General features: G+C 40.8%; 4 protein-coding genes and 1 long non-coding RNA gene across 10 annotated transcripts; 2 read left to right on the forward strand and 3 right to left on the reverse strand.

Moving 5' to 3' along the window:
- Nucleotides 1–17,852: 17,852 nt before the first annotated feature.
- On the reverse strand, nt 17,853–27,211 carry C8H3orf38 (chromosome 8 C3orf38 homolog). Its single transcript, XM_075034072.1, has 3 exons — nt 27,031–27,211; nt 24,781–25,001; nt 17,853–21,078 (listed from the first exon to the last, which is right to left on the reverse strand). Exons 1-3 carry the CDS (start codon nt 27,161–27,163, stop codon nt 20,518–20,520), a joined length of 915 nt encoding a protein of 304 aa, XP_074890173.1. The 5' UTR covers nt 27,164–27,211; the 3' UTR covers nt 17,853–20,517.
- Nucleotides 27,212–33,815: 6,604 nt separating this feature from the next.
- Nucleotides 33,816–71,086, reverse strand: ZNF654 (zinc finger protein 654). 3 transcript variants are annotated; one of them, XM_075034073.1, is made up of 9 exons: nt 70,912–71,086; nt 59,148–59,293; nt 54,516–54,597; nt 52,432–52,567; nt 48,034–48,236; nt 47,125–47,264; nt 42,178–42,319; nt 38,145–40,461; nt 33,816–37,752 (listed from the first exon to the last, which is right to left on the reverse strand). In XM_075034073.1, the coding sequence occupies exons 1-9, from the start codon at nt 71,041–71,043 to the stop codon at nt 37,745–37,747; spliced, it is 3,306 nt and encodes a 1,101-aa protein (XP_074890174.1). In that variant the 5' UTR covers nt 71,044–71,086; the 3' UTR covers nt 33,816–37,744. The 3 variants fall into 3 exon arrangements, with proteins under 3 accessions (XP_074890174.1, XP_074890176.1, XP_074890175.1); XM_075034075.1 differs by lacking the exon at nt 59,148–59,293 and having other exon boundaries at nt 70,912–71,029; XM_075034074.1 differs by lacking the exon at nt 70,912–71,086 and having other exon boundaries at nt 54,516–54,594; nt 59,144–59,200.
- Nucleotides 71,087–71,472: 386 nt separating this feature from the next.
- CGGBP1 (CGG triplet repeat binding protein 1) lies at nt 71,473–78,604 on the forward strand. 4 transcript variants are annotated; one of them, XM_075034076.1, is made up of 2 exons: nt 71,473–71,676; nt 74,495–78,604. In XM_075034076.1, exon 2 carries the CDS (start codon nt 74,524–74,526, stop codon nt 75,025–75,027), a length of 504 nt encoding a protein of 167 aa, XP_074890177.1. In that variant the 5' UTR covers nt 71,473–71,676; nt 74,495–74,523; the 3' UTR covers nt 75,028–78,604. The 4 variants fall into 4 exon arrangements, with proteins under 4 accessions (XP_074890177.1, XP_074890180.1, XP_074890178.1 ...); XM_075034079.1 differs by having other exon boundaries at nt 71,473–71,672; XM_075034077.1 differs by lacking the exon at nt 71,473–71,676 and adding an exon at nt 71,681–71,813.
- Nucleotides 78,605–84,850: 6,246 nt separating this feature from the next.
- On the forward strand, nt 84,851–100,701 carry BTLA (B and T lymphocyte associated). The gene is made up of 6 exons (XM_075034084.1): nt 84,851–85,232; nt 95,807–96,115; nt 97,199–97,234; nt 97,943–98,080; nt 99,006–99,052; nt 100,154–100,701. Exons 1-6 carry the CDS (start codon nt 85,145–85,147, stop codon nt 100,475–100,477), a joined length of 942 nt encoding a protein of 313 aa, XP_074890185.1. The 5' UTR covers nt 84,851–85,144; the 3' UTR covers nt 100,478–100,701.
- On the reverse strand, nt 88,524–91,736 carry LOC142033763 (uncharacterized). The gene is made up of 3 exons (XR_012651327.1): nt 91,612–91,736; nt 90,582–90,803; nt 88,524–88,577 (listed from the first exon to the last, which is right to left on the reverse strand). It is a non-coding gene; the product is annotated as an uncharacterized LOC142033763 (long non-coding RNA).
- Nucleotides 100,702–105,928: the final 5,227 nt, after the last annotated feature.

The following is a 105,928-nucleotide window of genomic DNA, read 5'->3' on the forward strand; positions in this document are numbered from 1 at the left end:
AGGTGGGAATTTGCTCATGCTCATACTATGTGCTTTTGATAGTGTCTGATTGTCAGTTTGAGGGAAGGAGTCTTCCCAAAGGTCAGACTGAGTGGGGCCATTTTGTTTTTAACTTTCTTCCATAAGGTACAGTACGATTTGATTTCCTAGGATAATCTGGGAATTTGACATAAGAAACCTCCCATTTTCCCAGGGACCCATGATATTAGTTGATGACATCCCCCTTCTCTGCTGTGGCAAAAGGCAGCTGTAGCTGTTGGTCCTTCCTACGAGGTTTTGCATGCATTGTTACAGCATTTTGGAAAACGCCTCTGAGCTCGTGGAGAAGATGTTCTGCAGACACAGAACAGGGAAAAAATAAGAGGGACTAAAATTTGTAAAGGGAAAAAAGAAACTTTGCAAATTCATTGCCATCCATTCTTCCCAGGCAGCAGGGCGATGTGCTTTGAGTCTGCAGTGTATTCAACTCCGTTCAAATCCCACTCACTTGTCGCCTTTTTGAAGGGCTCCCCCGGGTGACACTGAGAGTCCCCAGCCCACTACACTGTTCTCGTCCCCTGCCTTCCCAGGCGACTTCTGCAACGGTGTTTGCAGCAGCTGGCTGGCTCTGCAGGCATCCCACATATCCCATCCAGCCGCCTGGAGGTCCACAGATGGGGTTCAACAAGGAGGTAACCTGCTGCCTCCTGGCATCAGGGCAGAGCATCCGAGACCTTCCTGCTCTTCTGCGCAGGTCTTCTGGCTGGAGAAAAGCTCCAAAGATACCCACGGTGCGGGCAGGGACTGTACCAGAGAGCGGCATCTGCCTTGTTTGCACAGTGGAATGCTGATTAAAAACCAATGCGTGGGATGGTCATGCTAGGAATGACTTCTGTTTTGCTGGTGATGGGAAACAAAAAAAGTATTGTGGTAAAACCAGCTCAATAAATTACGTGCAGCAGAGTCAATGCAGGTGTGCTTTCTTGGCTGGGGCTTTACGTGGAGCAGGCAAGGGACTCAAGTAGTGACTCTGAGGCAGGGAAATTTGAGATTAGTGGTTCTGCCTTCAGCAGAAAACTGATTATTTGGAATTAATGTTAATAAATCTAGCTTTCTTTTCCTATACTTACTCCCCCTTCTTCCACCCCTTCCACAAAGACTCCCTGCACGCTGCTGGCCGATTACAGTAGTCAGCACAAAACAAAGCTCTTTCCTTTTCTTTGTATCACGTATATCCAATGATACAAAACCTTTGTGTCTCTTGCCATGGCTGACATGCCAGCCAGAGCTAGCAATCTTCACTTGGCAGGAATTTCCATGTGAAAGGAATATTTTGAAGAAAGCCTGTGGGCCGGAGCCAAGGTAAAAGCTCCTCGCTCCCTCTAGCAAATGCTGCTTTTCCAGCATGAAAGCGTGAGCCACTGCCCTCCGAACCGCTGTTCCCATGGATTTGCCCCAGGTTGGAGCCTGTCATCTTCACAGCAGGAGCAGGATGAGGGTTTTACAGCGGGATGGGGATCGCCAACAGCACGAACATTGTTTCTTCACGAGTGAAAACAAACTTCGGTCCGAGGTTTCGGCCAGCAACGGCTCTCTAATGCAAGCAGTCCTCAGTCACTTTGCTCTACAGTATATAAAGAGCCGTCAAGGGGAGGAAATACCAGGTAGCGAAGGGTGACTTGGCCTAGCAGGGAGGTGTATAATCACAGGCAGCAGCTGGAAGCTAAATCCAGGTGATTTAAAATGAGAAGTGAGGTCCATGTTTTTAACAGTTACCCATTGAAATGAACTGCCAGGGGGCGAAGCTGGGCATTTTTTTATTTGTTTTGCTTAAATTTCTCAGATCAAGACTAGATGCCCTTCGCTGTGTCAGAAGTTATTGCGCTTGGAAGAAAAGCAGACCTGAGCAAGACTTGTTGAGTTGCAAATATCCTTGCATGGGGCGAGTACTGCGAAAGAATGAAGCTTTGTAGAGTCAGGGTTTCAGCGGGAATATTAGAAATGACCGGTATTGGTACCACTACTCTTTCAGCTCGAGCCATGAGTAGGATTTGGAGTCTTGCCAGCAACGTCCCTCAGGAGGGGAAGCAGGCGATGGAGTCACGAAAAGTTTTCACCCCAGCTCGTCCCCGAGCGTGGGAGGAATCGCACAAAAGCAGGCGGTGACTGTACTGGCGAGCCAAAGCCCTTCCCAGTCACCTCAGCAGCAAAGATCCTCTCTGGGCTATCGCTGTGAGCGTGCCACGAGCGTCACCATCCGCTTTTCTGCCACCTCTTCGGCGCATCCGATACCTACCTGTTGCTCCACTAGTCACGCAGCTGTACCCCAGGCAGCTCTTGTCCCTGAGTTTGTCCCCAGATTTGGGGACAGTAATTCCTACCGTTTCCCCATCCGTTCCTTGAGGGATCCCAGCGCTGACTGACCGGCTGGGGCGATGGCAGGCGGCAGCGGACGGACGATGGCTAAAAACCACCCGGGACCCTCGTTGGCCTGTGTGGGCCGGGGCAAACCCCCGCGGGCTACCACCGGCCCCAGCCGCTCTCGGCCGGGCAGCGGCTCTAGGAGCCACGGGTGCTCTCACACGGGGACCGCGAACGCGCGTTACCGCTTCCCGCCCTCCTCGTTCGCGGCGTGGAAGTGGGTTTCCCCAGCAAGCGGGGGGGGGGGGGGGGGGGGGGGCAGACGCCGTGACCGCGCTGCAGGCGGAGGTGTATCGTTCCGCACGCTAATTGCAATAAACCCTCTTTTTCCCCCCGTAGGACGCAGGGGGAGGGCCGCCGCCGCCTCGGGGCCCGGCTCTGCCGGCTTCAACCCCGCAGGGCTGCGGGGGCACGGGGTGCCGCAGCCACCCCCCCGCGGCGGGAAGGGAAAAGGCGGGAAGGGAGAGGCCGGGGCGCCCGCTGCCACCGCGGGGCAACAGCGCCGCGCCGCGCCCGCCGCCCGCACTGCGCCGGCCGTGAGGGGATTCGGGGGAGTGCGGGGCACAGCCCTCCCCTCCTAGAGCCGCCCGGCCTCTGGGGGCACCGCTCGGGCGCTGCCCCGGGGAGGGGAGGGAAACCCGGCCCACAAGTCGTCGAGCGGGGCCGGGGGGGGGCTGCCCCGCCTTCTGGCAGGCCCTTTCTTCCCCGCTGTCTCTCGTCCTGGCTTCTTTGCTGGCCCTGGGAAGACCAGGGGTCTGGTTTGTCAAGGGTTGGCAGCTCTGAGGGCGGCTTAACTGCCGCGGTCTCCGGTCGTACGGTAAAACTTCGGTAAATCGTGAACAGGCACCAGCCGGCGGGGGGGGGAACTTCCCTTTTTCTAACTCGCTGCCTGTTGAAAACGGGTCTCTGAACTAGCCCTTACTGCAAGGGGGCCCTTCTTTTCCTAACCTTAATGCTTCCATTGTAGTTTTGTAACCCCACTTGGTTGATTGCAAATTACGGTTGAAGGGATTTTTCCTGGAAAGAGATTCCTTTCCGTAGAGGAAATCTGGTTACTGCAGGCTTTCTGCGGGCAATTGCTTGGCCCGTCCTCAAAGTGAACTTCTGCTGTGTGGCATGACATTGTTCTGTGCTGGTGGTCATGAACTACGGATGTTAGTTCACTGGCCCTGAAAGAGATTATAGATTACCCTTAATATGTATAATCACTTGCACCAAGACTGATGCTGTCTCCTACCACTTGCGCTAAGGGACTCTTGCTTGTAGGGTTTTTTCTTACTGACAAGCTAGCGCAGAAGAAGCATCCCATACAGAAATGCTGCTAGTACATCACACACACCACGGTTTCCATCTTCATGAAATTTGCCAGACAGAAGGCCATCACGTACAAACACACACGCTCCACTCAGGTCTGACACGTGACACATACAAAGGGAAATTTCCCCACTGTGACCCCTAGAAGCCCATGCCCTGTGCCTCTTCATTCCAGCATCCAGCTCAGCGTGGTACCTACTTCCACCCTCCTCCCCCAGCTGGCAGATAACCAGCTACTCCTCACCCTTCTAGCTCCTCTGCACCCTATTCCCTTCACCCTATCAGCCAAGGGAATCACCAGAGGGCTCCTTTTCTCTGTGATGATCTCTTGAACTGCTTTTTGTCTCCAACAGCTAATCGCTCTGCCCCTCACCTGCTGAGATCAGCTGCTTTCGTATTGGGAAAAAGAATAAAAAATGAACTCTGGGAATAATAAAGAGTTCAGAAAGATTTCAAGTTCAAAATTAAATAAATAAAAGGGAAGGAGGGAGGGAGTATTGCATGCTTCTTTTGATTAATTCCCTTTCTTCCCACCCCCAAAGACTGTGCGGTAAATAAAATGAAGTACAGTCCTGACAGACACAAACCTTGACTGTCTGTTTATAGACAGCGTGAGTGCCAATATTCCAGCGGGACTGTGCAAACGAATCTGTCAGTGAATCAGAGCACATGTTACAGAGTGTGAAGGTACATGCCTCACATTAAAAACAAATCCTTCAGAATGTGCAGAATACCCTAAATCTACATCTGCCACACTAGTTATTTCTATTACGTTCTTAAAATTCATCCTGAATTTTATTTTCCACATCTTGGAAGTGTTAGAACTGCAAAACAGTATTATAACTGCAGCTGTTGTGAAGTTCAGCTCTGAATAAGTATGTAGCTGAATGTTGGCCGGAATTCTGATTTTTACCTCTGAATATTTTTCCAACCATCTTTTGGAAGCTGCCCAGTTTGAGAAAACCATCACTTTTGCCTACCATGGCTGTGATCACTGATACCTACCACATTTCAGGGTGATGAGAAGCAGCCAGTTTTTCACACCTGACCCTCCCCAGCTCCACCAGCATCTTTTCCTACTCTCCTCCTTCCAGTCCCTCAGCACCAACCTCCTGTGCTGCTGCTTCTACACCGACATTACTTTGGCCCAAAGAGTCACGTTTAATGCCACTGATGCCACAGCCATTAGAATGAATTTCAAGGACCAGAAAGAAGCCTAACATTGCCAGGCAAATGACTAAATTATTTTTTTATATCCTTTGTCAACATTACCACCTACTGACAAAGGAAGCCAACTTGAGGAACATTTATGCTGTACAGCAGTTTACAGCATAAATTTTAAGCAAGGTCTTTGATCACACGAGAATGCAGTCATCTCCAGTACTAGGCAAACACAACACAAGGGAAACGTGTCCAATTATGAGATATGGTTTAGTACCAGCTAATAACCCTATTGACTGATTTTTTTCATTATGAGTTACAGTTACATTATATAGTCACTTGCACTGGATTGCAGTTTGATTTTCAAAGTGACATTTTTCAGACATGTGAGATTTTCATAAAAGCTTTCCTCACAACAAAAGCCACACACTTTCTATCATCCTAATAGGATAGTGTTGCAAGTTTGTATCTACAATCCAACAGCAAATTAAAACATTCTAATTTTTTTTTTATCTGCACAAACATGAATGCAGGTTGGAGCACAGCAAAAGCCAAACTGCTTTGCTGTTAAGAGCTACAGAACAAGCCAGTTTTTCTCCCTCTGATCCCATCTTTACTTGGAGGTGGAGGAGAAGACGACTGAGTATTTCTTCTCTGCTCCTACACATCAACAGCGCTGGAAGGTATCACCTTCCTCTGGTTGGATTTTGCCAATTGAAATAGAACAAAACATTTTAGCTCAGCACTCCTAACTCACAGCTCTTCCTACAGGACTTTGTCTGAAAAATCTGTTTCCTTGGAAAACAGTTCAACCCTTTCCCACCCACTGGCTGGAGCTAACAGAACCAGCCAAAGCCATCAGCACAACTTTGCCAGGTTTGAGCTGTGTGTCTACAGAGTGTTCAAAGTCTTGACATGAAACAAAGCCTAAAAAAAGAAGAACCCCCCCCACCCCCCTAACCTGTTGCTATGGCTTCCAAATCTTGGCTCACACATCAATTAGAAAGTATGAAAAAAGCCACACAGAAGGAAGTGCTGGAAAATATTCTTTTCCCTGACTTCTCAAAATCAAGGTCCCTAGTGCTTACTGAAGTTTTTGGTATTATATTTTCATATTATTGCATTTTCTTCTCAGGTGTATGTTGCAAGTGGACAGACCTCCCTGGCCCCTATGGTTCCCCAAAACTCAGAGCAGAGGCAACCATCCCCTCACCCTCAGGCCCACAGTGGGTCACGGCCCCCTCACGATTATGCTGCCACTTCATTTCCTTCGAGATATTTGGAGAGATGAACACCTTGACCAAGCAAAGCCTTGGTTTCCTTTGTACCCTAGCATCACCAGGAAAGCACACATGGATTGCTTTGGAGGACTCCCTGCAACAGCTGCTGACAGCATTAGCATGCCGTTTGCATGTCAAAGCCTGTTGATACTTTTGGGACAGCCATTGGCACTTCTTTCCTACACACACACCAGGGACTTGAGGGAAAGCCACCTAGTTCAAGCTGAAAAGTTGCTTTCCTGATCATGCCTCCCTGCATTAAGGCATTATCTGCACACACAGTAATAGTGTTAGGTGAATATTACAATTACAGGCATATCAACTTCTCTATACTGCCCAGGTCACCTGAAGTCAGGTTCACTCCAGCATTCAAACCGTTGTTTTTCAGATCAACAGACATCCTTCACAAAGCAGTTTCACCTTAGTGAGAAGGATCTTGCAGAACCATTACGAATGCTGTGAGAGTGTTTCCTGCCACAGGTGCACACAGAAGACATACCTAACCCACTCACGTGCTGCTGAAGGACAGGAACGGAGGGGTTGGTTTGCTCTCAAACCCACCCATCAAGGAAATACAGAGGGAACAGTGCTGTCAGAGATGTATCACCAACCCTGAGAAAAAGGTCAGGCAAGGAGTTGTGTGAATAACTCTTCAGGTATATCACAAAATTAGAAAAAGAAAGTGACTTAATCAATGCAAAATGTTATTTCGGTTGAGAAGAAAAAGGGTCACTTCTGTCTGTACATTAAATGTGAGAACAAATGCATTCAGACACCACATTTGACTTAACAACCAAGACAGCAATCACCAGCGCTACTGCAAGAGACAATTTACTTCCCCTTTTACTCATCTCAGGTTTTGCAATACACCTCTGGATTTAATATGAAAAGAAGGAAAAAAAAATAAAAACTACAAAAAACCCTAATGAGCTTGCAATGTTCAGACTGGCACTGTTCCTTGAGGACATTGCCTGGTGTGCACTTAGCAGCTGAGATATTCCACAGAGCACCAAAGCTAGAGGATAGGAGAGTGGGCAGTATGAGAGTCAATGAGTAAACCAGCAGGCCACGTATATACCCAAAGAAAAGAACAAACTCAAGAAAATGAGAATTTGAAATTAAAACATAGTAAATACCATACATTCAGGAGCACAAAGTTCATCTGATAACTTTCACCTGAAGAGATCAAACTACACCACAAAAAAAGCGGTTACAAATAGAAATTCAATCTAGCAGCCCTTTGCTTTTGGCTGGGGATGGGAAGCTGTACTTCGCTGGCCCAATTTTACTTCTGTTCAAAAACTGTAATACTACAAAAAGCATATCTCTACAGACAGTAGTACATATAGTACTCACTGTTGTACCTGGCAAGTCTACCTAACCTAGTTAGGACTTGCCAGATTAAAAATAGACATTAAAGATTTGAAGTGGCAGGTGACTTGAGCAAACCACCTTCTCCCACACAAAAGAATATTCCCTTTAGGTGATGGAATTTTTTTTCCAATGGATCCAGGTCAGATATGCAAGCCATTTTCTTACTGGAGTGAACCACGGTCCATAGTGCAACAGAAGACTCTCCATGTTAATGATGCTGCACTAAGCACCCCACGTACAGTGGGAGGAAGTGCAGAGACATCTTCCCTCTTGAGGGAATAGAAAACTAGCTCAGAGAAGCAGAAACTTTCTTTAAAAAAACACTGGGACTGGGAAAAGAGGAGCAACTTTCCAGGACTACCATTTCCCTTTTGCACACTGAAAATGTTAGGGATTTGTCAGCACTGAATGTATTACTAGCTTGTGGGGACACTGGGAGCAGAAGGAATCTGGAAGTGAAGCAAAGAGCTCAGCATTTCAAGGTGAAAGGGTTAATCCGTCTTCCTTTTGTAGCTAAATCTTTCTCTTGTGTTGAGGAGAAAAAAACCAAAACACCATAGTAAGGGAAACAACCTGGAAATGTATCCAGTATGCCAGTTAAAGGGGTGAGAACTAGAAGATAATGGAAGTAAAAATAATTTTCTTTTAAGCCTATTCCCTTATTTTTAATGCTTTAGTTACAGTAAGCAGATAGGAAAATACAAGGCCTCTAATTCTCTCCAGCCTTCCACAGGGTGCATGAAGCCAAGGGAAGCACACCGTGGGATATAACACGTGCTTTATGATACCAAGCCCAGATTTCGGGCACTCTGTGCACAAGCAAGTTAGTCAGACTCACATAGCTGTCCCAAAACACTGCCTAGGTAACCGCACCACCTCCTTGCAATTGCAACATGGCATAGTTACTAATTAAACTTCCAAATGTATAGAATGCTTCTGCCTTCCAGGACATGAGAAATCACAGCTTATTTCTTTGTGCAGAAGGAGCCGGTACTCTACAAGCAAGCTGCAGGATGCTTTTGCTTAGCAACTATCTTTGTGTGGAGTCACACATCCAAGAAACATGTTTCAGGATAACAAGAGACTCTTACCTCTGCCAGGGCTGTTGGAGGACAGGGTCGGTGGTCTTTTCTAAGGAGCTGCACAGCCATCTCTTGTGTCATGGGACCACTGAAAGCAGTCATCTACAGACCAGTTTCTCCCTGTGGAGCCTTCGATTACTTGGAGCCCGCAGCCAGATATTTTCCATGACAGGGTTTAAAAAAATTATATACATCATACTCAGCAGTGTCAGTTTTCTGCCAAAGTTTGTCAGCTATAGCTTGTGAGCATCCAACTTTCTTTAGGCTTGAATCAAAGCCCTCAGTTTTGTATGTAAAAGCATTAGGGCAAACATGGTGTTCACACTCCCAGTGCAAAATTGCTTGCGGTTGGTTTTCCCCCATGCAAAAACCTCCAACGTTGCTTTAATTAGAATGCTTTAACAGAATACTTTTATGATCCAAGTGTTTGATTGTCACTGCTCGGTACACCAGTGACGCTGCTTACTCATGCAGGTCCTTGTTTACCAGCCAGCTGTAAACAAACGGGTGGCACGCTGGGCTGAAGCAAGTACTGTCTTGTCGCTCACTTTCTTCTCACCTGTGCTGCAGCACTCGGCGAGCTCACGAGCCGGGCACCCTGGGCTCTGACCGTAAAACCTGACAGATTCACAAGAAAATCCTAGTTTGGGCCAATAATATGGAAGACCAACTAGCACTGAAATTCAGCTCACCTGGGGAAGAATTTGCCCTTCTGTTCTTCCAAAAGCCCTTGTCCTCACTATTAACCCTTCACTGACATCAAAGTAAATTGCATATTATTCTCCTACTCCCCTTTATGTCTGGGGAAAGCAGTTGTTGAAGATGGCCGAAAAGAGGCTTTTATGATTATTATAGTAGCTGCAAAGTCACATGCCCCATGGTAGCACTCATCTGTTTCTATCACAGGCTCAGCCACTCCGATACCGGGTTTACTGTAGAAATAGGTCCGCGGGCAGGCAGGGGAACCCACGGCAGCCCAGCTCAGACACAGTTCAGAGAGTGGCGGCTGCAAGGGGCTGGCAACACCCGGGGGGACGCAGGGGACCCGTGGAAGGGGTTGTTGGGGTCCCAGCTGGGACACGCTTGGCAGGAGGTGCTCCGTGCCAAAAGGGGGGCACAGCTGAGGGAACCCGCTGGGGCAGGGCCCGCAGCCAGCCCCCCACGCCGGGGTAGACATCCCCGAGGGACCGCGGCGCGCTGGCCACCCACGCGAGGGCAGGGGCACCCCTCAGGGATGCGCGCGGCAAAAGCAAGGGAGGGGGAGGCCAGGAGGGCGTTCGACTGAAGCTGACCCTGGGGAAGGAGGAGGAAGGAGTTTCCTTAAGTGGGTTTTTTCATTTGTTTTCCTTCTTCTCAACCCTCAAATCGGCAATTCAAACTTTGTGTTAATTGGCAGCAAATGCAGTCGCACAAAAATTCCTCAAGTCAAGACAGTTTTGATCATGACACATAATCCCAAATTAAATTTGCCCTTATCTCAGAAGGCTTCCAACTTATTTTATCCTATTGTATACAAATCTTTTACAGAGGTGCAAATCTAAAACACACAAAGAACTACACAACAACATCAGACATCAGCAAGGCAGGTGTGTAAAGTGTTTCAACTTCACATTCCTTTACATTACCCTTAGTAGTCAGTGGCTAAGGTGCAACAGGTAAATTCAGTCCTCATAACCCCTCTAGCTGAGGCGTAAAGGGTGCATACATTTCACAGTCTTTGCCGAAATTGTAGCCCATGAGGATGCGTACACCACTATCTCCCTTTGCGACAGGCCAGTACAGAGAGCTTATAGTTTGGTCACTGTCAGTCTGTCCCAGGTGTGATAATGCGTGCCACAGATGAAATTGAAAATTGAATTGGAAATAGAAAACATTGAGAACCTTTAAGTGCCATAACAACTATTTCTAATAACAATGGTTAAAGTGTTTGCAGCTCGTAAGCTAAAGTTTCTAATTTCAGAAAAAAATGGCTATTCATCTGAGCACGTCAGATGCACGTCAGCTAGCAAGTAATTGAAGACCAAGTGTTTTTCTGTATTAAACTTCCATAATGAAAACACCAGAGTAAAATCCTAAAGTTCAACTCAATACATCACATTAATCTTCAGAATGGGATTTTCTCGCCACTAATCTTGTTAGAGTTAGGGCACTGTGCAAATATATCTAAACCCATAATTACTGAAGAGATATTAAAAGGATCAATTTATTTCAATAAAAAATGCAAACTTTGAGAAGAATTCATTAATACTCAAAATCCAGCCGTGCAATAAATAATACTAATGAACTGAGAAAAAGGAATAGATGAACAAGTACTGACATGATGTCTTATGCTTATTGCTGTTAAAGAGGAACTGACAATTGCTCCATTTGAAATGTAATTCCAGTAAGGGAAATGCTAGAAAGTGAGAGAAAGACTTGTTAAAAATATGTATGTACATCTATACACACATTTTAAAAATGTATTATGATGAAAACTAATTTAATTCAGTCCTAAGGAGGCTATAATACCATTTTCAACGCCCTTAAGCTGTGTTTACATTAGCAAACAGTGCCGTGCAACAGGAGCATGAAACAGCTGTTGCCGAGATGCTGCCAGCACACAAACTATACATATGTTGAGGGGCTTTACTGCCAGCTAGCTCCAGGCTGGTCCTGTGGACTGACTGCCTCACAGCCAGCAGGGTGCCTTAGGAGCAGGGCTGGAGGATCTCTCTAGTTGGGTTTTGTCCGAAGGGAACTCAAAGTGCACGCTCCAAGGGTGCTTTGTAATGTGAATCAAAACACACTGATTGTGTGTGTGGCAGCAAACATGAAATTTTCTTCAAAAACAGCCTCCTGACTTGCAGTAAAATGTTTCCTATAGCAGAAGCGCTCAGGACACTGTAGATGGTTCGCTCTCGGACAAAACCAGCTAGACACAGCAGAAATCTAAGTGCAACACTCACCCACATTACCTAGATGATCCAATGACAATAAGGAGTATCTAAAATAGCCTTTTCAGTACCAATGGGCTGTGATAGCTGTCAAGACAGAATGTAAAAACATGTTTTTCCATATGCTTGTGAGCTTCTGCAATTTGCTGAGAGGAAAAATCAAACACTTGGTTTGGTATTTTGGAATTATAACATGGCTATGCAAATAGCTCACGCAAGAGTTAGCCAGGCTGCTTCAATGGACACTTGCAATAATTTTCTATAGGCTTCCAATGCAGACAGAGACAAATTCCACCAATACCTCTATGTCGACTGCTCCTTAATTTCACTGGCGTTTCACTGAAGGGAATTGCTGGTGCCTCAGTTGTGATACAAAGAACAGATTCATGTCATGATGGAATCTGCACCGGCCACAGGACGTGCTTCTTCACAGGGGAATAAAGCTTTGTACGTTACAAGAGAAGACCTGGTCACACTCTGTTACCTTTGAGGAATAACTTGAGAGAGAGGAAGAAGCTGGAAATGCCAACATGCAAAAGACAGTTGTCATAAATAGGCCAATTATCTATTATTATTTTTGCCACAGGAGCTGCTTCCTCCCACCACCACCCCCATTCATTTGTGTAGTTGAAAGGATGTAGAGTACTTAGGTCTCCTCAAACAAGTCACAATACATCTGAAGACTGAAAAGGCCTGTCCAGAGAGCTGAGATACTGCGATCTGACTAGATATGAGGCAAAGAAAAGGAGTGGCAAAAGCGTAGAAGATACATTAAAAGAAAAGGAAAAATACAAAGATTGAAAACTCTTCCCTGACACTTAACGAAGTGGAAAGAAGCATCTCCTCTCTTCTACCTGCTACCTGCAAGTTTTACTCAATTCCCCAATTCTTACAGGGGAGGAGGTGGGGAGTTACTATTCCCTGCTGCCGCCTGTCCCGGTGGAGGAGCCCTAGTCTATTCACTCATTCCTTGCCTGAAAGCTGCTCCTGCCCATTTTTAGGGACAGTAACTACTCTTTTTCTTCTTTTGAAGTTCTCAGACACAAGCCACCAAGCCTGTGGCAGACTTCAGCAGCTCAGGAGGGAGAAAGCTCCAAGATCAAAGATGAGCCTCTCTTTTGTTTTGTTAAATCATGGTCAAGTAATTAAAAAAATCACTGTTTCCTTTCTCTCAATAGTCTCATGCAGGAAAACGCTGGCAAGGCACCAAAATCTCATCTAGATGAGAAGCTTTGGCTTTTACTGGTTTTAAAATGAGTGATTTATGGCGACACGTACACCATGATGTTACTCCCCTTGCAAGTATGCTCTCGGAGTGCAGAGAAGAGGCGGGTGTGCAGGAATTACATGTCCCTTGCTCCTTCCAGCAGATGCCTGCCTCTTCAGAGCAGGGGCCAACCAGACCAAAGAGCAGAACAGAGGAACTGTCAGGCTGCGTGCCATTCCCCCTCTCCTTTCTAACTGCATAAACCTGCCTGGCAAGCTCCGCAACTACCTATATTAAAAACAACTACAGCTGCTTTGACAGCTAATGACTTTCTGGATGCTTTTTACTGCAATTTTACAACTGAAGCCAGTACAGCTTGAACTACTGCCTCTCTGCACAAATTAGGCTATCACAGAAGCCTCTGCTTTGTTCTAATCCATGTCTCTGAAGAGCCCCTGTAAGGGTAATTACTGCTGGCAACAAGCTCAATTAATTTTATATTTTTGTTCTCTCTATAAGTTTATCAAAGCAAGAGTATATTTAATTTGTCTGTTTCCTTGGCATTTTCAGTAAGGGCTGGGAAATCTGGGGGGGGAAAGAAAAAAAAAAAAAGGAGGAACAGTTTGAACACAGCATGACTCAGAGGGCTTCGGACTACCTCTGAATGAGGGCGACCCTCCTCTCGCTGGGCCCAAGAGGTGATTAAGACTTGCAGTTACAAACTATACTGAGAAATGGCAACTGTGCTGCCTTCAGGATCCCAGACACTTGAGCTAGGCATTCTGGAAAAAAAAAATAGGGAAGCAGACGCCAGAAGAAATGCATTTGTTAACGGGTCAGCTGAAATTTTATTGCCAGCAAGCTGCCTTATCACCATAACGTTACCCTCTACAACCCTAGAACAACAGTTCCTTGAATATCACAGCTTGACACCGCCGATGGGCTGAAATCTTTCAAGCATCCTTCAGATCCTCACCGAGGGCTGACGGATTGCCTTCTAGCCTTCCCGTTTGATCAAGGCGAGGGAGCCACCGGCAACGCCAGGCTGTTTTCTTGCCAGCGAGGGAAGGGATGAAGCAGGCGCTGCCTTCCCCCCGTCTCCAGAGCAAGCCTGGAGTGCTTGTGCCTGCACCGGGGCACGGTCTGAGCAAGGTCCAACTCCGAAAGGCCACCGCGGCTGCTGAGCCTAAACCCAGCCTCACCGCATCTCCTGCGGACAGGGCAGGGAGCACCACGGCACTGGGCCGACCCCCGCAGTTAGGCCAGGTCCTTCTTTGCTACTGCTAACAGCTGAAAATGAGCTCAAAAAAAGAGGATCGACTGCAATCGACTGGCATCACTGCGCATTCCAGGTTTACTTACATGGCATACCGGCTAATTAACCTTTCTGGAAAGAGGCTTAACTTCACATCAATCACAAACTGAAACTCAGAATCTCAGATTAAAGATTTTAACACCGGTGGAAATGTTGTCAGTATACATAAAATTCTGCCCTTTAACGTCTTCCCCTCCTGGATTAATGAGGCACTCCAGCAAGCACTGCTCTGGTCATGGCCATCAGTTGCCAGCTCCTCGTCCTCCAACCTTCCTGCACATGGGCCCACAGAAATTGCCTTACTTATGCATCTTTTACCAGTCTTTACTGATGGGTGGACTAAACGAGTTTCTCTTTCCTGTCTCTGGCTACTGTGGTCCCTGCTATTAGTAGTATTTGGATTGCCAACTGCACTGTAAGCATGTCGTCACCGTACAGAAGGAGAGCCCTACGTTCTGCGTTGGTGAATACATCAGACTCGAAACCAGAGCCTGACAGTCCAGAGTGAAATACATCTGGAAAAATAGATGTTGACAGCAGTTCCTGTTAATTCCAAGCCGGGGAAGAAAAACTACGTTTAACTTAGGATTTCTACTTTGTTTCCTGAAAAAACAAACTTTCAATCTGCAGTAAGTCTTCAAAACCAAAATCTTTTGAACAGTGAAGTACACTGCATGAGCTAAAGGCCAAATCCTATGACGTTTGCTCTCTTTACTGAAGGCTTGTATTTCTCTTTTTACAGAACTTGATCACCTTGCAGAATTACCCTTCTCAAACACTTAAGGGAAAAAGAACAAGCTATCAAGATAGATAAGGGATTGCAAGAAACAGCAAGCAATACAAAAAAGAAGCAGAAATGTCTCATGACAAGGGAGCACGGAAAATTTCCTGCCAGAATAAAGACAATTAGAACAGGAAAAAAATAAAAGCAGAACAATAAAGAAATGCTAAAGTTTATCACCTGGAATGCCTTCTTTAGCTGCTTAAGTCATTCACGGTCTTTTAAGTGCCTCAACACTGAATTTCAAGTATGAGCATGCATTAGAGGAAACAACAAGAATGTGGCATTACTTATCCACCTTTAGACTCCATTCTAATAAATATCTGTGACTCTTTAAAACGAATTTGTCAAAAGTACTTGCCAAAAAACAATTTGTCCAAAATAATTGAGTTGGAGAAAAAACAATATTTCAAGCAAACATTTCTTTTCCTCCAGTTCTTCATATGTAACAGTTATAGCTGTCGAGTTCTCTCCGTTTAGTTTGAAGAGATGAAGAAATCAGTCACAAGCTAAAAAAGTATTGCAGCAGGTGATGCTTGAAGACTGATTCAAGAAAACACTGCAGTTCCTAGGAATGTCATGCTGGCAAAGTAGCTGCATTTGCACGTTATACGTAAACTTAGATCTTCACATTTAATAAAATATACAGAGAGGGAAAAGATAGAGTACTCTGCAATGATACAGTCTTGCTGCTGCAATCACCTTTCACATTTTCTAACAGTAAGATTTCTTCTGCCACCAGTTACTGCCGGGCACCACTCTGTACGATGAACTTACTCCACAGCTTCCATTACCATCTTTAGATCTGTTGCTCTCTTTAAACAATTATACAATTCATATTAAATCAGTTTTCAGCTACAGGCCACAAAAAGCATTTGATTTATGCAAATTACTTCAACTGCCAAAAAAAAGTTAGTAAAGACTTTACAAATAAAGTCAAATTTATACTATTTGAAAAGCATAAAATCCATGCCTACAAGGTGTACTGCATTAAGATAGTGTGTGACAGCCTCTTCTGAAAGAACACAGCACGAGCATCTGCTCAAACAGCGGAGCAGAAGATGGGTTAGTGCAGCTGACTCTCTGCAGACAGCTGCCTGCCCCCACCTCCTGCAGCAGGATTTGCTTCTCATCTGCAAACCTAGTACGGCCCTTAGCTGGAAGAAACATCCTTAGCAGCATTTAGTGTCCAACATACTGTTGGCTTCATATTTCAAAATAACAACTACTAATTAGGAGATCCATATGCTTCTGAAGGCATCCAGACCCCTTGCAGAGTTAAGAGCCTGCACTTTGACAGAGTACTTAGCAGGGAAACTTTGTCATTTCCATCCTGCCTAATTTCGATTAAGATATGTGAAGAGGACTGTAGGTACTCTGCAGCCACTGCGAGAAATGCTATTGCTTGCAAACATTTCAGGTGAGAAAACTATCACAGTCCAAACAAATTGTTTTCCTCAATCCAATGGTTTAATAACTGAGCTACTTCTGCAGCCACCACCAGAGTATATTACAATAAATTTGTGAACTAATAAACTAAAGCTAATCTGAGATGTGAAATAGTCTTTCCAGCAGCAATGAAGAATCCACACCTTTTGAAATAATACCTGAAATAAGCATTGGGGTTTTTAAGTTCAGGGAACTGGATATAGGAAACACTCAAACCAACAGCTCGCTTAATGGTACGTTATGAAACATTACGAAAAACAGTGAAGTCTGCAAAGGCAATGTTCATCTACCTTTGCAATTTACGAGGGAGAAAAACACAACTTGGCAAGTATTTTGATGAAAACTAGTCATCAACCTTAAGATTTCCTCCTCAGATTACTAACCGAGCAGGACACAGATGAAGAGTATGACACCTTTTACAAATTTCTAAATACACTTCAAAACTTAATTTCATGGAGAAAATGAGCATCCAAAGAAAAGACATTTCTTTCATTACTATTACAAGTTTGATAAAATAACATGCAATTGAGCACTGCGGAATATTTAGACCACAGACACAAGTCAGAACTCATTTAATGCTCTCTGTAAGGTCTCCTTGTGATTACTTTTCTTCTTCTGCATAAGACGACAAAGCACAGCCAAAGCAATACAGCATAACCTGCAGTAAGTAGTTGGCCTGTGTGATCACAGAGGTTCTGCTTATATATTGCTTTAACACATTCAAGCTTCCTAGTTCAGAGGCAAAAAAAATTAAATCTGTCTGGTGTGTCTGATTAGAAGAGGGTCACGATTTCCACTGTTTAACATTTATTCAATTCAGAAAGTTCTGCCTGCTTTGTTGCAAGTCCGTATTTTGCTTACTATCAAATTCCTTTCCAGAGACAGACCTAGAAAATAGGAATTTAGCATTTCAGCTTAAGTAGTAGTGATAGACATAAGAAATTGTTACTGAAAATATTTGTCTTGAGCCTTGACTAAATACTGATACAGAGGAAAATTGATGAAAAGAGGTTTTTGAAAGTTTTATGTAATTTTTTTGAATCTCCTAAATGCAACTAAAATGGCCATTGTTTCCAAAGGTAAGCCAACTAAAAGTTACTTCAGCTCTGAACAGCAGCAGCTAGAGGGAGTGATGAAGTCACTTCCATAAATATTTCAAGTTTTTTGGCTGTACTCCATTTAAACAAGTCCTAACTTTTTCCTTAAAGTCAAGGTTAAGCTAAAAGTACCTTCTCAAACTTACCCTGCAGTTAGCGTTTTTCTACTCTTAAAAAAAAAATTCTGAATGTGACAATGATTTGAAAATTGAATTCTGAACTCCCAGTAAGGATACTTATTATAAGCAATAATCAGAACACCGGAAAAATATCTGTGATATCCTACGGTGCAGCACTTCAGCTACAACCTCACAACTCTCACGTGGCACAAAATGAACAAGCTTCTACGCACACGAAATGTCAAGGAGCAGAGGCACTGCCACCTCTCTGCCTCCCCTACAACCTGAATGCAAACAGGTCAGCTGGGTCAGGCAGCAGCTTTCAAAACCCAGTTCTGCCTCCTTGCAAGATGGAGAGCCTGAAGAACCATTATAAAACTGCAATCCTTTTATCCAAGTGGAAATAAAATGCATTTAGAAACGATAAGTATGTTTTTGAAAGAGGGAGTGCAGGCCTTGGAGAAAAAGAGGCAGGCGTATCACAGGATAAAAGGTTGTAATAGTTAATAACTGCAAAACCACAGTTACTCAGCATCGGCTGACTGCCAGTGCCTACCAAATATTCAGGTGGTGCAATTGCAAAGAGCAGATACTGTACCATTTCCTGCATTTTGCAGCAGCAGCCTGGGGTAACTGCTGCTCATCAGCAGCCATCCACTGCCAATACCAGCTGCTTCTTGGTACCTACAATTTGAAGTTACCCATAAGCATACAACAAAATTAGCTGCTGCAAAAATCAGTTATCATTCAGCAGCTAATGAGCACAGACTAATGCATGCAGATTCTTAACAGCCTGATCAACAATGCAAGAGCAGCAACTGCACCAACAGGTCATCAGTAAATCATACAGCACCTACTCCACCCTGCAACAGAATAGGGATTTACACAGAGGTCACAATTTAACATTTTCTTGCATACTTTGTGTAGGAGAACTGAAGGAGTAAGGACAAGTTCATTAGGTACCAGCCTTAGTAAAGAGCTGATTTACCACAACGCTCCTTCAGTATTTTGAAGTTATCAAGCATACTCCAAACACTTGGAATGTAAGACTTAAAAGACTGCTATTTGATCATTCCCACAGAAATTCAGGTTGTCACCAAAAAAGGCAAAATTCTCATCTCTGTTCTTCAAGCTTACACTAGCACTTGTGCGGTGAGCCTTCTTACAGAGCTGATCAGCCTGAAGGGTTTTTGACAATGAGCTAGTTTTCACTGGGATCAGTCCCCACTCCCTCTTGTTCAGAGTTAGTACAAGCCTTAATGCCGATACAAGGAGGAAGCAAGGACACACACCTGAGTGGACACACGCCCGCACCACATCAGCTTAAAGCAGTAATGAAAGCTACAGTCATGTTTGTATTTATTTAACACGCTGACTAGAGTAATAGCTACGCTGCCAGTTACAAAGTACAGTTCTGCAAATGACAAAATATTTAATTGAATTACAGACTGTCATACTGAATGTTGAAAAGGTACGCATTTAGGCCTTTAGGTAGGCTTTTGTCCTCACTTGAAGAGGAATGTAATTCTCAACACATACGAGGAAACTGTTTCTTCCAAATTTTGAATTTGGGTTGATTTTTATTTATTATACAGCAGTACCTGAAGAAGCCACAACCCAACTGTTTATTGGGAAAGAACATTCCAACACAGTATTTGAACTTTCACTTAGAAAATAAATTATTTTAGAAATTTTTTAAGACAAGTCAAGATTCAGACCGTTCATAAGAATCAGTTCTGTCCACACCTGAATCTTCTTGTTTCCCCTCACCCACCCATAATTTTACCATTTGTTGTCTTTGACAAAGATATCAAAGCCAAAAGAACTGTTCCCATGTCACGGGGAATGTTTCCATTTTCACAGCTTGTATTGAAGCTATAACTCGCAAACAATCTGCACAAGCTGTGGAAAAATTTCACCTCTAATCCCTCATAAATTTAAAAAACAGTAAAAAAATTCAAGTTCTACAATGGCAATCTTTTCAGTTATTAAGCAGTAATTGGATTATTTAATATCACTTGTTGTTGTAACTGCCCATTGTTAACAAACTGACTTCTAGTCTATGTAATAAAGCAGCTCAGAGTAGATAAAATTCTTATTTTGAGAAAACATAGAAAAATCACAAATATTATATTAAAAACTCTGTTGTAAGTATACACAAAATAATTATCAAAGCATTTGGTTCATACAGTGCTGCTCTAAGTCATGAAATCAACTACTTGATCCAAGAGAGTCAGTGCTAGAAATGGATGCCTGGGCAACCATCTCAAATTTGTCTGCTTGGGGACACAGACAGAACAACAGAGTTTGTCTGTATTCATTACAAAGTTGGAACCATAAAGTAAAAGGAAAGGAAGCTATTAACCCAGAGAAAAAAAAGACTTCAACAATGCGAATCTCCCTGCATTGTCCCATTAAACTACTGCTATTGCTCAATGACGGAACCACATTTAGAAGATAAATGGCAGCAGTCTCCATTCACATTGTCTGTTCTCTCCAAAAACTCCTGAAGCGGCAGATGGTTTTCTTGGGACTTAGATGTCCATTTAGACACTCACCAATCCCATTTTCAAAAAGTCTGATGCAATGACTTCCTGTTACAACTCAGGTAGGAGTTTAAACTGGTGACCTGAAGAGAAACAACCTGCAGTTTGTGAACCCCAAGTCATCTAGCTCATTACATACTGCTGCCAACCCGTATTTAAACATAACCATGTTTTGTAACCAAGAATAACCAAACTAACTCCATTCCTAACTGCAGTACAAAATCTAAAGTAATACTCCGAAACATTTGTTAGGTCTTGGAAAGGTGCCCAAAAGCATCACCTGTATTAATACTTAAGACTCTGCATCTCAGTTTGTCGTCCAGCAAATCTGACTCAAAAAAGAGACATCATCACATGGTCGCAATCATTTCAATATTCAATTATGTACTGCAAGTGCTGTATATTCTCCCCCTCACCCAGTTACTCAGTTGTAAAAAAATTGCTCAGAATTTCTGAGGTTCAAAACACAGTCAGTTCTTTCCCATCATACAACTCTTGCAGTTGGTTTGGCTCATATTTTATGGAGGGTTTTTCAATTTGCACCCCAGGCTCCAGAGCATTCTGTCCAACTATTTTAAGATTCACAACTTTTATTTTCCAGGTATTCTCCCTAATGGGACAGTTAATGAGTCCAAAAATTTGTTCAAAGATGCCCAAACAAGTGTTGTCTCTATGTACCGTGCCAGCCACTGCTACCAGTACTAACCCATGCCGAGACATGGCACATTTCAGTCCGTTGGCACGCAAATTAGGGTTGAATAGAAGATATTCTTCTTTAACCAATGAGAGCAGACGAAGGCTCACCATTTCTGAACCAACATATTCTTCCGTGTTTTTTTCTAATGTGTCGTAACAGAACTTCATTTTGGCATCCTCCCAAAAATGCTCTGGTCCCCATCTTTCTTCAGATTTTACTCCCAAGGGATGTTGAGAATTCAGGAGTGCAAAGAACCATTGACAGAATTCTTCTCCTAGATCGTGAATGTCATCTTGCAGTGACTTTTCTCTCTCTCCATGACTCTGCAATCAAGCACATTTTTTTTCTTAGAACTATTTAGCCTTAACATGCGAGATTACCACTTAGAACAACATAAAATCATGTAAATACTTATTTTAAGCATTCTAAGTCTTCCTAAATTGTTCTGAGACAGAGAGCCTATAGAAAAACAACAAAGTAAAATCTCATTTATTTTTAAGATCATGATTATCTTATCTAGAGAAACAGGGCAGGTTCTTTGAATTACAGTTAGAATAGTCCTTCAGTTTTGCCTTGGTCTACAATTTATAAACAAAGAGGAAAATCCTGGTTCTACTGAAAGAGCAAGGCAAGGATTTTTGAAAGACTTCCATAAGACCAAGATTCTCACACTGAGAGACAAAGTTTCTGTTGAGTAAAAAGTGCCTGGGTTAGTAAATTTTCACTGGCCTTTACATTTCCAAAAGAAGGTTACAGAAAAACAAGAAGGATACAGACCCAACCTGAAAAGCTAATCTCATATTAAGGCGTATCAGTTTACTAAAAAGTGCTTATAGATAAGCAATTATGTTGACATGTTCTTCCTGTTTCATGTTGCCTTCAGTCTCTTCTTTTTGGTACCTTTTAATTCTGTGAACTGTGTTGATTTCTGCATCTTCATTTAGCTGACAAGAACAAATAGTACTTATCAGGAAGTCACATTTTGAATATGCACATCCTAATACCTGATGCCAACAGAACACTTCTGATTTATGGCGTTATTTTACCTATGTCAGTGGAATACGCTAACAAAATGCACAACTAACACAGGAAGAACTGAAACTCAAAGAGTTAATGTGCTCAAGAACTTATTCTCCACCAGATCACTTGTCTGAATTTAGCCCTGTTTGGCAGCAAGACTGACAAAAATCATCCAAAAGATGCTTGGTCACTTTCATGAGTGATGTTTGTAGTCTTCAGCATATTTCTAATACGAAAAGAGTCCAAATCAAAGAAAACCATAACATATGTTACCTTTGCTCCTCCAAAATAGACAAAAGCCTTGAGAAATCTCAGTTACTTTTCTAATTGTACAACTGATCACTTAGACTGACACAATGTGACATTGGGATAGGAGGGCTGCAGGGATTTTCACACAGCAGCATAGGCTTACTCTGGCAACAAAGGCCTCTTCGTTCAGTCTGTCATAAAATCCTTCCTTCAGACTGTCACAAAATCCTTTGTTCAACACTAAATCTGCTGAGAAAGTATTTTTAAGTAGTGACACAAAGTAAACATTCCTAGCTGACAGCCAAACCTTCAAAGAATAATTTGAAAAGGCTTGGTCAAAGATTCTTGTCTTGTCTAGAAGCCTTAGAGAAGAACGGGCCAGTTAAAGAGAGCATGACACTACTCAAAACACATCTTCCACTAGTTCCCCATAGGTTATGGACAAGCCACTTGTACCCTTTTTTATCTTGTTTCACAGAAAATTACACACACACACTCCTCAAATACATCTAAGATGTAGGGGGATAAGAAATACTTCTAAACAATATTTAAGTTTAATGATGGGTTGCTGAGGCTGACAATAGAGTGGTGGGTATAATGTTTTGAAGCCAAATTCACAGTAAGTAGCAAAAGCAAGTATCAGTGAGCAACCAATGGTCATGTTATTAAAACCACATGAGAAGAGGGTGACAAACCACTCCAAATGTTGTATCACTAAATATGTAGTGCAACAAAGTAAGCAGTAAGATTTTTTAGATACTATTATGGGTCAAGCTAAGAAAAAAAAAATCTATTCCTTGTATTTGAATACTTGGCATGTCTACAACTATGTGTAAAAGAATAGCAAAATTTAAGCACAAACATTTAGGAAACAAGTTGCTTAGCAATTAGATATTTAAGACAGGTTTTTAAGTTGATTATAAAAACACATTTTGGTTTAGAGGACACTTCTTTCTAAAGGAAGCATCACTGTAAAAGGCAACAATCAGATGCTCAAGTAACAGTCCTGTGAGCCTATTTAATTTGTACATATGTAGTTTATTTATCCTCTGGTCTCTCTTACAATAGCTAAGACTTTTAACTTAAGAAAAATCATCCAGACTTTCCAATGTAAAGATACATGACTTCCAACTGTCAGGTGACGTGTTTTTTGAACAAGAACTAAATGTACTGTTACTTTGTAGGGCTTCTCAGTATTTGCAACTTGAGAGCAAGACTTCTAGAAATAAATCAAATGTCAAGCTTGCTAACATCAAAGTCTAGTAAGAATTAAATTAAGTAGGTTTTAAGTAAGTGTTAAGTAATTAAGTATGAAAAGTTTGAAGACTTCTATATAGAAACGCTGCATTTGTTTCACAATAAACTGTAATTAAGTTCTAATTCTGTTACGTAGGTTCTTGTTATCCATTACTTCAAAATGGTGAGGTCCACGAGAATTAAGAGAAAACAAAGGCAAAGAAAGATGTATGTCATAAATAAACCAGCTGAATTTCTCATTCCTTGTGAATGTGTTTCAAGTACTTTGGAGAATTTAATTTACTTACCTTCAATCATAAAACTTCACTACGGGGTAATACGTGGGAAGTATTCTTGCAAAAGCAACATTTTTTCTTTTTCCCAAAGTATGCACACAAAAAATTGTTTTGAAAACCATTCTCAGCTAAATCGTAATTCTTATCAGTTAATCCCTGAAAGAAAGCTCCATGCAGTAGGCTATCGACAGCTACAGAGCTCTAACAGTCCAGCTGGTGGGGCTGTTGCCCGCGAGGTCTCTGAAGTGCGACACTTGAAAGAGCAAGGTGGCTATTTAGAACTACATGGTAAAGTTCCAAGACAAATAAACCACTGAAAGTTCATTACACCATGAGGATTTGCTAAATGACAAGATTCTGAACTTCAAAATAACCTGTAATTGCCAAAACATATTTAGTTACACTGTATTAAGTGTTACTAATATCAAGGGATAAAAATGACACGGACCTGGCACTGCTATAAACTTTACATTTCAATGGTATAAAAATTCGCTAAAATCCATTCTGTACTCTAACTGCAAGAGGTAAGAAGGAAAGCAGCTTACAGACAGTGCTACTTTGATTGCATTGTCTCTAGAAGTAGATCAAGGTCACTTAGAAAAAGGCAGTTTTCTCTCCATTCCCTCCCTCCCCTGCAACATTTTAGACCACGGTCTGACAGACGTTTTCACCCTATGATCTACTGTCAACAGTGTCTCTTTGCTGTGCTCTAGGATGTGCCCTACCAATGGTATCTCTAGTGCCTGGTGTGGCTGGAGGATGACTGGAAATCCCAGATCTATACCAAAAGTTTAAGAAGATCCACCATATTAAAAAATGGCAAGGGGCTATGCAGGGTTCCTGTACGATTAATACTGTTTTCAGTTGTCCTTGAATCCACAGAATTATTTGTGAATACCCTCTATATTAGCTTACAGTACAACTTAAAAATTAAAACCATAGAGAAGACCCCACACATTAGAGTTCAAATGCACTAATATACTTTGCAGGACAGAGCAGAAGACTATGCTCTGCAAGTGATACATTGGCACAGACACCTTTCAATGATGTAATTTTAATAAAAAAATCCAATCAAAACCAAACAAACCAACAGTTAAAGAGATTCAGGACCTTCCTAAATAGAGATGAAGAGCCACATTTTGGATGTACATTAGGACATTTACACTGGTTATCCTGCAAAAGCAACGCTAAGTGTCCTCAGGTCTTGCAGAAAGCAGCACTCACCTGTGTGTGCGGTTTTCTGTCCCCTGACTCTGAGGTATGTGTTGTGAGCTGCCCACTCCAGTACTGCTTTACACGATCAATGAGTAGATGTTTCTCAGAGGAAGGAGGCATTGGAATTCCTTGTGCTGCCAAATACTTAAAAATTATTTCTCGATAGACTTTTCTGCGTTTCAGAAGTTCTTCTACATTTTGGCTGTAAACCAAAATGGCATGAATGGCTTCTGCAAGTAAAGAAATTTAAATTAGCAGTTGCTTCTCACAATTAAAACCCAAATCTATGCCATTTCTTAAACTCCTGACCAGCACCTCCAAACACAGTACAAGACAAGCCTAAATGAAATGCAAAGACTTAAAAGTTTGTTTGCAGACTGAAATCTGACCTAATCATATTAGACATAGAGGATACTCAAAGATTTGGGAACATGTTTAAAAAACTGTGCTGTTTTTAATGAGGACCTTGCTACCTTGTAATCCCTACTTCCAGTATCGATGACTGCTTGGAACTTCGTATAAATTACTTGAGCTTGATGAAAAGGATGCAGCTTTTTCTTCCAAATGATATTATTAATATTGTTCAAGTACCTTCAAGATGTTTAGGAACTCTAAGTGCTTCAAGAAATACAAAGTTTCTTGCACACAATGCATTTCACCTATACTTCCTGAGATGCGGCTAGCCTTAACTTCAAAGTAAGTTCATTTAACATGAAATCATTTAGGACTTCCTGCTTCATGTCACCATACAGCGCCTTTGCTTATCAAAAGCTGAGCTTGGTTTCATTCACCTTTTGAAAAGCTCTGGGATGTTTCAAAATTAGCCATCCACCCATCTTCTTGGAAGCAAGATTACACAGAGAAAGAAGAACCAGACATTCTGAATATGGAATGTGAATCTTAATTTCTACATCAAATGGGTAGTTCACACCATTTGATCAGAGAACACATTGTTATTTTGAAGACTATGCAAGCTTTCAAATGTTTCCCATGAACACAAAATTGACAGAAATGCAGACAGTGAGATAACTAAGGTAATCTCTGATTCCTTGTATGCTGAACAAGAATACTAGTACCAGAATTTTGCAGTTTTTCAGTAGTTTGTGAAAGTGAGTTTCGATCTAGGTTCCTGAAGACTGATGGAAAGGGAATTAAATCTATTTTATTTCCACGGTAATAAAATTACTCCTCCCAGGTTGGTAAGAAAACACCATGCATCATAGCACAATGACAGTGCATTGAAATGTAACATTCAAAAAATTCAGCTACAGGTCTCCGTGGCAAAACACAACACAACTGAAATTCACTTTTAAAGTAGTTATGGTAGCCAGTTCTCACCTCAGCCGAGGCTGGGTACTTAACATGTGACCTATAAGAACTGTAAGTTTAAACAAGAAAAGACTAATACCTGAAATTAAAAAAACAAAACAAAACAAAAAACTTTTAATTTAACCTGCAGCCACGGCAAAAAGTAGGTAAAAGGCAAGAAAAAAAACTGCAGGCATAAGAACTTTTGAAGAAATGAGTTTGGCAAATCTTACAGGCCTGAGTTATATCACGTGAAACATATTCGAGGTTCTTGGATGAGTATATTTCAGGGCAATATACTGAGAGGCCTCAGGTAACTGACGTGCAAAATTAAGTTTTACAAAACAGATCTCAACATCTACAAAGTGATGGGGGGTGGTCACACCTGAAAGTGCTCTGTTCTGCAAAGAACTAAGTTCAGCACTTGATTTGCGTTTTACCCTTTACAAACCTGAAAGCAAACGTCATTAACACAACCAGCGAGAGACACACAACGTTTAAATACGTTTTTAAACGCTGACAGGGCATAGTAGCATAGGCACAGCAGCGTCTAAGAGAGAAAAAGAGGTGCTCGAGATGTGAAAATCTGCTACGAGCCACTGGCAGCCGCAAGTTCCCCGGCCAAAACAAACCCCAGCCTCCCAGCAGCCGAATCCCCCAGGCCCGCTGCGGGAAAAGGCTCCCAACGGCTGCAACCGAGCCGACCTCTGCAGCGGGGCGCGGCGCTGCCAGCTCTCCGGGCCGCCCAGATCGGCCCCGGGCAGCCCCAGCACACCGGCCTGGCCCCCGCAGCCCCGTCCGGCCCGGCTGCCTCCGCGCTGCCGGCCGGCGAAGGGGAGCGCAGGGGCCGTGCCCCGGCACCCGCCGCCCCGCGGCCGAGAGGCGGCCGGGCCGGGCCGGGCCGGGCCGGGCCCCGCAGCAGTCGGCCTTCCCGTCCCGGCCTCCGCGCACCTTGGCGGCTCTCCGGGTGCACCAGGCGGTTGGTGATGGTGTCCGTCAGCGCCATCAGCTCCTCGGTCTCCAGAAACTCCAGGAGGTCGCGGCACCCGGCTCGCTCCCGCTCGCTCAGCCCCAGCGACGCCATCGCCGGGCCCGGCCCGGGGGAACGGCCGGCGCCGCCGCTTCCCCGAGCTCAGCCCTAGCAACGGCGGCTTCCCGTGCGCCGCTCTAACCGGCCCCCGGTGCTGCCGCGCCGCGGGGCCACAGGCGCCGGGTGGAAACGGCGCCTGGCACCGAGGTTCCGCTGCGGAGGGGCGGCCCCGGGAGAAACCGGCCCCGGGAGAAACCCTCCTCGCGTTGCGTGTCCCGGTCCCGGCCGAGGCCAGCCCGCAGCTCTCCGTGGGGAGCGAGGGCCGGGCAGGGGAGGACGCGACAGCCGCAGCCCGGCCCGCGGGTGGCGGAAAGCCGCAAGAAAGCGAACCTAAATGCGTGTATTATGTATGTGAAGAGTTTATAACGAAGTGTCACCCCTCCCTCCCAGCAGATCGTGAAGCCGTCACGCTAACTCTGCTCCCCCGAGTACTGCCAGGAGGCGCCCCGACCCTGCCTGCCCTAGGGCCTGGGCCTGCTTCCCCTCCTTGTCACCTGCAAGCCCAGCAGAGGATGGACGGAGGACAGAAAGTGAACCCCCCACGGGTGTTTACCTTAATGGCCCTTCTCCATCGTTGATGCAGAGCCCACGCATACAGCCTTGTCACAGTGTGGTGGGTTGACCCTGGCTGGATGCCAGGTGCCCACCAAAGCCGTTCTATCACTGCCCCCCTCAGCTGGACAGGGGAGAGAAAATATAACAAAGGGCTTGTGGGTCGAGATAAGGACAGGAGAGATCACTCACCAATTACCGTCACGGCCAAAACAGACTCGACTTGGGGAAAATTAACTTAATTTATTACAAATCAACCAGAGTAGGGTAATGACAAATAAAACCAAATCTTAAAAAAACCTTCCCTCCACCCCTCCCTTCTTCCCAGGCACAGCTTCACTCCCGGATTCTCTACCTGCCCCCCACAGCAGCATAGGGGGACAGGAAATGGGAGTTAGGATCGGTTCATCACACATTATTTCTGCCACTTCATCCTCCTCAGGGCAGGACTTATCACACTCTTCCCCTGCTTCAGCGTGGGGTCCCTCCCACGGGAGACAGTCCTCCATGAACTTCTCCAGCGTGGGTCCTTCCCACAGGCTGCAGTTCTTCACAAACTGCTCCAGCGTGGGTCCCCCGCGGGGTCACAAGTCCTGCCAGAAAACCTGCTCCGTGGGCTCCTCTCTCCACAGATCCGCAGGTCCTGCCAGGAGCCTGCTCCAGCGCGGCGTTCCCACAGGGTCACAGCCTCCTTCGGGAACCCACCTGCTCCGGCGTGGGTTCCTCTCTCCCTGGGCTGCAGGTGGATACCTGCTCCACCGTGGACCTCCCTGGACTGCAGGGGGACAGCCTGCCTCACCAGGGTCTTCCTCACGGGCTGCAGGGGAATCTCTTCTCCGGCACCTGGAGCATCTCCTCCCCCTCCTTCTGCACTGACCTGGGGGTCTGCAGGGTTGGTTCTCTCACATGGTCTCACTCCGCTCTCTGGCTGCAATTGCTGTTGCACAGCAGGGTTTTTTTCCCTTCTGAAATGTTCTCCCAGAGGCATTATCACCACCGTCGCTGATGAGCTTGGCCTTGGCTGGTGGCAGGTCCATCTTGAAGCCGGCTGGTATTGGCTCCATGGGACATGGGGGAAGCTTCCAGCAGGTTCTCACAGAAGCCACCCCTGTAGCCCCCCTGCTACCAAAACCTTGCCACACAAAACCAATACACACAGCCTGCCCGGAGATGGAGGCCTCATACAAAGAAGGCTCCTAGCAGGATCCAGCTGTGTGCAGCGGCCACCGTCGGATCCTCGGGAACGGCTCAGTGCTCTTGCTGAGGTCCAGGCAGATGCTCTCGGCAGAAACAGCCTTTGGAAGCCTACCGATGGGCCTCAGCCCGTGGTAACGTCTACGGTGGTCACTTCAGATGGGCTGACCAATCTTCAGGTATCTGAGATGCAGCCCCTGTGGCATCGAGTAAGTCTTCTTGACTGAGGCAGCTGTTGGACACCTTGGGAACCAACGCCAAGCCAAGCACAGGAATCTGCAAGAGTGGGAAATCTGACAGCACAGCAGCAGCCCAAGGAAATGAAGTTCTATAAGCCAAAGCTGCTTTTCCACTACATGCAAGGATTGAACCTTGTGCTGCTCCTCCACTTGGCAGTATTTTCTCTGTCAGGGGCAGAACAACCAGTGATGGTCTTTATGGGTCAGGGAAAGACAAGGAGGAAAGATGAACAAAAAAAGGAAAAAGAAGAGAGCAGAAGCTTCAGTTCGGCCAAAGACCATAAGCTATGTGAGGGCTGGTGCTGAGAAAAATCTAGGTGCAACAAGTGCTTGACCTCACTGTGGCAGAAAAAGCAGGCACTCTCATCAAACCCATGCTTTAATAGGGGCAGCACAAGGAGGCCACCTTTTGGTGTTAAAGCTGCCGCCTGTGGTTTCAAAACCAGGAAGACACAGATTCTGTAAGGATACACAGACTGTTGGTTGAAGACAGGAATGAAAATTACTGGTGATGCTTTTGCACAAACAACATTTCTTTATGGTAGGCTCTGTTCAGATCTGTAGTAACGAATGCCTGCCCTCAAGATCTTGTAAACTTAAGATGAAGAGTAGATACCCCCCATACTACACATATGTTTTAGATGATTGTTTCCCCTCCGAGGTTCAAAAAACTGTCCATGCAGATCTCCCACATTTGTCAGAAGGAAAACCAACACACGTTCAGCTAGAGTAACAGCCATTCTCTTGAGCTACAGCAATGAATTCAAAATAAACCAGAAACAGCTGAACTCATTTTGCCCATGAATTTTAAGTCCAGCTTGCGAATAAAAATTCAGTCCTAAAGCATCTGGAAAGATTCAACACAATAATGCTTACTGTCTGCTGTGCCAAATTTCCCCTCACGTATACATGGATTTAATATTCTTTATACAGTTAGATCAATATGTAACAGCTTCTGTTGACAAGATCAGCCTCATGTATAATATGCGTGGCTTTGCCATAGAGCTATTACACATTCTGTAAGACCAGTTACTTGCACGCTCTTCACGTAAAAGAAAGACCTCCCACCACAATATGCACTGCAGCGTTCTGCATATCCGAGTTTACAAAATTGCTTCATAAAAAATGGGACTACCTACATGCCACCAAATTAATTTTGCTGCTGAAATTTTGAATTCCTTAAAATCAATCCTGCAAGCTTTAAAATGAGAAAATGAATCTGAGAAATATAAATTACCTTTCCTTCATTTTGCTTGTTTCAATAAACCTATTTAGATTTGCAGCCTTCAGGGGAATAATATCTAACTGAATATTCTAGAATTCAGGGGGGAAGAGAGATATGCCATTTTAAAATGTTCACTGTGTTTTCAATGAATATTTTTGAGGGGGGGCAGGCTGCCTTAGAATTCCCCATTAATCCTGAGAGAAGAAAAGTGCATTGTCATCACAGAGATTGGAGAGACTTTTTAATATACAGAACTGATGTTTTCCCTCCCTTCTTATTTTAAACCAAGGCCAGCCCTTTTAATAGCATTATACCTATACCTTGTAAGTGCTTCTCCCTTTTTTTTTTCTTTTTTTTTTTTTTTGGGGGGGGGGAATCTCAGGTTTCTTTTTTTTTTCTTTCCCATAACTCACAATTCCCTATAGAGTTTTTATTCAAACTTTTCAGTTGACTTTGATCATTGACCAGGCATGTAAACTGGCATTCCTAAAGGGGATGAAACAGGAAAATTATTAGCCTAGATAAATAAAAGGTGAATAGAACTCTTGTATCATTAGACTGCTGTTGTAATTCAGGGAGTCACTACAAGTGATCCTCTCCCTCCCCCCCCCCCCCCCCATTCGGAATTTTATTTACTGCAAATTATATCCCTAAAATGTCAACCGTCCTCTTATGTCTATGAGCACAGTGCAGAAGTCAGGCACTGAGACAGGAAGTACTGGATTTAATGATACTGATAGATAGGAATATAGCTTCAGGCAGTGCTTGATACTGCTCCTCGTCACACAGACACTGCTCCGACACCAACAAGGCAGCACAAATATATCCAAGGCTATTTGGATTGGCAGGGACTGAACTTAACTGAAACACCAGTTACAGGTGGGGATTTTTTTGTTGTTTTCGTCTTCCTTCTTCCTTTGAAAGCTAAGCAAAATAAATGAGAAATTACTGACTCCAACACAAGCAAAAGCAGATACAAATTCTAGCGTCATCTGTAGAAGTAGCCCTTTTATAGATGGGCACAGTCATTAACTATAATAACTTAAGGATATTTACTTACATACTTAAATGACACTGGCCATCGCATTAACGCATTTTACCGCTGCCACCCTACGCTAAATTTTCCAAAAAGTTAACTTATAATAATGATTATGCTGATAGACAAAGATATGTACAGCCTGAAAAAATATAAAAATGGACAACAGTAGCTAGTTACCGTATGAAGCATACTATTTAATTGTACCTCCCATTCAATTACATTTCATAACCTTGAACTGATATTTTATACCTCCTGCCTGCTCTCATTGATATTTTTTCTTACATAATTCTAAAAATCAGAAAAAAATAGTTCCAATATGACCTTCTCAGCTTTCAACATACAAAATTCAAGTACGTACAAAGTCATCTGTATACTCAACAGCCTCAAAGTTGGTATTTGTCTTAAACTATTTCAAGCACCCTTGAGCACCTTCTTGGTCTATCAAGCCGCTTCTAATCGTTAGGTGCTTCACGTATCCAGGAACCTCAACCTCCCTTTGGGGTCAAAGCTCCATATTTAGTCCTCACAATCCAGCTGTTTAACACTGGACACCAAACTTCTCCTGCCCTGTTTACCAGCCACACTAACCTGTTGTGAAGTGGGCCGCTGATGAGAAAACTTACAATGCTGCATTGGGCTACCAACTTCGGGTATGGTTCTACTGAGAAATCGTTACTTCTGCCTGCAATGTTAGCATGTCAAAGGAATTAAAACGATATCTAGGGCATAAAAGTTTACATTTGGTATGTTAATATATTTTGCATTGAATTTATCAGATGGCTTATGTACACATTGCCATTTCAATAAATATTTTGCCTGCAACTTGCGTATGCCATAGTACCAGAGATTTGAGAATCTTTACCCTTATGCCCAAACACAGTAACTTTCTTAGGCAAGGACCTTGTCAAAATTATACAAAGTAGAAAATAAAGGTAAGTCTGAAGTTACACACACAAAAAAATCACCATTCAGAATTTTGCAGAAGACAGTCAAAATCTGTGATCAAAAAACATTAAGAATTTACAGGACTGTGAATAATAAATTGGAATAATTTAGCACTTTCAGATGACAGTATTGAACTTTTTGAAGCAAAAGAAAAAAGCAATTACACTGTCTTTATCTCTGGACTACAGCATTCAATCAAGGGAACTAAACAAAGCAATGGAAAACAAGTGTATCACACTAGAGGTTACTACCTCTATTAACGGCGTTATCAGAAACAAACATAAGCTCATGAAGCGCAACAACTGAGGCTCAGCTCTATGCGTTACTGTCAACCAATCTTCCTAAGAGGTTTAGGCCAGCATTTGGTACTTGTAACGCAGCACCACTGAAAAGCAATTTTTTGATGGAGGAAAACAAACAACTTGAAGCAGAGGTATCTTGAAACTGCTGCATCCAGACTTGTTTGTGGCCCCAAGTTCAGCTTTCAAGCCCTACAGAATAGTTTCAGAGTGGTTAACCTCCCCCGCATTTTGAAGCCATTGCCCTCCAGGAGTGAACACCATACAAGCCATTGAAATGAACACGGGTCTGCTGACTTCTTTCAACACCACATAAAACTTTTCCTTGCAAGCTTTATTCCTCCCAAGCCCTACCGCCTCCATCTCTGCCCTGCCAGACTTAGGCCATTCTCCATATGCATGTCAAAAAACACTGCACGAGCCCTTTCTCACCAGGTCAGACTCTTCACAGGCCTGTCCTGTCCAGAGATCCTGGGCGATCACCGAGCAGATTCCCATTTCCCCTTGTGTTCGGATGGACTTCCTTTACCAGGGAGTGTATCATCTGAACAATACACGATGTTTGTAAATGACTTGGATATGTGCACTAATTATGAAGGCTGGTTCCCAGTGCACGTAGCTGACTATTCAAATAAATGTTCTTAAAAGTTGCCAGTGTTTTGAAGATGGCTAGGGTCAGTCAAACCTGAGGAGTGGATTGCCTGGTGTCTAAAGTTCAAATGCTGATGGAAGCTTTTTCTGCAGGTGCGTTCTTCACGTGTCTCAGACCGATGACCAAAAAAGCTATTCCTCTCCCTCACAGAGACATGCCTCTCTCTTCAGCAGTTATCTATTTGTTATTTGTAAAGAAACTGTAATAATACCATGACTTTCTGAAGACGTATTTAACTAAGAGGTCCCAAATTTACCAGAGCAGGTAGTTAATTAGCTAGAAGGAAGAAAATGGGGGCAGGAGGAGAGATGAGAGTTGTTTTAATTTCCTTGGTAATCCTGGGTATTCTTGGATATACTTCAATAGATTTAGTCTATTCAAATCCAGATAACCACATACCTGGAACATCAAGACCTGGCAGCTTTACACAGGTGCTGTGCAACAATCATACACCACACGTAACACAGTAACTATAAACATTGCAGCAGTGTTTTCAGAGTAATTCCCCAAAAGACAAGATCAATTTCTATCAACAACAAAGACAATGTTTTATTGAACAAATCTATGTACAGTACAAAAAAGTTTTTAAAATGAAACACTACTGTTGATTTATTGCAGTTTGATGGCTCAGTTTTAATTTGTACTCTTATATAAAATGCAAAGTAAAATAATTTAACATTCAACAAGGAAGCACAAATTTCCTTTCTTGCTGAACCTGTAACAGCTTTTACAAATTAAGAGTCCCAAAATGCATACACTGCATTTAATCAGAAAGGTGTTATACAGTACCAAATAAATTAAGAAAATAGTAACACTACCACCCCCTTTGAGTCTTTTGTCCATAGCACTGGTGTTAAACAATAAAAGAAATGAGTACAGCTGAACCTTCAATGTGATATTAAAATCACAAAGTTTAATGTTATAAATTATCCAAACTATACAATTTATATAGTTTTAATGAATATGGCTAAATAACCAAAGTACCAGTGACCTTTCCCCACAGATATGACCACTTTCAACCTACTTTCAGTATTTCTTTTTTTTGTAAAAGGTGCCAAGCGGCAACTCTTTGAAAATTAGAATTTACATGACCTTTACAGTGAACGGTGATCAGGTTAGAGTAGACAGTCTTAAAAGGAAAGTCTAAATCCAAGTTATAGCCACCTGGAGGAATGTTATTAGAATACGATTATCAGTAATGAAATGCACAAACTTTGATCCAACAAAGCTCCTAAGCTCATGTGTAACTTCAGGCAGCTTTAAGATGTTTGCATGCTTACATTACACATGTACTTCAGTATTTATTGAATCAAAGTGATACATCTTGAAGAAGTACTTCCAATTATATCATACAATGCTTAATGCCTGGGGGGAAAAAACCCCAAACTTTCAATTCTAGATTTGGAACCTTTTTCAGCCCTAGAAGTTGCAGGCTTAGTATAGGGTAATATTCAACATACTAAGGAATCCTTAAAAAGCATGTAGAATTATCCCCCTACATGTTACAAGTATCTTTTTGCTCCTAATTACAGTTGTTTAATACTGCAACTTTCTGAAAATACCAAGAGATATCAGAGAGTATTTTAAGGAAAATGCAATGTCTTTTGAAGTAAAAATCATTACTTAAAACAAAAATGTTACCACCCAGTTTGAGTCAATTTAGTATATTTCTGATAGGTGTTAGGTGATGCTAATGTTCACCTATGCAAGAATTCAGTTTTCCATTCTCCAAAGTGTATATACTGAACACATGGTATAAACAAATGGTGGTGTCCAAGAAAAGCATCTTTGAACAAAAATGAGTTTAATGCAGGTACAAAAAATTATGGTCACAGTTTATGCATGTACACAGATGCATTTATCTACACACTTTAAACAAAAGAAAATACAAGTCTCAATCATGTTTTTAAAGCATCTTCAAACACATGGAGCTCCAGGAAAAGGCAAAAAAGCACCAAAGATTAAAGGTACATTTTAAAAGATTTTACACAAATATTTTTGTCATATCTGAGTTTCAGATTTTTAAAACTGTAATACTTTAAAATTAACCTTTTTTTCCAAATATATTTAAGCAAATTAACTAGATTAACAATGTTAAGCAAAGAAAGGGGAGCCTGAGAACATACAAGGTGGTAACTGGGTCCTTAAAAATTAGTTGGTAACTTGAAAACAAAAAATGTAAAAGTGCATTTGGCTGATAAGGTCCCCATTAATTTTATGTTTAAAAACTTTTAATGTATTTATATAAGTAAATATATATATAGTGTGTGTATATATGTATATATAATGAATGATGCATTTAATTCAGTTTTTTTGCAACTGCAAAAAAACCTCTTTGGTGCCTCAAATGTCATACAAATCTCTGAAAGCGGGCCAGTCATCGGTATTAATGTAATGCACACATACCTGTGATCATAATTTTATAACCTTTTATGTTATTCCAACTCAAAGTTAAGGCAAAAATTTTCTAGAATTCAAGACTACGATTTTGAATTTGCGTTCTTTTTACCTCCCAGGAGGGGAAAAGGAAGCAGAATTAATGCAAATATCTGTTTAATTTCACAGAGGATTATTAGCAGAGGCATTACTGAACTATTAAGTTTAAGTTCCAGAACTACTTAACAGCCTATTTTACAATGAAACCCTTAGGTTTGCAAGTGTGAGCCGTTGCTACAATGAACAGATCTTTTATGTACCTCTTGATTTTTTACTCATTAGTTTTTACATATCTGTTGATTTAAGGAAGTTGATCATCATCTTATACCATACAGGCATTGTGATGAACTATTTATTCAGTAAGCAAGCTAGCTGAGCAGGAACAGCTGGTCTTTGCTATCCTACATTTCTGTAATGACTCCATCTGTACACACCAATATTCACCACTATACCTTCCGTGCCTACGACCACATTAAAATTTTCAGCTACCCGCATAGAACAGGATCCCAAATAAAGTATTTTTAGGTGGCAAGACAGTATAAGATAAACTAGAGGATAAGTTAGCACAGTAATTAGACAATGTGAATGTTTGCCACACCTCTGTTTGAGGTGGGAACATCAAAAACTACATCATCTTTTTGGTTTCCAAGTGTCCAGTATTTCGATGTTACATATAGAGCTGAATGACTCAAATTTTTTGTCTTCACATTCTGATTGTTTCTATGAACAGTGAATTTTGGATAAAGTGCTTAACATTTAAGTCTAACTCCTTCACTAACTTCTGGGAAAGGCTATCTTTTCAAGAGACACTACTAGATAGGGTTGTAATGTGTCTTAATGTTGAGTCAATACATATTTTCTCCCTTCCTCTAGACAGTAAATAAGTAATGTACTGAGTTGTGACCCACCACCATTAAGAAATATCACAGGTGAAACAGGCTCCTCCTGATATTTTTTTTTCAATTTAACATGTGCTCTGCTCTTGCCTGCCTTTTTTTTTAATTATTTTTTTTTAAACAGGAAGCCATCTCAATTTCTTTTCAGTCATATCAACAGCTGAAGGACCTCTGTATTTGCATAAAATTACTTTAACTCTGCCCTTAATGCAAGCTTAACCCCCTTCACATTCTGTATTTGTTTCAATTGGCTTCTGTTAATAGCCACACAATCTGTGCACTTACTGCTTGTATTAGTCTTCCCGCACCTACAACAGATGTTTTACAGGACACTTAACATACACGTTTACCATAGCCTTGAAAAGGGCTTCTCTTGCATGCATCTGATTTCCACTGTGCATAACTTTCACCCTTAATATCACATCAACTCATTTTACCTTGCATGCTCTGTACTTGAAGTTTTTGGCTATTCCACCCATCTTAGCTTTCTTTCTACATTCCTCTTTTGGATTCTAAGTTTATTAAATGAGCTCCATGCTTTTTAGCAGATAATGGAATCACATACTCAAACTTTGAAAAAAGAATGCATGGTTCCTCTATGCATTTCTTATCCATATTACAATAACGTAACACCTTCTTGAATGATTCCTTCCCAGCTGTGTGGATGGATATCCTTTAACCACACATTTTCCAACTAAAGCAGCTTTCAGAATTGGTTGGTTTTATTTCCATAAGGCAATTAACACCTCTGCTTTCTCTGCTTGCTCAACTGTATGCCTTATTTTCCTTAAACCTTCATGCTAGAAAGACTGTGCCGCTAAGCTTCAATCACACATTTGGAATGAATGTGGCTTTTTGGATAACTGGTACTTTGGGGATTTTGTAGCAACCTTTCTGGACTCAAGATCTGCAGAGCTCCTATTACTCCTCTGTGAGTTTTGTCTAGAAAATGTGCTTTGTCTTTATCAAGGTCATGTTTTTGTTTAGTAATTTGAGACTGCTTTATGATTAAGGCCAACTGGGAAACAAACTGATGCTTCTTCACGTAGTGTTTTCTTACACCACTCCTCATTTGATACATTTTCCCACAACATTGAATCAGGCACCTGTAAAAGAGAATGCATTGGGATTAAAATGAAGACTAACCAATGTAAATCATTCTTTAATCTAGAACACTGCTTATGTTTTTCAACATGTTTAGTTTCAAACATGCAAGGGAAGACAGATTGAATTAGCCCCTTCTGTTCTATGAGAAGTCTTTTCCATTAGAGCTGCCTATCAATTCTCACCACCTCTTTCTTAATCTAAACAGCATGTCCAATTTGAACTTCCAATTTAGCACAGCATTGTGATTTAATTGTCTAAGCTCTAGGATACTGCAATTGCTTAGAAGTCCTGTCTGTCTTATCTATCCCATCAGGTTGCCTGTTTTCAAATACAGTTTTCTGGTTGGTATTTACTTCCAAACAAACCAACCCACAAGGACTGTAAGACTTACTTTCATCATCTGAATCGAATCCAAAGAGCGTCTGACACTTCTTTTGTGCAAGGTGAGCCTCAAGTGCTTCTGAATTACAGTAGATGGTCAAGCAGTTGCCACATCTAAATCTTTCTGTTGTTTTGCTACAAAATGTATCTTGTTCAGAATGAGCATCTACTTCATCAGTCAAAATTTTTCTACGTTTTGGCATGCTAATGTATCGTTCATCAAGATAACTTGGAGGCAATGGTCTAAAATACGGTTTTGTTAAGATGACACCATATGAAGTATTCTCTGTTGTCTGATTTGGTTTAGAAGGTAATTGCGAGGCAGCAGCATTATTTTGTGGTGTATCATGACAATTCTGTAAAACTGGTAACACTGACCCATTTTCTGTCCTTGTTTCATCTGCCACTCTGTCCGAAGATATTTCTGAAGACTTTGATGATGTCTGATCTAGGTCACTGTGCCCATTGACTAGTTGGTCGCTAACAACATTACAGTTTTCAGAATTTGGCTGTAACACAGGTGTCTTTTGGTCTATCAAACTTAAAACTGTAGCGCTACCCTCAGATGAACTTTCATTTCCATTGTGAATTACATTATTTGCTTTCTTCTCAACACTTTGAATATATGTCTTTGGTTCTGTAGAATCCTTCCTTGACTTCCAAGTTGGAATTGGTAAATCTACAGTTTCTTTTTCATTAATAGATTCATCATCATCCTGGTAACTACAAAGTTCTGAAGGATCATCTGAAGAATCTTTTTCACTTGCATCTTCTGAGCATTCTGGTGTTTTATTTAAATAATGCTGAGCCTCATGTTCATACAGCAAAGGGAGCTCCTCAAATAGCTCACAGCACTCTGCAAAATTGCATTGAGCTTTAAAAACACTATGACTTTTTGTATGCTCTGCAAGCTCAGTTGACAGCTTAAATCTCTGATTACAATTAAAGTGTAAACAAAAGTAAACATTTGGATACACATGTCTCTTCAGGTGGTCTATAAAATGTTGGGAATCAGCAAATTTTCTCTGGCAGAACCGACATTTTCCTTTATTCCATTTCATTATATGCTGCTGCACTTTCAAATCAGTTGGATGAGCTTTTCTTGCATGTTTATTGAGGAATCTTATCTTTTTAAACACTCTAGCACAACCATTAGCAGGGCACTTAAAGCTTCCTTCCTCATCCATAGCATCAATGTCTTTTTGAGAGCAAAAAGCTCCATTCATTTTGTGCAGAATAGGTGACTCTTTACTGGAGCTCTCATCATCTTCAGGCAAACTTTCTGTACTTAAAGCTTCAGGAACATTATTAAAACAGCTGTCACTACTATTTTCAGTAGCATCATCCTGGTCACTTAGATGGTTTTCCACCACATCAAATACCTGTTCTGCAGTCTCCTCTTCCACTTGGACCACTTGGTCAGCAGTTGGAGCTATTGCAGTCTCTGGTTCGTTATCTTTGGAACCATCAGAATTCCCGTTTTCAAGAGACAGAGAAACATCAGAACATTCTAGTTCATTAACAGCAGGAGCCTGCTGACCAGCCTCAAGAACTGCTGCAAGATGTTGCCTTTCTATCTTCCTGACATGATTCTTTAAGTGCTTCAGCATAAGTCCTCTTTGCCTGAACTTTCTGGTGCAAAGTACACAGGAAAAACTGCCCTTTTTTTGGTGAGCTTGTGCATGTTTCACAATGTGACCACCAAGAAATTCCTTGTTGCATATCACACAGCGGTGCCTTGGTACAGTTTGATCTAACATTTTAGATGCCTCAAGAGCTTCATGGTGCTTTTTGGCATTACCTTTGGACTGGGGTTCAGAGAGGTCTTCAGGGTCAAGCTCCCCATTGCTTACATCTGTTGAACAGACACGTTCCTCATTCAGAGCCCTATACTCTGTTATCTTCTCTGTATTTGCAGTAGAGTTTTCCAGTGTACTTTCACTTATGCCAGTGAAGGCTTTATCCCCCAATAATGCTAAACAATTCTGCTTGATCATCAAGAAATTCCAAAACTCAGGATCAAAAAACAAACCTTTTTTCAAAATGGGAAGCAATTCAAAACGTACACGGTTTTGAACAGAACTAGTGCACTCATTGTATTCTTCATCCGCACATTTATATAAATGTTCAACAGTGTAGTAAGATTCCAAGGTGCGCTCAAGAAAAAAGATTGAAAGAGCACAAATTCTGAGGATCTCCAAGTCATTTGGTAGAAAATGAGCAATTGCTTTATAAATAAGACTTTTCATGTTGGGATCTTCACGGAGGTCCAACTGTAGGGCACATCCACATATCTCAACACATATCTGAAGACCATCTTCACCAACCTGCACAAAGGAAATTACAGCGTACATAATTATAGAGTATGCATAATGGTATTTTCCTTATGGGCTTACAAAAGTCTATAGCTTGAAAGTAAAATAAAAAAATGAGACCCACAGAAGAAAAAGAACTAGTATAAACAATGCCCAAACATCAACATCCCATATACTAATACTCTTGCAAAATAGTTAGGAGTTCAGAAAGCATCCTACTAGTAAGCTTTACCTGAAGGCACGTACATTGTAAAGTAATGCTCAAATCAGACTATAAAATACAGATAAAAAATGCTCAAAAATAACATCTGGTTTGCACTGAAAGCTACACAGCTACTGTCAACAAAGCTTCAGATACTTTTGCCACGTGCAGTTCTATAGTGAAACACAATTAATTATTTGGGCATATAAAACAAGACTGCAGCAAATCATACCTGATCTAGCAGTATCTTCTGTCTGCATCTTCACTACCTAGGCTGTTTCACACTACAGTTGGACAGTTACTCTATGTTTTGCCCCTGTTCTAACTCATTTAACTTACATTGCATAAAAATACAAGCTATAAAATACTGCCCTCAATTTTGAACAACGACCACCAGGGAAACCATAACAACCCATGGCCAAACATTCTAAAAGGCTTGAATTTTCAGAATTGACAAACTGTCCTTCCAATGAGCAGAATTTCTATACTACAGTTTAGGCTGGGGGCCCTGCCCTGAACACGTAATTCAGAGAGATGAGGAGAAACATACTGCCCAACAGGTAGCAGATTAAAGTAAAAAGAGTTTCAGGAAATTTAGAAATAATTAATACCTACCTATATTTAAATGTATGTTAACAAATACATACAATGCTCCATACATAGTGGGTTATTAAAAGATACAATGATTCAGATGCAAATACAAATAAAAGTTATTCATGTCACCACAAGTATTTTAGGATACATACTGAGAATAAAATCTTGAACAGCAAGAAATCATTACAATTAGAACTGTACAGCATCACCCATGACAAAATAATTTATAATTCATTTAGGGCATAGAATATGAAGGAGCTCTGATCAGTCAGGTTAATGGTAAAAAACAACCTTTGTTTGGAAACAACTTGCACTCCTGTGAGCAAAGTGTTGCACATTACATCTTCCGCAGATGCCTGTACGGGACAGTATAAGACTAACATTTGAAGCATGAAAACCAGTGCACTTTTCTGAAGCAAAATTATGCCTTCCCCTATCTTAATCTAGCTTTTCCTTTATGTTACATTAAGCACTTCCGCAGACTTGAACAGAACTGGTGAAAGGATTCAGAACTTAACAAGGGTGAAAGGCAGATACATTGGCATTAAACAAGTCCTATTTCCTTAAGGAGCCAAGCTAAAAAAAAAACCCCAACCAATGCATCTTTCACATCTATTCCTCGTATTTATTAATTTTCCCATTTATTTATAGAGGATAACGTTCCTCAAACTTACTGCAGGCAGAAAGAAAAAGTCAGAATTCAGTCAATTAAAAACAAACAAAAAAATCTTAAAACCACACAACAGACCAAGACCAATCACAATACTGGAGCACATTCTGGAACTTGACAAAATTTTTAAGTTAATACTGTGTCGTTCCTTAGCCCCTCTTAACTTTCCACAAAAAGTTGCCATTACACAATATAAAAATAATTTCTCTTCACTTACAAAAAGAATGGAGGGGGCAGGGTAAAACAAACAAACAAAACTTACTTCATCCTTAATGACTTTCATGAAAGGGAAAATTACTCTGACATTTGTAGCAATTCTTAAAAGCTGGTAGCACTGGTCGACAAACACTTGTTTTGATGGGTTAGATTTAAGCTGCAGTTTACTCCAAATGAAGATCAGGTCCCTATAAGTACAGAACGAAGTATTTTGATTAGGTTGAGTTTTAGAACTCTATCACTAAGCATGATGCATTACTAAGAACAACTATTTGGATATTCTGTAAGTAAAATCATATTTGAGGGCGTAATACCAATCTAATTAACACCACAACTGTACACAATATGTACAATGGAAAATGCAACTTAATTACTTTGTGAAAATTTTCAGGATATCTCCTATCACTGAGCCAATTAAATATCCAACAAAATATTAATGTATTCAGCTTAGCATCAGAGAACTGCATAATAAAATCAGATGTTACAGCATCTAGCCCTTAACACCGCCAGCAACAACCATCAGGCTGAACAGCAAGCTCTGTGTGCTCTTCGGATTAAGTTACTTTCAGTGCGTGGATGGGAAGTCCTTCAGGAAAAGAAGTGTCCGAATGTGGAAAATGGGAGCATTGTGGAAAGCTAGCTTCTGATACAGTCCATTGACAGGAAATATTGATGTTCTCCAGTTATGCATATTACAACACGATTATTTTTTTTTTTTACTGCTGACATCACTGGTCTTTCTAGCCAATAGCAATTACATGAAAGTATCGGGCTCCACAGCTATTCATACATCTCTACGATCCTCAGTCAAATAACACTTCTGACTGATACAAGGAAACATAAGAATAGATTGCTAGACTCTGCAACAGAGCTCCTACACAGGTAATGTGTTTAGTCTATAAAATACAGCTAATTGAAATTTACAGCCTGTAAGTTCTATGCACTTTAATTCAGAGAGTTGGAAAGGCAATCGGACTTAACTTTTAATTGTAAGAAAATTTTCCAGCACGGGTATTTTACCCAGGAGTAGACATAGTTAGGACTAAGTAGAAATCCCACTCTAACATTACAATGAAAACAAGGGACCGATCAAATTTCATTTTCTGAAGGAAGACACTTTTTTATTCCACCAGCCTCCTCCCTCAGAAAACACAAACCCAGTTACTGACCAAATATTTGGCTAATCTTCCAGAGTCTCCAGTCTGTGCCAGATACAAATCAGGCAAACCTTTTGAGATTAAGCTCGTCTTAAGTGAGGTCAGTGCCTGCACGAAAGGAAGTGACAAAACTGCCTGTATCAAAACACCAACTTCACTTTTCAATTTAGGACAGCTCTACAATTCAGCTTGATATTTTAAGAGCTAGACAAGAGAGCTTGATTGTTTTCTTTCATTCAGAACCCAAGAAAACTGAAGTTGAAAGAAAGATCAAGCTTATATGGGGAAACTGTGAAAAAGGAATTCTACAAGCAGCTCTACTCACAAAAAAAATTAGTCTTACAGGTTTTCTAAAGATACAAGCTGTTCACCTCTGCCTTTACCAGGCTGGAAATCTAAATTCCTGAAAGTCTTTGCAAACTTCACATATGAGTTTGAAACTAACTAGGGTCTTCATGCACCAAACCATTCATAAAAATTCAGTAAAAGTCTCAACCTGAAGTACAAAAGAAAGAACTGCACATTATTGCTGTTAAATTTTACAGCCATTAAATAATACAACTTATTCTCTGCTTTGTCTCTCACCATTTCAGAGCAAGCCATTTCAACACTAATTATTCTTCTGAGAGATTAGTGGTTAAAGTGGCTTGCCATGTGTTCAGACAACTGTGATGGCTGGCACAAGGAAAGAGCTGAAAAAGGAATGAAGAAAACTGAAAGTAGAAGGAGCAGCTCCATTGGTGAAGAGCAAGCTGTTAAATCAGTTTAACCACCATTTGACTAGACTCTGATGCAAAATAATATTTTAAGTCTTATTCCTCCATGTAGACATGGAGGTTTCTCCTTCTCAAGCACATTTCTGACTTTGATAATCATTAAGGTTTAAAGCATTCTTGAAGAGCTGATTGGACTCTATTCCAATCACTTAAATGCTTTGGATACCAACTTTAATGCTGAAATCAGCAGCACTTGAGATATTTCTGTGTCACTGACCACAACACAGATGATAAACTTGAGATAATGCAGGCAGGAGTAGATTTCTATTTGCTCAATTATTATGGCATAGTAGTACAGTACTTAATGACATTTACTTCTTGGATAGTAGAACTTGGTTCACACTGAGGCCTGCGCTTCAACTATTATGGACACACGTTGGGGCAATTTAAATTGTCACTGTGAGATGACAGAACTTGGTACCTCTTTACCAGAGGCAACCAGGTATTCCAGTCTGTTAACCCTCCGCAAAATACCAAACCCTTTGCATGCCTCCATCAGCAACGTAAGAGAATGGTTAAACCCATCCTACCTTAGCAAAGGTTTTAGATCTAGCTCTTGTTGATAAGTAGAAAGTCTATCTTTCCTTGGGCATAGATAGCACACTTTACCAAAACGTTATCCAGTTCACAAAAATTACCTAAAGGCCAATTTGATTGAACCTGTGGGAAGAAATTCCCCGACTTCCTGAATTTACTGCATAGGAATCACGTGAAACCAGCCAAAACAGCATTTTAAAATTGCTTGACAGAAAAGGCAAGCCATTCTGCTACACTTGCTCCATCAAAATTTTGGCTGTCTTTCTGAAGAGACATCACTTTTTGATACTAGAAGGTCATTAATCACATCATTATGGACTGATCTCTTACCAATACCTTGTATACAAATATTTCTAGTAAGACCAAGCACAGCTTGCTTTGTGATTAATTTGTAAGTGGGCTTTCACTTCAGAAAAATAATTCAGATCATCTGAATCTAGAATTTATTCTTAATGTCAATGAAAACAGTAAGAGTTTTGTGACAGAGCTGCTTAAAGTCCATCTTCCTCTGAGATAATATGAGAACTAATGTTTTCAGCATGAAGATTTCATATAAAAGCTGCTTCACATTAAGCAATAGCAAATATCTGCTATTTAGAGCTTTCTAATCTATTCTGGTATCTTATCTTTGCTAGTAGTGTTTGCTGCTAGATCCCTGCTATATCTGCAAGGTCCTGAATTCCAGACAAGGTAAGATGATTTATGCTGTGCTGAAGACATTAAAATCTTCTCTAGGGAAAAACACACAATGTGGGTTAATTTAACCTGTCTCCTACTTCTTCAAAAATTTGAATCACAGTATAGTCATGCCTTCACAAACTTTGTTCCAGTTTACATTATCTATTAAGCATTATGCAGACTTCTCTTGTTGGGTACACAATTATTAAGGCTCAGCATCTGTAAAGAACAAAACAGCTATTCTAGCTGCACAGACATAACTGCTCTGAACTCTTTCAAAGATCCTCAAGTTCTATATTCTGAACAGAAGATTAAAATACTAAGATACCAAAATGGTTTCCTTCATAAACAGGTCTCAAACAGTACTTTAGTCTCTTCTGGAATTTCATTTTTGACATCCACTTTGCCAGAACATGAGGACAGACATCATGTTTTGAATAGCAGTTTTCAAAATGGATGATGCAAGACTTAATAATCAATGTGGTAAGAGCAACGTTAAAATGTTACTACAGCAAAAGGTCTAAAAGGTAGGTTTAATTCCAATATTTAAATGCCTTCCTTAAAAGACTGAATCCCCCAAACAGAAAGCACTAACCATGTAACCAATACGCATAGGTTACATCTGTGAATTTCCTGATAAATAAGAAGTCAGGAGATGCAGCATTTGGACAGGAATCAGCAAAGTTGGATTCTATCCCAAAGTTGGTCGCTGGGCTTACACACACTATGTACCTTTTTGGTCGAACTTCTTCATCTGTCCTATGGGGACAGTCTTGCCCACCTTTTTCTGGACAGACTGAATGAAAAATGCCACTAGGTATTGCCAATACATTGTGTTATACATATATGTCATAATCATAGTTCAAAAGGTTTTTATTCAACACAATCAATTACTCATCCAACAGTTAAGGAAAAAGCACTATCATGTCTGACCTTCATTACTTGCTCAAGAAAAAAAAAGTAGACACATCTTACTTTTCAATTCTCTGAAATCTGGAAACAGGGAAATCCTATATAGCTTCTAAACTCCATATTAAAATTAGTTATGCAGATTAATAATTTAATCTCTATTGACTGAAAAAAATTCAAATCCTTGCTGACTAAGCCTTTTTGCTTTAACTACATAATCGAACAATTAAGCGTACTTTACCAAGGAATACAGATGTTACTTTAGGCACGGAAATTATACAGGCTAAACAGAACGATTATCATCTTTAGCCATCTTTCAGTCCTCAGAAAGATGACATTTGTTTTGACAACTCTTTAGAAAACACTTCTTAGCCATAAAAATGTTTAACTATCAAGCTGATTCAGTGTGTATGAAGACATTCTTACTTAAATGTTTTCTAGAGGACCACCATTTATGTTATGGCTCTGTTTATGAAGTAAAAGTTTGCGTAATTCATAGCGCATTTTCAGAACCATATATTCTCTTTTTAGACACATTGGTGACATACTACAGTTTGATTATAAGCAGTGTAATTTAACTAGCAGAACAGCAAAATATCTGCATTGCCAGAGTCTACAGACTGCATATTGTTACACATTGATAATAATAAATGCCATATTTATAGGTATTTACAGCATAAAGTATGTAAAGGCTCACCCTTCTGTTACTTTGAAACAGTTAGTAAGTGTTACATACTATGTAGGCTACCACTGTACATGATTGTGTGTAAAAAGGCAACAGGCATAACAGATGTACTAGGAGTGTTTAAAAATCATGTTAGAATGTTTTTATCTGGTATTTTAAACTTGAGCTACATCTGAAAGTTAGATGAGTTTCATTTTGGCAATAACCATTTATTATCTGCTAAGCTGCTTCACCAGAAATAAAGTATTTACCATATACAATACATGTCCCCATTTTGAAGCTGTGGGACTAGGAACGATTCACATAGCTGTAAGGCTAAGGTAGTCTTCCCTTCTTTTTCAGTGTTGCAGATGATCTCAATTCCACTCTTGCAATCAGTCCTCAACAAGTGCTATACAATTAAAATAAAATCAATTTAGATAAATTTGCTAACATGAAACAAAAACCTATCAGACCGTGCTATATTAAAGCAGCTACTGAAAACTTCAGGAATTGCTATTAACATAGGATTTCTTTGGAACAGCTTTTGTGTAGGTCTGTAAATAGAGATTTTGGAGATATTTAGAGCTCCTTCATATTTCTTAGAGTAATGACAGTCAGAATAATTGTCTGAGAAATTAAAAGATTACACAAAAGCACTTTTTTGCCCAATGGTAGCTTGTTCCTAAAACAAGGTTAAGAAAAGCAGTTATCTAGTAAGTACTCAGTGGTAAAAGTAGGGCCACATTCAGCTACAGTGTCATTTTACATACCGGGACATCATTAAAAAAACTTCAAGGCTAACAAAACTATATAACGTACAAAACACTGGACTGACATCAATCAGGCTCAAGTGCTTTTGCTAAAATAATAGTCAATAATAAAATAGTCAATACACTGAAGTTACAAAATATTAATGACTCAAGTTATTTAGGGAATATATCTACAAGTAAACTTGACCAAAAAAAATTGCATTTAGGTCAACAAGATTTGTAGGCACTTAACATTTAACTTTTCAAAGCTTAAGCCAGCACTGAGTTAAGCAACACCGGTGTAGTTGCCTGATTTTATGACATTTGGTTCTACAAAAACAGAGTTCCATATGCTCCTCTTGACAACTTGTATACAGTAAGTATAATGTACCACTTCATTTAAAAAAAATGTATACTGACAAACAATACCTCCTGGAATAGCTGATCTTCTAATGGTGACATATAAAGACAGGTGAAAAGAGCTTGATGGAAATACAGATCTTTACTGATATCTGGATGATTTATGCAAGATTTGATAAGAGCCATTGCCTCAGGGATGCGTTCACAGGCAATAAGGTATCTGGCACGTAGTTCAAAGAACAGTGGATTTTCAGAGCTTAAATATTTGTTAACTGTACAGAAAAGAAAGATTTAAAGGCAATTAGAATATGAAGTCCAAACAACAAATGAATTTAAATGTAATGTTGTTTTTAATAGTGCAATGTCAACAAATAATATAAAAAAAGGCTCTGCTAAAGAAGCTATCATATATTAAATACCATCAAGATTCTGTCCTTCTGCTTGGAACCAGAAATTGTTATTTTCTTACACCAGTAATCTAATTCAGTATTTTGTTTCTAACAGATCAACACAAGATGCTGCAAAGGACTCGTAAAATATACACTACATAGAAGCAGATACAAACATTTTCGAGAAAAAAAATTCCCTTTTTTCTCAGCACTGGAATCTGGGTGATTGTCAGAAGTATAAGATCAACAGCACTTCCAATGCTATAACTATAAATATTTAAAACAACTCAGGATACTCATTACCCATTAAAATGGAAGAGCTCAGAGTGGTGAAAAAGTTAACAACAATTCACATGGTGTTGCTTTAAGTAGTTTTGAATACCTTCATTTTGCTTGGAGAAGTGGAAAATATACTTTTTCTTCCTCTAAAAGTGCTACTGGGCACAATTCTAAATCCCTAAATACCTTTAAATTCTAGGCCCTGATTTCTGGAAATCTGTGTTTCAGATCTAAAAGCTAATCTTAAAGCTAATGCTTGAATGAAATTGTTTCAACTGAGATACTCACAATACTAATGTTTAAGTATTAAACATGAACATAACTATTACTTACTAACATTTAAGTAATTGGGAAATTATAAAATACATAGCAGACATGCTTTAGATCTCTATTATAAAAGATCACACTGATCCTAGTGTCTCTTAGGATTAAAAGTTAAAATATCACTCAAGAGTACAAAATGCAGCAATGCTGCTTTTATTTTGAGAATTGTTTTCATCTTGTCAAGTAAACACACACTGAGGTGTTAATAGTGTGTTAACATTTATGTAATGTATTGGACAATATGGCCTGATCTTCCTTTTATATTCTCAACAGCTACCTTAAGAGAAAGAGTTAAAACCCCACAATTTCCAGTGCATGCCCTGTAGTACTGTACAATGTTTCATATTTTAAAAAAGAAAAAAATAAAAGACATTGTCAATTTAAAGTCAATAAAGGCTAGTAGTGAGCATGGGAAGTATATATCTTAGAAGGAACCTGTATCAAGAAAGTTACAAACAACTTTAAGTGTCACTTTAAATGACTAAAAAAATAGAAGCAGTTACTGAACAATCTGAACAGCTAAGTGAATTTTTTTTGCCAAAAGAAAAAGACTACTTGTATAACGAGCTTTCACTTAAACTTTTTTTTTTTTAAAGGATGCCTGTTTGAAAGACATTCCTTATGCTCAAAACCAGGATTTCTCTAGCATCTTTATTTTTATGCAAGCTAATGGTATTATATGCTAATGAACATTTAAGGAATATTATTAAAGGTGATACAAGGTTTTAGATTATATTTGTTAATAGATGTACCATAAGGTCCACCATAAGAGAAGATATCATTCCCACTATGCATTAGCACTTCTGGGTACAAATTTAGTAAAGACGACAACTGAAAGAAAAGCCAGTGTCTAACACTGGTCATTAACTGCATTAAAAAGTGATGGCACAGAACAATCCTTAAAGCCAAGTAAAGGCCTCTCCTTTTTTGAATTAACATGATAATAAATCCAACCATCAGTTTCATATGCAAACATTACCCAACAGATTACCGAATATCCACATTGAAAAATCAGGCCAGAAATACTTAGCTTTTGTTACATGATAATGTTAAGAAAATGCTGCACATATAACAGCTGGCTGGAACGTCCTTTTCCCTCAAAGAAAGGAAGACCGCAGTCCACAATACAGGTTAACTTGTTATATCATTCCCACTTTCTGTGTGGGCAACTCTGAGTACACCCCTCTGCTCCATAAATGAGAATCCCACTTCTGACAGCACAAGCTCCCAGGGAAGGGTGTCTCCTACACCCTCCAACACTGACAGCACGAGCTTCCAGGGACAGGGCTCTCCTACACCCTCCAACGCTGTTTTTAAATAGACTGCAAGTTCCAGCTACGCCACTGCCAGGATTGTTCTCCCTCCCTGTAGTCGAATGCCCTCGTTTCCCAAGGCAGCATTTACAACTCTTCTAACCCCCCCAGCAAAAGACAACTGCTAACTACTATAGTAGCATTTAGCCAAGTCTGTGATACATTAAAAATGGCTTGGGGAAAACAACATCTATTCTTGTCCAGGCAGCATGTGCAGTGCTTTGCTTTAGAGGGATAGATGCCAACCATCAGCTTAGAAACTTAACTGCTTACATCTGAGTGTACCTCTGCCTGCAATACTATTCTAGATGTTCACAGGAAACTGCCTTACTCTCCCTGATCTACTAGAAGTGTATTGCTCCTATGTTTCAACCCTGCTATTTTTCTTTAAACCCGAAGGCTGCCTTCCTTTCCAGCCATCTCAAAATAGACTGCAACATCTCAAAGTATACTACAATTCATGTAAAGACAGACACAGCAAGGTTTGTCTTCACATAAGCTTCTCCATGTAATTAATGAATCTAGGACAGGATTACATAGTTCACACAGTACATATTTATCAAACTGACTTTTGCAAGTAATGGTTGGTGATTCAGCAATAATAGGCAGTTTTTCTCATTTAAAATAGTGATCCCCAAGGGAACTATATGGCCAAGTTTCAAAGTATACACCAAACACTGCCAGCCTATAAAGCAGCACAGAATGTTGGCTTTGTGTAAGACTTCACAAGAATCAGATTTTAGAGGAAGTGAGACAAGAAAGAAAAAGCTTCCAAAAGGTATTATCTAAAATAAAATCTTTGTCATCACAGATGAGATATGTCAAGGGGGTGTGGGGGGATATCAGAAGATAAAAGGAGGCAGAATACCTCAGCAGATGGGAAGGAGATATGGCCTGCAACAAAAAGAAACAAAATGATCATCTAGTGACAACAGGCAGTCTCATTCCTACTCTGCCAGGTTAAAAATAAGCGAAAATCCTCAAACTGTTACCCATCATAGAGAGGCTTCATGATGATCAAGTGAATCATTAAGGCAAAGGACTAAACTAATTCTTTGCTGGAGAGATGGAGACTGAGACCTAACTTCAGATCATAACCACCAAACTTCTAGAGTTTGTCATTTGATACAAAACAAAACAGGAATAATCTCTGTTTTCATTCTGTTTCTAGTCGGTATTTGACTAGAAGTTTATCAGTTATGTAATAAAAATCATGGGTAAACTATGTTGCTCAAGTGCTTGCTTCACAGGAGACACAAAACAATGACGACTACCCACTTAATCATGTTAATTTGCTATCAGAATACTTTCTCTGGTTAAGGAGGCAGCTCGCTAAGCTGTTCGACTTCATAGTCCTCTTCCTCTCTCTACAGAACAAACACACTGTCATAAACATAGTAATGAATTTGAATCGTGCATTACACTATAGCAACTAGAGAAGAACTAGTATTTCCTATCACTATCAAATAAAAACAGCGTTTAAGAGATCCTCTGTGAACACTGCTAGCAAATAGGTCACATAAGATGTTGGTAAAGACTTTACTGTAGATTGGATATTTTCCCCTCATGAACTTTCATTAACATTCCGGTAATGTTTGTTTCCACGAAATGTTAAAAATGCTGGTTTACTTCTCAGCTTGAAGAGAAATCATTCCCCTACTCCCAGCTCTAGGAATTACATATACATAAAGGAGCTATCAGGTGTAGTCACAGGCCTCATTCTAAACAGAACCAAGAAAAGCCACAAGCCCTAATATTTACAATTTAAAAGAAAAATTAAATGAGTCAGAATACCATGAGACAGAATTACACATCAGGTCCTCCCCTGACCATGTTACTTCAGTAGCCTAATTGAAGTCAAGTCACTCTCCATTCTCTTCCAGGGGTTGAACGTCCGGATTTGGTAAATTAATTTTATAAGTAACTCCTCAGTAGCCTCTTGTATCTTTAATAATCCGATTTCTACACTATAAGTGACTTAAACTACTAGCAAAGAAATTTAGTTTTCTTTCAAATAAAAAAAGGGGAATGTACATTTTAGTACAGAAAAATAGTTAAAATTGTGTGCAATGCCAGCTGACAACACCTGACCCTAATATCAAAAAAGCAAAATTTAACACATTTTTCAGTACTCTAAAAAATTAACATGGTAAATGAAATACCTAATTCCTGTGATACAGGCTTTGCTTTAAGAATTGCTTGTAATACTGGATCCTCCCATGGTCCACCATCTCGTATGATGCGAGTCACTAGTTCCAGGTTCATATTTCTGTATCTATTTAGAAGGTTCTGACATTCCTACATGTAAAAAGAAAAACAATTAGAAAGAAGAAAAAAAAAGTTGTCTAAAAATAAAGTTAGGCCATCCAAAAGATAAGAAACAAGAAAACCCACCCATGTTTAAGTATTTCTTCAGTCAACAATTCAAGCTAAACTCATCAACCAGGCCTACACAAAGCCCTAAAGCAATAACTTATATTCTCTATAAACAGTAATACAGAACTGTGGAAGCCAGAATGCTCATGTCTTCTATAAGCACATAGCAAGAGCCTGCATTTGCATAACAGTGCAAAACCACCTTTCCTTGAATTAGAAATATTACTGGCATATGCTGAAGTCTTCACCTCATGCTAGTCTGCACAGATTTAGACATGCTGACACTGGATTTGTGATCCAGTGATGGTGTCTGAATTCTACGAAGGAAAAACTGAATTAAGCCATATGAGTCACCAGCCCTCAAGCAACCATTTTTCTCCAAATCTCTACATAACAGAAATTATGCTTGCCTAAAATAATCTGGAATGTTTTAGCCACCCATGATTTTCACATAAGCCAGGTTCCCTGTCCCCATCCCCCCCCTTGTTATTTGCTGGTAAAAGTGTTAACATTAATGTTAATCAACAGTAGAATTTTAATCACAAGAAAAAGGTATCTAATTTTGAAACAAAAAGATGTAGCTGAAGAATGGCTTCTATGCACAATTAACTCCTTCACATATGCTTTTCTGCTGTAAATTCTTTTAGTTTCAACCCAATTTTTTTCTTTTATGTTCAGATGAGTATGTTTGATGGTAAAAAATGGTTAAGTAACTGGAACAATGGTTTTCACTAACAGTGTGATTACACAAGAGATTCAGAAATTCTTTATCTAGAAGATTATGTAAAGATTTATTTTAATACATCCATTGTTTAAAAGCCAGGGTAATTGAAAATTGTAATACAAAAGCACAGAGAAGTATTATACATCACACTTTTTCCTAAATTCTTTCTTGTTCATAGACTGCTTTTGAAAAGCACTTATTGCAGGACTGCCAAAATGTCCCATTACTCTTATGCAAGAGACCCTACCAATTCCTGAGGCTGCTAAGCCACTCCTTGATCCCATTCTTCCACCAATTCTAATCAAGCATGTCATTGCTGCTGGTTTGATAATTAAGTAGTGCTGACACATTAATTTGTAGCAGCAGTAACAAACAGGTATCAACATAAAAATAACTACGGGATAGCTATTTCTCAAACTGCAGTTCCATGATCAGTATTAACAGGAGAAACAACCCTGTTTTTCATCCCTTCTTTCCCTACAATAAGTTTCCTCTCATGGTGGCACAAGTGCTTGGGTTCCCATGCAGTGAACTCAACTCTCAAAAATCAATTCAGGTCAAAAAGACATATCTGGCAAAAAAAAGATAAGTTTTTAAATCCAGGATCATTTATCTTATGCAGTTGTACATAGCCATACAAAACCTTGTCCCAGTCTAGCCAAGAGTACAACAGTTTTAAACAGTGAGAGTTTATGCTGACCTGAAGAGTTCATCAAGATAGAGTTTCAATTTCAAATTTACTGTTTAAAACCACAGAAGGAAACTTGAGGTTTCATGTCATGAACTGGTACGCAACACTGGATGACATTAAGTTCTACTTAGATATAAACAAGCAAGGCTTCCCTCTTCTATACGGGAAACGCACAAAATATGTCTTTAACAAGATTGGTATTACAAACAGAGAAGTACATTTTACTTGGTCCAAGTAAATTCAAATAGCAATATTGACTATAAATGTAAGAATAAATGGCTTTCCCTTCAAATATCTTTTTTTTTTTTTGCTTTTCCTTTGGGTATAAATGTAAGTAAAGCAGCTACATTCTTTCACTATAATGGCATGTTTCCTCCAGGTTATATATCCACAAAAACTGTCTTTACATGTACTAAAATAATATTAAAGACTTATATGAAAGTAGGCAACACTACCTGGATTGAACCTAAAATATCTTTCAAAGGATCTTCATAGAACTCATCCTTTCCAAAGAACAGCAGCAATTCAAAAAAACTCCTAAAAAACAGAAGTAGTGACAAGTCAACCAAACTAAAAATGTTAATTCAAAAAAATGAAACTATGGTCAGGCTATTAGTTTTCACAGCACTAAAAACAAAATAAGGATTGTCATAAGCTCTAGACCCATGCCCATGCCAGAGTCACTCTAAAAAGTTTGGCCAATCCCCACACTCTCTAAACGCAACTCATACTGCAAAAATTTTATGTTGGTCTGATATTTTGTGCTGGATTTTGGCAGTTAGACTTCCACACACACCCCTCAAACACATTTTTCATCAGGCATCAAATTGCAAATACAATACAGCCATAGATAAGCTAACAAGACCAAATCAGTAATAAAACAGATTATACTTAAGCACAACTTAAAATCCCTTCTGCTGCACCTTTTTCATCAGTTCAGGACATTTAGACTCACAGTACCTGCCTGATCTTCTCCCTCAAGTACTCTTATGTCCTCCATACTGCTGCTTCCCATTCACCATTACAAAAGTGAACCTTCTTCAAAAGCCAAAGCATTTGTCAGATATGCAGCAATTTTGAGGAAGGAAGAGGACAACTGTAAAACTACTATAGTATGCACAGTGTATAAAGAGTTACATTCAAGGAATAGTAACTTCACATGAATGCAGATACCCAACAATTCATATTTTCAAGTATAAGCACTTTTTACTAACACATTTTATTCCATTTCAGCCGGTCTTGCTGTAATGCCCATTGAAGTCTCTCTATGAAGATGCAGGTTTAAAGGTGCTATTCACTTCCTATTTCCAAATAAAAGCCTTTCGCTATAAATTTCATTTTTTCAAAAAAAGTCTTTGAAGATTATTTTCAAAGGGGCAGCTTTTGCACAAATACACAAATGTAACTACATTCATCTTCTGTGTGGCATTCAAACAAATTGATAAAACCTCAATTTTACCAGCAACAAGTTTTTAAGCAAATCAGGTCTATGTGCAGCAACATGAATTCACAAGTGTTACCTCAAAAGAGGTGGCAGATCAGGGAGAAGGCAGGACTGATCCTTTCAACAGCAGCCTAGATTCAAACTGACCTGTGACCTCTATGTTTTCCATCATCTTAAAATACTTGTTGAGATTTTATTTGTTTTTAATACAGTGACCAAGATGAACAATCCTGATAGCAGCATCAGTGAGGTTGGTAAAAAGTAGATTTCCAGAGCTCAAATCAATTTAGGTCTTCACTTACAGAAGCATACTTCCAGATAATACTTGCAACTCAGTCAATTCAACCAAAAACTAGGTAGTAGGATCTCATAGATCTGCAGACAGCTGCAGTGCACCCGCTATTGCGCTGCCTTAAGATTCTGAAAAATTTAATTTCTACTTGGAAAGGCAACTACCAAGTACTGCACTAACATAATCTGCAATTGCTGGCTGAGAAAGTCATGAGCGGCAGGCAATAACTGAGCGACTCTCAGAGATAAAGATAGTACTGAAGGAGTACTGATGGAAAAATTGTGCATCCAGGGCATTTTAGAAACAGAACTGAACAGCAAAGGCTTTGACCTTGTAACAGAAGAAAATATGAATAATTTTCTTTAAGATTATTCTAGACATTTTTTTCCGAATGAACAGGGAGAATAAGGAGGCAGAGAAGGAGAAGGTGGAAGATGACTCCTGGAAGAGGTTCCAGCATTCTTCCAACCTACAGGTTTTTGAGTCAAGATCTTGCTGATGGCAATTTAGTCTCTCGTTGCAACAGCTCTTAAAACAAAAGGCAGCTTTTCATGAACAGTTGGACAAGGAACTCTTTTGCAGAACAATTAAGTTCACTGCACTTATCCCCAAATTTAAAGTCAAACTTCAATATATTTGAAGTTAACACCCAAAATATTCCTACAGAACAAAATGTTTCCTTTTTAATAAAACTAATTCAAAAGAAGTAAAAAAAGCAGACTTAGGACAATTCTTCCTCTCAGTAACGTTTTCAGAGATAGTGTGCATTAAAAGATCTTAATGGTCACATAAACAAACTGAAATTTTATATGGCAATAATGCAAAAGTATAAAAAATTAGGTTTCCTTTAGACTATGCTGCAGTAATTTTTTTCCTAATCAGTGATAAACTATGCAAAACACAGACCTAGAAAATTTAAGATACACATCCATTATGTTCAATGACAGAATTTTTCTCCAGATTAGGTCCTTGAATCTCAACTCAAATATAGAATGAAAAAACAACCAGTACCAAAATAAGTACTTTGTTCTGAAAAACATCATCTTATTTCATGTTGATAAACAAAATTTTGCAGCATACTTGACTCTCAGGAAAGGTCAGGCATGAGTCATGTCATGATCTGAAAAGCAACCAAACTGGAACTTAAATAATAAGACAAAACCAGTTAAAGCAAATGATGCATGCATCCATTTTTGTTTGCTTTGACTGTTTTGAAGAGAATAGGATCTTGAAAAAAAATAATCTGAAAATTAATAGTGAACAAGTATAAACTACAGTTTTCTTCCCCATCAATGCACCTGCTCCACACTCTTATCAGACTAATAAAGGAAGCTATCAAAATATTTCTATTTCCTCATCACCAGTTTCCATTCAGTTAAAATTACTATAGTCAATTCCAGCTTGGCACTGTTATCTTAAACCAGTCTGCAGAATTGCACAGCCACATTGACATCCATCCATTTATAATAATGGTGCTTCTAGATTTATTGCATCACTACTTTGATATTACTGGCATCAGAAGATTGCCTAAGAACACTAGCATGCTGGCACCATTACTAAAACCCCCTGATATTAATGGCAATACAGATGCTGCTTCATTTGTGATGAATAGCAAGGCTAGTAAGTATAGGAAATGCAACAGTCATTACTGTTAATAGTTTATTGTCTGGTTGCCAAGGAAATCTTACTCCAGTACGGCAACAAAGTCGGGCAGATTTTCGCTCTCAAAGAACTAAGACTTAATATACACCAAATTTTCAAAAGAGATTCGAGCAAGGTTTCCCAGGTAACTGCAACTACTAAGCCCCAGGATCCCTTTATGATACCACGTGCAAAACTACACCAGTCAAGCACAATCAGAACAAACAACAAGCTGGCATTCCAGAATGGAAGAAAATCTCAGTGAGTAAATCCAGCTCCAAAAACCAAGGGTGACAGGAACTCATTGACCAACTCACTTCTAGATTATCAGGAAGTGACCACCCTACATACAACAAATACCTGAATTCCTACCTTTTCTACTCCCAAGCTTTGATACTTAAAAGTATATAAAAGTGTGGTTTGAACTTTGAGGGTTTTTTCTAAAAACTAGTGGAAAAAAACCCACAGAGGTCACCATGTTTTGATGCAACTGCTAGTCATTCTCTGATACCTGAGCATTCCAGTTTTAAAAATTGTTGTCTTATGATTCCATAAATAGTGTCATGTCAAACAGTTTCATGCGCACACAAAACAGTAAATCTCTTTGGTGAAGTTTCACCAACACTTAAAGATAGCATATACTCTGTGAGTGTACAGAATAAAGCCTTGACTCTATGTAATTAGTACCAATAGCTCAAGAACAGTGGAAAGGATAAGAAACCCAGTCCTCCTGACCAAGTAAACTAAGAGAGGAAGACTAGGAGAGTATTCACTTCTGATGACTAGATGAGGCGGGAGCAAGACATTTCCACACAACGTTCTGAACTGAGATACCGAGTTGTATTTGAAAGCACCGCTCAACAAGAAAGCGGTTTAAGCAGCTGGACAAATAAATCTGATTTACTCAAACCAAAATCACAATAAAGCTATCTTTAAGGTTTTTGTCCCCATCTGCTGAGAGAAGATCAATTACATGGCACCATGGCTACACATATCTAACTCACTTAAAGATTATTTATTTTTAACTTCCATCCGACATTGACATTTTGAAACCTGAAAAGTAGGGTTTTAGAACAAGAAAAAAATGTGACTTCCACTTATCTACTGATCATTACCCTGACACTTTCAGCCCTCACGTGGGAAAACCACCAATGCAAGCAAGATTTATGACATAGTGTTCTGCAGTTCTTTAAGTTGAATACAACTTTTGGTCAGTTAACTGTATAACAGGTCATCCCATAAGCATTTTGATAACTCAAATGTAAAAATCCATTTTAAAATTTACTGATTTCTTAAACACCACAAGAAATTTATCTTAAATACTTTATCACATTGCTAGAGGCAGAACAGTAAAAACTTATTTATAACTATGTACTGTGAAAGGTTGGTCTTCAAATACTCCAAGTAAGATTTTCCAAAAAGAAGTCTGCATGGTGATCACTTATTTCTTTAGATTACTCATTTTGTCAGAAGCCCTTATGACACAACATTGCAATACCCAACTTGAATATTCAACAAGAACATAAAAAGACTAAACTAAATTCTAGCTTTTGTATCCTCAGTTAGTAATTCTTGGTTCCATGTAGCTACATCACTGGTAAAACCACTCTTAAAAGCTCTGAGGATCTCTGAGACCCTACTGCTATTATAATAAGTAACACAGATAGTCTATAATGTAAAGGAAGTAATTAAAAAAAAAAATGTACTTACAAAGCTAGGCTACTCAATACGTATTGTACGTGCTCACATTCAGCTGGGAATGATACACAGGCAGACGTGAAACAACAGAGTGCCGTCTGAAGCACCTGAAGCTGAGGCAAAGGAACCTGCCATCTTCCAGCATAGTCTTCAACAACCTAACGACAAAAACATTGAAATTTATGTATTACAATGGAAAACACTCTCTTTAGTCAGAAATAATAAGTAGTTAATACAATACCTGCTTTATCTCCCTCCTTCTCCCTCAGAAGTAGGATTTGTAACCAAAAAACCTGACCATTTTATGTTATCAAACCAAAAAAATAGAAACTTTATGACCTAAATTATAAAAGATAGACCACAAAGGACCTTCAACTATTCTCTGCATAGGGTAAGGCAGGAAGTACTTTATTTTTACATAGTATCACAGTAGATACTACACTCTGCATTTAAACACAAGTTTTTCTTTTGCAAGAGGATACAAATTAGAGAGTCTAAAACAATATCCAGAGATTCCATTCTAAAAGTTTCAAAGAGGGGAACAACTAGATTGTGCTCTTCTAGCCTTTATGTCAGCAGAGAAAGGCACAAACATACCAGTCACCCTTTCTTATCTGATCAAGTAAGTTTGACCTTTTTTATCTGTATGATGGAACCAAGGCCAGTTATGCCCAGATCCATAGTTATGGAACTGCAACACTATTTAGAGAAATATGAAGGTGAAAAATAGGTGTTTTGATGGAGAACATGGAGAAAAATCCTGGCCTGGTCAACCAGTCAATCTTGTTTGCGTTAATAAATGCAAATTTCTGGCACTGCCTATGCCCACATTGGGAGGCTCAATAAACCAGCACCATCTGATATTTCTACACAGGTATCCCTACACTGAAGTCCTCTGAAAGGCCCAGTCCATTTAGAGCACTCCATATATAAAACACAGAGCACTGAGTTCAGCACAAAGCATAGCAATAAAACAGATGTCCGTAAAGGCACCCACCAATTCTGTGACAGTCTAGTCGTTATGCTGCAGTCCCCCAGCAAGTAGAAGGCCAAGGGTCTTGTCTCCTTTGGGAGGCTTTGGGTCATGTCTCCTTTAATCAACAGCTATGACAGCTTAGAATACTGCATATAAGTCACGAGACTGAAAACCGCATTTCTTCCATGCTCTGGCTCATAGCTTATCTGATTGCACTACAGCCAGGATCCCTTTGCTCACTTGCCTTATTTTTTCATCATAACAGCACAGCTTCTGTATAAGCAGAAGGGTGGACTAGCTGCACTTCAGGGCCTAGGGCACTCTTCTCCAGCTGAGGAAACCTAACTGACATCATCTACACCCCGAGAAAGTGAGAAGCAGGTGGGGAAACACGGTGTCATCAGCCATGTTGAAAAGAGAAAGCTAAAGCACTCCATAGCATATGGAAGAGACAAATAAATAACCGGCTTCAAGAAAGCTATGAAGTGCCAATCCCAGTTACACCTGGCCACCTATCTCAAGAGCCAGGCTGGCCAACAAAGCATAGACTAAACCAAAATCAGATCTATCCCTCTTCAGGATTTCTTTTTGACTTAAAAGTCTGAATCCCACTCAGATTTGTCTAATTCCCCATGAACTAACTAAAGGGCTTATAAATCAGGTTAAGTGGCCTACATTTGTAGTTCCAAAGCTACGTGCCTAACTTTGTTTAAGGCTCTGGAACATGAACAGGCCGGTGTCCCATTTCTGACAGTTTGGTTATAGCTGCTCCAAAGCAAAGCAGTAACTGATAATGGGACCAGTAACTTTTTCTTCTCACCAACAACAGCTGTGACTGATTTATATTTTGTAAGTAGATTTTGACTTTCCACCAAATTTATTTTCATAATTCCTGTTTGAAAATCTGTTAGCTTAATGCAGCACACACCTAGGTCAACTGGAAGAGAATTAGCAGACTTGTAGATAAACACTCTTCCTCTTACAAGGAAGAACAAACACTTTATAAAACAGTACTGCCTCACACATCTATTGTGAGTTCTCTGAAATACGTTTAACAAGGTCCCTTGTATAGGAAAACACAAAAGCCTTAGGAGAAACACAGCAGATGGAGAGAATGAACGTCTTTCAGTGGTTTTAGCCTCCAAATGGTCAAAGGTAGAAATAAAACAGCCATGGGAACATGTCAGTTCCCACTATGATGTTTCACAACACCTTGACCCAAGAGGCACAGTACAGATACGTTCATAAAGGATTTCAAGCAATAAGACAACATTTTGTGGTGATAGTTTTTTTTCTTTGTAGCATAAAGTGCTAACCGTAAAGAACTGTAGAAAGGATTTATGACAGTGAGTGATGAAATTCAGCATAGACAAGTGTGCAACTGTACTTGGGGAACAAAACAATCCAAACATGTAATATGATGGCCTTCACACTGGCAATTACCACCCAAGAACAAGACTGTGTTGGTATGGTAGATGTTTTAATGACACATCACCTCAATGCTCATCACAATGGCCAAGAAAGCAAATTAAGTATTAGGAGAGTATTAAGATAAAACTAAGCAGAGTGTTAACTGCTCAAAACCATAGCACATCCCCACATGTATAAAATTGCATGCTGGTTTGCTATCTGCCCAATCCTATCTCAAAAGAGAATAAATACAGTAGGCCTAACAAAAGCTTTGACGGAAAGCAAGAAATGCTAAGTAGCAAAATAAATTTCACATAAGGATCAATGCAGCTAACTGAAACACTTTAGGTTGTAAAAAAATGACAAGTGCAGGGGGGGACACCAAACAAGGTTGGCAAGCAGGATCAAAATAAATTACAGGACGTAGTTCTTCACACAGTGTGCACTTAAGCTGTGGAGCTCCTTACTAAAAGGATGCTGTGGATGCTGAATGGCGACATGAGTTGAAAGAGGCTGCATGAGCTGATAAAGATATCCACCAAAAGTTACTAACTGCAGTAACTTAGCTGAACTGAAAATAGCAAGAGGGGAAAGTTACTGTATTTGCTCATCTCACTCTTTGGTTAGGCATATATGAACTTTTGGTAAGATTCTGGTCCTAATGTCAGTGTATTGCTTCTGCAAATAATCAGCATTCAAGAGCAATACAACAACTCTCTGAAAGGTGCAGTCCTACTGCCCACACTTTATAAAGTCCTATACAGTCCTATTAGTTGCCCTTGCTGCACCTACAGTGCTCATCTGAACCCAAAGCAAGCTAGTTCAGGACCTAAGTGGCAGAGAATAAATAGCCTCCTCTCCCCCAAAAAGCCAACAGTCACTGTCTGCATCAGCTCTCTGAACCGGCTTGCCACCCCACCACAGAAGTACCAGAGGCAGCACAGAAAGGAAGACTCAAATGTATCCACAGAAGACTCACAGCAATAGCTCCCCCCACCCCAAACTGGTCAGGAAGAATATGAATAGCATACTTTTTTCTGAGCATGGGTACCTGAAACCATGCATTTGTCAGTCCCAGGGAAAAAAAAAGTAGTCTAAAATTGGTCAATTCTCAGCAGACTTGCAAAAAATATCATTCTATATTGGGGGGTCAGGGGGGTACAGGTGGAAATAACGTATGTTTGGTTTACAATTCTATGTATACTTCAATGCCTGTTTTTAAGTGATCTCACAGAATAGCTTTTTCTCTAATAGAAACTAACACACTCAATATGCCATGCTCTGAAACAAGGCTGTAAACAAGAACACAGGTAAAGGTTTATACCAAAAAGAACCCCCAAAACAAACAAAGAACCCCCAAAACTTTACCACTTCTGACATTTTTCAAGGGGACATGCATATGTTCACCCTCATGTTCTGAAGTTGTGTCATCAGAGCACTTCAGAAAATCAGACAGATTATGCTGCTTGAGTCCTAAATGCTTTATTTAAAGTTTATGTTTATCAGCAAATTTTTAACAAGCACATTAATTTCAATATAATGAAGTCAGCCAAACACAAAGCACATAACATTGTCAAAACAAAGCGGCCTGTTCCTTGTCCAATACACAGTGCAGAAAACCAGAAGGGAGGTGACATTTTTATGTGACTTTCTGCAACAATTCCCTTCAAGAATTATGTTAGGGTGCAATTTTTATGTACTTACACTCTCCATGCATCATTCCCCAGTCTGTCTTTACCTTTTAAATTACTACCATTCATGAGGAGACTGGGCGGCCTTTTGTCTTCCCTTTCTCATTCAGTGCAGATACAGATACTGAAGGGGAGGCTGGAGCACCTTTCTGAACCGACGCCCAAGTTCAACCCCCGCTTTCTCCCACACCAATACACTACCTCCCCTTCTTTAGTATGTCTGAGTAACTCAGAGGAAAATCCATGATTCAGGTGTGTCCTGTTAAGTGCAATATCAAGACCAGACTTATCAGTCTCCTATAAGCAGTTTCTAAGCACACAGCTAAAGCAACTAACCCAAAAACATGAAGGTAGTAGTAACACTTAAGAGAAATAACATTGCAAATAACTAGATTTACAAATACGTAGGACACAAGAAACAAATGTTTTATGCAGTGCTAGGCCTGAAGTTGCTACAGGTTTTCACATCCCTCCCCACAACGAAAAAAAGAAACTAAAAAGAAATAAATCCCACCAATTTTAAAGTTTTGTCATGACTAGGATTTTAAATTAAGTTACTCCCATAACTTTTTGTGAGATTTAACAGTAAAGGAAGTCACCACAGGATTAAAAACACAACAGTTCTGTGAGTACTTCTGTTCATAGTTTTCAGAAAAAGAAAGCTAGTTGGCAAATATAGTGGTTGACATTTATCATAATAAGCAAATATAGTGGTTGTCACAGAATAGAACAAACCAAAAAGGATTTAAAATGCCAAGCAAAAAAGGGGCACGTTAAAAAAAAAAAAAAGTTTCCTGAAAATTAAACACCATAATTAAAAGCAATGCCTACCATAGTTGCCTGTTCAGTAGAAGTACCAGAGCAGCTTGGATACCAAAGTTCAGTTCTACAAGAGAACTTGAGTAACACTAAATTTATTCCACCTAGAAACACCAGAAGAAATAATCACACCTTTTTTACTGTCTTTTTAACCTATTTAGTGGATGAGGAGCATTTTGTTTTGTTTCCGCATATAAACGAGCTAACTGTGTCCTTACAAAAAAGGATTCCATTATCTAATTAGAGAGTAGAAGATCTTAAGATGACACAAAACACTACTTAACAGATACAAGTTAAAAATGGTTTTATATGGTGCTAACTACGAAAAAAAAAAACCCCAGGATGTTAGCAATGGCTTTGCTGCAATTCACATGTGAATATTACATAAGGAGTAACCAAACATAATCACACTTCTGGCAAAAGAAAAAACATCACCCAGCAACAGCATGACACATCCTATGAGACAAGTTTCTGCCAAAGCTCTACTCCTAAAGCTAAATGCTTCCCCCCACCCTTAATTACCGAAATCTCATCCATTTCCTCAGCCTGTTTGAGGCAAGAACAGTATCTAAGACTGGGTTCCATACACCCATTACATTTAGCTACCCAAAGAGCCCATTTCCATACATGTTTACAGTCTGCCACTTGTGCCACAATGAAAACTGTATTAATCCTAGAAAAGCAGTATTGGGCTACTTGTAGCATTGTAGTAAAAGTGCCTGTGTAAGACTTTTATGACTGAAAGATAAATATTTATATTGAAAGAAGTAATATTCCTCCTCACCTTTTGATTAGCTCCCCCCAGAGTGAAAGTCAACTAATTTAAAGAATTGTTTTGATCATAGAGAGAACTGACAATCTTGTGAACACTCACATGAATGCATATGTCCAGATCACCAGTGATATTAGTAAAATACGACTTAAGATGCATTTCAAGTAAAAAGTACAATTACTTCTTTCCCTCATCTGAACAACTACTACCCAAAAGGACTTAACTTTTTCATTTTTGCATTACCTACTGCAATAAGTGTGCTGCTTATAACTTAAAGAAGCCCACTTAGCAAGGCTATCAGACAGACTATGCTACACAAGCATCATTCAATGGAGATCCTTCTTTTCAGGTATAAATCCCTGCAACTCCTTTCTAAGTTACAATCTTGATATAACTTTTCCAAGCAAAACTCAAAAGCTAATTTTCATACAAAGCTAAACTTTGAGACAAGGCATTCAAAATTGGAGAAGTAGCAATACAAAGAAGTTTGAGAGCGTGAAACAGAAAAGTTCCAAATTGGAAGGAGAAAAACGTTACAAAGATCATGAGAAGTATACAAGGTACTTGTACATTCGTGCAATGTTTCCTTTTTTAAAATACTAACTTGGTAATCCTACTTTTAAAACAGGGAGATAATTTCTCAGGGTAAAGCTAAAAGGAGAGCAGGCACAAAAGCTGAGGAGAAGCCAGTATGTGAATAAGAAAAGACTATATAACGTTAATGACAAAACAAAAGCACTGAAGACCGAGTCCTTTGGCCGACCCATCTGCAAATAAAGAGGTTGCAAATCAACTACTATTGTGAATTCTCCCAAGAAGCTGACTGAAAACAGCCATGTGCACTACATATACCACAACCAAGTCTTGCACGATAGTGGCGTATCAGATTTCCCATCAAGTGTCAGAGAAAAGAGTGCAAACACCTAACCCAGGACACCCTTCCTTCCACACAGGTAATCGTCAGCAGAACTGAATGCTCACACTTTGCATTCAGCTTGGGAGTAAACACAACCCGGTGCTTGCCCCAGCTGTGTTGTAAGTATTTCCTTTTAAACCCAAACTTCACTTGAATCTTGAGCAGCGTAATACTAAACTGCTAAGTAGCAAATTGAATATGCTTGTTTTCACCAGCCAAACATGGAAAAAAGATCCAGTAAACAGAGAACACAATGACAAGTTAATTTTTAAATTTAAACCGTTTCAAGTAGTTATAGTATTCTTTGATACACAGGTAAATTTAGTTACTGCAATGTATGGTTTGCCCTTTACAAGCTTTCACATAACTAGCAATGTCACACATTAAAAACAACCCGAAAAATGTCAGTCAAATAAGTCAAATGTGACTTTCAACTGTGCTCTCAAAATTTGAGCTGTTAACAAGTATAAAGCATATTTATTCAGGAAGATACAAAAAAACCCTAGAACACCACAAATCATTACAAGAGAAAACAGGTGGTTAAAAATTACAAATTCTACCTTTTCAAAGAAATAAACTTCAAAGAAACAGAGGAGATCCCTTTGCACTACTACTACTCATGTGAGCAAGATTTCTGTAGCTAAACTTTAAAATAGTGTATGGAGATCAAATATGGATCCCAAAGGTCCAAAACATAATAAAATAGAAGTCTAGCATAACTTAAAGGTTTGGTTTTGGTTTTTTTTGTTGGTTTTTTGTTTGTTTGTTTTTTATAAAATATAAAAGCAGCTTAACAACTATTGACTCAAAGTTCAAAGTACACATCAAAAGCAAGTACTTTCAAATTTAAGCACATCACAAAAAGTGTGAAAATGTATTAAACCCAAATTCAGAAGAATAAACATTCAAGACGTATATTTTTCTGCCTTCATCCCCACATAGCAAGACAGACAACAGTTAAGTCATACACCCCTGTATTTTTTTTTGTCTACTAAAATAAATCCAAGAAACACTATCTTCTCTAGTGCGTTACTAAATTCTATTTCTTAGCTTTTGATTTTATAAACCCAAGAATTATTTCTCCAGCCGTGACTCAAGATACCACCAATTAACGTAAGCAAACCAGGTAATCTTTATTTCAGGAAGTCGGATCCTACTGGAAGGCCGTAAGCTGATGCCGCGGTAAGAGCAGATCGAGTAGTGTTTACACTTCACGGTATTACCCTGTTACTTTAGATCAGACTCACCTTGTGTTTATTTTAGTCAGTACAGAACAACATAAAATAACATCTAGTACAGTTATGCAGCCATGTGGACAACTACAGAAATGCTGGGAGTAACTTGTAGTATTTTGATAGCACTTAATGTTAGAAGAAAAGATTCGGAAGAGAAAATGCAATTCCAAGCCAGCTGATAAAAACTATACCCACCTCAAGTGCAACAAAGTGAGCTATATTCATTTTCCAGCTCGCTGTTAAGGTCTGTTTTCAAATCAAGTAAATGTGGAAATGCAGCCTTCTAATTATAGAAGTACTCCCTCCACACTCATACCAAAAAACGTAACCATCTACACTATTTTCTCTGCCCTTCATCACTTGTATTTCACTCACACAGGAACCTCTCAGTGGCTCTGGTCCCAGAGGAATCTCATGAAAGAATTTCAAGTTCTGCATGTAACAAGTTGAAAGTCATGAAGCTCCTCCAAACGTTTAGACTGAGGGGGTTTCCTGCCAGGTACCACCTTTCAAATTTCTTTAAACCTACAAAGTAGTTACAGGCGCCTTGTTCTTTTGCTTGCCAAAGGTGGGAACAGTAGACTTGCTTTTCCCAGCGTCTAAGTAGTTTCAAAACACGATGAACTTCACAAATAAGAAGAAATGCCAGATCAGCAATTTTTAGAAAGTAACACAGAAGCAGCTGGTGAGATGCATAAGCTGGGCACTTATCTTCCAACTGTCTCTTTTCATTCCCAACTACAGAAATCTTGGGTTTTGTTTTTTCCCATGTCATCAATCTCAAGTAACAATCTAAGAAAACACTTTATTCCACTCTTCCTTGGAAGATTTAGGCTGTAATGACTCTGTATGACCATGCACACCTACAAAACAAAAAAAAAGAGATCCCAGAAGCTACACAAGGGTTTAGAGACTCCACATTCTGACTTCATTTTGTATCATTAAACTGTGATTACACATACGTTTAAGGAAAATGCACTGATAATCCAGTCATCTCTTGTAACTGTTCCTTAATCTACTACTTGAAAGTGAAGTTCAGCTGCAATACTCCAGGCCTCAAGAGTACTGAATCTGGCTGTTTACAGCAATATTTTACCTTTCTAACATATTTCAAGGATGAAAGACATGTGCATGCCAATGCTTTTCAAGGTATAAGGCACTCTCTTTAAGATCAGTGAAGAGGTCTTTGCTTCTATCTACAGAAAATGGCTCTACAGACCGAAAAGGCTTTACACCTTGCTTCACTTTTCCTGTAGCTCTTACTGCGAGATGTGGATGTGCGCATACTTCGCACAGTAGCGCAACTATAAGCAACCTAAACAATATTCTTTTCAGCTGACACCAAGCTTCATCACCATGATTGAAGCACAGCCACATATTTTAATAGGTTGTTATTCTGAAAATAAAAATGTTTCTTTTGGGTAGTTCAAACTCATGCTATTATTGCTAAGCAACTACTTCTATAACTGCTGTTCAACTTTCAACACAAAACCAGGAACATAGGAGGAGGCAAATTAGGACATTTAGAAGTGCCAAATAACCATTAAGACAAGCAAAATTGTGTTATCAGTGCAGAGTGGAATAAGGTGGAGAGGCTTGATCTGCAGAACAGCCAAATATGACCTTCAGAAGATCTGGATAGAAAAGTACAAAGCAACAGGCTCCAACAAAAACTAGAGCCAAAGGAAAAAAACTGCACTAAAAAAGAAGACATATCTGGGGGGGTGGGGGGAAGAAGCCAAATCTAATAAAGCAAGACAGTATTTAAGTGAGAAGTTTTGTTTTACAACAAATGTTATGAGAAAGAGATGGCCTAAACTTCATAATACTTTCTGAAGAAGAAATATAAATACACTGCATCACTTATTAAATAGGCTGAGGGCCTATCAGCCCTCTGTATGTACAGATATATATAGACCAGTAAAATTACACCACTGTCAATCTCACAAGGGTAAAGGAGCTAATGTGGAGCATGCACAGCTTCATTTGTTGTCAAACCACAAACATCACCACAGCTACTTGCTCTTCACACCAGTACACTAACACCAGTGAAGAGATTGTATTTATATAGTTAAATCAGCAGAAGAATCCATTACTAAAAAACATGCTTAAAAAAAAAACCACAGGAGATTATATTCTGAGTGAGCACACGACTGCAGATCACACATCAGGCCAAATTAAAACAACAAAAAAATATCCCTGGCGACAAAGTGTTATTATACTAACTCACCTTCATCAGGATTATTTAAACTATGCGCTGTTAAAAATAAAATTTAAGAGAAAAGAAACAAAGCGCTATATATACTGAGAGCACTGGCTGCCCATGTGGAGAGTTCACAAACTCGAAGCAAAACAAAGTAGGGGAGAGGGCTTGGCAATCTTTCTACACAAAAGAAACTGCAGGAGAAGTCAAGGTCAAGTGATTTAGATACTCTACCAGTAATAACTGCAATATAACTATTTTATAGGAAAATTCCTTCCCTGGTCTCATCCTCTTCTGTTCACTACTAAGTCCTAGCTTTGCCAGGGAAACAGGCTTGGCATTAGTAGATGAAGCTATCGCTGCCCGCACTTCCTCCTTAACACAAGGAATTCAACACACACACACAGCAAGTGCAGCTAGAAAAATTTAAGATAAAACTCTCAGCATTCAGCAGAGGCAGATGTCTTTCCAACCTGCCAACGTAACCAAATACGGTTGTGATTTCTTACAACTGTAGTTTATGCCATACTTCCAAAACCATTCACTTCTCCTTTTAATGGCTTCACAATCTTTTTCACATGTACTAAGTTTAGACAGATCACTAAGCAGAAGAAAACATAAAAGGATCGATGAAACCAAGCAGCAACCTGTGGACTTTTTGAGCAGTATGCTACCTGAGATGATTTTAAACACGCATTAGAGTAAATAATATTTCCAACAGAAGTTTCACTGGATGTTAAAACAGGAAGAACAAAACAAGGACACAGAAAGGCATTTATTTAAATGGAAGAAAACAATTGCAGTGGTGAGGTACACAGCCAAGAAGTGGATGAAGTGAAGTAATTCCACACAAAAACCCTCTAGACTGCGTTTTGGAAAAAGAGCAAGCAGCACGTCTGAAATCTACCCAGCCTAACTAATGTTTCATCAACACCTGCTGATGAAAGCAACTAGGAAAAGCAACCTGTTGTTGCTTGTTACTTCGCAAGGCATACAGAAAGAGGTTGCGAAGAGCACAAAAATTCCAGGGCCGCCTGAGGAAACGCTGCTTTCCAAAGAGAGGGGGAGGAGAAAAAAAAAAACCAAAAACCAATAATACTGCCCCGGTCTAATTTAGCCACCGTTATGGGAACTGTTTCCGAGGCCCTTCTTCCTTCCCTCCCTCCCTCTCTCCCCTCCGCCCCCCGCCCAACTCCCCAGCCCGGGCAAAGCCTCCCGCAACTGGTTTGCCCCCAGAACCGCCGCCACCGCACGTGTCCGCGTCCCACAGGCCCAGAACCGGCCGAGCCTCCCAGCAGCGGCCGGGCCGGGCCAGGCCGGGCCGGGCCGGACCGGGCGCCGCCCCCCCGCCTCCGCCGCCCCCCGCCCTTCCTCGCCCGCCCCCCCGCCGGTCAGGCGCCTTCCCTCCCCTCCCCCACGCAGGCCGCCCGGCCTCCCCCGGCGGGCCCTCAGCGCCCGCACCCCGGCCGCCCCCCGCCGACCGAGAGGCGTCGCCTGCGCTCCCCTTCCCCGCCCCGAGAGCCGGGCGCCGACCGGAGCGGAGCGGGGAGGGCCGGGCCCCTCCCCCGCTGAGCTCCCCCAGCCCTGCCCCGGCGCTGACCCCGGGGCCGCCGGGGAGCGGCGGGGCGGCGGCCCCGGCAGCCCGGAGCGGGTGGTTGGGGGGGGAGCGGGGGTCCCGATCGCCGCCGCGCCCCGCGCCCGCCCGCGGGGGGGGAGGGGCGAGGAGCGGGCCGGGGGGGCGGGGCGGCGCTCACCTGGCAGAAGCGGCGGCAGTAATACTGGCTGTTGAGGAGGGCCGGCAGGCCGGCGGGGGGACCCGGCGTCACCAGCGCCTCCAGCTCCTCGCTGAGCCGCTCCGACTCCTGATCGCTCTCGTCTTCCGCCATGCTGCTCCGGCCGCCCTGCGCGTACCGAGCGCCCCCCCCTGCCCCCGCCCCGCCACGCCGGAAGGAGCGCCCCCCCTGCCCGCCGCCTCACGTCCGGCCACGCCCACCCGCCGCGCTCCGATTGGGCCGGCCGCCGTGCCGATCAGCGGCCCGCCGCGAGAGGACGCGCCGGCGACCCCTGACCCGCGGCTCCTCCCTCCCGCCCGCCCGGCCCCGCCGAGGCCGCCTTCGATTGGAGCGAAAGCCTCTTCGCTGCTTCGTCCCTCCCCCCCCGCGTCGCCATTGGCCGCTCATCCCGTCCGTCGCGGCTCCCTCCGCGGCCTCCCGCCGGCGACTGGCCGCAGCCCCCGTCCGCTAGACGCCGCCGCCGCCCTCGCGCGCTCCGACTGGCCCGGGCGCGCCTCCATCACGGCGCTCGGCCCCGCCCCGCCCGCTCCTCATCGGGCAGACGGGCCGTCCATCTCCGCGCGCCCGGGCCGGGGTGGGGGGGGAGCCAATCGCCGCGGGGCTGCCGCCGCTCGGCCGCGCTGTGGCGGCGGGCGAGAGAGAGAGAGAGAGAGAGAGGCGGGCGAGAGGCGCGCGGCGGTTGCCAGGCGGGTTGCTAGGTCCCGCCTACCGCGGCCGCCAGGGTGGGTAGGTCCGTCTGGCTGCGGCGCGGCGCCCGTCGGCGGAGGGGCGCGTCCGGCCCGCGGCCCAGCGGGGCCCAGCGGAGGAGCGGCGGCGGCGGCGCACCGCCGGTGGGGCGTGGGGAGGCCGCGCGGCCGGAGCGGGTAACGGCGCCCGGCAGGGGGCGGGCGGGGGCCGGCGGGGCGCGGCGCGGCGGGCGGTGCTGCCGCCGCCTCGGCGGGGGCCGCTCTCCGCCGCCTGCGAGGTCCCGGCGCCGGTCGGCTGAGGGGAGAGAGGGAAGAGAGGAAGGGCGGCGGGGCCGTCTCTGCCATAGAAACACCCGCCGTGCCGGGCGGGGCGGGGCCGGGGCGGGAGGGGCCGCACCTGTCTGCCGCCGCCGGGCGGGGGGGGGGGGGCTGGGGTGCGCGCGCCGCCGCGGCCCGGGCCGGGCCCTCTCCCCCCCCCCCCCCCCCCCGCGTCCGTTGGGGGGAGGGAGGCGGAGCGCGGACCCCGCCGCTCCTGAGAGGCCCCTCACGGGTTCCATGGCGCCGTCGATCGGGTGACCAGACCCCGGGGAATAAACCGCCTCGAGTCCTGGCCGCCGGTCACGGCGAGGGGGAACGGCGAAACCGGTTGTGGGGGGGGCTTGGAAATCCCGGCAGGCGTTTTTCCTCCTCGCCTGAGACAGCCCTCGGGCTCGCCGAGGGGCGCGGTGGACGCGCCGCCGTCCCCTCTCCGGTGACACCGATCGTAGCCGAGGCGTGCTCACCCCCCACCCACACCGGCCCCAGGGCTCCCGCCGCTGCGGAAAAGCTTCCCTCCTCGGAAAACCGGCGAGGGGGGCGGCGGGTCGGGTGTCTGTCCCGGGGGGCTCCTCGGCACCGACGCCGCCCCCCCCCCCGCTTGGGAACCCAGCAGTAGTTCAGGCGTCAGTAGGCATCGAAGAATCCGCGACAAAACTTGAGGCAAAAAAGCCCAAACCAAAACAAAAAAAACCAACCCACCAAAAATCCTGCGTTTCCGTACTTGTCCTGTTCACGGAATTCCTGGGGATTTTGACGTAGCATAAGTGCAAACACCTAGTTTGGTGGGGGATGTGTTTTGAGGCTTCCGAAGCCTGAGCGACAAGGTTATGTTAGGTTAAGGCTTGGTTTCCGCTTGATTTCAGGAAACAGTTGCTTAGGAAACTCACGGGGATAAATTGCATAAAGCAACAAAAAGAATGAAGAAAGTTCCATCCATGCTGAAAAAGCATTGTTTATCTTAGTCTGCAGGGTTGTGCAGTATCAGTCAAGACTTAACAGTTCTGGAAAGCAGCAGATAGTGCAAAAAATTAACTAGGAAAGTAGCTAATAGCAAGATCTCTGCCTCCTTTTTTCCAAAAGGTTGTCGTCTCTCAGTGGAGAAATGGTTTAAGAAAAAAGACAATATTGAAGACTGAATTCTCTGTTCCTTTATTTCCAGAGCAAGTGAAAGGCATTGTGGACAGCAGAAACTCCATTCAGTCCTTAGAGCTGGACAAGCTTAACTTACAGTTAGTTTGGAAGTTCTGGTCTTTTAATGGCAGATCTTTTAAAATGTTGCAACAGCAAAATCTGTGTGTGTAATGAAGTAAGTACAGAGGAGAATAGGTCTAGAGATATTCCGATCTCTCCGTCTGCCTTGTAAGCACAGGTAGTACAAAATTCTTCAAAGTCATTCACGCCTATAAGTGAATTCCCCAGGCAACCTATTATATTTCCTCAAAGTATTTGCCAAAATACATTTTTTAAGAAACGCCTGTTGCCCTCTTTTTGTTAAGAAAGTGAGTAGTTAATGTAATGACCATTCATTTTGCTCAGAAAACCTCAAACCTGAACAGAGCTGTTTCTGAACTTGAACTGTACTTTGAAAAGGACTTAAGTTACCTTGGCTGAGATTTACACCAGCTACTCCATTTCTCAACAACAAAAAAAGACATAGGTCCGGTTTGATTTTAGTACAATTGACTAGGTTATTGCCTGCTTTGGTATAACATAGTATAATTTAGATCGATGTTAGAAAGTGTCCACCTTTCTTAGTTATCAATCAGTTACCGTCCCCAGAGAAGCTGTCATCTTTGAAAATACAGGTTCTTATTTTGCACTGAAATGTATGCAATTTTCTGTTCACATTAGGCTGTTCCAGCCATCTCTAGTTACAATGACAAAATTATTTGCTGTTGACTCTGAGTTAAAGGTTCAGTCTAACAGTTTTGGTATGAGCTGGGGCAGAAGTGAGGGGTGTTCCCAAATGAGTGCTGACAAAGCTCAGGTTTGGCTTTTTTGTTTTGGTTTGGGGTTTTTTGGTTGTTGGTGGTTTTTTTACTGGCTTTTACAGGTGACAGTAATGGCCTTCTTGCCTGATATTTGGACAACTAGGCTTTTGCTAACAGAATTAATACACACTTTCAGGAAGTAAACAGAAAAATACGGACTCGACATTACTAAGAAACTGTCAAATATGTTGAAAATGCTAAGAAGAAAGCACCCTTTAGCTAAAGAGTAAAGGATAAAAACTGTCTTCAAGAAAAAGCAAAAAGCTTTTCTATTTGACTTTCAGTGATGAACGGATTGAGTATTGAGGGTTCTGTTGAGCTTTGTAGTTGTAGAAACTAAAATGTGCTTTACTCTGACTCAAGAGGAACGTCAGTCAGGAGACTTCAAGATGATGAACCTTTCAATAATAGTTTCACACATGTATCTTACATGTAGTTACCTTTTAGATGTCAGTTAGCGCTATATTGGATATTGAATAGACTGCATCCAGAATTATTTGGTTGAAATCATTAGCATACTTTAACAGCAATTTTTATTTTTTTTTCCAGCTCTCAGGTAAAGTTTGTTGAAGGCAGCAATGGAACGATTTGGAGTGAAGTCCGCTCCATCACGTAACCGCTCGAAGACTGCTTTGTATGTGACTCCTCAGGATCGTGTAACTGAGTTTGGCAGTGAGCTGCACGAAGATGGAGGAAAACTCTTCTGTACTTCCTGCAATGTGGTTCTGAATCACGTTCGCAAGTCTGCGATCAATGACCACCTCAAGTCTAAAACACACACAAAGCGAAAGGCAGAATTTGAAGAACAGAATGTCAGGAAGAAGCAAAGGACTCTGACTGCCTCCCTTCAGTGCAACAGTACTGCCCAGACAGAGAAAACCAGTGTCATCCAGGACTTTGTGAAAATGTGCCTGGAAGCTAATATTCCACTTGAGAAGGCTGATCATCCATCTGTGCGAGCCTTCCTGTCCCGCTACGTCAAGAACGGCAGTTCGATACCTAAGTCAGACCAGCTAAGGAAAGCATACCTGCCTGACGGGTATGACAATGAGAACCAACTCATCAATACTGAAGACCGTTGAGAAGAAAACTGTTTTCATCATCGTTGTGAAGTTTTACATATTGATGGTGTGGTTTATTTTTATATTCATGCATATATACAGTGTTACATATTGGTTTTACAAGCTATTTTGTATTATTGTAGAAATGACAATCTATTTGTGAACTTAGTGGTATGCCGCAGACTGTTGCTAACCCTGCTGTAGACTTCAGAGCTACGTTGATGTAGAACTCACGATGAATGTAGGGAACATACCTGGCATACACCTTATCTGTGTTCAGTCCAGCTGTAACTGGCGCTAAGAAAAAGGCACTTGGATGGAGCACCTCACTTACCTAAACTGTGCATCTAAATATATGAGGAAGATGATGTGATAGGGATTGTTAATCATGTCAGTGGATTGCTTTGTCCAGTATCCTGTCCATGAGTGACCAAGAAGAAGTGCTGCACATTTGAAATGCAAGAAGCTGTAGAATGGTTATTTAAAATATAACTGCTCTGTTGGGGGAGGTTTATTGCAAATTCCTATTCAAGTTCGGTTTATGTTCAAAAACAGGAAACATTTTTCTTCTAGAATACTCTCTTACCCTATTTGGTGCGACTGTGGATGTATTCATTATCTAGCTTAAATAGTCAGTCTCTTGTATTGACCTCTGAACAACACTGTTCTCATAAAGCTAAGAGTTCTGCAGGTTTACCGTGCCCGCTTTCTTAAAATCACTGTTTCATTGTCTCGGTTTAACGTGTCCCCTTCAGTTTCAGTGCCAATCTTTGAAAGTTGAGTAGACAAACCAGTAACTGAGTGTGGTTTGCAGTGCAGCAGCTGGCAAGTGAAACTTGTACTGGACCAAGGTCTTAGTAGAGGTGATTAATGCCTTTCTCTTACTAGCAGGACAAAGGATGCTAAATCTGAGTTGGGGGTGGGAGAGGCACTAAACTGTGGAGTTGAGAAAGATTTTTTACAGTGCACAGGAGAAGAGGCTCCTCCATCTTTCCCTGAAGGTCCTCTACATCTCTGGCCTTGTCCTCAGCCTTTTAGTGAAAGGAGGTAAAGTGATTAAAACAGTTTTCAAAATAGTTACTGCAGTGGCTGTTCAATACCTGTAAGCTCAAATAGGAAAGCGTGTATACTTTGAAGCTCTACTGGAATTACAGACCTGGGCTGTATTACTTACTCTGTGCCAAGGCCGCATCTATTGGACTGGCACAAAGTAAAATGCGAAATTGAAGAATTTCAATAATGTTGCCCTCTCCCAAATCTAGTAAACTATTACTGAGCTATTCCAAATTATTATGCCAAATAGTCCGCTCGGTGTAAGCGCTCTATAAAGTTTTTGAATGCAATGAGGGAGCACTGTGCAAAGTGTTGGAATACGACCAACTCCTGCCTGCTCTAGATTTCCTTGAGATGCTCTGGGTTCAGGGATGTGCTAAGCATATTCTAGCAGCACAGAAATCCTCTGCTCAGTGGATACAATGGTGTAAGCATGCTTTAACTCCCTCAGTTGGAGCCAGTTGTTCTGTCCAGCTTCCTTTCCCCTGTAGTTTCACAGTATCTGTTTCTCAGTATTTCTTTTATTCCAGATATTTACAGCAATACTAAGTAATTGCTAAAAAGAGACAAAATAACCTGCTTATTTAGTTTCTGTAGTGATTTCCCTAGCTTTTTCTAGAGCAGTCTCTTTTGCTGGATTGAGAGAGACTTGCACACCTAGTAACAACTGGTTTTTGTGCAATTAGCTTCTACAGAAATGCACTTGTGTTACATTATAACCACGTCTTGAAGCCTTCTGCTATGAGACCTGTTTGAGTAAATGGACAGAACTAAAAAGCAGAAAGCTGCCTATCCATGTGTACCAGCACACGGGGGTACTCAGTACACTGCTGCACCTTTGGTCCCCGTTGAAGCTAGCAGGACTCCATGCAGTCATAGCAATCCTGTCAATGATACTGGTTGCTGGTTTAGAACTTCAGACAGAAATAACAGTAGTAATTTTTTACTCTAATCTTAGATATCAAAATATGCCTTCTAAAATATCATTTGCTATTGCACAAGCTTGGGTTTAGCTTAACATCATGAACTGCCTTGGGCTAGAACTGTTTTATAAATCTTCTTAAGCCAAGTGAAAGGTACACTGCCAATAGCCTTTTCTGTCCTGACAATAATTGAAAATGTTCTTTTACAGCTGCTGTTTCATTACAGTGAAACAACATCCTTGCTTTAATATTTTTTATTTTTTTTTACCTTATGAATGCTATCTTAGAATTGAAGCAAATAGAAAACAATGGAGTATTGAGAAAACAGGCTTCCATTAAGTGAAAGCATCTAGGGAAGACCGTATGATTAAAAGGTATGAATTTGGACTAGTTAGCTCAGTTCCTGCTAACATGGAATTTCACAGGCTGCACCCCATAACTATTTTATATAGAATTCAATGCTGTATGTTTTTCCCTTGACTGGCAAACTGACAGACATTTTGAAAAGCTTAATGGTAACATTAAATAGGCTCTTGCACAAATGAAAAAAAAAAATCAAGTTACTTTCACTTGTACAGTTTTACATAAAAATAAAAGTTAGCAACATCAACAGCTTTTGTTAAAAAAGAAAACGAGTCATTTTCAGTAAGGCAAAGCAATATTAGAACACTTAGTTTCTCAAAAGCTTACTCTACTTACAAAGCAGTCTGTGTACTATTTTCAGTAATTATTCTAGTACCAAATTATTTTTTATGCGGAATTACTGCAGAGGGTATGAGCCTGGTGAGGAACTTTTTCAGCGTAGCCATAGGCTACCAACTCATAACAATTTGGAAGCAAAAATTGGTTATCAGGTTTTTGAATGGAACTGACTTAATTCCAATGCACAGCAGTCTGTAGGACTCTGGTGTCTTAATAATAGGATGTTTTTGTTAAAAAAAAAACAAAAACAAACCCCAAACACCACACAACAGTTTTCAAGCTTTATGAAAATCAAGATACTGATCTATTGCAACAAACATTCAAAATGGAGTAAAACAATGAAAAATAAAGCACTTCCAGGTCATCTAGAAAGAACAATGACTAAGTTTATGTTCATGGACATAACCTGGATCATCAACAAGACAGTTACACTTATTTGCTTTAAAAGTAAAAACGGTTCCAGTCAGTCTTGGAACAGTCTTCTGCAAACACTCAAGTTCAGAGCATAATTTTGCCAGTGTGGCTATAGTTGGATAAAACATAACCTTGGTTTAATTGCTATTGATCTTAGGGAAGATTTACAGCAGAAGTTTTCTGGTATATCTAAACCTAAGAAATAACTAATTCCTAGAACAGAGGCTGTGGTTAAGTTGTTTAACAGTCTCCATGGGGTTTTCCTTTTCTCTGCAAGAACACTGCATTATTTTTCCATGTATTTCCTGTAAAGAGTACTCTCAGAATTAAAGGGAGGTTGGTAGCAATGTCTGCTTTTCATTTTACATACATATATAGGGACAAGCTATAAGGGATACTTTTTGCCAGGTGGTTTTTTTAATATATTTGAAGCTCTAATATAAAAAAAAAAAAAAATAAAAAAAAAATTTTCTTCTCTGACCATGTACTTATATTAGTTTAGCCAACTCACAGCTAAAATTACTCCAAAGTGCTTTTCTTGGAACAACAATTTCAAAGAATAAAATACAAACAGGAACATTCTCTGTTTTGTGACTACTTACATGTATGCACCATGTTAGTTTCAGCTTGCATGTTCTTGAAAAAATGTAAGTTCTAATATTTTTAAGCGTTTTGAAGCCTGTAATTTGGCAGATCCCTAGAGGAGGTGAAACATTCAATATAATGAAAGGGAAAGCTGTTTTTCAATTGAGAGAGAAACTTGGTTCTGCAAAGTATGGGATATTCTCATGATAGAAGGATTATTTTTAGCCAGAGCCCCTTTTAGCAATTTTAGCAATTCTGTTGAACTGAACAGTGAAATGCTCCCTGCTAGGTTTTGCAGCATAATGAGCTGGTTTGCGGGGGGGCGGGTAGCGGGGGGTGGGGGTGGTGGAGGAAAAAAAAAAAAAAGAAAAAAAAAGAGAGCTGGAAGTTTGGCAAGGATAATCTCTATTTATATTTGCATATAAAGAGAGGCGAGTCTCACTGTTGTTGTGTTCACGTTGTATTCACTGCTAACTCTGTGTAATTTGAGTGCTTGTTGTCTTTGTACAATTTTAAGGTTGTGTCTAACTTTCAAAATAAATTTTTTTTAAAAAAGCTTCTCACCGTAATAATGCTATTAGAGTTTAGTCTCTTTTGGGCTAGTGAAGATGCTTTATTTTTGGCTTGGTGGTAGGGATGTTTTGCTGATGGTAAGTGGCCACAGAAGTGGTTTTATTTAAGCAAGTGATGAACTTATGATTAGATACTAGGGTGAGGCTGAAAATACCTGGGTCCTGCAGTACCACAAGACTTCCTGTTAGAACAGCAAGGCCAGAGTAAGTGATTTAAGTTTTTATATTAAAATATTATTGGAAGAGAAATACTTTACTTTGTAAAGTTTTCACTTGGTAATGGAAAAATGGTCCTTTTTAAAAAAATAAAGGAATTCCTTTTTTATAGAATTTATGCACGATCTCTTATTTTGCCAAGAAAGTGGGTAAAGAACATGTGGTAGTTCACATACAATGGTAATGTAAGGTAGTAGAAATGGATGGTGACAGGAAAAATTAAAGACTCTACATTCTGTTGTTGTAGCTTAAGGTAATATCAAACTATACGTTGAAGCAGTTTGTTGATTTATCTGTACAATCACTGAAGTCTATTTCAGGACTGGTTATGCAGAACCCCTGTTTCCTGTCAACTGTGTGACTTTCTCTTCATTGTGACAGTAACTCCCCAATTATGCCTTCTGTTCCAAGTGGACACCAAGTGAAATAATTGTCATGCATTTTGACACTGCAGTAAATGATTTCTTGGTATAGCATCTTGCAGCTGCCTAATACTTCAGGTCTTTTCAGGAAGGGCTTCTGCAATGTGGAAGAATCAGTTCTTTCCAGACTATCTGCAAAAAGATCACAGTTTGATCTCTGTCTCCCTTAGGGACGTCATGAAAATTGAGCAAATAATATCAGCCCATCAGAATTATCAAATGTAGGTTTGATTGTTTACACATTCCTTTTCCTGAAGTCTTGTCTGACTTGACATCTTATGATGGATCAGTGATAAATTTGTGCAACTTCTTGACTCATTAATTTATTAATCATTACTTTCTCATTTTCAGTCATTTTCAGGTCACTGCACGTTAAGATCAAGTTGCTTTTTGTTGCCCTTATATCAAATGGAAAAGCAGAATAGAAATAAACATACAGTTTCGTAAAGTTTTCTTGTGTGGACAATTCCTCTTTGAAACAGCATATGTATACTTGCAAAATCAATGTAGCAGTAAGTATTTGTGTGGAAGCTGATGCAGAATCAAGTGAAGTATGTCTTTAAAGTTTAGTAATTAAGCCATGCTAAATTCTTACGATGACATTTTACTTTCCTAATGGAATGATGTGGTTTAACCCATATCCAAGATGCAGTAGGATGAAGTATACATAACTGCTTTTAGGGCACATTTACACTGATAATTAGGTTTGACATTTGTCATTTACACAGGCTAGACAGCAGAGACTGGAGGATAGGCAATCTGTAGCAGTTCTGCTTAAGTCAGGTAAGGATTTTTTTTATTTTTTCCCCCATCCCACCACTTTTCTCTTTCTACAAGTGGTTTGGAATTTGTGGGTCTTCTGGTGGTAGAGGCCACTTCTTTTATATTCAAAGGCAGATAGCACATCTCACAAGTGAAAACACGAGGTGCAGGCTCTGAGATAGGATACAGAGAGCTACCACAACTGTCACCCAGGCTTGACAGAGGGCAGCCTCAAGACTGGTGTTGCCCTTGAAGCTAAATGCTATGTATTAGGTATACTTAATACAGTTCTATTCTATAAAATAGGAAATCAAGTATGAAATAGAAATGATAATTGCTGAATAGCTATTTCAGTCCAAGTTTAGCTTTTGAGTGTCCCAATTCCATGCTCACTTTAGGTTTCAGAAGCCAGAAACTTCTGAAGATTTAGTCTTGCAAAAGAACATCTATTTTGCTAGATCTCTGCTAGACCTAGAGGAGGGCATGAGGAAGATCACTGGTTTCAGTTGGTATGCAAAGCCTGTGTTCAGCTGAGCCAACCAACCACAAGCAGTGTAAAATTATTCATGTTTTAGGTGTATTTAAGTACTTAGCTCTCTTTATGTGTCTTCTCCTGTCTAGCAGTGCACAGGAAGGGGAAGTAAACGCAGAGGATTACTTAAGTGCAGTGAAATGACCAGTATTCTCATATGATATGTGCTCCATGAATACACTAAAATAAGAGTACACATTCATTAGGAAGTTTCTACTGTCTTTCAGTGGATACTTCTACTTTTTCTTCCTATCTGATCCTTTTGTTCAGTGACAACTACTGTGTCTGAGGAAAATAAGGAAATCTTGCATTTGCTTCTAACGTAGAGTAGCTTACATCAATGCGGTGGAGAGTGGGTATCACTCAGCAGTTCTGTTCAAAGCTGGAAGAAAAATAATTAGGAGCTTTAGAGGTTCTTAGGGGGGGGTTGTATACTGGTTTGCCTCAAGTGGTTTTTTAATCTGTTCTTCGGTGTACAGAATAGCTCCCAAATTCAGTATTAGATTTCATTGCAGTAAATGAGACCTCCTTACCTCAATTCTTTTGTAATTAGCTTTAAAATGCTTCCTCCCTCCCCTCATTTCTGAAGCCTGTCATTACCGTAAGACGAATCCAATAACTAGAATACCAATGCTTACACTTAGTGAAGTGTTTTACATACAGCAAAACCCTGGGCAGATTCTTAAGTCGCTCTATGTGGAATGAACTGACACCCCTTGTGAGATCATCCAGGCCCATGCCCAGTCTGCGCTTCAGAACCTGGTTCAAGATGTGTTCTTTGATTTAACAAAGCTTAGCTCATCTCATTAAACTGAAATTGCTCAGGAAAAAGCAGGGAGATGCAGAGAATCTCATACCGAGAAAAAGGAAAGGACTTGCATAGTAATGAAGTAGCTGATGGAGTTGCAGTAGTAAGGCATGAGAACAGGCTGCAGAAGCCACCCATAGCTCATGCGGCAGCACATACTACCACAACCTGCGTGATCACTAGTGACAGGCAAGGAGCTAAATTCTTGTTATTCCATTAAGATACTAAAGCTTCTTCATGTAGTGCTATGAAGGTAATTTTCCATAGGCTTACTGGAGCCCACTATCTAAATGCTGTGTCTCTCTATGTGGTTACAGGCCAATGCCTAACCATCTGCAAACAGGGAAAATGCAACTCCAAAACACAACCTTGGTCTTGTCAGAAGAAAAACTGAGATGGAACAGAAGGAACGTTGCATAGATTTTATTATTTCCCCCCCCCCCCCACTTGCATTCAGTAAAGAATCAGCAGGCATGACAAGGTGGACTGAATCAGTTGAAGACAGTTTCTATTGATAGCAATCCTCAGGTCCAAATTTTACTCCATATTTTTGGAGCCTCTTCCTGAAAATAGTATCCAACACACAGAGAACTGTGCTAATTGTTGCATTTGAATTGCATTGAATTCTCTTAGTTCTTTAAATACTTGGTGTCTGTTAGGATTCAGCTGAGGTCTGATTTGCCTATAGCAAAGAAGTTACCGAGTTACTGCAGATAGTGGAAATCAGTGCCATCTAGTGACATCTCTTTCTGCCATCTTCAAATGGTATCTCATCTTGAATTAAATGCATATGCTCCTCCCTCTCCTAGTTACATGGTTTTAGATTAGGACTCTCATTCCTTCCCTTAGTAAATAGATATTTTATATTTACTTAGTATTTACTCTCCCTTGAAACATGCTTTTAAAGGAAAACTGGAATAGTTCAGTGTCTCAAATTCAGGGACTGATTTTCTCAAAAAATTAGAATATAAGGTACCATTTGGAGATCTAAAAGATCTCATTTAAGATCTCTTAATAATATCACAAAAATAAAAAAGCTCCCAGGAGTGTCTCAAGGAGGTAATAAATTCTTAACAAGAAAACATGAAAAATTCAGATTCTTTGCCATCTTCAGGCAGATTCTCAAAAAAAATCCCACCCCCAAAAATCCCACAACAACATTACTCTTAAGCAGAAAGGACATAAAGGAAGTAATGAAGCATCAGCAGTGATAGTAGAAGTCACATTTGCCAAAGCCTTTCTCAGAAAGGTGCTCCAAAATATAGATGAGTGTCCAAGATATTTACTATTAAAAACACAAAGTAAAGAATCCTCACAAGCCCTATACAGTATGAAGTACAGGGAATCCATGCGCCTTCATGCCACTCTGACCCACCTTACCTCTCCCAAAAGGCTAATGTACAACAGTACCCATCTTACAGTTCAGAATACTTCCACAAAGTTACCAACAAGGAATCGTCCACCCAGAAAGCCAATCTCAAAACACCGTAGAGAACAAAACCCTGTATTATTAAAAAGCTTCAGTCAGTAGCAAAGGACTCAGCCCAAAACAGTTCTTCTAATAAGAATACAGAGATTAAGTAGCAACTACCACTATTACATTCCTAGCATAAACTTTGGATAACTCAACATCGATGCAAGCAGAAGTTATACAGCCAGGAAATGCATCCCTTTTAATGACCAATTTTACTATCCAAGCTAGCTGTGGATTCAGCCACTAGATGTCTTCCCCACACAGAAATGCAATCTGCGGTACTAGTATGTAGTCTCAGGTGGAAGCATGCTGCGTGTGCAGTTATACTCAAGGAGTTTTCTTTCATAAATATTTTCCATTTAGGCTGGATTGTAATTTTTGTAAGGCTATTTCAGTTTCTCACAAACATCATTATGATTCTCCTGATCATCATGTACTAAGCCAGACACTTCCAAACACGAAATTTTGGAAAGCTGTTCAATTATTTTCTCCAAAACATTACTTTGAAAAAATCCTGATGGATTTCATTTTTGTTAGAGAATAATACGCATATATTTTGTCTAGAAAGCTTGAAATATTTAGAATAGAATAGTTCAGCTGGAAGGTACCTACAACAATCAGCTAGTCCAACTGGCTGACCACAAGTTAGAGCATGTTATTAAGGGCATTGTCCAAATGCCTCTTAAACACTGACAGGCTTGGGGCATCGACCCCTTCTCTAGGAAGCGTGTTCCAGTGTTTGACTACTGTCTTGGTAAAGAAATGTTTCCTAATTTCAAGTCTAAACCTCCCCATTTTAACGTAGGATTTCATAACTGCATTAATTTCTTCCCTGGTTTCTATTCGTGGTTTTTGTGCTTGCATTATAAGCAAAAGTGATAATTGCTATATACAACATCCTTGTTCAACCTTAGTTTGGCTCTAACTTTATGAAGAAACTCTGCATTGGCAGAATTTTTTGGGAAGGTTCAGCTAAATGGTTCAGAGATTTAGAAATATTTAGGGGAAAAAGGTGTTGAGGACATGCTGAAAAAGAAACCACAAAATCCAAACCCAGATTACTTGGCCTTGTTATGAGGATGCTAAGACTAAATAGTAGAAGCAATCATCTCTTATAGTGCATATTACTGTAAAATAATCTAATGCAAATTGAGACTATTCAGACGTGTTTCTGACATCTACCCGCTTGTGAATAGCAAATTTGTTCAGCTTCTTAATTTGTTAATGTTGAATTAGAGTAATACACAAGAACTGAGCAAGTTTAAGATACTGTTGTGCATCCTTTCTCTCTGCTATATCACTGCTTATAAAATCAAAGCCTCAATTGCAGAAGCATCTTTCAAAAAAAAGAAAAAAAAAAGTCTGCAGCTATGTTTGTTACACTTTAAGGTGAGCCAGAGAAGGGTGAAAGACGTTTTGCCTTGAATCACAGAGGAGTTCTGAGATGATGTGAAATGATCAAGCAGTTCACGTTTCAACCACACAAAAAAAAGACAACTGGGTAACCTGTCAGATTTTTGCAAATACATTGCTTCCCCGCCCCTTTCAGCACTGTCTTGACAGAAGAACTAGAAAAGGGAATCGGCTCAGACATATACCCAGGGTAAACCTAACAGGCTGTCTGAACTGTACTTTCTAAACCCGTGGAACCTCTTCTCTCTACCATCCTCAGAGAATGAAGGCTCCTCCACTCATGTTGATAAAAAGGATCTTACTGTACATCCTTCTAGTAATGCTGGCTGAGAGCAACCATCAAGTTTACGGTAAGATGTGGTCTTACAATTTAACCTGTCTGTAGTTATTAAACATCGTGGGGGGAGAACGGAAACCAAAGCAGTGCTTAGTGTACCTTGTATATAATCTGTGTCTTATTTTATTACCATATCAGAGACTTCTAATTCAACTAAAGACAATGATCATAATAACTGAGAAATATTAGGTAATTGTCTAGACCAGAACTCTAGCACTTGGGGACCAAATACGTCCTGCTTTGTGGCCAAAGGCTCTGCCTTCAAGGGGTTTGGCAGCATTCAAGCCTCTGCTTGAAATCCAGGAATCCTACTAGGTCTGAGCTGGATCCAGCAAATTGTCCCTACCAGATAAGTGTACCTTCAATTATTTAGCTTAACTCCATCTAATTTTCATCTCAATTTCAACTTTGAACTCCACAGTTTTTAACTAGAGAGGTTCTCCTAATTTAGACTGATGTGAGAACTACACAGTGCCCAGTATATTCCTAACTTTTTTACTAGAGATTATTTTGTTTCAAGTTCTGCCCTGCTAATATCATATAGGAGACACAAATCTTAGTATTGAAAGGAAGGCAGCCATGCAGAAAGGATATACTCTACTGTAATGGATGCGCTCAGCTGCTGTTGACACATTTCCGACATCAACTGATAAATTGATCAAAATAACATTTGTTACAAGGCACTGCTAAAATTACACAAACAAATTGAATTGGCTGTGTGAAGCTTAGTTGACATGCATGACTAACTCTGCAAATATATAGCATCTTTTGACACTCCTTGTTTTTATGAATAAAGCACATTATTAATACTAATAAGAAAGGTTAAACAAGCATTCAGAGCATCTGCCTGGGAAGGGAAACCCAAACATTTAGCTTAAAAGACATGAATTACCAGGTCAGTTAGATGCAGCTGTTTCTTAATCAGGGTGTGATCTGAGCTCGGGGCAGCTACTGAACTGCTTTACGTTTGATTTTCAAATTAATAAACTAACATGCTTCTGAAGGGGGTGTATCTAGAGCTGATAACCTCCTTTGTACCCTAAATGGAAGTATCTTCTTTTCTTGTAAGAGTTAGCTACTGTTTCTATTCTCTTCATTATGTCTGCCTGTGCTATTAGTCCCTCACACAACCACCTCTCTGCATCTTCCTGTATAGCTAATACATGGACGAACCCTCCGTACTCATCTGCCAGGTTCCTAGATACTGTTTTTAAAACAGAAAGTAATTTCTGTTATGCTACTAACAGCATGTATCGTGTTTACACAGAATTTATTTTAGTAGGTTTTATTTTTTTGATCTACATCAGAACTACTTGGGTTCCTCTGAGAACAATGCTATTTCTTTCTATATACCTATATTACTACAAATATCAGAATCATGTTTATAGGAGGATTACAGAGAGAAAACTTTCGCAAGTCAATCTCTACAGAACCACGATGTAAATGTTTTTTTAATGTAATTACATTTTAGCCATAAGTTTTCCAAGCTTGTTTGGTTTTTATTTTGAAGTAAGCTGAAAATTGAAGCCGAATTATTTAAGCTTTGTACGTTGCAAATCTATCCAAAGTTTCCCTTACTCCTAACAGAAACAAAGTCGACCACTTGGATTTCATACACAAAGACAATAACCAGCAAATCTTTTCTAAATTAGGGAAGGAGAAGTGAGCTTGTTTCTGATAAGTCACAAGCAGAAGGACCTTCTCCCCACCTCACCCCGGTAATTTTAGTCCAGTTAGTTAGACTAAATGTGTCTCCTTTGTAACACCAGAGAACGGTTTGTTCCCACCCAGTCTCACAAAGAGTGGTCCTTGCTGCCTGGACAGCATACGCGAAGTGAACGAGGCATTTCATCCCAATGAAAGCAAAACCCAGCAAACCTGCCCTCGCCCCAAGAAGCCCCAGGCAGTACCCGAGCACGCGCGCAGCTGCCCACGGATGGCGGGCACGGTGCTCGGCTCCGATAACGCCCCGCTCTTAGACCTTCTGTGGGACAGCCTGCACGTGCTAACGTTCGGCTAAACAGAAACGTTCCGCCTGCAAGTTTCAGTCATCAAACTATACAGGCATGTTTTCTGGACTTACACAGCTTTCGTCAAGAAATAGTTAAAAAAATGACGCAACTCTCTGTCAGCTACCTCAGCAAGCAGGCCAGCTTTACAAATATTAGCATTGTCAGAAAAAAACCCCACAGAAAAACAAGAAACCTAGAAAATCCTTCACTGTACACCAAGTAAATAGAAAAAGTACCTTCCTGTATCTCTCAGGTGACATGGGAAAAATTGAGAGGCAAAGAACGAAAATTAAATTTCTGTTAGCAAAATGACATCTTTGAAAAATCCAAATTGTGATATAAATATGTAAAATGACTAAAATAAAATCTGACATCATTCCTTGAAAAGCCTTCTCTAAAGCCTTCTCAGAGAAGTCTGTAAAAGGCTTATCCATGTATCACTTAATATGTCTTCTGAAGCACTTCTCTTTCCAAATATACCTTACCTAAATTCAAGAAGGGAGCATATTTTTCCATGAGTCCTCCTCACAGCCCATTTCCTTTTTCATTGTTAAAATTAACAAAGTCATGAAGATCTCAGTGTTAAATGTGAAATTCTGACAAATCAATGCCCTTTCTGGTGTAGCTTTTGTGCTATGGCCCTAGTCAGAAACTTCCCAGAACATTGGACCCGGGTTAAAACCGTTACTAGTGCTTCACTGTGTTCACAGACAGACCCAAAGGATTCAAAACTAACTGTAGACATTTATTTGGGGGGAATAATTGACATTTTATACCTCAGCCATTATCTGCCTCAGAGAATGATACATATGACTTGTATTCTATCCCATCCTTTGTTCCTTTTTTTTTTTTTTAGAGGGAGGAGAGAGGGAAAAACAAAGTAAAGATAAATCCCTTTGAAAACAAATGCCTCTAAAATTTCAATTAATAAAGCCCTGGTTTGCTGGAGTTTTTCCAAGTTCTTAGATGACCAGGTGTGAATGACACCATTTATAATTTAAAGACTGGAAGGCTCAATTTTTAGCTATTATTTTTCTACTAATGGGTTGAGTTTGGTAAATGGAAAGCCATCTCCATTAAACCTCTTTTGTTTGCTTAATGAGCCATGTCATGACTATGTTTTCTAGAAAATAAGAATGAGAAAAAAATTAAAATCATTTTTTGTAAAAGAAAGTATTGTCATGGGTATTTCCCTATTGAACAAATTATGGAATACATGCTTTCATTTGAAATCCTTGTCCTGGCTGTACACTGTACAGAAGGTTTTCCTTACCTGTGCAAATTAATTCTTGGTGCAATAGAGCCTGGCTTGCCACAGCCTGTTCGGGAACACACTCTCAAGTGATCTAAAAGAAAATGCACTTTTAGTCAATCTGAATCTTGCCAAGGAGTGCAGGTTTGAAGCTGACGTATAAAGCTTCTGTATGTTACAGATTCTTCTACCCTCTTGAAAACTGCACATTCAGATTTTCATCATGACCACCCATATATGTGACACTGAAAACTTAAGACTCAGTATAAGACCTTGTAACTGGTTTCAGGTCTCAGCTCATAACAGTGTTAAAGAAAGGGTAGTTAAATTTATCTTGGAAAGTACTTGCACATACAGAATATAATTGGCAGACAGCGTCTCTACCATTGACTCTGGGCCCCTCACTACAGGAAAGACATTGAGGTGCTGGAGCGTGTTCAGAGAAGGGCAACCAAGCTGGTGAGGGGCCTGGAGCACAAGTCTTATGAGGAGCGGCTGAGGGAGCTGGGGCTGTTTAGTCTGGAGAAAAGGAGGCTGAGGGGAGACCTTATGGCTCTCTACAACTACCTGAAGGGGGGTTGTGGTGAGGTGGGGGTTGTGGTGAGGTGGGTGCTGGTCTCTTCTATCAAATAACTAGTGACAGGATGAGAGGAAATGGCCTCAAGTTGCAGCAGGGGAGGTTTAGATTGGATATTAGGAAAAATTTCTTTACTGAAAGGGTTGTCCAGCACTGGAACAGGGACATGGCAAAGTCACCATCCCTGGAGGTCTTTAAGAGGATGCGTAGATGTGGTGCTCAGGGACATGGTTTAGTGGGCATGGTTGATGGTTGGACTCAATCTTAAAGGTCCTTTCCAACCTAAATGATTCTATAAGCCACAGGAGGCAGCAGATAGAAAGAAGATACACTGTCACAGGAAAAGTACACCAAGCTACCTTTGTGCTCATTCATTAACTGAAGTTTGTGTTTGTCTTTGTAATGACAACCAATGAAAAGAAAAGGTTCTCTCTCATTATCAGGTGTGTTGACCTTTTTTTCCCTGTTAAAAAAAAAATAATAAAAAAAAATCCCCCCTTCTCTAGGATATTATGGTTTATATTGTTATTTAATCCCAAATCCCCACTGACTCCTATTCTTGCCAAATGGCCCTTACAGGAAATCTGTGAAAGATATTCAAAAAGATTGCCTTAAATATTTTATTCTATATAAAAAAGGTTCCTAAATATTGTTATTTTTAAAAGGATTTTCTCCACTGCTTTTTATCCACTTAAAGTTTCTTGCCAGGTGAGGTGCCAGAGAATAAAAGGCCAGATTATAGGAAAAGGCTTTCTCTAGCCCAGATTTTTAGTTATTGAAGTTCAAAATAATTCAAACTAAGAATTTCCCAAAGCCTGAGAAAAATGTTTAACTCTTATTCACTCATGTCTTCTGTTCTAGAAAGTCCCCAAATAAAAAATTAATAACATTTACCAAGGACTAGGTTTCTTCCTAGCAAAAATTTGAAAAACTACAGCTCGAGTCAGTCAGCCATCAGTCATTAACAAGTCACAGAAACATACAAAAGCAATTGTGATTATTTTTCATGCTCCAAGAATTGTCTTGTAACTATTAAAAAATAATAATAATTAAAAGGCAGCCTGAAGTCCAATTGCTTCAAGCCTCTGAAAGGAAGGCCCTTTTGCAGGCTCTGAAGATGGTCTACAAATTCTCATACACACTGAAAGGCAAGCAGTATCTTGTATAGCTCCTGGTTAGGAAGTTCAAAAGATTGCTCTATTTGACTGACAGGAGAGAAAAAAAAACAAACCTGAATAAAATAGCAATGTTTACCTAGCACCCACAGGCTTCTTCCAAGGGATCCACAAATGAGAACTAAGAAAATTAAGTCATTTTTCAGTAAGCTAAATTTCTACTATCAAGTCCATAGCTACACTGGAAGAAAGAAAAAAAAAAAAAAAAAAAAAAAAGGCTTTACAAACCAGAGGAAACTGAAGACCAAGTGAAAGCCAGTAGCCTCAACACCCACTTATTTGAAGAGAAAAGAACAAGAGGATTTACATGCTGGGGTTAATTGACAGCAGGTTGCCAAACACTTACACTAGCAGCCAGGAACAGAGGCCAAGCACCAGCAGCTGTGTGTGTGGACCCGTAGCCACGCAAACCTCTATCCGAAAGTGCCTCTGAGGGGCCGTGGGACAGGAGGGCTCCTCTGCTCACAAATCGCGGGCAGGCAGTGACACTGCCGGGCTGGGTGGCGAGTGCAGAACAAGTTTTCCCACGTGGAGTTCCCAAAGCTCGGTGGTACATTCCATAGGTAACCTTTTGGAGAAAGCAAGGGTGTTGGAATCAGGCCTGCTCAATGGCAGGCAATTTTGCTCTGGAAACAATTTAACCAGACCTGATTATATTGGAATTATACTAGTAACTGAATGACCACCACCAAAAATGAATGATCACCACCAGAAGATGAAGGAGCGAAACTGTGGCACATGTTGCTATAGGTGCTTGGGGGAAAAAGGAGAAACACTGGTCAAGCTCACCTGACAGAGAGATGTACTAGCACATTTTATTTGAACTCTCTTAAAATTATACTATTTTTAAGTAATATACTATTTAGAAGTAATATATTTTTAAGTAATATATTTTTAAGTAATATGCTATTTAAAAGTAATACAAGTAATATCAATGTCAGAGGAACTTTTCTTTTTAAAACAAACTGTAACCAAGTAAATCCTTTGTTAGCAGTGGAATAGCTCCTTGTGGCTTAATTGGTAGTGGTGCAGGAACTGGTATGGAGGGAAGTTTCTCGTTGTGGTATCAGTGGATACATATAACACTTGAACTGCTTATACCGCTCACCTGCAGAGCAAGGGCTGCACAAAAACTACTCTAGAAGTATATCCAGACCTCAGTAAGGCTTCTACTCAGGCAATTTCTATATTCCCCCTCAGGACGTGGCCAGAGAGTAATTCAAAACTTTCTGTGCACCCAGTATCACCCCTGTTCCCTCTCTCTGGGAGGTTCTGCCACTGAGTGTTACTCTAGGTTTCACTGACCAGTACAAGGCAATCATTTCTTTAGAGCAATATTTAACATTGATAAGACATTTTCCCTTCCAACTGCTTACACAGTTAATGTGCATCAGAATTCATGAGGGTTGTGATTGTACCCTGTCCCAAGCGAATGCTGCTGGATGAACAAAATTTGCTCAACGCTGATCAGGTCATTCTTCCAAAAGTGACAGTAGGCAGTGATGTATACTTTGTTGTAAAAGCACCAGTTGATTCAAAATCAAGGAAAACATGACATCCCTGCACTGGAAAAAGATAAGAATGAAAGAGGTACAACAATTCCTGCCCCTCTCCCTGGTTAATAATAATGATGAATGAGAGAGTGTCACTGAAATCTATTTTAAAGCTTTGAGAGAAATTGGACTTTTTGGACCTTCTAGAAAAGTTTTGGGGTTTGTTTTGGGGGCTCGGGGGGTGGTGGTGGTGTGTGTTTTGGTGTTTGGTTGGTTTTTTTTCCCAAAAGAGATTTTGAAAAAGATAAAACTATATGATAAAATAATTAAATGAAAGATATCAGAAAATATCTGTTCTGCAGAGACTGCACAACTTTCTGGAAATACCTGTTACATAAGACTATATCAGAAAGAAGGCTGCTATCAGGGCACAACCCGAGCTTTATAGATACTTCCTGAAGCATTATCTTCCATGGTAGTCGTTGCTGAAATAATTGAAACCTCTGCTTTCTAATTTGAGCTTTTAGTTTCCATTTTCAGACTATCGATAACCATGTGCTGCTACTGCAGTATGACCAAAGTAGCTATGACCTTCTTGCCTGAAACCAAATCATGCTTTCTTTTAATCAGAGATGGAAGAGTCTAAGTGAAAGATAAGTGATCCTGCTTCACAACAAAAATATGTCTTTCAGAATGAACCTACTGAGGGGAGCAGAAAACATGCTGACCTAAAACCTAAATGCTACCTTGTGAACATGGCCAAGCTCTACCTGTTAGAGCTGTGGCTTTCACAATATAATTGCCACATCATATACATTGCAGTAAAAAAAAATAAAAAAATTATGTATAATATAATAAATACTAAATTTAATTATTTTATTCACATTAAATATCATACAATATGTTAAATGTTATATTAAATATATTAAATATATTGCTACTGCATCCAGATGGATGGTCCCTGGGAGAATATCTCTTCCTGTACACTGCATCTTTATTTATAATCAGGACCTACTATTGAGGCAATGCTGTGCCAGAGAGTGGATCTTGTGTATCAGTGGAGACCACGTGAGAAATGCTGTACTGCCTACACAGAGCAGTGCTCTGCCTCTGGCAGCAAGAAGAAGTAAGGCTGTTCAGGGAGAGCACGTGAGCACAGCCGCTTTCTGTGGTCCCTTCTCCTCCTGTCCCTCCTGCAATGGAACAGCTGCACTGGGGACATCAGCATGTACATCTTTCCCGAGTCCTTTCAGTATCCATTATGGATCTGATGTCCATGAACTTGTCGACATGACTGCATACACTGGTAGGTTCAAGGTAAATTCAGCTATGTCATCCTGACAGATGTCAGTGTAGGCTAGTCCTCAGGGCGCTCAGTGATTCCGTGTCTACAAGCTTCCACAGAAACCAGTTCCAGTATTAGTTTTCACAGTTAGGAAGTCTTTCAAACTCTGTAATCAACCTTCCTTACTTCACTTTTAGCCCATTATTTCTCCCCATACCTAACAGAAACATGAAAATCCAGATTATTTCATTCTTCTTTTTTGTCTTTTCATTATGTGCTTTCCTCTCATTGCTTTTCTTTAAGTGAAACAACCCCAAGAATTTCAAGCTTTCCTTTACGGCCTTCTTATCGTGTTCATTGTATTTGCTGGCTTCTTTCCAACTTGGAGAGACTCCAAGCATTGCCCCCTTTCTTTCTTGAAGAGCAGTGCAGAAGACAGGACAAGACCTGGGTACACTTACCAGTCCTTGGCAGAACACAAAGGTTACCGCATGTCCCCTGTATGTCTTCTTGAACTGAGCCTGCCTTTTTACAAATAATTTATCTAATTTATCTGGTAAATTTAATTTACTGCTGGTAACCTATTGATAGCTTTCTCTTGCCACTAACTAGTGAACTAATGTTTTCTTAGTTTTACAATCAATACACTTACACTTGATATGTTTTCCTAAGTGCACCTCATTCTCTGCCATGACTTCTGTAATGATTGCTCTGTTCTTTTGTGCCCCTCCTTAATAACCTGACCTTCTTTATGCTTTTGGAGGCCTCCTTCTTGTCTCAGGGAAAAGCTTGCTCGTGACTTAGCTGAGATAGTGGTTTACTGCACTGCTGTAGTGCAGATGTTTAGTGCTTGTACTCTCGTAATTTATTGGATGGACCACCCACTCCATTTATGTCCTTTTCATTTGTATTCACATCTGATGAGTTCTTATCTCCCATGTCTCCAAACTTACGAAAGCATTCTTTGCCAAACCCAACTATTTTTATTCTGCTGCTCTCCTTCATTGTCTTCTTAGGGATATTGAATGAATTAAGGCTTCTAGTTCCCCTTGGGTTTTATCCAGACTTTTTTCATTAGTAAAAAGACATTGTTTATACCCAGAGCTATTGTCCTTCTGTTCATTTTCTCATCTCTGTCCAAATTATCTGAATTTCTTCCACTTGCCCCTTCTGCAAGGACCAATTTTAAAGTCCTTATCCAAGTTGCTTACCTGTGTGCTTTTGCCACTCTACTCACCCCACTTCAAGCCTCATTTAAAGCCATCCTGACTAAGGGAAAGTTGGTATATAAGGATGATTTCAGATTTGGACCCCTCAAAGCAGAAGCTTCCGCGGATACCAAGTCCTGTGAGCAGATGAGTTTCTCTATCGCACATGGCAGAGGTATATCAGAGACCACAATTTCTTGCAGTCGCTGCAAATAACAGCCTTACAGTAAATAGCCTCTTCCTTGTTATCAAGCAAGATCAGGCACATTTGATAGGGCAAAATGAGAACAATATTAAAGATTTAGGTCTAGAGGCAGATGAGAGCCACCTAATTTTTAGGCGCCCATTCCCAAAGCCACCTTAAAGAAAGCAAACCAAAAAAATCAACAGCAGCAAAGCGTTAGCTCTGCTGTAACGAAGGCTATGAACATACGCTCAAAACCCAGTATTACTGAATGCTCTACAATTTATTTATGGAGTGCAGTAGTCTGAGATTTGTAGAGAAAAGACTTGCAAACTAGAGGTCATAAATGAAAACTGTTAATCTGGTCATCCCAAGCTCTTGAATATACTATCCAGGCATTCACAAGGATTGCTATATAAGAAATCCCGGCTGACGGTGGAGGGGAGGCGTTTGGTGCTGCCGCTCTGTGCTCTGGCTGCCCAGGGGCCCAGAGGCTTCATCCCTTCAAACAGCTCTGGCTGCTGACAGACAGACCCCTCTGCTCCTCACACTGCTCTTCCCTCCCCTACGCATTTCTCCTCCCTACAAAACTTCCCTTCAACATGCTTTACCATTTTTTCTACTTCCCTCTATCAACGAGAATGTACAGATATATTTAAGATTTCTTTCTCTGGACTTGTGAGCAATCACTCTCTTCAGTGCAGAAGCACTCTACTGTAAGACAGGGCAGGGACGTAGAGAGCACATACGTATCAGAGGTTTTGTTACTTTGATGTAGCCAGAGAAATAAAGCACCACGAGAAACATGAATCTTTAATAAAAGGTCAGGACATTCAATACCAAGACCCAGAGTTAAGGTGACTTACCATAGCTTGAACACTGAGTTGTTTAACAAAATGTAACAAAAATAAAAAGAGACAAGGTATATTTGCATTAAATATAATTCTTTTCAATATTACAATTATAAAAAACGTCTACCAAAGAAAAGCCTTTACTTCTGCAAGTTAACAAGAATTGTGAAGCAAACAATAATCTGAAGTAAATCTAAAAGTAACAGAAAAGGTCTGTGAGAAGGACGACACAGGAAAACTTGCTATGTGTATTTTACGTATTTTCTTTCCAAACTATTAAATTTCTAACTTGACTGAGATAAAGAAAAAAGGGGGAAAAAAATCATATCAGAGGGAGAAAGTGCATTTTAACAATCCTCCTAAAAATGAAAGAACCAATAGTCTTGATGTTATCTGCTGTCACTGTCCCATATAGAGATCAGATCTGCTGCAAGTAGACAAGAGAAGTCTTAAGTAATGAGAGAGAAGAGAAATTGTTACTAGTGTTACGGGGAGTATATAGCAGACCCCCCACCCCCCTAATTTTTGTTACTTTTTTTTTCTCTTCCAGGATCTGATGCCACCAATTGTGCAGTTGAAATTCAAGTTAAAAGACACTCCCTGTACAAAATTCATGTTGGGAACTCTTTGACTATAAGCTGCCCAGTTCGTTACTGCAAGGAAAAGCCAGTCATGCAGTGGTGCAAGATGGAGATGGAGAGGTGTGTGCAGCTGAAGGTGGGCACAGCAGAATGGAAGTCCAACATGTTTACTCTGGAGGTTCTCTCAATTCATCAGAATGACAGTGGACTTTATCGTTGTCGAGCAATAGCGAACAATTTGTCCAGTGAGAGCCATGGAATACAGGTTATTGTTGAAGGTGAGGCCCCTATATTATGAAAGTGCCCTTTTAAACAAAAGGATGCCACGTACAGAAAAGCTCATGCATGCTGGACAATGGCTTCTCCCGACATGTTTGACTGGTAGCACAGTTGTGCTGGTACTTACCACCTCCTTAATGCCTCTATCCTACCTCTTGGTAGGATAGAAACAAAAGGAAAGAACAAAATAAATAACAGGAGGATCTGGAAGAGAAAAGCAAAGCTGCCAACACCAAACCGCCTTTAGTGGACTATTTGATAATTAAAAAATATCAATTGGAGAAAAAAAAGATGGTGGGAGGACAGCCTGGTTATACATCACGTGGACTAGACAGTATGCAAATGGTTGGGTAATAGCAGTGGATGAGGCCACACAACAGTAAAGAGGCCAAAGCAATTCAAGTGCCTTGTTGTGAATGATCTCTCTTGCAACAAACAGAAAGGAAGTATAATTTTGTAACCCAAGAAGTTCAGGAGCAGGAAAGATTACAATAGCTTTAAATGATCTTAAGTGCAAGTGAGGCCTTCACATTGACTTAGGCAGCTAGGATGCCAAGTTTAGATTACGATGAGCCATGTCTGCGCTCCTCAATGTTGCTCTGCAGCTAGAAAGTGATCTGTGTGCCCTTAGTGTCCCACTGACCCCCAGCAACTGAGTTGTAACATTCTGTGGCCAGTTCCTCTCCTGGTAAGTTAATGAACTTTAAAACCTTGTTTATTGCCACATGAAATGCTGCAACAGAGGGAGCAACATCAAAATTTATGGCTGTAATGTGCTAACAGACACAGTATATGCCCAGCTCATGATGCAAGTTTCCTTTGAAATATGTTCTGATGATCTTTTATTTGAATGCCAAAGAAGTTTGAAAGATAGAATTACTCTGTTGGCAGTAGGAGACCAGCACATCATTCCCCCTCCCCCCAAAACACCCTACCCTTTGCTTGTTGCATTTTGTTCCTTCTTCTGTCATCAGATTGAAGGGGAACCGTGTGAAGACATGAGTACGTGGTGCAGAGAACACTACTACTGTGCAAAATGTCAGGTTGCTGTTTCACTTCCCTGTCGTGCTTTTCTCTTTCAGAAAAGTCTGCAAACATTATCACAATTTCACCAGAAAGTAAGTTCTGATTCTTATTTCCTCTTTAAGAGAAAGGAACTATTCTGTATTGCTATGAATTTCTGGTTATAGTGTTTTGTGCAGTCAAGACTAATTTAAACTCATTGCTAAACTACAGTTGCTTTCTTCCCACTCAAACAAAATACAGTCTCTCAAGGGTCACAGTTTTCAAGGCTAGGACTGTCCAGCATTCAGCATAAAAGGGCCAAAGCCAATCAAATTACCTCCTGGTGGTACACTCTACACTTCTGTCATGCTCTTTAATATTCCAGTAATATCTGGCTTATACTTACAAAGTGTTAGGAATCACGCTATACCATCACTTTAACACAACCTGAAATACAGTTTTTACTCACAGTTGGTTATTGTTCACAATTACAATTGCAAAAATAGATTGGAAGTTCAGAGCAGTGCTCTAATTCTGACCCTCTCTTTGCTTCTGCCAGCCTTCTGCCATGCATTGTTCATCAAGTACATTTTCCCATGCGCTTTTCCTTCCAGTATCTTCACACTTCATAGAATGCCCATGGAGACATGGAGATAAGGTTATCTCGTGACATGCTATACCAAGTTACAGAATGTTTAAGTACATTAAGAAGGCAGTTGCATCGGAAAGACCTAATGCTAAAAAAAACCCCAAAACCAAAACAACACCAAAAAAACCAGTCAAACATTTCTCTACGCTAATACATGCTAATGCAATTTTAGATACCACTAGCATCTCAGAAGAATCCCAAGGATCTGGAAACTACAAGATATTGCACATTATTTATGCTTCAGCATCTGTGGGTCTATGTTGTCCATTCATTGTTGTATGCATGTTTTGGTGTCTAAGGAGGTACCATGGTAAGTAGTTTTACCATCTAACTTTTGCCTAGTATGCATTTAATTCCACTCCTTTTCACAGCTTCACAGAAATTACATTCAAAGCTCTGTGAAAATCCCCTAATAATTACCCCAACTGATTGCTGAGATGTCCTTGCCAAATGTACCAGTTAGGATACTGAATCTTTGAAGTTAATTTGCCCCATATATTGTTCCCTTCCAGAGACAAAGGGATGGAAGTAAAGTAAGAACAAATAAAAATCTCAGACTTTATAATAGTTGGAAATTTTTCTCCTGTTTTGCAAATAATCAAGTTAGAAACAAATAAGAGTTTTAGCCATGCAAATGCAGTCAAGCCCTATCCACTTATGTTTTATATTCCTAGTTTTCCCTCTAAATTATTGAATAATTACAATAGCAATCTCTCCTGTTTTACAGGAACACTTACACAGCTGCCATGTCCTAAATCAAGAATGGAACTTGCAGTCACCCATATCTTAATTTAAGTGATCTCGCATTTGCCTATTATAATTGCATGGATTTTTTAAAAAATATTTAGGAAAATGAAATTATTTTATCTTCCAATACAATTTAACATGTTTACTCATAGGATGGCTTTAGGAGTTTCCTTGCCTTTTCCTCCCCACCCAGTTCACTGAACACAGAGAAAACTGGCCATAAGTACACTAAGAATTTTTCTGCTCCTATTCAGAAGAGCTCTGTGGAACACAGAAAATTATTCTATAAATATATCATTCTGTGTCAGTTAGCTTTTACCAGAATAGCTATTCCCAAATCCAGTTTGGAAACAGATTTTTATTCTTTGAGGTCCACTCAACAAGGCAAGGACTCCTATAGTAATTAATACTCCCTCCGTAAGCAGAAAGGTGCTTTCTCAATGCTGATTTATTGAAACTTTTTTTTCTCCCCCCTTTCTTTTTTCCAGCAAAGCAAAAGAGAACTCCATTAACCCAACAGAGAAAAGAAAGCCTGGTATGTTTAAATTTTTCATCATCAAAACCTGACCACATCCTGCATAACCACGCACTGAGAACAAATCTTTGTGTAGTACAAAATGTGGCACAGAATCAGAGACAGATTTAGTGACCCTCTTGGCACCCAAAGAGCACGGCTTGCCTGGTGTGAGATATCACCATGGCTGAGCTGAGGGAAGGAACACAAAGGAACTTCAGGCATCTAAATTCCTGTTAAAACGTATTAATTTATAAGTACCATTCCAGTAAGAGTTTAGGCACCTAAAGCACCTCGTTGATCTGGTTTGGGCTGTCTGTGTAAGAGAAAAAATGACCCAAAGAGTAAGGAAAACAATTTAAAAGAGAGGCTTTCATATGTGGTTAGCATGAATTCACACAGGTCTTGCAATCCGTTTCAGAGAAATTAGATGGGCAGAAGGCAGAACACAAAAGATGTGACTAGAGCTGACAGCTGTCAGTCACAGGGGTAGTGTTGGCAGGAATCAGTGGGCACCAAACAGGTTGCAGAGCTCCCAAGAGGCAAGCTGGAGGCAAGAAAATTAAAAGCAGTACATTCTAAGTTCCTAGAAAAATGGATGTCAAAAGAGGACTTCATTAGAGAGAGATGAATTTATAGAAGAACTTACAGATTTTAGAGAAGGAGAAAGATTTATTTGGAAAATAATAAGACAAAAAGGATAAGAAGCAAGAGATCAGGAAATGGGGCAATAGGGGCAATGAGGAAAAGGTAGTCTGGGGTTTGGAGGTGAAAAATGAGAAAGATTTCATGAACTGAGAAGGGAAAACCTTGAATGAGTGGCATAGGAGAGCTCTCACAAGATGATGAATCAGTTTTGTGTTAAGCTGGCATCTTGCAAGAGAAGATGCGAGAGTTTGGGAAGGGAAATGGAGAAAGGCATGAGATACAAGAATGGTTTCTAACTTTATTTCAAAGATCAATATAAAATCCAATGACCAGGTGAATCCAATTCATCTGTGCTCAAAAGCAGTTTTAAGGGGATAAAACAACTTCAACAAAATCTTACACGCCTCTTATTTAGCAGGAGCACTGGCAACAGCCAGATACGCACAGAGCTGTACCCTGTTCTGTTCTCTGCAGGTCAGAAGTCCAGCAGCTGCTGGGACAACTGAAGCTTCAGAAGAAAGCTGCTCACCTTACTATTGCTCCATGGCTAGCCCAATGCAGGCCTTGCACGGCAACACAGTTTATGACAACGATGTCCCTCCCTGGAACGCTCAGAGGACAGCACCAAATGCACCTCGCAATGATCCTGTTGCTCCTTCCATCCCAGTTTTACTTGAAAGCCCAGACGTCCTCACATATGCTGCACTAGATCATTCTGCTTCTGCAGAAAGATGCCAGAGAAGGGCACTAACTGTAGAAAACGAATTTACAGAATACGCCTCCATTAATGTAAATTAATAAACATGGCAAGGACTTCTCCAGACAGCCATTTTGCATGCAGTCCCAGTTCTAGCTTCCCTCCGGGATGTTGTTCCTTTCTCTTTCAGGAAAACTTCCCTTTTGTTAAGAAGAACCTATGGATGCTCCCCCGTAACGCCAGAATTCAAAACACAGCCCGTATCAATGGACGGGTATTTGCACTGTGTGTTTGTCTCTTAAATGGGGGAATAAAAACAAACAATCAGCTCTCTTATTTTTCCTTTTCCCAGGATTCTGCTTCTAGTCTGACTTTGATTTAATTATGGTTTGAATATAAACAAAGAGGAGAAGAGGAAGGTTTTCCTAGGATAGAAACATGTAAAATGAATCTGTTTGTTAGGAAGATGATACTGAGTCAGGTTAATTTCTCCCAGGTAAAAGCTAAGAATATTTGTGGGAGAAGTTTTCTCTGAGTTTCTAAGAACATCCTTCCAAGGATTCAGTTTTTCATTCCAGTTCACTATCTCCTTGCAAAGTTCTTTGAGCACCATTAATGTCTAAAGCTATTATTAACCAAAATCAAGTGAATACGTGTGTGTGTGTGTGTGTGTGTGTGTGTGTGTGTGTGTGTTCGGTTTTTGTGGAAGACAGAAGAAGAGGGCTGTTTTCCTTTTACAAAGAATTCTCACAAATAATGTGTGAGAAAATATTGAAATACAGCACACATTGTTTTTCTCTTGGTCGGATGATTGGTTAGCCAAGTTACTGCATATTGCTTTTGTCCATGATTAATCAATGGAAATAACAAATGATCAACAGTGACCGACCCAATCAAAATCAAAAATTTTTGTTCACAAATAACTGTGTATAACTCTGTCATGCTAAGTTTTCCTCCCAATGCTGGCACAAAAAAGTGATTATGCTTCATGCTCAGGTTTGCGGGAAAGAAGATAAAAAGGAGGTAAAGACCAAGGTGCCTTTTGAAGTTTGAAAAGAACACTCATGCCCTTCTTCTGCACCACTTATTCAGCTCTAGCTTGGATACCAAGCATCTGCTCTTGCAAAATAATGTTCTTAAAAATTACTCATAGGGATATTTGCACCAGAGGTTTACAGCAGCAAGCAGAAAGTCTTTAACTTGGTTAAAAATTTGCACCATGGTTGAAAAGGAAGGATGTGCTAGGTCTCAGACTGCATGTAACACACCGGATGATTTGCGCTCAAGTTAATGGAAGAAAGTAAGGCTTTTCTATCTTCGTGTTTCATCTTGGTATCATTCCAGCTAAGACCAGAGCTGTTAAGCACGTACATATTCACCCCACTATTTTCGTAAGCTAGATGCTTTATTACGCTTATGGTACACTTGTGCTCCACCTCCCCCGCCCCCCCCACCTTTGAAGTCAGTCACAGTATCTGCGTGGATAAAAATCCATGGTAATTGTTTCTGCATTAAGTTGTTAGTTCAGGCCATTAGATATGTTGATATTTTGGGTTATTTTTTAAATACATAAATTATCATTAATTATCCAGTAAATCATTGATAATCCTCATTTTAAAAAGTAGTAGAAAACCGTCTTCTAGAAAAATTTAGTTTGCTCTTTTTGTTTCAGTGGGCCAATCTTTGTATGGCTAGAGACTAATTATTTTAGGTGAAGGACTGGGAAACTTGGACCAAGTTAGGTATGAATAGGCCCAGAAATAGGCCTTTAATTGCATGTATTGCTCAACTGATAAAGGTACAATTATCTCCATAGACCTCAAGTAGCTTTCAGAATAAGAAAATAAAGTTTCCCTGAAATAGATTCTACCTCAGCGGTCTTAAGCTGAAAAACAAGGACAGCCATTCAATGGAGAGCCTAAATGGATTTGAACAAAAGGCATGAAGCTTCTTTAATTCCTTTCCGTGACCTGGATACAGGCCTTGCAGGCAGAAGGGAAAGAGTAAAAAGGCCACTCTGCCAGAGAACAAGTACATGTGAAGCAATATGGTTCTCCAAGATGCTTTGCAATACCCTGCCCGTACCATAGTACATATAAGGAAGAGACCACAGACCCTCAGGAAGGTGAGGTGGGGTGCTGGGGACAGGCAGGTTACCCGTTTGAGTTTCTAACCAGCTCTGCAGTGCATTCCTCTGAGCACGTACAGCTTTCCCTCCGTCACCCCTGCGAGCTGAAAGCACCGGCAGGTCTGTTCAGAGCCGCCCCAGAATGACGACTGGCAACTGGGACCCAGAACAAGGCTGAACACACGTGGAAGAAGTATTGCACCATCAAGAGATTCAAAGGCTAGTGAAATCTTGACGTGGTTCGTTTCACCCCTACAGCAAGGCTGAACCTTGGCTTAACGAGGTCCCCCAAGAGCCAAGTTTGATTTGGAAGATGAGATTCTTGTAGATAAACAGGAAGTACCTTACCACCTCACCATCAGACATGCTAGCATAGAAAAGCGAAGCACAGGAGCCTGCAGTAGGTTCATTTTTTTTTAAGCAAACAATTTGAAAGAGTGTGCCTTTTGAAGCAGGGAAACAAAAGGCGCTGACTGAAACCATCTGCCTCTCAGGGTACAGATAATCCATTCAGATAAAGCACAGCATCGCTCAGTTTTCACAGCCTTTTGAAAGAAAAGAAAAAAGTTGTTACTTCCACCACCCACTGGCTGTAAAACTGGCCAGTGACCGGAAGGACTGTACAATGTCACTTAAGGTGCTACATGCTCATCTCAATCGCCTAGCGCACCTCTCAACAACATAACGTGACATTTGAGACCTCACACCCAACGACCGTTACGTTAAGGTTCGGTGGATGGCTCCAGATTTTACAGAGTAGCATCCTGCTGGAGGGGAGGACACCAGCGGGAGCAGAGCATCTCACGGTTCACCCTGCGCTCAGCGCCTGACTGCAAGGAGCCAGTACTGGGTGAAGCCGTGCAGGGAAACCACACAATCACGACAGCGTGCTAAAGGAAAAAAATAGGCTTGGGACCCATTCTGCAGGAGATATACAGCACCTGTACAGCCTCCCTAAGACATGGTCTGAGGGCCACTGATTTGTGTTACGTAACTTTCTACTTCTTATCTTTCCTTTGCTATTTTTGCACCAAATATGCTGTACAGGTATAGTCACACAGGAAGTCCAAAGAACAGAAACAAAGCTGTACAGCTCTCAGTTACACCCACAAACCCACATGGAAGGAAAATAGCAAGGTCTGTGGAGCTGAAGGTCTGTTAATGCCAGAAAAGCATGTTATTGCTCTTCATTGCTATCTCTTCTTGCAAGGGAGGGACATGTAACTGCTTACTCTCTCCTGAGCAACTTGCACAGCACACAAGCCTCTTACAAGATTAGATGGGATGAGTGGGCTCTTAGTAAAACACACCAACCATCCTAATTTCACTTTATCCGGTTATTTCCCCCCCCCCCCAAAAGTGTGCTTCCTTATAAAGACATAAAAAAAATTAGAATAGCATGAGGTTTATTCATTTGCCAACTCTTGGGCCCCAAATGTCTGTCAGACCGGGGACTGCTCCTGGCAAACCACAAACTTTTTCAGACTGCTAGATCAAGCAAAAGCTTGCCAAGTCTTGCTCCTCCACCTACCTGTTTTGTGATACTTTTCCCCACATCCCCACAATAACCTGAACCCCATTTGAGCTCATAAGGCTCACAAGCAGTGAGGAGAGCGCAGAAGGGAGTGCTACAGCTAAAAGTAGGTGAGAAGTGGAGCTTGCACCTCCAAGAAAAAAGCATCATCTTACATTGCTAAGTTTCCTGCTGCTTTCCTTCTAAGAGAGCGGCCAGGGCTGTAAATTTTAGGAGTGCTCCCAAAACCAAAGAAATAGGGTGTACAGACCATGTTTGTTCCTCAGTTCGCCTGAGCTGCTGCTCCACCTAGGTCCTGCTGTACCTGCATTACCCCCACCATTAAGGCAGGGCACTCGGGAGGAAAAAGGGGCAGCACAGACAGACGGAAACATAGGATGGTTCGGGACTCCGCAGCCAAGCTCCACACCAAAGCCTTGCTCCCTGCACCCCGGCCGTTCCCCGTGCTGCCAGCCTGGATCTTTCCAACCTCTAGGTCTCCCTACATCCCACGTCCTCACCAGGGGACAGAGGATGCAAGCCCAGAGCTGAGCCCTGGGACCAGACCACAGCACCGGCCCGGGGGCACAGGCAGGTTGAGGGAAGAGGCAAACATCCATTTCCCTGACTGGGCTGTTCCCTATCTTGCTCCTTGCACAAAGTTCCTCATTCTGCAGTCTCCGCGGCTCTGCCTCCCTACCCCATTTCATACCAACAAACGTCAGCCCGGGCAAGTGGGAACCAGAGACAGGAACAGACACATGGACGGTGGCCCAGGAAGAGAGAGGAGCAGATTTCAGGGGGAGGCAGAGAGCAGGAGAAGGAGACCTGAACAGGCACCCAGAAAAGGATCCCCCAGGAAGACCATCAGAGCCTAGAGGACAGCACGGTTAGCTACGAAGCTTGAGATGAAAACAACCCCATGTCCCTCAATGCAGACAAAATAAAGAAATCTCATTTTTCTGTGAGTTTTAAGTGGCAACTACTATTTTCCATTAAAAAAGCCTACACTGGGCCAGGCCTGCTCATGCACAATTCCTGCTCACCTAATGAAAAGGAAAATGCCCAAGAACCCCGTAAGCTCACATTTCCATCCACACAGGTCAGTGGCATATGTCAGCCGCATAAATCAACTGCAGTCATACTCTCAGTTTCACACAGATGATCTTATCGTGCCCTTTACACTCCTAACCACCGCAGTTACATATCTAGCCTGAAGTCAAATTTCAAACTGCTATTCCTCCTTCTGCCTTCTCGTATGTACATACACACCTCCGGGGACACATGGATGGAACAGTACTGCTGTGGTTACTGTAATACAACTAGAGCAACAGGGGATAATCAGTATTGGAAAGACTGTTAAGAGGCTGAGCTTCTAACTATTATGAATCTTGGCCTCTGAGACAGAGGAGTTCATGTTATAATGGACTTGTATAGTTAATTATGCATCTTGTATAACTGATTTTAGTCAGGAGACATGCTTGATCAACTGAAGTTTGGAGTAAAGAATATGCCTGGCATGAGGTGTAACCAGACTTAACTAAGAACATGGGAGTGATCATTTTGCACAACTGAAGAGTAAAACTTTGCTGGCTTTAAGCTAGCAATATGGCAGCTGAGTTTTTATCCAAGGGGCATTTATTCTTGGGTAAACCAACTTGAGTTCTCTTTTCAGATGAGATTTTCTAAATGAGCTAGTGCATATGCATTACTTTCTAGTTATCACACGTCTGCACGTGGCATTACCGAGACTCGGCTCAACAGCAGTGCTGCGGTGTTTGCTGCAGCTCAGCCACCTCTGCTGCTGAGACACAAACCTGTCATCTGGTAGTGAATCACACACACTCAGTTTTCACACTGCAGCTTTGGAAAGGGGAAAGGCATTCACAGGCAGGCATATTCGACAAGCAC

Source organism: Buteo buteo, chromosome 8 (assembly GCF_964188355.1).
Source record: "Buteo buteo chromosome 8, bButBut1.hap1.1, whole genome shotgun sequence".
Taxonomy (NCBI): Eukaryota; Metazoa; Chordata; class Aves; order Accipitriformes; family Accipitridae; genus Buteo; species Buteo buteo.

Bases quoted from the DNA above. Each gene is read 5' to 3' on its own strand.
- C8H3orf38 (XM_075034072.1), bottom strand. From the start codon at position 27,163: ATGGCGTCGCTGGGGCTGAGCGAGCGGGAGCGAGCCGGGTGCCGCGAC. The intron at 25,002-27,030 runs GTGCGCGGAGGC...CTTTACTTGCAG, and splicing joins GCACCCGGAGAGCCGCCAAG to AAGCCATTCATGCCATTTTG. The intron at 21,079-24,780 runs GTGAGTGCTGCT...GCTTGATTGCAG, and splicing joins ACAGAAAACCGCACACACAG to AGTCATGGAGAGAGAGAAAA.
- CGGBP1 (XM_075034076.1), top strand. From the start codon at position 74,524: ATGGAACGATTTGGAGTGAAGTCCGCTCCATCACGTAACCGCTCGAAG.
- BTLA (XM_075034084.1), top strand. From the start codon at position 85,145: ATGAAGGCTCCTCCACTCATGTTGATAAAAAGGATCTTACTGTACATC. The intron at 96,116-97,198 runs GTGAGGCCCCTA...TTTCTCTTTCAG, and splicing joins AATACAGGTTATTGTTGAAG to AAAAGTCTGCAAACATTATC. The intron at 99,053-100,153 runs GTATGTTTAAAT...TGTTCTCTGCAG, and splicing joins AACAGAGAAAAGAAAGCCTG to GTCAGAAGTCCAGCAGCTGC.
- ZNF654 (XM_075034073.1), bottom strand. From the start codon at position 71,043: ATGGCGGAAGACGAGAGCGATCAGGAGTCGGAGCGGCTCAGCGAGGAG. The intron at 52,568-54,515 runs GTAGTGTTGCCT...TTTTACATGTAG, and splicing joins ATATTTTAGGTTCAATCCAG to GAATGTCAGAACCTTCTAAA. The intron at 47,265-48,033 runs GTATTGTTTGTC...TTAATTGTATAG, and splicing joins AAGATCAGCTATTCCAGGAG to CACTTGTTGAGGACTGATTG.